At 39.0% G+C, this 144,179-nt stretch overlaps 1 pseudogene; it reads right to left on the reverse strand.

The window, feature by feature from the left end:
* Positions 1 to 40,582: 40,582 nt before the first annotated feature.
* On the reverse strand, positions 40,583 to 101,908 carry LOC150081233 (tubulin alpha-3 chain-like; annotated as a pseudogene).
* Positions 101,909 to 144,179: the final 42,271 nt, after the last annotated feature.

The following is a 144,179-nucleotide window of genomic DNA, read 5'->3' on the forward strand; positions in this document are numbered from 1 at the left end:
GTCTTTTATTCTCAAAAGAAAAACACGAAAAGCAGTTAATTTATGGGTACACATTTTCTTATTTTAATTACTATCTTCACAACATTTAAGCAAAAATTATTTCTGAGTGAATCCTCTCATAAAGAAACAAACAGATTTTAGAAAAAGGTAAAGAAAGCACTTGAACTTTCTTTTCTGTTCACTTCGTTAAAAAAACAAAAAAGAGTAAAATGTTTTTTTTATGGGTGAGCAGCATAATTAAATGCAATGAGAAACCATGGATGCAATTCTTGTTTGAATTTCACAGCTGACCAATCTTCCTTCTTACGTGTCAAATTAAGTCAAAAATATTTTCTTAAACTGTGATGCCCTCTTATGATGCAGGGGGTATTTTAGTTTAGTAAACAGTCATATACATTACTCGACAAAATTAACAGAACACTTAGAAAACGTGGTGCAACTCGTGCAGCTTGCGGTTAAGCGGGACAAAATTTGGGATGGTGCTGTACCATGGAATAACGATGAAATTAAGAGACCAAGAAACTTCGGACAGGAATAAGGGACATTTATAGAGGTCGTTAAGATTTACCAAAACGGTCACATTACAGAAGTCGAAACAAGATGCTCGAAAATATAGACACATGTCATCAATACGGCGTATGATCCCTCCAATTGCTAATCAGGCCTGAAGCGGTAACCACGCTCGATATAAGGGCGTCTATAAGGTTCTGTGGCAACAAATCCCATTCTTCCACCACCACCTTAGGACACCAGGTGACTGTAAGGTTGGCTGACGGCGTGCATCGTGACGCCCAAGGGCGTCCCACACATGTTCGATCTAATTTAAGTCTGTGGTCGTGCTGGCCACTGCAGTCGTTGGATATATTTCGTTTCAAGATATTCATCCACCACTTGAGAGCTCTATGTGGCATTGTAGTGCATGAAAAGGAAATCTTTGCCAACCGCACACTTAGAAAGCCCACAAAGGGTTCCAATACCTGTTCTCATACCTCTGTGCAGTTACGATACCCCTATCAAAAGCATGAAGAAGGGTGCAGCCGTTGATCATTATTCCGATCCACACTAGAACACCGCCTCCACCGTAAGTGTTCATTTCTCTGATGTTGGAGGGATGGTACCGTATTCCTCGTTGTCTCCAGATAAAATGACATCTACAAACTGTTTTGTAGGCTAAAACGGACTCATCAGAGAACTAAACTGTATCCCATTTGTCAGCGTTCCAAGTCACATGTTCATGGCACCAGCTTCGACGAGCTCTGCGGTTGTTTGGGATTAATAGAATACCAACCACTGGCTTCCTTGCTTAGAGTCCACTTGAATTCAACCTACTTAACACAGTCCGGTTGGATATATTTTCACCTGTATCTGCAACAACCTCAAGAGGCAGTTGATGGCAGGACATCGTAGGCTTCCGTTTTTCCTATTAGATCAGATACGGTCCGATCTAATAGGAAAAACGGAAGATGCTAGATGGTGTAGGCCTGAGGGCTACACCATCTAGCAACCTTAACCTGCTTTTCTTGTAATGGTTCCCCTCTCCTGAAACAGCTTCCATAGTGCTGAGACGACACTGTGTGATATATTAAGCCAAAGCATCAACACGATTGCAGAGCAGTATACTCTTGCTGGCCAAAACTAGAAATCTTTATTTAATATCTAGTAAAGCCAAATTTTGTATGGATTAGCACCCTTACACGAGCGCTAATTATAGAAAAACAAATTCAGATAAATCAACCGAAAGTGCAGTTACTCATGACCTCCATCTCCTCCGCAACAAGATCTACAGAAAAAAAGATTTTCCTACCAAAGACATCACGCCACAGTTTGACTTCGTAGTCTTTCCCCCCCCCCCGCCACCCCCTCTTTATTATCTTTTATCCAAAATCCGTACTTTTCAAGTCCGAGTACAATCTTCCTACTGTGAAATATTGCATCAGGAAGAGGAAGTACCACAAAGTTCAATCCTAAGCGTCCCCCAGTATGCAATTGCAATAAATGCTTCTGCAGACCACTTACTACAGCCAGTAACAGGCGCCCTCTAGATTGACGACTTTAATAATCCAGCCAATCTCAGAACACGAGGATTATGGAAATACAAGGTGATGGCATCAACATCTCACTCACAACCAGAACTAAAATAGAAGAAGAAATCTTCTATACAGTATTTTCTCGTCTGACTACATCTGAATATAAATTCGGCTAAAATGACCATCTTGGATTCAACCAATATACCATTTCTAACCTCTCTGTGAAGTGTGCAGAAGAGGAGGAGTTTACGTATTATGCTAAAAGCGAAAGGAAAAGAAATCCAAGAGATAACTATAAATAATAATAAAATAATCAGCCGAGGTTCGCAGTTACAATCCAAATAAATTACGCAAACAGCCCCCTTTGTCCAGATTATTCCAGACTCGTTGGTTACCATAGCAACGGTTTGGCGCTCGACATCTGAAAACATCGCTTTAATCATGTGCCATTTATTCTTATCGTTGCGTTTCTTGAAGTTAAACGAAAAGACATAAGGAAAAAACAAAATAAAACTGTACACTGTTTGAAGATGGAGATGAAAGAGGACAGCGTAGCAAATTAACAACAGCGTGCTAATTATTAAAGGTGTAAGCAATTTCCCGGTTTGTCGGGCCATATTTAAATGAACACCATACTACGATAAATATCAAAGGAACCCTGTGCGTTTGCCGTGCGTGCGACCTGAGGAAATTACGAAAGGGAAGATCCTGGTGGCTGAGAGGCCCAGTTTCAGCACGTCCATTTCGCTCCTTCTTCAAGAAGACAGGAAATCCTAGGATTGTACTATGAGGATCAATCGGCTACTGACATCCGCGGTCTTGACTCCATTTTACCAAGGTAGAAATTAAGAAATCATAAAGTTTGTTATTATCGACAGTGTTTGTTAATATCGACAGTGTCCAACATTTCACTCTTTGAAATTTTTGAATTTCATTTTATTTGGAAGTCCCCAGAATGCGAAAGACCATGCATCATCTAACTAACGGCCTATTCTCAAATTACTTCATTAATTTTGGTGTGCAGAAGAAATCCAATTTTCTCTACCAGGAACATGCTCATTATTTATACGTGATGGGGATAATCGATAACAGTAATTGCAACATCACTTTCCACACGTAACATAAAACTGAAGTTGTTATTAATACGACAGTGGATCCATTTGAAAAGAATATTCTGGAGAATAACATGTTCAGACAAGACAATTCGATTCTTGAAATGTGCTAGAAATTATGGACACAGTCTCCATTTTGAGATTTATTATGTCATGCTGCAACATCTTAATGACAAAGCCTTGAACCTATTCCTGGTCTTTTTCAACTTTATTTCTGGAAAACATTTATCCTGATTCTTGTCATCACTCAACCGTCTTGGCATTCATGAAGCCTGGGAAAGATCTCGCAAATCCTTAGCTGGACAAACTAATCTATCTGATCAGCTGTCTCGGTGCCTGGATCATCGAGTCTCAGAATCCCATGAACAGTATTCACCATGACTTTCATCAGTTCCCCTAACCAATCTTACTGTTTTTTATTATAAACCTGTATTACGGGATTTCCCGGTTACCATAAAGAAGATTCTTAAAGTAGTCGTTATATGCAATGAAAGTATAAGAAATAAAGTCAGATTTTACAAAATTTGCTCTTTGGTTAACATAATAAATCTAGTGACTTCGAATATGCGGGATCTATAATGAGGCCCTGATTATTTTTTGCTGAGTCCATTAGATGTAAAAGTTTATTAAGGGTCACCCAACCAACCTGCGATTTTTTTAAGAATTCATAATGACATTGAAATCAAAATTGTTTGAAATCTAACGACCTGTTGAAAAGCTGTTCTTATCCAGACCAACCTTCATTTTGTTAGTAAAAAGTTTTTTCTTGTTTCAAAGAAGAATGTCTGAACTCCCAGTTGCTTATAATTACAGTATATTTCTCGAAGACGCAGTTATTGCTAAATTTTAAATATGAATTGGGATACGGATGTCTTGTTTGAAGACTATTTGTAAGCGTTTTGTTCCTGGAGTTTGTAAAATAACTTCATTCGGATGGGTTGACTGCTAGATAATTATTTTTATCGTATTCTGGGACGATATCTATTGCTTGCTGGAGTGTTTTTGAATCTAAGTTGGATTTTATATATGAATAGAATTTTATATAATCTGCAAACAGTAAAAAAATCAAACATCTTGTGAGAAGTCGTGCAGAACCGCACGGAGAGATAGATCCAAACAGATCCATAACAGATAACACTATGCTTCTTGAATCATTTTCCAAACTGACCAAATTTTGAATTGATAATGAACTCTGAGATTGATGTGATGCGTTGTTTTAGTGGAATTTTGCATGGTCCAGCGGACTAATTAATCTATGGTTAGAAGAAAGCAGAGTTGAGATCATTTGGTATTAATACAGGTGCTGTTGATACGATCGTTTTTGGTCATTGGAAAAGTATTTGAGGCCCATTCGCTTAAGATGAATCCTCTTGAAATTATTGAAAATATTCGCTGTATCGGTGAGAGTGGAGATTAATTGGAATGTTTCGAAGAGATCCAGGAAATTTTCATGACACCACTTGGTACCAAACTATACTGAACATTGTCTAGACTGTATAGGATGTCAATCCTTGCTGAGTCTTAACAGCTGAAGTTATGGACCGCATACTTGTAGGACTGTTTGCATTTGAAACTCCATAAGACAGTCTTTACCAGGAGGCAAAAACCGATCTAATGTACGTACAGACCATAAGATGTGTAGACGCAATATCGTTATAGCAGTTTCGCTTAACGAAATGAATGAATTTGCACTTTCTTCTTTTTACTAAGGAGAATATGAAGGAGTTTTATTGTTCTTTGTCTCCTCGCGTGATAACCAGACTTTTATCGATCGCTCCTAGACGTACGTCTTTTATTGCTAATAAATTGGAAGTTATACGTTGCTACATGCAGTTAAATGCAGAAGCGCCGTCTGGTGCCAAATAAAAGTGTAAAGTTGTCCGTGAAGAATTGATTAAAATGTCGAGAGCTGATGACAATACTGCTCAAATTCAGAGATCTTTTTTTCCCCTTTTTTTGATACGATGGGAACACGAGTGTAGAAATATTGGAAGGAGTGAGTCCAGATATCACATTGCCATTATAAGATGTCAACTACAGCTGGAAAAAGGATGAAGTGTGAGAAAATATGAAGCTGTCTCTTTTGTTGAGTCTGGTCGTTTCACTTTCTGTTCAGAAGTACCGATAATTCAGTTGGAAATTAAAGGAATTCTTTGTGTGAACTTAGCACATCAATTAGAATTAAATGGCTGCAAGTAATTAGTCGTTCAGTATTATCTGTCTTAATGTACAAACGTTAACGACGATTCTCATCCTTCTTAATGTGTAAACATTAAGAAAGATGAGAATCGTAATCATTCTTAATTAGGAAAGATCAGGATATTAAATAGGCGGCTGGATGACTAACTTTCTTATTCAGCATCCTTTGACAAAGAGGTCAGTTTCTTCTTTGACTTCCTTTGATAATCTCCTTTTTTATTTCTCCTTTGAGTAGCCCATTCTACAAATTTGGTTTTTCGCAATGAAACTGATATGTTTTTAAATAATTATCAATTCCCAGACCATAAAGTTTGTTCCAGAACTTTATGGTCTGACCATAAAGTTCAGGACCGTCAGAGGTAGTATCATCTTGTCCGTCAAGATGATACTACCTCTGACCGCCCTTCATCTTCAAGACCAATGATTCAGTCGCTCTTGATTAAATCGTGAACTAATCAAGAATGACCAACGTTTAACTATCAACGAGATGCTAGAGAAATTTGTATTCCTGCGGGACATGCTAAATATTTAACAATAAAAGAAATTTTGAACAAGATTTCAGAATGTGACGTGTATATTCCACTCATCCTCCCCGATGATCACCAAGAGCCTGTCAGGAACTTCGTCAAAACTTTGCTGTTGATCCACACCACAATTCTTCACTGGTAATGATGAAAGAAACGTCCACAAGAAAGAAATATCCATGATCCACAACGACTAAATCCGTGCTATGGAAGATTTCGTCTTATCGAAGGTCCGTCGAAAAAAGTAGGCTTCAGGGAATTGGCGCTTGCATCGTGTCAACCCACCTACAATTGACTTTTTTTTTTTCCATTTAAGAATTTCTTTTGAAACATTCCGTCATCCTGGTCTTCCGTCCCCATATACACCGGAATTAGCTCCCTGTGATATCTTTTTGGTTACAAGATTAAAGCCCCCTTGAAGGGTCACACTGAGTAAATTCCAAAAGAAGTGTATCAGGAACGCTTTCAGAAACGTTGGAATCTCAAGGTGACCACTTCGAAGAAGACCCAACCGAGTAGCAGGTAAGCTTCATCATCTCCCAGATATTAGTTAGTTCTCCAAACTTTTTGACCACAGTTCGTATATGTTTTTTATTCTTCTTCAACTAGTTGCCTCTATGAATTTGTCTTCCAAGCTGCTGACGGTTTCTTATGTCCAACATAAGAAGACACACAGTCGGATAGCGCAACATGCGCGTTTAAAATATGTATTATCAACGTGCCAATATAGTTCAAATTTTACACAAAATTCAATTGAAAAAAACTCTTAAGAAGAGATGTAACAAAGATGAAGATGCTGAGGGTTCAAATTATAGACATTGTCGTTGTTCCTTTTTCGATATTTTTGTAAATAAATGTTACAGGTGTTTGAAATACGTATTTTACTGAACAAGCACATTTACTTCCATCGACAAGCCACAGCAATTCTCCATGGATTCATGGGTACGTCGCTATACCAATACATGAGAGGTGATTATGAGAAGATATTACGCTAAGATCTGTATTTTCGTAAATGGCCGACCAATTTGAGTTTCAATACACTCTGTATTTTATATAAATAAAAAATCCACTCCGAAATTTTTGCGTTCTTCCTGTTTACTATCACTTCTTGCAAGGGCCGAGATGATTACAAACGCTTGGGTGACGCTACAGTAAAGAAGCAGTAAGCGAAACGCTCCCACCTGTCTAAGCTCAGAAGGCTTACACTTGGGGGACATTGGGCACACAGGAAATGAGCGCTACACGGTGTTAGTAAGGAAAAATGAAATGCGAGTGTTTTTTATTAAATCTGCAGTATCGAGGGGCCATAACTCGACTGGAAATGATGCACTCCATAAGGAGGCAATTCTTCTTGTTCGTTGAGGGACGTCACGCGATTATAAAGAAGTAGTTTGCATTGAGTAGTCGGCAGGTGTCACTGACACGGTCCTTTATTGAATAAACAAACAGGCCTCACAGGGATCGACCCATTTCGTTCACAGTCTCTTGTAACGTCACGTGACCTCCTGAAATAAAGTTTTGAACTATTGGAGAGAACTCACGAGGCGTGACTTCGTTTCTAAGAGCACCGGGTTACGCATGGTCGATGGCTGAGCCTCAGAGCGAAACATGCTTACTTACAATAACATCTAATGGATTGATGGAATTAAGGCCGAATTGCTCAGAATGGAATAACCACAAACGTCTAGGGCCATTCAGTTTATTGCCGTCTGCGAATAATACACGTTAGTTAATGTATGCAGTGCATTACATTTCAGGCGCGTTAGAATATACAAATAATTCATGATTTGTAGCAAAGAGGATGGAAAAGCAAAGAAACGACATTAATACAACCCGAGAAAATTTCACGACTGCACGTCCACAACATTGCCTAAGCATTCCTCCATCCAGTGAATGGCAACAAACAAAATAGCCACTGCTAAATACACCGAGTGATCACTGAATTATGACCATCTACATAATAATTCGTAGGTCCTCCTTTTGCCCTCAGTACAGCAGCTATCCGACGTGGCATGGATTCAACAAGATGTCGGAAACCTTCGGGAGGTATGGCCAACCAAGCTGTGTGTAATGCGGTCAGAAATGCAGGTATAGAGGTGATTTATTGGTGAATCCAGAAGCCTGATTTGCCTTTTGGATTCAAGGGACGAATACCAAATCCTGTCCAGATTTGCTTGGGACCTCTTCACAAGAAGAAGAATTCGAAATGCAATCAGAAACTGACGAGAAGATCCACTGAAGAGAATGTCGTAAGCAAAACTACATAAGGACAAGACATCCCAAGGGACATTGAGTATGTCTCTCAACTACAATGATAAATCCTCCTGAGCACTCAAAGACAAATTGAGATAACCTGATCCAGTCAAACAACGATGGTGGACGCAGCGCCTGGCTGACAGTGATTCGCCACCAGCTGAGACAAATAAGGAACCAATCTCCCTAAAGAAAACACCCAAAGCAGGAATAAGAAAACACAAGGACGGGGCTATCCCATAAATGATGCAACTATAAACGACAAAACAAAGTGCAGCTTAATTGCCAAATGCCATATGGCGACCTGAAGAGGGCACCCTAGCCCTCTTCATCTTTGAATTACATTTCCCTGGGGGGAAAGGGAGAGACGGGTTTTTTTTCTCGTCTCCTCTCCTCCTCGCCACTCCCACTTTCCCTCTCTAGTGGTGCATGTGCCTGCTCCACTGAAACCTGGAGCCACCTCCTCTATTGGCGCCATACTTCTGCCTTTTCCCCCCAAGTCTTCACTCTCCCTCCCTTCTCCAACTGTACGCTAGCGAAAACCTCACACACCTAAATTTAAGCATGTCAAATCACCTTTCGCCCATATTTTGGCCTTTTAAAATTCAAGCGACATCACCCTCACGCAATCGATTACTTAAAAAAAAATTTAAAGGCATTAAGTCCAGAGATGTATACAGGGCCATAGACTGCATAAATCTCTGTAAATAGTGGTTTACCAATTTAAAACATCTAACTCCTACCACAGCCTTTTAAATACGTTCCATTCTTATACATTTTATTATTAAAACGAACGCGATTTTAAGAGACCTTTTATTTTATTTTGATAATATATCAAATTCGGCTAAGTTATTTGAAATGTATTTTTCTCTTCTTTCTTATTGGTTCAAATGAATTCTTTAAAGGAAGATGTAAAGAAGCAAGAAAAATATTCTTCGCAGAGATCATCTTGATAAGATTGAAAATATTTACTCCCATGAAAACAATATCCGAACGATTCTAAGTTAATGTCATCCCTACATATCGATATGTATTAAAAGCACCATCTTAACAAAACGAAAAGGAGTTTCTGAAGAAATTTGCTCTTAGCAGCCATCCAAAATAAGACAATTATTACGAATAGTAAAATATAAGATTAACTTAAATAATGCAAACGTTACATTTTATAAAATCCTTCTGCAGAAATCTGTTTGGTTCTTAAACATACGACAGCGATACTTCTTATTAAAAATTAATTTCCCATTCCAGCAAATCTAATGAAAAATTTTAATAAGCAGACAGAAGGAAATAATATGAAAAGTTAGCGGTGGAGTCGCTTTCAGGCAAAGAATAATTGAAATAGGGCAGAAGGCTACAGCAGCAGTCTGGTGATAAGAATTTCTACATATATCTGCTTCTTTAATCCCAACCGGAACAACACCACCTTCAAAATTCGTCGCAGAAGCAGCGATGTTTGTATCTAATTTGCATACGAAGCATTACCGTGCTGAAGATGAAAGAAATGCCTTGGAAAGTTATTTATGCTTTCTTGGTGTTCCAGTGGAACATTCGATTTCTGAAAAACGCAAAAGTCGTAAAGCTATCTGACACATTCTTGGATCCAAATGGACAAGTGTGAATGGAATATTCAACCACGCAAAGCATGGTGACATTTTCGAACTGCATTCAGCAGAAATCGTAATGAGCGATTTGAATTTTTTACTTGAGACTGACAGTATTACTTCACTTCTAATTTGCATGCAAATTTCTTCAGAAAACTCTCAAGAAAATGTCACTATTGGAATGCATTTCTTAGAAGTCTGGCTTTTCCAACTTTAATTTGTCAAAACAGAAAGATTTCAAAGAGAAATCACGAACGTGTGAGTCTAATCTGCATTTTGCATTAACCCATTTGGATAAATTTTTCCTGATAAAATTCCTCAGGTCAGGAGATGGTGGCGGATATATAACTCCAATCTGTTTCTGATAATCGAAGATTTTTTGGGCAATTATAAACCGCAACGTCTTCGGAATCCATAAGTTTTATTACATAGCCATATCTCGCAGTTTACTCTTTGGCTACTATTGATCACAAAGAAAGAAATTCTTCCGCGAGTATCAATTGCTTTGTAATCCGCACACTGACAGCGAATGACACTTGAAATGTGTGAGAATAAATGTACGAGGATCAGGTAATGTCAGGGGATAAATGTGAAAAATCGTCCAAAGGTGAAAGTTAAAGAAAAAGACAATAAGAATCCATCGAATTCCTACAGATGGATGACTTTGGCGAAATAAATACAATGTCTAGGCGTACGAATTTTATGTGGTACATTTATCAACCAGGAAGGATTCCAGTTTTATCGTTAGTTCAACTTCTTCTAAGCTCGAAGACAGAAATTATTAGCTCAGAGATGAAAATTTAGAGTATTTTGAGCTTTCTGGTGCAACTCTATTTAAAATTTTCAACAAAGGATGCTTTTTTCATCTTCATTTGCATGCTCTTCCATATATTTCGCTTATACTGTTCGTATAGGATACCATAGATTGCGCAGACTCATTTGCTTGTTATTAATCGATTTGTGTCCCTTCTGGGGCATTCCATTTCCCGTCTTTTAATATTTATTTTCTGCTAAAGCTCTGAACAGTTTACAGGCGAAAGTAATCTACCACAAAGAGACAATACTCACCTCTCATTGTAACATAAGAGATGAATAGTTGTGGTCTTGGTTATCATTATCCCAGTGTTCGTTGTTATGGCAACGGCTTATAAGGCACGTGACTGTACTTGTATATCTTTAATGGGAAACGGAAAATGAAAAGGATGAATGATGACCGAAAAAAAGAAAACAGAAAAGATAATTTGATGTCCCAAGTGGTAATAAAAAAAACAAAAAAACTTTGCAATTTCTTTGTATATTCGTTGAAATAAATTATGCCGATTTTGCATATTTTATGCTGATGGCAGGCAATTTTGTTTGACTGCAAAATCCTTTATTTTATATCGTTTGTTGCTAGGATTTAATTTGGAATGGAAGAATGGAAATTTGTATTCACTGATGAGATGTTTCTCAGCGTTGCAGAAAATGTTAATACCTTCGTCGGTAATTTTACATTCAGTTTAAATTGTTGGAATTTAAGATTCGCCTTTGATTTAAATTCGAAGTTCAACATCGGAGACTTTGTTACCCTAGTGAGACAATTTAATTTCTGCGCTTTTAAGAGTAACTGTTTGGCTCTTCCATTTCAATGGATAAATCCAAGTACGAAACTTTAAATCTTTGTCAGTTGCGTGAGCGCCAGCTTTTGTTTCCATCAGATAAATTGGAGAATAGATTCATTTAGTTTACGCATTAAACGTAGCATCTATCCTCCTCCACTAGGCTTTAAATTTAAAATGTAATTTAAACGTTTTACTGTTTTTTTTAAATAATCAAAGTATTTAAAATAATGGAAGGTCACAGATTTGTAGCGACTGGTGAAGTTATTCGGAATACCACCCTGGAACTATTAGCAATTCAAACACAAGCTTGCTGGGAATGCTACCTGAAGTTGTAGACGTATTGGAATTGGTCTATACACTGCCATACTTCGAACGACATCCATTCCATCCTGATAGCCAGTAAGCTCCATCGTTTCCCAAATATTTCAGTCCACGAGCTTTTATTCTTCGCAAAAATAAAAACCACCCCTCACTACTTTGGAATTTAATTTTTGTTTTCTATTATATGTATAATAATGTCAAAAGGGCATTCTGGGATATGCATAGCCAACGATAGACATTGGGGAAAGAGAAATGAGGATGCAAATTTCTCCTCTAATACACCGCGATCTAATATTCAAATATAATTGAAAGATTAAGATTTCTATATGACTTTTATCGATGTCTGCTCAACATAGAGAGTACTTCGCGAGTGATTTGTAGTCAGAAGACTGAAAATAATGAATTCTGGCTTTCAACGTTTTATTTAAACACGATTTCCATTCTTTAGTCGGATGCTAGAAACTTGGCGAGCATCTCTCTCTTTCTTAAATGGATCCTGCTATGTGTGGCAAACATCCAGAGACTGGGATTATCTTCCACAGTTCAAGGTTCGTCCTTGCCGTGTTCGACTTTTAACATAATGAAATCTCTAACAAGAACAACTCTGTGTGGTCTACAGAAAAAAGCAAAAAAAGAAAGAAATTGTGAATGCAAAAATTTTCTTATTTTGAATGTAAACAGAACATAAAGTTTGAAGATGACAAAGAAAACTTTCAAAAGCACAGCTTCTAGATTTATAGTATTCAGTGGGGCATCTTTCTTTACTTCACTTAAAGAAAGACAGTTATTCAATCTTAAGGAATTTTACTTCCCTGGTGGAGATGTAGTTTGTTTTTCTTCCCTATTATTACTCCATTGCGAATTTGGAGATCCGCGGAAACAAAATTAGTTTTCCTTTCCTTAGAGAAACATAATGTTTGGAAACTCAACGCTGGGAGGGAGCAGAAAATAAATTTAAGTGCAGATGTACATAATAATGATGTGTTTATATAAATTACTGTCCAAATAACATTTTAACCGGACAAAGAAACATGGTTTCGTACTTAATCAAAATAAATGTAAACTCCATATACTAATTCAGTATAAATTCAACACTGTGTCCTCCCCCAATAAATAAATCGCTATTGTGTTTGCTTCTACTCATTTTTATTGAAGCTTGAATTCCTCTGAACTGAGTACTTCCAAATGCCTTAGAAATATTTATGTATTCATATCCGATTCTATTTTCTAAGCTAATATTTAAATTTTATGGTTTGAAACCCTCTAAATGCCATCCAATCCTAAAGTTGGAACTATCGATTTAGTTAACAGTCATCAGTGCCATCCACCGTCAAATTCCATTACATGGGAGAACTCAGCTTTCGATCCTTTAAATCTCTTTTGTTTTGTAAATAAATCCTGCAGATAAAATCGACTTTCACAGGGAAATTAATTTCAAGTCACTTTAGATTAGCCTATATCAAGGACTGATAACTACTTGGAAGCAATCCTTTCTTAACTTCAAGTATCCAATAGAATTTTGGAGATGAATTTCTTTAACAGCGAGAACGAAACTTTATTTTTCCAGTTCTAAAGCACTGATCACTGATCTGATTTTCTGGTTCACTGATTTCACTGATCCATTTACAGGAGCACAGTTTTAAGAATAATTTTTGCAAATCCAAAGATAATCAGTCAATGTTTTCTCATATTTGGGCTTATTCCAGTTGTGAAAAATGCGACTGGAAGTGAGAAGTACAATGGTTTTATTGTTAAATATGCGACTGGAGCTGAGAAGCACAGTTGTTATACCCTGGAGAAGTGAATTATTAATTTAACACTGCATCTTCTCTTCCGAGATCGCATCTGGTAAACATAAAATCTTTTCGTTAAAGAACATGAGAGCGTTGTTTATCTATTCAAACACACCCTTCTTACCAAGAGCTAGAACAAATCGAAAATCCTCTAACTCTTATATGGATTTATTGGTTTACGGTACTCTTTGTGTCCTCTGTACTTCCAACAATACAAGGAAGATAAAACTGGAGAAATCGAAGAAGGGAAGAGTTCAACTTCAGTTCTTCACTTGCACAAAGAAACATTCCGATAACTCTACTTGCATTTTCAAAATAGTCGCTCCGAAGTTTTATTCCAAGTCACTCTCAGCGAAATTCTCTTGGTCTGTTTATTTTAAATTGTAAAGTAACAATAAAAAGGGTGATCTACGTGCGTATGTATTTCGAGATTTGAAAGAAACCGAGGAATTTAAAATGAAATTCGTATACTCCCATATAAGTGCATTGTTCAATGGAAGCATTACTGATTTGTGATGTTCAACAACATTTGAATTCAATCGTTCTGCAGCTGAGAAATCCCTGTCTTCTTTGGCCTAAAATATTCCCGATCACACGATTGATCTACAGTCATCATAAATGACTCCGTAGTTTGAGTTCCCTATTTGTTTAGATAATTTTATACTATAGATCATTGCTGCTCCTTGGTGTCCTCTAGCAGAAAATTCCTTAAGTAGTAGTGAGCAAAATATTGAGACGAACGTCTTTCTCAGCTTCCCCTGTACCAACTCGCTTTTTTCTCATCTATAATCCGAAAGTTATCACGTGTTCAACAACTACTTTTATGCACCACGAAAGCCCCGAGATCACCACCCTATCTTAATATCTATGAGTAAATTTTACCAACAATGATAGCGAAATGTCATGGAGATAGATGATTGTAATTTCATAAAGACACCTGGTGCACGAGACTCCTGCAAGAAATATTTCTCACACGCCCGAAACTTTCAAAGCTGTCAGAACCTAATCTCGCTGATCCTTAGAGAGAGAGAAAGAATTATTACTGTTGATACTGGAAGATGCGAGGATAACGTTTGTAGAATTTCAGTCTTGTTTAACGAAATATGCAAGCTTTACTTCAAGTGACTTAATAATCTTCTGAGTTGTACATCATTACCTGAACAGGTAAATCTGCTACACATTTAAAAACCTTAGAGCCCTGTTTATGATTTTTAAATGTATACTCCCGTTATAGATTTCAAAGGGATGGGACCGAAAGCGAACTTTAAGCAGAATTCCACCACTCACTTCACAATCGTTGTCAATTTAAAAATGTTGCCATCTTCAGATCAAGAGAGTTTCAGAAGCGCCTTAATGTATATTCGTGTTCAGCTCACCATACAATTCTTAATACATCTTTCTCCAATTTGTGTACATCAACAAAACGGTATGAACACACGGCTTGCAGATTTCTCTTAAATATGATATTAGATATGAAATCATATTAAATGGCATCGTATTAACTGACAAAATTAAGACAGTGACACTGACTTTTCCCGGTCAACTAATGGTGTTACATCTCCACAAGGCAAAAACTTCTTAAATTCACCTTTTTCTTCTGAAAATGAGAATTTAAGAACTTAATTGACTAAGTGCAAAACAGATATACAAAATTCCCTTCGAGTCCTCTCTTCTTAAGAGCAGGGAAGGAATTTCTTTTACTGTTCGTCACTTCAAATTACCTCAGCTACTCTCGTGATTCTCCAGAGACCATCTTAACGTGCTTCCTGTCTAAAAATAAGCACTTACACCCCTTTTTCAAGCGCGCATTAACGACACCTTGGGATCCTTCTCTCGGCCTGGATGAGATCGCCGAATCTAACATGGAAAAACTTTAAAGACAAATTCGCTGTCATCCGAATAATTAAATGTCTTAATTAGGTACCTGAGTTACCAAAAAAGACAATATTTCTCTTATCTACAAGAACACAAGACAATAAACATGCGGAATTCCAGATAAGCTTATTTTAATTTATAACAAAATGCTTTTAAAGAAAGATGGTTATTTGTATTTCAAGCGACTGTTAAGATTTATGTTATGTCGATGCGAGGTGATAGTTTGCAGAGAAAAATCCATTTCCGGGTCAATAGAGAGCAGACCTGTTTCTATCATTTGACCTGTGATATACGCCTAACAAAAGAATGAATACTCAGTGAGAAAATATCTTTTTTCCCGGATGCAATTCGTCCCCTTTTAAATTCGAGCATTGATCGAATTCCTACTACCACGACATTTTAGTGGACTGGTTTCTTGTGCGCAAACCATCCCTTAGGGAAGCATTTTCTTGGAATGAAATGTAAGAATTGTTTTCTCCACTTTTATTTCTGCAGTACAGGTATATACTACAAATACAAAATCTGTCTCGGAACTAAAACAATCTTCTTTCCTGAGTGTTAACTTAAGTCTTCACAAATATTTGTAATTCCATTAAAATTTCGAAATTATTAGTGACATTTATTCGTTAAAAAAATCCTAATATTGATGAGTTGAATAATCTGCGTTCGTTCATCGAGTTTTGCAAAGTCCTTTCGAAGGACTAGTTGAAAATGGCATGCTGGCTTTATCAATTAAAGCTAAGTTGGAATTCATAGGATTGATGTCTTCAACAGGAGTTTCAATAAGCTTCGCACATCTGTGTACATGGAGCATATTTTCGTGTGTCTTGAATTGCACCATCGATTTCTAAAAGTATGCCAAGAAGAGGCTATGGTCAACACCAATATAAGGCCGATGGCCAAAGGTGTATTCAATGAACTGTTTCCTTAAACTGCTTACAGATTTTACTACGTATAGTGACAATCCTCATCGTCTCCTGTATTGGGTCCGGAGGTGATCCACAACATCTGAGTCCCTAAAATACAATATCTAAGACTCCTGTAGCCGCACTGAGATTATGGACAATGATTAAATATCTGCTACCACCACCAAATCAGAAAATCCCTTAATTACGTATGACCTGTTGTTCTTATTGGTCAGACTACGGGCAGATAATCCATGAAAAACGCACCCCCCCCCCCCCCCAATGGTAAATATTAAGGCATAGACAGGACTCCAATAAATTATAAAAGATTAAGCCTTCGAGATACGGAATTCCACTCTGTGTAATGGCTGAGGAGAGGGATTTGTTCTCATTTGATTATAGCATTCGTGCGAGAATATTTACGCTCTTGTAAATATCTTAGAAGAACATCGGAAGAAAACTAAATAAAAGAAAATTCAAATGATCAACTCGCACCACTTCAAACACTGCAACTCTGATTAACGATTACTATGGGAACAATTATAGCGATGATACGCGTTACTGAGGAAAAAATTTAACAATTCTTCCACTGAACTTCGCGTCTAAGAAAGAAAGCAAGAAGTTCTGTTCTTTAAAAAAAAGTTTTAAGTGGTTTTATTAGACATTTGCTTCTGATAATGGCTCTTATAAGAATTCTTTAACTAAACGTCGAAATACTTTGCTTAACACGACGTTCGCTTATGATCGGTCCATTAGTTTTCGCTTCAACTTAAACCGTGAAATTGGAAGTAAAAAATCTATCTCTCTTTCTCTGTCTATCTGTCTGTCTCGTTCAGTAAAAGCAAAAGCAGTTAAATGTGGAAACAAGTTCTTAATATTGTTCTAAGAAATATTGCTTTCTTTTCCTTTTGGGTCCTTTCTAAGAGATTTAAAATATGACAATTTCTTAAGTGATTTCGTCGACCGAATAGAAGATTTTTTAAAACAACGATTGGTAGGAGTCTTAACTATTCCAGTGATAAATCATTACGACTGTAGGAAGAGGGACATATATAGAGAGACAAACAGTGAATGACAGAGAGAATGAAAAATAGAAAAGGGAAGAATGCAAAATACAAATAAATAAATAATATAAAAAGAAAGAAAGAGAAAGAGAAAAGTGTGAGGAAGTCAGAAGAAGAGAAAGAAATAAACAGAAAGAAAAAACGTAAAAGAGAGACTGAGAAAAGAGAGATAAACATCGAAAATAGACATAGGGGTGGATATGAAAAGATAGAAGATAAAGAGAAAAATAATAAGAAAAATAAATGAAAGAAAGAGATGAAAAAAGAAAGAATAAACAGAGTTAGTTAACAGAAAGAAATAGAGTATCATAGAGAGATAGAAAAGCGAAAAGGAGAAGGGAAGAGAGCAAAAGGAAACTAAAGATGGGCGTGCAAAATGAAGAAGGACGAATATCGGGATGAGAGGAATGCGTAAATAAAAGATGCGTGCAGCGTTTCCATGAAAACTGAAAGAGAAGAAATGACTTTTTCAGATCATCTATAACTGGAAGGAAGAGGGCTGCATCTATCGCAAAAGATATACGATGGGATCCATAAATTTTTTAAATATGGCCCCTACGAAGATTTAGAAGGCATTTTCCGTTAATATTTTACTTTCTTTTGCAATATCTGCATCTAAGGCTAGCAAGCAACCAGAGAGTAGTCCAAACGGTACTAAATCAGTGAACCCGTTGACCTATCTTTATCCAATCTCTCCCTTGTTCGGTGCAGAATGACTTACCATTTACAAACGCCTTAATTAAGAAGAAGATTTTCTAATTCCGTTTCTTATTGATCATGTTTCGCCTTTCGTATGATTCTTATTTTTCAACGAATCCAATTAAAAATCACTTTAAACTTTAGAACATTCTGGAATGATTTTAAATTGGTTTTTATGTGACGATTTTTAAATTAAATGATGTTTAACGCATTTTAAATTATTATTATATGATTTTAATTTTTGAGTTTGTTACTTAATTATGCACATTAATGCATATATTGCCTTGCCAAAATACTACATAATATTGGAATTACACATAGTGCACTGTTTTCTAAAGCGGAAAGCAGTGTTAGGAGATCTGTACTCCTAAACAGTATGATCTCCCAATAACTTCCTTCTTAATAGACTTGTAGAATATAAACCAGTTGTCATATTCTAAAAGTGTTATTTATATGTTAGTCCTGATAATGATTAAGTCTCAAGGAGTCTAGTTAAAAGTGGTGTATAGAATTCCTCTTGAGATTGTGAAAGGTTTTCCGAGTGTCCTGTTTAGGATCGAGTATTCTTTGCTAAGGAAGCTCTTGAGTCGAGCATACAATACAGAGGACCAAACAACAGATTAGTGAAACCGGGAAGACACCTTAAGACATTGAGTTATGAGGCTCGGATGAAAAACAACATTAAGTCCTTGCTTTCCTCTCCAGAGGGCTGCAAGGAGGGTCATTTTCTTGGTGTTTCCGAAGTGCCGCGAGAAGGTGAGTTTTTTGTTCCAGGCGACTCCTAAATCTGTGGGATCCATGACTCTGCTGACAAGGAGTCCATCTAGGAAGACTGTGATGTTATTTCTATTCTTTTCGTTTGAAAAAATGATCTAGGAGGACTTGATGTGATTTAATTCTCAGCTAATAGCTTTGAGATAGGCTACAAGGTCCGAAATTTAGCGTGTTTCAGCCTCCGAGAAATGTAGTGTCATGTGAGGAGATGAACGTCTCGAGGTCGTCTGCAAACGAAATAAAGTTTTTGTGCAATGGCATGAAGGTGTTGAGGGCTGCCGCAAAAAGGGATGCAGACAGAACATCCTCTTGAGGTATACCTCTTTTTATAGTGTACTTGACGCTGTTGTTATTAATCATCACAAGCATTTCTCTTCCAGTGAGTAGCTGTCTAAAATCTCAAGTATGGAGCAGCCAATAATTCTAAAGTAGTTCTCGAGGATTGTAAACAGAGAATCGATGGAGAGCATATCATATGCTGCTTTGATATCGAATAAAATTATATCCATTTGTCTTCTGTTGTCGAGGGAATGTTGGATTCTACAGAAAGTTTTCGAGGAGATTTGTGGTTGTTGATCTGTTCTATACGGCGGAGTGTAGATAGGCGGATCTATGGCCAAAACAGCGCTCATTAATGTTTCTGGAGATGGCTTTCTCAAATATAAATATTTTTAGCATTTTGCATCCTATGGAGATTAGTTTATATTCCTTATTGGATTTTTACCCCTTTGTTCTTTGGTATGGGCTTTGCGAGATACTGTTTCCAGATTGAGAGTATAGTTGAAGACGCGAGAATCCTATTGAGGGTAAGTAGGAGGGGATCTATTATGAGTGAGCTGGAAATTTTTGCATTAATAAATGAAATCCATCGGGTTTGGCAGTGCATTTATTTGGCAGGTTGGTTATTGCCTGGGGGGGGAGGCTGCTGGGTGCAGGGTGGCTGTTAAGGTGTGAATCTATAGGCCAAAAGCTAAGATGCAAAAATATGAAATGTGTTCCCCACTTTGCAGTAGTCTTCTTACGGGAAACGTCGAGACGAATCCAATGATATTTAAAACTCATTGCAATGCAAAAGGGAACATAAAAAATTGAAAAATACACAGAGCACAATGCACATGCGTCAGCACGATTTATAAATTTTTTGTTCACATTATACAAAGGATCTGTAAAAAATGGTTATTTATTTGTAAAGAGACAACAAACACTGCATTACATGAGTTCGAAACCGTGTCCAAAAATAGCCATCAATCGTTAGAAGATATAACAAGGGAGGGCCATGCTCTCACATTGCACATTGGTGATACTGACCTATCGCGCTGTGCCTGCTCACAAAAGATAACCCTCCACACTGCAATAATTGCCAATCACTACTAATGGTAAAACAAAATCTCTCAGAATGTCCTTTTTCTCAAAGAGAGCACGAAATAGCATTCTCTTCTTATGATCAGTTGACATTACAATACGTTCTAGAAGATCGAGAGGATCTTTTAATGTTTCTAAAACAGATTCGCAGAGGCCATCTTATCTGTTTTTAAAATTGTTTGGTTATTTGGTTTTAAAATTATGAAGACACGAATTATATCGAACAATTGGTGTACGCATGTGCAAACAGATCGAAGAGCTGTCCCAACTTAATGAAAAGTCGACAGCAATTTAAAGAAGCTCATCAGTGAAGGCTCAAGATTTGATCACCCCGGGGATATTCGCTGTTTTATTTTGATGTCGCAGATAACTGTTTTCCATAAATGGAATACTGCTTCGAATCGACTGAGCCGGAAGATAATACGTGTCCTTCGACCTTTCTCCTACCTTGTATGATTGTCCCTTTCTCATGTACCACACTTTGCTTATTGGAAATTAGATTCTTAATTTAAAAAGAGAGAAAATGGAGTTCATTTTGTGATTTCATTTTCTGAAAGTAGAGCTGGAAGTTTTAAGAAAATACTTTCGAGCTCGCGTGATTTTCACATTGTTGTTCTTTGGTATCTAAAAACCCCCTCCTTGGATAACTCTGTTAAAAAGATGAGCTTAGCCGCTCTATGAAAGGAAAATCAATAGAGACCGAAGAAAGCATGCAGCAGTGAATAAACCCAAAAAGCAAGACGATGCAGGCGTATCTCCGATAGAAGTGATTAACGAATCAAAACACGGACTACAGACTTTTTCATTTTTTTTCTTCATTTTGGTCGCTCCATCTTGTACGATTATTTACTTCTGCAACAGCCATGGAATGTTTGTTAATCAAAATCTCGATCGCTTTTTCTTCTCGGATTGTCTGGCGTCATTTTACACATGCCGTTATTGTAAACGAGTTTCAGAAATTTTTCTAACTTTAGTTGTGCCATAAGAATTCAAAAAATTCGTGCAACAGTGATGCAGCTGAAGAATAGAATGGATATAAATTAGCCAACCCAAAGGTAACCGTGGACTTCACAAATTTGCAACGGCCGACCATCGTTAAACTTTTGAAAAAGAAAGGGATGGACCAAAAGTTATTTGTGAAAGCATGAAACTTTTATACGGTGCTTTTGCTCCTTCTAAATACTAGATAAAATAGTTTAAATGGAATCTAGAACCTATAGAAGATAACTACCGCTCCAAACGACCACCGGAAGTGGTAATTAAAGATATCTGCCAAAAAGTTGAAGGCTTGGCTATGTGGGATAGATTTATTAAAGTGACCATGATTGCCATAGAATGCAATTTTTCAAAGGGATCGGTAGTGGCTACCTTCATTGAACAAGACCATGTTCAACAAATTCTTGTTGGGCGCCAAGAATGCCCTTTTAACACCTCTTCGGTGAGGGCTAAGATTTATGATGGAAATTTACGCAAGCATTATGCAGATCCACAAATTTTCTTTTCACAGATTCTCACTGAGATTCGGAAACAAAAACAGAAGTCCATTCAATTTAAACACCATTGGACACCGCCGTCCAAAATGTGAGATGAACTGTGTGCCAGAAGTTTTGAGATATGGAAGGAATCCTTTTCATAGTCTACATATCGCGTAAGAGTCTAATAGCTGGAGCATCCTATTAATTATTTATGTGTTCAGGTATTTCACGTGGTGCTAATAAAGAGATTTCAATGCGTTCCTCAAAGCGCTGTCTCTAAAGAGCCTTTGCAGTGAACAGATTCTTTTTGTTTCAAATACCTTTTTCCTAACTTTATATTAAAGCAGCTCTCTTTTTTACTACAATAAGAAGAGAGGGGCCTTTTATGGGCTTCTCTCTACTTTCACACTCCTTTCTCTTTCTTTTTCACGCAGTACTGGATGGTAAAAGCAATTCTCCGTGCCAAAAGGAGTGAAACATGGACTGTGACAACATAAGATTAAGACTGAATAAGACTAGATTAACCACAGATTAAGACTACATTAACCTCAAATTAATCACAGATTAAGATGTTAAAACCTGATTAAGACTAGATTAACCGCAGATTAAGACTGAAAATTCAACTTTAAAGGATTTGCATTAACTTGATAAGACGGGTCTCTCTCACCTTTGACGGATTTAAATCAAACAAAAGAGGTTGAAAACATGCACTCCGAGTGGAACACCGAATTACCCCAAAATTATATTCTTTACGAAACCTTGGGTCACCCCGAAATGGCTCTGTGCCAGAAGGGTGTGAATATTTACAGACTAAGTGAGAGGAACAAGTGTATCATACACAAGAATACATGCGTTCTCGACCCGAGACATTTTCAGGATTAAATATACAAAATATACATTTGCATGAAGACAAAAAAAATGTGAAATACAAAAAGGCAAGTTAAAAAACAAAAAAGTAGTCAGCCATGTCCAGGAGCAGGTGAATATCATAAATTCATTATCTAGTAGCAGTTCTTGAGGATTTCCTTCCTGTACAGCTTGTCTTCACAGAATCTGTCAGGGTGGATCCTAATTTTATTGAAGATCCGAAGACACTTGGCTGGAAACATGTTCCTCGGGGAATCAATGCCAGACAGCGTAAGACGCAGGGGGAGACAGGAGACAGGGTACTCCCCTCTTGCCCTCCTCAAACCCGAGATTAATGTGGATTCCGATGGAGTATCAATTCGCCACATTAGAAGCTGTGCAAGCGTGAGGACATTTTTGGTCATGATGAGATATCTCCAAGGAGTGGTGTCCAGATTCGCCTGCAAGATCAATCTGGAGATAGTTAGGGGGTGGCCTACCACCCTGTTCATCCATCTAAGCAACCAGTACTCTAAACTGAGATACGTATGAAGGAATGAGGCAGGGGACGATGACTAAATTTCTGATGCATAGAGAGGGATCGGCGTAATACACCACAGGATGTGCGAACAAGCAGCGCTGGCTGATGCACACCAACGAGCTCCTGACGCGCTGCCCAAAGAGCTGCGTACGTCTTCTGTCTCATCCTGACAAAGGCTGAAAGGTGAGCCCAACATCCCAGTTGAGGCCAAGGTCAGTATGAGAGGTCACTGTTTGCACCGGCTCCACACTAACAAAGAATAGAAAACCATACAAGAAAAACATAATTACGCTGTAAAACATGACTAGCTAATTCCCACGTGTAGCGTCATACTGACATTTAACACATCAAACCTTCCTTCATCAGCCAAAGCAGGATATTTGAACTCTCACTTTCGTTCATAGATTCTGAACTGAATAAGATGATACAAGTGGCAGAAATTCATTTGATTCAACATGTATTGGATCTAGAGATCATGCTCATTGACTGTAATGCCGAGTTTAAGCTTAGTCTAATCTGCAATCGAATGCAATGAAGAATTTTGAATAAATTAAGAATACAAATTCACCTAAAAATTGTGGCACGTGCCTTATCTGGTACGTAATACGATCATACAACTCCTGTGAGGTATATTTTTTTCAAATCTGCGGGGGCTGCTTTCCAGGATAGATTACTCGAGAAATCAAATTTCATACTTTGTCACACCTGCAGGTGTAACTGACATCCTATTATTGCCACATGGCATCTTAAATCATCTCTTTCATCCTTCTTACTTTCTACCACAGTGTTCCCCTTGTGCCGAAATGAAACAAAATGTCTTCAGAGTTAAAATATTACCTCCAATATTAATCGCTTCAGTTACTCTTTTAATGACAAATTCTCTGTTCCTTTCACGCCAGACTGGGCTGGTGTAGTTAGCACCACGTAGTTTCAGGAATACATATTTTATAATTTCCACGCAATAAATGACTGCAATACGCTATAAATAATCGATAAAATCCTGTTCGCGTTTTTGATGATAGTAAAGCAGGACTATAAATAGAATGATGTTTTACTTAGTGAAAAGTAAGAGCTCGTAAAGAAGTTTACAGAAGATGCTTTAGATAAATGCATTTAATGGATATAAAACCAGCTTATAAAATCACTTCGAATAGATTGTTATTGCAAATACGTACAGTGCTCAGAGATTGATATAAAAGTTCCCAATTTCCAAAACAAGATATTTGACAACTGTTTCCTGCCTTAACATTTTGGGATGAACTGAAACATCTACTGAATCCAGACCAAGATGTTCCACATCGGTATCTCAATTGATCACACTTCTTCCAGAGGAATTGACAACTATGCCCGCTGCAGTCCACTCTATCAAAGGGGGACCGATAAGTTATTAAAGTTGGGCATACTTTTCCTGCACGTGTTGCTGTAAAAACATCTCTAACAAACGCTGTCCCCGACCACAGAAACATTACAACTGGTCGCACAGTTGCCCTGACCATCTTAAGAAAACCAAATCTCTCAGAAAGGTTCATCTAGTTTATAATACAGATCCATTTATCTCTTTTGAGTGCGTCCATTTCATTGACCAACGATATACTTTTATAATTCCATTTGATTATAAAAATGTTTCCCCGAAAGTTCTTTTCGGGGAAACATTTTACCACCAATATTTTAATTATAGTACTTCGAATAAGTCGGCTATTATTGTTGAATTCTACAAAGACACATAAATAAGCAAATATTAGAAAAGTTTAAGAACCCCTTAAAAGCATCCCGGATTATCTTCAAGGGGATGCAGCAGCATCGGTCTGAATACGTATTCGTCTCTGAGGCCTTTATGACCCAGAAAGTCATTTTCCGAGAAAAATCAATGGTAAAAGCGTGCACAGAAACTGCTGATGCAAATCAGGAATGCGTTGGCGGCACATGAACACTTTATATTGTCATAATCCGGGCTTAAGAACACTCATTAATGCTTGAAATTTTCTACAATAGCAGGCAAGTCTTAGGTATTAGCATGCCAAAATAACGGGGGTGGAACACTAAACTCTTTGCCTTTATGACGTGAAATCGTTGTATTCTCTAGTAACTAAACTGAGTAAAATACGAGGGTGGATTATTCTCGTTTTTATCAACGTCTAACAGGAGTGGGCTGCCCATAGAAAGTTTACAACTACCTTCTTTATCTCTGCATAGTACACTGGCGTGCAAAACTTAAGGACCAATACTATTTCTAAAGGTTACAAACACAAATATCTTTACTGATGAGAGTAGATTCATTCTCAGCAGCGATTCTGGACGCCAGCTAATCTGGCAAGACGTTGGCACACTGTATCACCCCGCAAACATCAGTGAAAGGGATCGATATGACGGTCGAGGTGTTCTCGTCTGAGGAGGCGTTATATTGGGTGGACGTACACAACTTCAGATACTGGAAGGCGGTACTGTAACCGGTGCAGGCCACTGTACTGAGGTAATTCATCCCTATGTGCGTCTGTTCCAAGGTGCCATTGGCCCCGAGTTCGTATTTATATATGATAACGCCACACCCTATCGCATTGCGGCTGTTGCTATGCTTTTGGAAAGTGAGGACATTGTTTGTATGGATTGGCCTACCCGTTCCGCCGATCTAAATCCAATCAAACACGAATGGGACGCTCTGGGGAGACATCTAACGGCACGTCCACACCTACCAAAAAATGTTCACCAGCCGAAGATGGCGCTGACAGAGGAATGGACGATGTTACCGCAAGAACTTATCAACAGCATTGTTCTAAGTATGGACAGGTGGTGCAAAGCCTGCATCGACATTAGGAGTGGCCATACCTCTACTGAAGGCCAACTCTTCCCTTTGTTCCATCTTTGGCAGTGATGCATCTGTATCATGGCAGCCAGTGCTATGTTGCCCTTTTTGAATAAAGTCCCCCTGTACCGTTTTGTTTACTTTGTTGTTTCATTCATCATTTCTGTCCCTCAAGAGGTTCCTTTGGTATGCTTTTCCCATATCCAGGCCACTCTTATGAGAAGCTACAGGTGAAAACTGACTGGTCCTTAAATTTTACACACCAGTATATTATGGTTCACTGTTCCCTGAAAAAGGGAGTTAAGCAATGTTCCTTCTAAGTACGTGGTCGTTTGAACAAGAAAACAAATAGTAGGTATAGATTTCTTTATTCTCTAACAGACTCTAAGGAATCATCGAGTTTAGGAATCTAAAGCTGTTGGCGAGATATTTAACTAAGTGACCTTAAAGATCATTTGCTTAACCTATGAAATCTCTTTTTGTTAAAATGTTTCTAAAGAAGAGAACTAAGAGAATTCTGAAGTCCGAGTTCGAACCTTGCTATCTAGAGTATTTCACCAAACAATTATTATTATCGATTCTAATTAGTGTTTTTTTTTTTTTTTTTCAAATACAGTACTACAGCAGCCAATACTGTATTGGATATACACTGAGTGATCACTGAGTTATGACCACATACTTAATACCATGTTGGGTCACCGCGCGCACGGATAACAGCCGCGAATAGCCTATGTATTGACTAGATATCTGGAGACGCATGTAGGGATCGGCAGCCATGCTGCCTTACAAAGCATTCTACAATTTCGGATTTGATGACGGTCCATACTCCTCACTTCCCATTCCAAAACATCCCAAAGATATTCAATTGGATTGAGGTCAGGCAAATTTGAATGCAAGTCCAGATGGGCCAAATCTCCAGTGTGTTCTTCAAACCACTTATGCGCAGTGCGGGCTAAATGACACGGCGCATTATCTTCTTGGTAGATCCTGTTTCTGTCTGGGAAAGAAGACAACATTGCATTGTGCACATGATGTCCAAAAGAGCTGCTGATAGACTTCACCAGTGAAACCTTGGTCCATACGCATACCAGGGGTCCGAGGTCTTGCCAGCAAAATATGCACCATATTAAGCAACCAACTTCACCTGCCTAGATAGCTGGCACCACGCACGATGGCTCCATGGATTCATGTTGCTTACGCCACAAACGAAGACGTCCGTCGGCGTGTTTCAACAACTATTTGGACTAGTCCTAACAGCAGACTCATTTCTAGTCCTCCAATGTCCAAACACAGCATGTTATTTATACCACGGCATTCGCCATCGATGAAAATCAACGGTGAGTCTTGGGTAGTCTGGTTGTACAGTGCATCGTTATTTGAGGTATTGTTTTTGAATTTTCCATATTGTATTGTGATGTTAACTGTTGCCCAGTGACCTGCCGTTGAACCCAGTACAATGCACTGCACCCTTCGCTCACAACGAACATCCACCTTGCGTAGTCCTTTACAATTCTGTCAGCGGGAGGTGGTTCGACCCGTTCGACACCACTTTTTTTTCCCTTTGTATTCCTGAATTACATTGGCCTTGAACAACCGACAAGGAAGCGCGAGACGTACCAGACCCCATAATCATGCCCTTTTTGAAACACCATGATATCTTTACTAAATCCTATAACTGCTACTTTACCACTTTGACTTGCACGAACAGATGCAAATTACCACTGCTGTAACGTACGAAGCTGTTCAACTTTTTCCTATGAACAGTAGTAGGCTTACAAACGTATTTAAATTTCGTGTACTCCAGCGCTCTCAACTATAACACAGGAAGCAAATAAATACAAACTCTTCAAGTCATATCATTCACTAGTCACATCCAAACTACTCGTACATTTTGGGGAACTAGAGTATAGATGAGATAGACCGAATTCTATTTGTTCATGGATTCACTTGTACACGGCCTGTACACTTAATCCAATGAACCAACAACAGGAATTGATCCTGTACTACGTTTACAAAATAAAATGTACACTGTCCAGTCAAAAGATTATGACCACCTATCTAATGGTTGGCATGTCCACCTTTTGCTGCTAGTACCGCCGCCACACGGCGAAGCGTAAATTCTATAAAGCCTCTGCTGAGACAAACTAATTGTAAGGAAATTTTAATGTATGATTCAGAGATGAAGCGTCAGAGAATTAATTGAACCTCAAAATGATCGTCAAGGTCCAAAAACAGTTTCATAACAGAAGCCCAGGATCAAGACGTTTCTGTTCATCTTTCCCGGCAACAGTTTGTGATTCCCAAGAAATTTGTTCCTCAAGAGGAGAGAGTCAATGCAATATGCGTTGTTGTTGCACAACAATGCTCCCCTCCCAATCTGTACGTGTGGTGAAGTTATTTCCGAAGAAACATAGCATTGTACTGATCAACCATCAACCCTACACTCCCGATCTAGCACCAATGAACTTTGTCTTTCCCAAGGTGAAATCCTTGGAAAAGACAGATTAATGATTCTTTTCATTCTAACACAATTAAACTGGATCGTTTTTTCTTAACCCAAAGATTGGTTGAAAAATATTGGTTGTCCATTTATAGTTATTACATTTGTAGGTGTTTAACTCGGACGTACAAATCGGATAGATTTCAGACAACACTTGTTTCAATGCTAGCGTTGCTAATTAGAAATCTTTTAATTAATTGTTCACAGATATCTCTCTCCTTTCTGTCAATCTTATTTACACAGTTTTAAGCAATGTGACTAAATCACAGTGGCACCTGATTAATTTTCTCCTAACAGCAATGCACAGCTCTCGTTGCTATGGTTACGAAACGGGGAAGAATGCGTGAGAAGAGCTGTGGTAATATTTATTTGGATCGAACTGCAAACTCCGTTCTTTTTTCCAATCCACCCACAAACAGGCCAAGTATACAATCAGGGATCGATTTCCGCATATTATCACGCATCTGGGAACTTGAAGCCACCCACAAAGGCTTCCCTGTTCTTTATACCGATCGATTAGTTATCCAGGAATTTCATCGGTTGCAATGTGACGTCACAGAGGATTTCCATCGGTAACTTTTTCTAGTTGAGTTTTGGCCACGTGAATCGTAGACAAGGTTTCAATCAGGATGTTTGGCATTTATGGAGAAAGTAACCCACTTGGGTTACACTCTCCATAATAACAGTAGAATGTGTACACTGAAATCACGCAGTAGTAGAATCACAACGGAATCTTAAACCTATAATCGATAATGGATATTCTTTGTGATATGGATCGCACCAACGATAAACCTTTGAAGATTTATATCTATTGGATTGTTTCGTGGCATGAAAAGTCGAATAATTTAAGTCGTGCAAGAATGGTTTTGAAAATAACGGTTTCCGTGCTCATCTGCAAGCATCTCGTGCTGTATTTATGATCCCACTCCTCAAAAGCGCCAACACTTCCCGCTGTGCATTCGCTTCGGAAGATGAAAGTGACCGTGTATCTCTTCTTAAGACGTTACACGACTTATGGAGGATGCTTGCAAATAAACGACACTTCACGCATATAAATAAATAAATAAATAATAAATAAATTCTTTATTGCTAATAAGTACAGGACATGTACTAGAGACAATAATACTCAACACGGCGACATGGCCAGGAGTTTTACATTTTAAATGAAATTATAAATGAAATTATAAATGAAATTAATTGGCAAAAAAAAAAAAACCGTTACATGGAAATTATGAGTTACAAACATGTAAATTAAAATAATGAAAAATGAGGAGGAAATTGTCCCAGTTCCGCAGATGTAATCCACTCGAGGAGCATGTGACGGTATTTGTAGTCGGTAGCTAATTTCTGAAGGTCGACTCCAAGACGGAGCAGTGCCTGAATTTTGGGGAGTACCTGGGCAGGTAGGAACCGACTACACAGTTTCAGCCGGTTGTATTTGAGGGTTAGTGTGGGCTCTGACCTCAAGGATGGCGGAGGATTGTGCCACTGACAGAAATCCCAGATGTTTGGGGCGTTTATCACTCCTGTGTATATTTTTACTGAAGTCATTAAACGCCTGCTGTCAATTAACCTCGGGAGCCTGGGTACATTTAGCTGCTCAGCCATGTCAGTTGTTCTCAATTGAGGGGGTCGGCGATGCTTATTTGTGGCCCATTTCAGGGTCCAGTATTCACACGAGAACACCGGTTTTTGAAGTGAGGGCGACGCAGATGCCCAAATTTCAGCAGCATATAAAATAGCCGGATAAACGGTGGCTTGAAGATATCTGGTAGTGGTTGCGGCATCGTTGGAATGAAGTAAGTGTTGTTTCGCTTTCCAGCGTAGGGTGTTAAAACGCTTCCGGAGGTATTCTGTGTGATCATTAAATTTCAGCTTCGGATCAAAACAGACCCCGAGATCTTTATGGCAGGTAACCACTGGAATTAGAGTACCTAAAACTGAAGGTTGAATTATTGTTGGTTGCTGTTTCAATGAGTAAGTCATTATTGCAGATTTTGACGGGTTAAGGTTTAATCCAAACATCTTCAAGTAAGTTGAAAGAGTGGTCAAGTTCTTTGTGATGGAAGACGTAATTTCCATTGGGTTTGCAGACGGTGGGATTAAGGTAAGAAACTTTATATCGTCGGCATATATTAGAGCATCATCACGATGACTCATGAAAGGAATCAGAATCGCTGAGAAGAGAAGGCCAGACAGGACACCACCTTGTGGGACTCCTGCATCAATTTTTCTTGTAAAGTGGGTTTTCTTCAAAGTGAGGTGGACACTTCTATTCTTCAATAAGGCGGTGAGGAAAGCTAGTAGGTCTCCATTAATCCTGAAGAAGAATTGCAGGAGTCTGAGAAGGGCTGTGACGTCTAGGCTGTCAAAAGCAGCTTCAATGTCAGCATACACTATAGCTAATTCAGATTTAGTTTCGAAGGCTTGAAGAATTGATGTCTGTGCGGCCATGAGGTTTGTTATGGTGGATCTATTTTCGACTGCGAAATGGTACTGTTTCGGCTTCTGTGGCATCAGCTGTTTGTTTAATGCTGGAAGGAGTACCTTTTCTAGAAGTTTGAGGGGGGGCGGAAGAAGTTGAAATTGGTCTGAAATCTTTTAGGCTTGTTGGTGCTTTGACCTTAGGCAGTGGCCTCACAGAGTATTCATTCCACTGAGCAGGGAAAACTCGTGTGGAAAGAATAGAGTTGTAGATTGAGAGTAATGCATCTAGGATATGGTGGCTAAGGCATTTAATTATGAAATGAGGTATCTTATCACGGCCTGCCGTACTAGATGGTCGCAGGGAGTTAATAGCATATATCAGTTGCTGTCTTGTGATGGAAATTATGGAAAGGTCATCAGTAGGAGCAAATTGGGAGTTTTGGAGAGGAATTTCAGCAGAGGCGGAATTGGTATTGAATCTTGAAATGTAGTCCATCCAGTTATCTAGATCAAGATTTGAATTAATGCGACTGTGTCTTGATGAGTATGGCGCTTTTCCTTTAGACAAGGTAGCATCAGTGTATCTCTTTAATGCTGATGCCTTGAGTCTGTTGAACATAGCTCTTGCTCTGGAGTATAGGATTCGATCTTGGGTTGTGCCAGAGATTTTCCACTGCCTGTGAAGGTACTGTTTGTTGTGGAAACTGCACGCTAGATCTTTGGTCCACCAAGCTCTAGTTCTTAGAGAAATGCGTACGGTTTTAGCTGACGCATAGAGGGTGACTGTATTTATCCATCTAGTGATTAGATCAACTGCGAGGATTGGGTCACATCCATCAAGCACATGCCATGGAATAGATTGCGCTGCCTCGACGCACTTTTTTGGATCCAGAAAATTCGGAGAGAATATGATTCTCTTTTCAACAGTGTTATGGTAATTGAAGTTGGGCATAGGCAGAACAAAAAGTAATGCAATTGGGTCGTGATCTGAATTGAAGGACGTTTCTGGTGGAATGTCGACTCTGCAAATTCCAGAACATAGAATCAAGTCAAGGCGATTGGTGCCTCTCGTTGGCTCCTCATTGATAATCGTCAACTTTAATGGAGAGAGATTGTTCATTAGTCGTTGAAAGAGAGGGCTCAGGTGGGGTGGAAGATTAAAATCGCCGCAGAGTATGTGCGTAGCAGAAGGGTGTGACTTACTCATTATCCAGCCGGTAGCATCGTCAACTCTTGCAGTATCTGGAGCTGGGGGTATGTAGATTGCCGTTAAATCGATTAAACAGGCATTAAGCTTCACAGTCACGAGTATTGCTTCATAAAATAAGGAGTTGCTAGATGTGACGTGCACAAATTTCATGTTGGAATCTTTGACGAAGATGGCAACACCCCAGCCTCTAGATTGAGATCTTGACGTGAAGAACGATGAAAATCCAGCGGCCGGAGCATAGGCTATTGACTCCTGGTCAGGTTGAAGCCATGTTTCTGATAGACAGATTACATCCATTGTGTTGGACAACAAGAGTTGTTCGAGGGTTTCAAGCTTATTTCGGAGACTCCGGACATTTTGGTAGAAAATTCTCAGGGTGAGTTGAAAGGGAATTTTTAAAAGTCTGATCTATTTGTAGATTGTTTTGAACACCTCAACAGATTAGGCTTTGTGGAATTTATCCTGTTAATTGAAAGTGATTGAAAAGCAGGGTTATGTGGTGTCATATCGGTATGTTTATAAGCAGTAGCTGGGGCAGGAAAGTGATTGGAGCTGGACATGTGGTGCAGTGGTTTTCGACGGTCGAGAGACACTAGTGTAGTTTCACAATTTGTTAGTCATGCAGGGGGAGCTGTGTCATCTTTCAGTTTTGCTCATAAGATGAAGTAGAAGTGGATGGTTTTGGGTCTTTCGGTTCATAAAAAGGCCTGATTAAAGTGCCAACTGGCCATACAGATGTGGATGCAACAGATCTGAACGCCCGACTTTCGCAAACTACTCTAAAGGACGAGTAATTTTGCGTTTTCTTGAGTAAATTTGCAGATACTTTGGTATGCAGTTCTTTACTCATTGCAGCCTCAATTTCCTCAGTAGTTGTCAGTGGCCCCAGTCGGGAAATAAAAAGACTTCTGTGCTGGGAGGTGGAAGGCATGCTCATCGATTTCAGAATAGAGGACGTGGAGGTACCAATCCAAATCTGACACTTTTCCTTGATATTGGCAGGGTGGCTCTTAATTTGAAAGGGTGTCCTGGGGAAATGAGGGTTCTGATTAGCTGTTAATTGAGATGAAATAGAACGGGTAGCAGCGATTTTTGCCCAAGATTGTTTGTTCGTGACAGGTGAGCAATGGCTGCTTTCAGACAGCAGTACACATGGTAAAACTGAGGTCAATTGTGGAGGTAGGATGCTAATTTGGTGGGCTTCCACTTGTGGATCGCACCTCTGTTCAGCTGCTTCACACGAATTCATGACCGGGACTTCGCTGCTTCCTACATTAGGGAATTGAGGTTCCTCTGAAAGGTGATTGTCTCCCTGAGTATTTGGACAACATTCCAATTCAGCGGGATTGTTTGAGGTCAAAATATCTTTCTCTGCGGATTGGGCGGTGATTTGAGTATTGATTCTGTTAGCTGGTTCATTTTGTTTGGAAAACTTATGAATTTTGAAACATCCGATTTTGATTTGCATATTGGTATACAGATCATTAAGAGCAGACATTAGTTTATCTATTAACACAGGTATGAAATTTCTTTGCAACTCATCTGCTATACACTTGCTTGTTGACTCGTTCTGGATTTCTGGCCTTGGGTTGTCCTATATGGCCGTTGACACTGTTCCTGGCAAAGAGATATCGGTTTGGATTATTGCATTATTATTGCTCCGGACCTGAGAAACAGTTAATTTGTCATTGGTGCACGACGGTTGCAACAAACTTTGCGACGAAAAACTTATCTCACCCCTGATACACCCCAGTGTTTTGCAACTGATTAACTTGGGTGCTTCGTTATGGCAGTTATTGAGGGTATCCGCAGGGAGGATACATTTAGCGGTATTACGATTCTTTGAAATTACATCAGATGGAACATCTCGCGATAAAAGTTGTATACTGACCATGTTATTCATATCAGAATTTTCATTCATGTTGTTATGTTCAGATGGTCTACTCTTGACTGCATCTACCCCTTTTGATTTAAGATCCATTCCATGCATATTGCAAAATGAAGCATGGTTGTTCCTTGACGTGCGCATCATATTATAGATCGTGGTAACTTGTTCGCTGAGTTTTTTGTTCCGTTGTTTTTCTTTTTCAGAACTCATTATGAGTTCTTGTTGAGTTGTTAATATCGTGCAGATTTGCTGTTTTAAAAGGACCTGGTTGGTAATGACCGTATCTAGTCTGATTTGTAACTCATCTATATGGGATTTCAAGTCATGATGAGTTGTGTTGCTTCGATTTATTGACGAGAGTTTTGCTCTGAACAAATTTGATTAATTAACTGTAGAGTGTCTGTACAATTGGTGTCTTGTAGAGTGAATTTGGATCCAAGGGTTTTTATCTCTGAATTCTCAAGAGAGACTTCATCATCTGATAATTCATCAATAATCTTAGAGAGCGCTTCTTTTCGTTTTTTATCAGATATTTTCCCGGTTCGGTTTATCTCTGTTGCAGTACAGCCAGCACAAATCCATTCATTGTTTTTTTGCTTCATTTTCTTAAATGTCCTATGCGCCACTGAGGCACATTTGAGACAATATTCCATTTTGCAGCTTATACAGAAAAGCGTATGTTTTACCTGATTCTTGCAAATCAGGCATGTCTCTGTTCTCCTCATCCTCGGTTAAGAAAAAAGCTTGCTTTTTCCCCGAGAAAACTCAAAACACGCCGAGTTCAGTTTTCGTTGCTCTTCTAAGCCGATTTCTGCGTGATAATCACACAAGGCCTGGTCTCCGAGTTTCTATAGCTTTAACGTTATTATATGTGGCAGTCAAATTTGTTGGGGCAGGGAAACAATTGTCTACTTACAATTATGATTATGGTTCAAGTCTCTGTGGGAGTTAACTTTTCCAAAACTACTTTGGAGTAGGTACCAAACGACTCCGTTCAAGGTCTTAGTTATTGCTTTGTATAAGCTTATAAGTATACATCACGTACGTTAAAACTTGGTGTAGCCAGCATTAAAATTATAAAATATAATTAAAAAGTTACCTTTTAACTTCATTGCAGAAACAACATCTTCATCCAAGAGCTCATGAAATTCTGAGAACGGCCGTACAAAAATTTATCATACTTTGACAACTAAACACACAAATTTTTGATTAAACATAGAGCACTAAAAATACACAGCAGCGTGGTTACGGGGCCACGGTGGCATATTCACCGCTTCGATTCTAATTAAATTAAACACACTAAAACTGTCCAACTTCCTGTTTTCTTAGCAGGGTTGTCATGAAGACTCAGCAGACACTAAAAACGGTTCATACTTAATGTTCAAACTAAGAAGCAAACTCCCAGTGGGAACGAGCCAATATCCTTCAAACCACGGATTCTTATTTCCAAAGAGAAATACAGTAGTGAAACAGCTAAGCCTAATTATGGACAATGCGCATGTAACAACAGCAAAACGTGTTAGAACGCGGCCAGCAGAATTCTAAGCCTAATGAGATTATGCAGATAACGAGAGAGTTCTTACAAGATAACTCTGCTAATAACAGAATTTTCTCACCGACGTAATCCGCTTGCTTAGTTCTTTCAGCTGGCACACTTTTCCAGTGGAAGAAATCACTTTAAACACATTAAATAATTCGAAATTCAGGAGCTCAAGAAATCGTGGCTGCGCTAAATGACGGCCATTAAAAGTTCACCTGCTTTTCGTATATCTGCAATCTCGCAAGGTACTCGTCTTAAATTTTTAAGAAATCTTAGTCCACTTCTTCAGCAAGGAAATGAGAGAAGAGGAGATATCATCTTTTAAGGGCACAAAAGGTGATATTGTTGTACACATTGGAACTAATGACATTAAGAGTAGGAGGTCTTCAGATTTACTCAACAAGTACAGGTCAATGTTGAAAAAAAGTCGCGAGATTTAAGTTTGAATGTGAAAGTGTCTACAATTCTGCCCATACACGATAGGAGGGAGTATATGATGACAACCTTCTCGATCAATTCGGCCCTGGAAAGATTGTGCAAGGCTCAAGGGGTAGAATTTTTTTTCAGTCTGGTCTGTACTTGTTAACAGAAGGGACTGCTTCTACAGGGATGGGATATACTTAAATAGAAAGGGTGCAAGAATGTTTGCTGATGCTATCGAGCCAGTGTTAGGGGGTCGGAAAACTGCTAGTTTGGGGGAAGATTCACAGACTAATAGATTAACGGTAGCCACAGGCAGAGGTAAAAGTGATTCTTGCACTGCTTCTATTGGAATGAGCAGCAGCCTGGAAAGCAAAGAAATGGAGATTTTGAGGACTGCTGGGAGTCATAGTGGAGCAAGTAAATACAACGTTAGGGTAACTAAGAGTAGAAACAGGTGCATGCATATTTGCATGTACACCAATGCTAGGAGTTAGTTAATAAATTCGATGAGCTTGAAGTGCAAGTCAAGGCCTCTAAGGCAGATATTGATGGGTTATCAGAGACGTGGTGTCACACAGACATAAGCAGTGCAGAAGTGGAATTTATGGAGTACAATGTGCACAGCAAGGATAGACAGGACAAGAAGGGAGGAGGGGTTATGCTGTTAGTTAAGAAACACAAAATCTAAGGAAGTGCATCCAATTAATGCTGGTGGAAAATGCAATGTTACGTCTGTTTGGTGTGACATAAGCACTGGGAAAGGAAACATGAGAGTACGTGTGTGTTATAGGCCTAATGAATCTGATGAGTTTAATGAGCATTTGTGTAGAGAAATAGAGTGGACCAGTAAATAAGAGTGTGTTATAATGGGGGATTTTAACTTTCTAAATATTTACTGGCACTTGTGGTTTGGTCACTCGTACACTAGCAAAACTTTTGTGGATTTATTGGCTGACTGTCTTCTACATCAACATGTTCGAGAGACAACCAGAGGGAGTAATACTCTTTTGATCTGATTACCAGCAGTGATTATTTATGCATTAAGAATTTGCAGATAAAGGAACCACTGGGTGACAGTGATCATAATGTACTGTGATGTGCGGATTACTTAAGGATGTAACTATCATTAAGGCTAAAGGGAAGAGCTTTTTCTTTCGTAAAGGTGGCTACAGAGGTCTCAGACAGTTTTTAAAGTCTGTACAGTGGGATCAACTGATGATGTTACCAACGTTGAATTCTAAATGAGAGGTCTTCAGGGACTTAATTTTATAGGCTACAAGGCTTTTCATTCCAAGTAAGAAATACTGTTCAAGGTTTAGGACTAAATGGATGTTAGGTGAAATAATGAGTATAACTAAAATGAGTTAGGTGAAATAATAATAACGGGACTGGAAGTTTGCAAATGTATCATCAATTCACAAATGGGGTTCAAAAGGTGACAGAAGTAACTATAGACCAATTAGTTTAAATTGTATTGTGGGGAAAATAATGGAATCACTGGTTAAAGAAGCATTGCAGGATGATCTAGGCAAGACTAGAGTAATAGTTAAGACACAGCATGGGTTTGTTATGGGAAAGTCTTGTCTGACAACTTTGATTGGGTATTATGATGTGGTCACAAAGGAACTGAATGCCAAAAATAATTTTGATATCATATACTTGGATTTTATTAAAGCTTTTGACACTGTTGCGCATGGAAAACTGCTGTAAAAATTGGAGAGATATGGCATTAAGGGTAAGTTGCTACAATGGATAAAGGGATGGTTGAGCGGGAGACGACAGAGAGTGGTAGTCAATGGGCATTGGTGGAACAGACTTCCATCTTTTGTTGTGGAAGAGAGAGAGAGAGAGAGAGAGAGAGAGAAATAAAGTAAAAGAAAAAGACAGGAAGAAAGTAAGATAGATATAGAGAAATACAGAGTTAGAAGGAGAAGGAAAAATAGAGCAAAAGAAAAACAGAAAGACAAAGAGAATTAAAATTGCTCAACATAGTGATGTTTTCAAATATTTCAAATCTATAATTTATTCGTTTGTTTTTATATTTCTCCCAGGAAGGAATGATCCAAAATCAATTATAGACACTTCGTATACGCAAAAACGCCATCAAATCGAAACTACACATAAACACAAAAACCCCCACCTCTTTCCTCCCCACAGTTGATCTGATATTGTCGTTTAAGGGATTCATTTATTTTTCGCCACAATTCCTTAGATAAAAAATTGAATGTCCTACCACGCGCACATCCCAAGCACGAAAGTAGAGAGGTCGCGGCGTAATACCCGACCCGATCCATAACTCGATTATATTATTACAGTCGATTAAAGTCACGTGGTGAAGTATTATACAATTTCACGCTCCATAGCTTTCTGGTAAAATGAAATTATGGCTCCGATTTTTGCAAACTGGAGGGACATTTTATCATCGCCAAGGGAGCTGCGCACTAATGCGCAAAATCAGTAAATACGATTTCTATCTGAAGTGCGTCACTTCCGTTTCCGCATTTCAAGACTGTTTACTCCAACTTCCTTTTAAATTAGAGCTAAAAATATTCACTTAAATGATAACCACCGTGTTTATACTTATACACGCAGGTATGTACTTCGATAGTCCAAAACATAATTAATCCAGAGGAGCCCAAATCTCGCCTAATTGTGCGTTCATTTAATTAGTGCTGGCCCAGTTACGTTTTTATTTCTGTTGGAAATTTAACTACGTCGCTCTTTTCTTTCGTTTTTCATTAGCGATGCAGCAACTTTAATTAGCAAACAGCTCGTCGAAAAGGCGGGCGTTCGAGGCAAAAAAAGAAATCCAGCTCACCAAGAAATAGCTAAGAAAGGGCGCTTCTTTAAACACGTGATTTAATCCTGTCTTAGATTGCATTCTACACTAATGTTCATTGTAGTCGGATATTACAGCGAATGTATCCAGCATAGCTTAGGTTGGAAGAAGTCTTTTATGAGATATTTAAAGTTTAAATTCTTTACTTAATATAAATAAGAAAACAGATGAACAAATATGGAAGGCGAATATTAAATCTGCAGTTGTTACCGAAACGCTAATTTTCAATTGCCTGAAATTAAAATCAGAGTTTTCATTGAATTTTCAGTATCAATGATGGCCTTATAAAGTGTGCTGCTTGTTTGATGCTTGCGGGCGAAACAGGACATTATACTGCTAAGCGGATGGAGGAGATGTAAATAGTGCGAGGATATTATATTAGGCACCATCTCAGCTTTATGAGCCTTTATGAGAAACTGAAGAAAAAATTGATGCCTTCGAAGGATTTAAATTGGGGCCAATCAAGCTTTCAGCTATCCACCTCAACACCAACACTTGAGCATCAGTCAACACAGCAGCAACTCCCAAGGCAACATCCGCTGGTTCTACAGGAATTAGTTGTTGTCGGTGACTCTATTGTCAGGGAAATGGGAAATACATCGTGCAAAGAGAAGTGGGGAAAAGGATCAGAAGAGGTCTGCTAAGGGAAAAGGTTGATGACGTTGTACAGCAGATGTCATATTTTAAGGGCGCAAAGGGTGATATTGTTGTACACGTGTACTAATGACATTAAGAGTATGAGATCAGGAAACTTACTTAACAAGTAGGCAACGTTGAAAAAAAAAGTCGAGAGTTATGAGTAGGATTAAATTTGAAAGTGTCGACAATTCTGCCCAGAGATGATAGGAGGAAATATATGTTGGGAGTCTTGTCAATCAATTCGGCCCTGGAGAGATTGTGCAAGGCTTATGGTGTAGAATTTTTCTCAGCCTGTTCTGTGCTTTTTAACAGGAGAGACTGCTTCTATAGGGACTGGATACAGTTAAATAGAAAGGGTACACGAATATTTGCTGATGCTATCGAGGATTAGGTGGGTCGCAAAACGGCTAGTTTGGGGGGAATTCACGGACTAAAGGATTAACAGAACCCGCAAGCAGAGGCGAAAGTGATTCTTGCACTGCTTCTATTGGAATGAGCAGCAGCCTGGAAAGATGCTGGGAGATTTCAAGGACTTCTGGGAGCAGTGTGGGACAAGTAAATAGTTGGGTTGTGTTAGAGTAACTATCAGTAAGAGCAGCTGCGTCTATACTTGCATGCACACCAATGCTAGGAGTAAATAAATTCGATGAATTTGAAGTGCTGGTCGTCAACACATCAAATGAAGGCAGTGTTAAGATATCGGAGACGTGGTGTCACTCAAATATAAGGGAAGCAGAATTTGCATATGGGGGAGTACAATATATACAGTGAGGTCGAAAGGATAGGAGTGGGAATTATGCTCTTAGTTAAGAAGTACATAAAATCTAAGGAAGTGAATCCAGTTGATATAAATGGATAGTGTAATGTTGAGTGAATTTGGTGTGACATAAGCACTGGGAAAGCAAAAATGAGGAGTGTGTTATAGACCCATTGACTTGGATGAGCACAAGGAACAACTGTACACAGAAATAAAGTGTGCCGGTGAATCAGAGTGTCTTATAATGGGGAAATTTAGATTCCCAGATATTGACAGGAACTTGTGGGTTGATTGCTCACATAATAACAAGACCTCCGTGGGTTTATTGGATGACTGTTTTCTGCGGGGAGAGGTTCCTCCAGAACAATGAATAGAGAAGAAGTACCAAGGAAGACATGAGGAAGCAATGAGGGACGACTATTAGCGGCCCTTCCTTCGCGATTATCACACTTAACCACTAAAGGCAAAGTGGTTTAAATGTATATTTTTCAGCAATATCTTTTTGATTAACTCGGGAGTGTTTCCACTTACTATTAGTATTAGTATTCGACTCCCTCCTGATGTAGGAGAAAAATATGTTCGATAAATCATGGATAGGTCACCAGAGTCTCTCCTTTTCGCTTGAGACACTGCTTGGAGAACTTCATTTCCAACTGTATTGTAACTTCCAAATCCCTTTCTTCCTCTACCGTTTTATATTCAACCTATTGAGGAAAATAATCTAAAAAAGAGTAAAATATTTTCGGATTGTTATATCCTATGTATAAGACTTTGTATTTTTCTATATTAAAACATATCTGACACCTTTCTAACCACTTCTGAAGTCTATCGAAATCGTCCTGAAGAAACTGCAAGGCGCTGATCATTAAATACTCTACCGATGATGATATCATCTGAAAATTTTGATATCTCGCCCTTCTATCCCTTCATCGATGTTATTTAAGAAAATCATAAACAAACGAGATCCCAGTACTTTTTAATTCGTGTTTTTAGCTTTTTGTTTACTTATAGCATATTTACTTTTCTTTCACTGGTAATCCATTGACTTCATGAAAAGAACCAAGACCGTATTCAGAATCGGCATAGTCAAATTCGAAAGGGAGCAAGGAGAAAAGCAAATAAACAGAATCTTTTGAAAATTTGTTACAAAATGAATAAAATTGGATATACAAAAAAGAATATGTTTGTTTGTACACTATTAAACTCTTATTTTGTTTTCTAAATCTTCGCTTGGCTCTTTGCATTCAACACGAATATTGACTGAAGAGAGTGAACACCGTGAATGGTACAGTACCACAGAATTCCATACGTGAATGGTCTTCGGAACAAAGGGGACTGTTTTATCTTTAAAGTAATGCCATTCAGCAAGTTTATCATCACTTTTTGAATAATTTCTGGAAAGCTATTCTCGTGCAGCACCAATTAAATAAACAATAGCTCTTCTCTTTATTTGAACTCCCTTCTCTTCTTTGAAATTCTCCTGCAAAGCACGGGCAATTGTTCCCACCCTAATTAACATTGCTCAACCGAACTTAACGTTCGGATACAACATTGGTTGTTTATTTTGTGGTAATCCCTGTTTGAATATTATGCCAATCTAGCTGCTGAAAATTGCGTAATAATGTTCACCTCTGGAGGGAAAGCATCCCTCTCCCTACTGTTTCTGGTTATTTGAGAAGAAATTAATTTTTGTGAAGGACAAACTTTTATGCGTGGATTCCTTATATCATTAAGTTACCAATCAATAATCCGCCAAAATAATTACGATACCTCACCTAATATAATTTATACTTTAATTTCTTGTAATAATGAAAGCTAAATTAACTTTGCTTCTTCTTGATAAAATCAATCTCTTTTCTTCGACGATCACCACGTTATGATACATTAATATTAACTGCAATTTGTATAAACATAAAATGTTAAATGTTTCTTATATATTCAGATAAACCGCGTGTGAGGAGCTTCCTTTTCGATGATTCTAGCTGGGAAGAGGAATTTCTGCTTAAGTATCGTCTCGAAGAAATGCAATTGAGAGAAAAATTCCTCTTGAAAGGAAAAATGCAATCGATAGACTTTTACTTTAGGAATAATGCAACTGATAGGAAACATCTGTTTGTAGGTTCTTTCAACTGACAGAAAACATCTGCCCAAATGTTTTTGCAAAAATATTTAGTGGAAGGAACAATGCAACCGATAGAGAAATTTCTCCTGGAGAAATAATGTAACTGTTCGACATTTTCTTATATGAAGGAATGCGTGGCTTCATTTGCATGTTTTTTCACCTTGGACAATAGTGCCATAAAGAGGCAAATTATTTTACTATTTAAACATTTTACTTTACTTTACCAGATTACAGGAGATGACCTCGCATTTTCTTAAAAGGGCTTCTAACGACTGATATGAAAATATCCTTTACATTGGCAGCTAAGTTTGGTGTACCTCAGGGTGGGGTTCTATCAGGTCACCTCTTTACTGCCGCAAGTCATCCAAACTTATGTCAACAAACAGATTTTATTAGCTATGCTAAGATGTGAAGCTCCTCTAACGGATCCATGACATCGAAATCCCAAATACTTGATTTGCGTCCATCATCAACAGACTACAGAATCCGAAAACACATCTCTCGCAGTTTTCCTAAAAATAAATCCAAAGAAATCGCATTAATGATATTCTCTCTAAAATCACATCCATTCCGGTTGAACTGGATTTCCACGGATTTCCCCTGTAAATCCGTGGAAATCCAGCCCCAGGCATAGAGATCTTAGAGTAATTCTTGGTTCAAAAGTCAGCTTTAAACATTAGAAATCTTCATTGCAATAATAATAATAATAATAACACAATGGATGCATTGCAATGTCGCCCTTCACAGCCACAAGGCCGGGTTTTGTGAACGAATAAAAGTAAATACAGCTCAACACTCAAAGTATAATACAATTATAAACATCACAATATACAAAGAATATATAGGTGTAAAACTGCAAGGTTGGTTGGTAAGCCATCTTCATGTCATATTGCTGGATTGCAGCATTAAGGCGAGCTTCAAGGAGAAGGATCAGGGACAGGGAAGTACAATTTAAGGATGCGGCGTCTGTACTCCCTATCACGCAGACATCCCTAACAAGGTTAGATCCCGGTGACTTGCCAAAGAACACCTTCTACATGTCACCGAGTGTTAGCTCACACTACAGTGCAATTACCGGTTACCGGTGTGTTCAGCCTGTTATTAAGTATGGAACTTAAATCTGGGCACCAACTGTTGCACAGTAAGCATGTAAAACGCGCTGCACCCTTTACAGTTCTGTCGGCAGCGGGTGGTGTGACTCGTACGGCAATATTATTTGTACACCTTAACCACAGTGGGCTGTGAGAAACCGACGAGACTTGCGGTTTCCGTTATGGAAGCACCGATAGGTGGCTTAATGATGGTTGTGTTAAGTCCTTATGGAACTGTTCTCTCTTTTTTGATGTATAAGTGTAGTTTAAAGAGTAGTTACGTTCATTAAATATACGACATGGATAGAGATAACATTGATGAGTCTTAGGATAAAATTTTATTTCAGGTGCTGAAGGGAAATAGAAGATATTGGTGTTTGAAAATTTTGCTTCGAATAGCGAAACATATATAGACCATCGCCTCATAGGCGTCCATTGCGGATTTTCCGTAGTGAAAATTCCCATAGACTTTACACTGTCCCTTTGAAATAACATTACACAAAATCACTAGTGTAGCTACCCATTTTCGGTCCCGGAGGCAAATAACATGTTGGGGACCCCTACTTAATTAATGAAAATTGCAAAAACAGGACACAACCAAAGACACCAGGCCCCTACAGGGCCCGGGCCCGGAGGAAATTGCCTTGCATGCCTACATGGTAGGTACGCCATTGCACAAAATGTAGCCTTGGGATAGCCACCTTTAGGGAGAAGCCATTAAATATTTATATGTGATCGTATACAGTGGACATATTACCGTTTTATTACTTATAATTCACATTTACATTTTGGTAAAGTCCCATAGGCTACAATGGGGCTAGTTTTGGGCTACTTTTAAAGAAATTTAAAATGGCTATAGTTTATAGTGTGTTCAAGTCTAACGGCAACAGGGGTTTCCCCATCTCTAACTCTCTTAATTTTGGGGTTCAGGATCTTTTATTTGAAGAAAAGAATCTCCTTGAAATTACTTATTTGGTGCAAAATTTTGTGGCGCCTCCTGTCCATTATGGGCTCAGACCTGAAAATCCGCCCTGCGAAAATCTTCAGCTCTTATGCAAATTTCATTCCGGGTGAGGAAAAGTGTCTATATAGACATACACTGTGCTACCACTTGATTAGGTACATCCCTGCTGTGCACACGAATGGTTTGTCCCACAATGTTGCAAGTCACATGACCACAGTTGTGGATATAAATGAAGCAGAACAACCTTTCTAATATCAGATAAGCGTACAAACCTTAGCAAAAATGGGGAAAAGGAGCGATCTAACGGGATTCAAACATGGCATGGTAGTAGGTGCAAGACGTGCTGGACAAAGCATCTCTGAAACGGCAGTTGTTCTGAACTTTTCACACACTGCAGTTTCAAGGGTGTATCGAGAATGGTGCAACTAACAGGAAACATCCTCGTAACGACACTCCTGTGGAAGAAAATCTCTTGTTGATGAGAGAGGTCAGAGCGGGACGGCTAGAATTTTTCAAACAAACAGACGGGTCACAATATCGCACATCACTTCAGAATACAACCTTGGTGCGCAGAATAAAATATCGCAATGCACCACTAGTCGCACTTTGTTGCGAATGAGCTATAACAGCCGACCACCACCTTGCATACCTTTGTTATCAATGAAGAACAAGAGAGCACGCCTTCTGTGGGCACATCCACACCAGCACTGGACTATCGAGGATTGGAAAACAGTTGTTTGGTCTGAGGAGTCGAAGTTCCTGGTGCATCATGTCGATGGAAGGCTCAGAATTTGGCGAAAACAAAATGAATCCATGGACCCGTCATATCTGGCGACTACTGTGCAAGGTGGAGAGGGCAGTATTATGGTGTTGGGAATGTTTTCTTGGCACACGTTGGGTCCATTGATATCCATAGATTCACGTCTGAATGCCACTTCCTACCTAAACATCGTTGCTGACTAAGTGCATCCGTTCATGTTGACAGTTTATCCTCAGTCAGATGGCTACATCCAGCAGGATAATGCGCCGGTGCACAAAGACCGAATCACTATGGAATGGTTCCAGGAACATGACATATGACTTTTCTTTGCTGCAGTGGCCCGCTCAATCCACGAATCTCAATCCTATTGAACACATTTGGGATGAGCTGGAAAGGGCTGTTTGCTGCAAGACTGCACCTCCGTCGAATCTCAAGGAACTGCGTGACACACTCATATCTGCATGGTACGCCATTCCTGCACAACGTTTTTTGCATCTTGTTCAATCCATGCCTAGACGAATTCAGGCTGTTTTGAAGGCTAAAGGAGGCTCAACACGCTACTAGGTAGGTGTACCTAATAAAGTGACAACACAGTGTATATTGATAGACTGTGGGAATTAATTGTTTTTTCGTTTTTTGTTGTTGTCTAGATTACTTTTCTAAATAAATAATGTCAGAAGAAGACAGAGATATTACTTGGTTCCAGGAATTTGTAGCATATTCATCTTCTTCTGAAGCATGTTCTTTCTCTGCGGATTTTGCAAAAGACAGGTGTCTCTCGAGAAAGAATCTTCTTGGAAACCAGTAAGGAATAAAGGTAAAAGGAAATCAAAGATCCGTAAAACTATTATAATAAGGGAAAAAGACAAATCGGAACTTGATAAAACAAATACGGAAAAAAATATGACCTTCAATGATGAAGAAGATATGAACCACCCGTCGATCGTTAAAGTAGTTCAAAGAAATACAGCCGAGAACGGTAAGTGTTATGCAGTTTTTGATTCCCCAAGTGGTGTAGGGGATAATATAATTACTGTTTGTAGTAGAGAGGACCATAGGATTTCTTTTATAAATGGTTCTAACCTGGGAGAATCATTAATTGCCTCTGAGATGTATGTGGCATTGGCTAAGATAAGAAGGGTTTTAGGAGAAATAATGTCGAAAGAGTCAAGTGAAATAACAAAATCAGCGTCCAATAGAAGTTTTGGTCTCTTCATCATATAAAATTAAAACTTCAATAATCAGCATTTGAAGATACTGCAGAATGAATAATTTGGTCGGTTCTGGTTCTTGTTTTTAAACTTGCTGTCAACTTGAGTTATTCGTGGAGTAGATCACTTCTCCAGGTTAAAAGAAGGCTGAAAATTTCCATAGCTATCGCTTAAATCGTACTAATCAAAGCATATAAACCAAGACCTAGGTACACATCCCACTTGCTTCGGAAAACATCAGAAATATTGGTAATAGGCTACCCACGCTGCAAACATGCTGGAGGACTTCTTTTCATTCTTTACGGAGACATGAACAGCTAAAGCTAAATATCTCCATCACTTAAGTGGTTCTAACGTATACACGTATTCTCCAAAGAAAGGTCGGTCCGATAAGAGTGGTGGAAGCTTTCTTATTTTGGCCCACTAATCCATGAACAGCATCAAGCTAACAAGAAGCCAGACAGCCAGTTTTAAAGGCATTTGATTCTGTTAGCATTACTCCAGAGAGAAAAGCTAAAATCTAGATGCCTCATCTATTTGCCACCAGTACGGAATAATGACCCTACATTCCACAGTGCAACAGTGGTCTACATTCACAAACCTGTACACTTTTGCATACAAGCAGGTCTTTATAACAAGGATCAGTTGGAGATAAGTTTCCTGTAAATAAGTTATGCTTGTGATATAGCCACTGATCACCATCTTCAAAATTTCTGGAAATGTTTTTTCCATCTCATGTACGCTGTTTGGTTGAACAATTCTGGCGTCCCTAAGACGTTACAGCCTTCGCTCCAGCAATCCCAAGAAGGACTCGTACAAGCGCGTTGCCTTTATCTGCAGTTATCCTAGCTGACTCCATATATCCAGTATCTTCAGCTAAACTTTAATGTTGACAAGACAACACAGTTAAGTATCTCTAAAAGGAAACAAGTAGCTTGATGAAATCTTAAATGGCATAGTTATTGCAAAGGTAAAGTTTCCTTCCATTATAATTTTTACGTCTTTACCTAAGAATTATAATGGATGATAACTTTGAACATGGAAGAAAGGAAACGTTGGTGCAGTTTGGATTGCGAAACAAGAACTAATTGAACTTAAGAATGTAGAGCTGATGAAAGACTGTATCTCAAGATGTATATGCTCAATTATCCTCCTTAAGATATCTCAATCTGAATATTGGATTCTGAAATGGTTCGATAATATTCTGAGAATCTCACCGCCATCCTCGAGGATGATCTTCAGTGATCTAGAAAGTAGTGAATAATTGTTGGGCCCCAACCAACGTTTTAGGCAAATAATGGAATGCAAAAAAACTCACTCATGCCCTCTATTTATCGCATTAAGCAGGCTCCTCGTTACCTGTACCTGTGTGTAAACATAGCCCTAGATGAACGCTCTTCTGATTAGACAGTTTAACCATTTCAAGAGGTTATGAGATCAGTTTCATGATCTGGAAGAATTTATTTGTTTACAGAGACATCCGTTGGAAGAAGGCCAGATAAACGCTTGACATTCGCAGCGTCTCTTTGATCTCAGCTACGAAATATTGGTTGGGGTTGATCTTCTGAGAGGTCGACCACGAGTAATTCCCCAATGCTGCATGCAATAAAAAGAATTATTTCCTCCGGATCGCTTTTTACGGCCTTTTCGATCATAAATCAGCCATTCTAAGTAGACTCCTGACTTTAAATGATTTTCTTTCTGTACCTTTGCATACAATTGTGAAATAAAACCTCTTTTTTTTTTTTTTATGACTGCTGTTGTTTTTTTATGTAGAAATTCTGTTAAGTGACATATACTAGTAAAACAAAACGGAAAATTCAAATTTAAATCCCTGATGGAAGCATCAGATCAAACACGATGACATTCGTTAAATTTAATTTAATATATGACACTTGATACTTAATAAATAATAAGATGAAGAGAACCAATCGGTGAGTGTAGATTCACGGGAAATTTCAAATCAGTGGATAGAAAGATCAAATCACTCTCTGAAATGTTAAAATAAATAGATAAAATATCAAATCGCTCGATGAACGAATCAAACCAATCAGCAATGAATCAAAAACCTTTGGTAGAAAGATGAAAGCAGCCAATGAAAAGTGAAATGAAATTAAAGTCACAAACCCCTGAGGATAAAATTTAAACTTGCGTACAAAAGTGACAAAAGCACTTTATGTTACCTGTGATCATTTGGCCTCAAGGTAGAAGAAGTCCAAAATATTCTGATGGTGAAGGGTAATTCGGGATTATACCCAATGATTACTATTTCGTGCTGTTGACATAAGCCATTTTTCAGGCACATCAACGATTGAACAGCAGGTTAAAATTAGCTCGTTACTGTTACGCGAAAGCAGCGACTGGAAAACTGATAGTCTGAGGACTTTGTTGTTGGCTTTGGGTTTTTATGGGTTTACTGATTTTTACCGCATTTGTGCACTTTCCCACTAGATGCAAAGCAAAACAAACGGTTTAGTCCATCACATTAACTCTTTCTGGAAGTTTCTGACGTGCTTAGCTTGAATTCTACTCGATTGTTGTCTTCAGTTCGTTGTCATCGATGGTAGTCCGTCTTCATGGGACTCATCACCAGATTAGATTTTCTGAAACATTTTAGTCTATGCATTTTCTCATTTTATTTCTCCGATTGACGCATGTCATACGGGCAGCTTGTATAGGGTTAATGCCCAATTTATACTCATAAAGGCCCTCATGTGGGTAGCACGAGGTAGAATCGTCGTCCTCTGAAACCGGGTGGAAAAGACCTGAGTTCGAGTCCCATTGATGACGAGAGAAATTTTAATAGGCCTTTTTCACAACGTGGCTTATTTAGTCGGTCTCAGGCGAGGGCAGCAGGGTTTTTCACTCGGAAGCTCGGATTTTTCTACCAGCAAGCAGAAAGTCGGCCACAGAACACAAGCAATTTGCAGGCAATATACACGGAGAAATATGGCCTTAGTCGCTGATGCTCCTAAAACCCCGCTACAAAATACTCATAAAGTAAACATTTTCGAATAACTGTAACTGAAGCAGCCATCTTTACTTTTCACTGTCTTCTAGAAATGCCCTTCGCTCTTGGTGCGAATCAGCTTACTCAGTGTCACTTATTTTATAGAGTTTCAACGGATAATGGCCATCTACAATGGCTTCCACATAGTTCCAAGCACAACAGAAATCAATACTCTTGATCTGATTATCTGAAAAAGGCGCGCTATCTCTTTTGGTCACCTGATATTAGATCGAAATTGAAACTGACGAAGAAAGATGGATATCACTTCTCATTAAACCCCAAGTAAAATTGTCATTTTATACAGACGAGGTCAAACTTTTTCTGCAATTAAAAAGAAAGTGTACACCTCTCGCGTGCGTCGACACCATATTGGTATAAATGGGGACACAATCAATGAAGGGTAAATACAACTTCCGCTCCATTGTGTATTATCCGGGATTTTAATGAGCTTCAACCATTATAGGGGTATCTTAATAGCGGAACAAACTGGGAAAATGACAAGGATGTCCCAAATCTTGGTCAGGATCACTAATGCTGGAACAATAGGGCTAACAAATTCGTGATGCCACCCAAATATTTGGTGGTACCACGAATCTGTTGACGAGTTCTACTGTGATGAATGCAGTAGTAAAGGCACGAGTTTTAATTTCAGAAAATGGGACTATGACAGTTTAAGATGCTACATGACATCTGTTAATTGGGAGAACTGGAGAGAGAGAGAGAGAGAGAGGCCGAATACACTAGAATCATGGAACGCCATTAAAGCAATAATCAGAGAAGTGATGAACGCATATACTATTAAGAAAATATAGTATGAGGAGGATGCCAAGATGGATGAATACGGATGCAGCCAGACAAATTGAGCAGAAAAAGATAGAATGGAAAAGTTACAGTGCGGCTAAAAGTACTGAAATCTGCAAAACAGCTACAAATTGCTCGTAGTATTACCATATACGCGTTTAAGGTTGGGGGGTTTGTTTGTTGTTGGTTTATTTGGTTTTTAGGAGCATTAGCAACTAAGGCCATATTGCTCCGGGATATGCGGTGGTCATTCCCTGACTTTTCCGCATCCTCCGTATTTGGTGGCTGACGGGCTTGAACCCCGGTCTAATCAAGAAGTGTGTGCTACGCACTGCTGCTCCTTCCCACCTGGCTACGGAGGCGCCAAGGTTGGGGGGAAAAGCTGAGTTTCAGAAAGCACTAATTAAGGTAAAAAAGAATGAGGACAAGCAGTTTTTCATGTATGTGAATACAAAGAAGAAAGAAATGAATCAGACTGCACTCTTCTGTACTGGGTGTGGAAAAGTCTTAGATAAACTATCTGATGTCACTTATTGTTGAATAGGTATTTCGCATCATTCTTTACTGGCGAAAGACTCTTCATGATAGTGCTAGGGGAGAGGCTGTGCGATGTGAAATTAGTGATTTCTAAATTACAGATGACAAAAACTTCGAACCAAAAGGCTCGTAAAGCTAAGATAGTTGATGGCATATACCCAGAAATTATGAGGGATGCGGTCAGAAAGTACATGTGTAGAATCATTGCGGTTAAGGTTGATACTGTTGCACTTGGAAGACTGCTGCAGAAATTGGAGCAGTGTGGCATTGGAGGCAAATTGCTGCTATGGATAACGGGATGGTTGAGTGGAAGAAGATAGAGAGTGGTGATCAATGGACATTGCTCTTTGTGGACTAATATTATTAATGAAGTCCCCCAGAGTTCAGTGTTGGGTCCATTGTTGTTTTTCTGTATTTATTAATGATGATGTATCAGGCTTAATGTCTAAGTTTGCAGACGATACGAAGGTCGGCAGGGTTGTTAATGACACTAAAGAGAGTGCGCTACTCAACAAGATCTATAAATGTTGAGCAAGTGGACTGTTGAAGTACAACAAGTTGTTATATTTCAACTTCTTGTTGAAATACAACAAGACCACACTCACGCAAACTGAAGAAACAAAGACAAAAAAATTGGGCGAAGGTGACACTCCATGGCAGACCTCCATCAAGACTTCACAGATAGGACGGCTTGCTATTTTCGGTTCACGAAGGAAAGGATTCATGAAGACCGAAGGATTCATGCTCACCATCCAAAACTAGGTAATCAACAGATGACAAAGATAACAAGGGTGCCAGAGAGCCCCCCCATAAGAACCTAGCAGCAATAGGTCTCTCAGTGAACACTGACACGGAACTCCAGAAAGCCGCGATCCTGAACATATGTAGGATAATAATAGAATTCCTTAACAAACAGTAATAATAATAACAATCATAAGAGTAAACGGACACAACCATCCACCCTGTGCACTTGGTACTAGTACCTGTCACGTGGAGTAAAAAAATTCCATAAAAAGGAGAATTTTTTTTTAGAATTAATTAATAAATATTCTTCGAAATAATGCTTCTTCAACTGCAGACATCAGACAACGAATGTCGAAGTCTGAAAGCCTTGTGTGAAAAATCGAGAGATTTTTGTGCATTTCCAAAAGAATACTGGAGATGTCTGCGCAATAAATTGGCAGCTAGCAGCCAACTTCATCAGAAATAACAGATTACTTTAAGGACATTACTAAGTAACAATAACTTCAGAAGAGCATGCGACTGAATTGAATTAATGGAACAATCGCATGCAAACCAAGTCATCGAGATTGAGTAGTTTTAGCGAAACTAGTTAAATAAAAACCTCTTCATTATTAAGAAACTTCTGGAAGAAGTCGATTTTCCAGCTAAATGATCTACAAAGAATCCTCTAATGCATTCCGCTGCGAAAATTGAAGTGATTAAAGGCAGCCAGATGAAGGTTCCTGGAGCCTCCCTTGCTATATTCTAATTTTCCATGACTTAACTCCAAATACGATCTAATTTACAATAATTGAGTCCCTACATGGTCATGGTTGAACTGCTCTCTCTCTCTGTCATAATGTTCTTTAATCACCTAAGGAAAAAAATAGCTAGCCAAAGACACCCAAATGAAAACGAACGTGCCATTAATTCATGCGCAAAGCGTTTATAAAACCAAATCAAGTTTAAAAATTTAACAGTTTTCCGGGTTCATTCTGAAATATTCCTCTTCGTAAATATTCCAGGAAGTCTGCTCAAGAACTGGTACCAATAACATGCTTTTCTTACATAAAGATTTATTACAAGGAAACACTCACGTTTGAAGTGAATAGACCAAATTTATCCAATAACGCTTACGAAATATAATCAGGTCTGTCTCAGGATTTAGCCAGTCGTTCGCTCTTTCAAAATTTGTAGAAATTATCACACATAAATAAAACCTGGGTAAAATAGTAATTCATTAAAAACTGGATTATACTCGTAATTCAGTTAAATAAAATTATTTTAATTAAACGCAAAGATCTATAACCATAGAATGGATTATCTAAAACTATTTTGTACTGATATTTGCATTAGTCTATTTTTATTGTGAAATAAAGTCTTTTTTTTTGTAAAAAGAGGAGTCTTGTGACTGCATAGACACTAGATGATGTCATGTCACTATAGAGAAAGACAACAGGCTAAACAAAAAAATCAGAAAAAAATGTCAGTTGTTTAAACCCCAATTATCTGGAGATTTGATGCAATTTGCTTCAAATCTCCAAATAATTGCCAAGGAAATCCAAAACTCTACAAATGCATAGGTTAGCCTAGCTGCCTACTCGTGCTACGCTCTCCTGTCACACAGATTCCCCAAATCTCAGCCCTTCAATTTATACTTACAGAAATGCAGGATTGTAGTTAGTAGGTCGGCCTAAGATCCTATGCGCCTAAAATAACCTTACAACAGAAATCTTCTAAGCATTCAAACGCTGAGATTTATCAAAGGAACATCTAACTACTTGACAAAATTAACAAAACAAAAGGTTTTTCATGAATACTTTATTGTGAACAGTGTCACAGAAGGCGAATATTTGATATAGTAGGCATCCGGGCATGCAAAATCCGAGTATCCAATAGAAATTTATTTACCTTCCTACAGAGCCACACATTATGCAAATTATTCATGCTTATAAAAACACTGGTTCAAAACACATTAATTCATTCCCGTGTTTTGACTTGCTCAGTGGGACAGCCACATCTCCAGTACTTAGGTTAGCAAGTCATCGTCCTCTAGATGATTCGTTGAGATTGCGGGCCGTTGGACGACTTGAAGCCGAGCAGTTGCAGGCATAGATGAATCTATATTTAAATGTATTCCTCCAATTTTATTTATGGACTTTGAAGGTGCGTTCGATACACTATGTTGGGGGAATTTCCTTCGTTGTCTTAGAGTTGCACATTGTCCTCAGTTATACATTCTCATAAAGAGCTATTTTAATAATCGCACTCTCTCGATACAAACTAAACACCAATCTATATCCAGACATATTACTACAGGCTGCCTCCAGGGGTCTATTCTTGGACCCCTAGTATGGAACTTAGTCCGAAATGATTGGCTTCTCCTCAATGATGACCTAATAAATATAAATTCAATAGGCAACGCCGATGACATCCATTCTTGTCCACAGAAATTCCAGAAGGGATCTAGAAACTTCTGCGAACAATAATCTCTCCAGACTATCTGACTGGGCAACTCAAAACACGCTCACAATTTCAGTGGCAAAAACAACAATAATGATCTTAAAGGAAGGCGAAATTATGATAAGACTCCAGTGATAAAATGAAAAGGAAGTTCACTTTCTTTAGTGTCACAGAAACACCTTGATGTTCTCCTAGATGACCGTCTAGCCTTCTCCTCACACTTACAGCATCTCTCTAAAAATATTAAGAACTTTACATCGATGCTCTTCAGAATTTCTAAAAAATAATGGGGACTAAAAAACATTGCTCTCCGTATCTTGTATCATACTGTCTTTTTCCCAATTCTATCATATGCCTCCTGTATTTGGTTTCAAAGGGCCAGCCTTCTAACAATAAAATCCCAACTGGACACTATACAAAATTGTCTTTGCTCTTGGACTTGCTACTAACATGCCGTACAGTCTCCACACCGGCACTACAAGCTATTGTAGGCGCTTTTCCTGCTGATCTTCATATTATTTATAAAGGTCTCTGCTATTATATTAGGAAAGGAATACCTATTACCTGCCTAAATATTATTTCGATCCAACTACTGACCCAAAGAAAGAAAAAGAGAAATGCTGGAATCTTCTTACTGATTGTTGTCAATCCAGGTGGTCCTTATCTACTGAAGCTATTGTTACTAGGTCGTTTATACCTGACATTTCATTTACCTGTTCAAACATGGTACAGAAATGGTTCTGCCCTAGTCTCTACCCATCATACTTAATAACAGGACATGGAACCTTGAATGCGAAACTCCTACAGTTTAATCTCAACTCTACAGATTCTTGCTTATGCGGTGGCTTCAGGACTAGCAACACGTGATTTATTCTTGTCCAAAGTACGACGACCTTCGGCAACAAATCTCATCTCCATTTCTTCATTTTTCTCCTGGAAATGAACATGATTTAATGGCAAATAAGGGAACGCTTGAAATCTTCCAAGAATTTTCAAAATAAGTCTTTAACAGATGGCGTCAGCTGTCTTGATATTCCCTAATATCAGGATATCCGCTTTATAACCCAATTATGATATTCTTATATAGTTACTCGCTTCGTATTGAGGCGCCTCCGTAGCCAGGTGGACAGAAGCAGTAGTGCCTAGCACACGCTTCTTGATTAGACCGGAGTTCGAGCCCGTGACCACCAAATACGGAGGATGCGGAAAGGACAGGGAATGACCACCGCATATCCCCGGAGCAATATGGCCTTAGTTGCTAATGCTCCTAAAAACCAAATAACAACAACAGCTTCGTATTATAAAGTGCGCGTGTGTGCGTGCGTGCGTGTTGTACATGAGCAGTTGTGGCTTACCTCCCCACGGTGTAGACAGACAATGGGAAGCTTTCCAGGTGATGGCCTTCCTAGAGATAAAATAGCCAGAAGAACTGAACACTTCAACAACACCCGCGCACTGCACAAACATAACTGTACACATTTCTGGCAATTACAGAGTCCTGTATTCATCACAGTGCACCAATGCGGAGTTGAACTGACGTTCAGGTGTCCTCCTACATAAGATACTATACACGTCTGCCTGTCTACATGTGTATGGAAGCAGTTTCAGGTGACAGGAACCATTACAATAAGAGCTGGCCAAGGTCGCCCAAAGGCTACGTCAAGCAGAACAGACCACACTGTCTGGCTCTAACGGAAAGACGGACCCCTACAATGTCATGTCATCAACTGTTGCTTGAGGCTGCTGAGGCCATAAGTGAAAACATTTCCAACCGGACGGTGTTAAGAAGGATCAATTCAAGTGGACTCTACGCAAGGAAGCCAGTAGTTTGTATCCCATTAACATAATGATATCGAAAACAAAATGTACTTCCATGCTTCTTCTAGACAAGTCAAGAATCTCACGGTTTTTTCTCTGACTCTGCAAACAAGGATATTGTGAGTTTCAGTCCTCTCAGAATTACCAGCTCGGCAAATCACGCTCTTATTGACTCTTTTTTGACAATTCTCAATCTCTGATGAACTCCATCAAGAAGTATCCCTCATCTCTTGGACTGCAAAATAATTAGAACTCACCAGGTTCATTTATTGATTTATTTTTGTTATTTGTTCTTCTTATTATTTTATTTTTATTTCCCCCTTTATATGTAATCTTTTTTCTTCTACCGGAAAGGAAATGTATTGAACACCTCTTAAGATTGTAATGTTTAAAACCGTTTAAGATTAGTGAAATTTAAATTTATTTTTATTTTGCGCCCCAAATGTACAACGAAGACACATAGGAGGAATATGTGTGTCGATTTTTCAGAATGAATTCCCTTCTCCACTGATGCTAGGAGATCTAAAGGAGTTGCAGGTCACAGAATCCTTCATCTCCAATGGAAAAATTTAATTTGTCTGCTCTCAGCTATCCTCCCCAAAGTTTCCTGTTAGATACGGCTGTACCAATTAATAGCCATTGCGATTAACAATTACCTCTTAGCAACCCTTCTATTCCCTGCATCATTAGACCGATGCATCTACTCGTGTTTAAATTAACATTGCCTACAATCCAACAAACCATTTCACGCACCCCAGTGTACTGAACTTCAATACAGGTATATGAACCGACTGCAATCCACAGCGGTGCAGATTAATTAGATTAATTAATTTGTTCACTAAGAGAGTGCTCACATTGCCAGTTAATCATTAGTCCTTTATGCATTCTATTAATTTAATTAACTCGAATTTTACGGATTTAATCTGGTAACACACGTGATATCAGTTGCGCGAAACAGCAATGATAGCTGTCTCAGATGGACGTGTTAGACAAAGAAATCCGGTCACTGCGAAAGCAGATTTATCAAAACAATTATCAGATTCATGGAGCTTAGAGATAGTCTTCTATCTACACAGCTTCTTTTTTTTCTTCTGGTTTTTATTTTTTAAAATTTCTTCTGAAATGAGTCCAAGTTTCGAGCATCCTCTTACACTGAGAAGGCGGTCTACTTTTAAACCTGGTCACAACTTCAATTCAGCATGCGCCAGTTGATGGTGGATAAAGATACGTAAAAGTGGTGTGTGTTTTATTTTTATATTTTCCAGCAGTCATGTGGGAGATGCTTATCGCTTTAAACTTAATTTCCAAGTCAGTCTTCTTTCCTCTAATATTTTTATTGCCATTCAAGGCCAGTTTTAATCACCAATCAGTTCAGATCTGAGAAAGGTTTTAATAAAAATTAACCAGTGACTTCGAGAAGTGGTATGAAATATCCATAAATTGGACATTAAGAAAACAAATCACGCCTTCGAAGAGTATTTCAACTTGTTCTTTTTATCAGAAACGATCATGATCCATAACAGTGGATTTAACTGGAACTGGAATTGGAGAAAAAAGTTTCTGGAACTTGTCTGAGCTCAATCATAGCGTAAGCCCTATCTGGGGAAATTAACTTGACATGTTTGTATTTCTTAGAGACTCCTGAGGGGGCAGTTAGGTAAATACGCCTAATCTCGAAGCACGCAGGATGGACGTACAAATAGTGCAGGGTGATAAAGTAGTCGGTTGTGGATAAGAAGGGAAACATTGGAAAAGTTTCGCGGATCTGGAGGATTGTCTTCCTTCCTCGACCAAAATTAATCACGTTCCTGCTTTAATGCATCAGTAGCAATTTCCTGGAGCTACTAATCGATAATTTTCGTTTGCAATCCATTGTCTAATGGAAAAAATCCGTTCTCCTTTACCCATAATAACCTAAAGTACTCATCTAGAAAGGGATTATTAGACGTACGTGGTTAGTGTTCTAAATGACATTAATAACGTCGCGAATAACGGTTACTGGAACTTTGTTTTATTGCTGCTCTCGTCATCATGGCATGCTGTGTTAAGTGAAGTTCAAGCGGAACTCTAAGCAGTAGATGGCAATAAAGAAGTCTACATCAGCTAAAGCATAATCATATTCTGAAGTGTCAATATACTGTCGACATATAATGTCTGCAAAACAAACGTTATTTTCTCTCTATCTACGTTGCAGCATTCCTTTGCAATAGCTAAAGGCGAATGAGTTTAATGAGATTTAATTTTTAAAAACACAATTCATCTGATCGAAAGAATTACTGAGGAATGTACAGCGTCAACTTTGAAAATAATGCATTACCCAACAGGTCCTTATGCCACTGAAATTTTACTGGTGAAATATTTCTGTCTTTAGGAGATTTCCTTGCTTCAGTTATGACGCTATATCAGATCTTCTTTGGTCCGTTTTGACATGCCGGTAGCTGCCTTAAATCCACCATGACAGAGCAAAAGATGCCAAGAAAGGATCGAACACAAAATGAAATGACCTTTTGGTTTTTATGTGAATAAAAACTTCTTGCTCATTGCCCAGAAAGATGTTTTTGAAAACCAGACCTGCATGTCTCGATCGAATATTTAAAATTAGCAACTGGCATTCTCTGTCCACAGCTCCACTCACGACAACACGCTGATGGTGGGCTCATGTTTCGGTACACTGCCATGCACAGAGTAAAAAGAAAATAGATTGCAGGGCAAAGTTCAACGAAAAAGACGATATGGATCAGTGGTGATTGTTGTTCCCATCGTAATACCCTTCAAATGTCAAAATATTGATCAGCTGAGGTGTATTGCATTCCGTAGAATGCCAAGAATAGTTCCCTGAAACAGAAATGATTTCTCTTAGGAATTCGTACAAGATATCTTTGCTGTTCAATCTGCCTAGGACATTCAAAAATTAACCGGAAAGACAAAATCCTTCTTGTAACTTTTGTTAGCGGATGAATGCTAGTATTTTCCTTCTGATGATCAGTGAATGCTTCTTTTTAAAGCATGTGTTTCAAAGAAATATCCTTTAAGCAGCAACCCATTTTTCCAGTGATCGAAACGTAGTGGAAACAGACTTTTAACGTCCAACAGTTCAATTTATTCCATCTTAGTAATAACAAATTATTTGAGATGTTGATTAATTCCAGAGGAAAAATACAGATACAGTATATTTCATAACTTGAGCTAACATTGACTAAGTACGTACGGATTATTTTCCAAGATATAACCACACCCAGCAGTTTCAACTTACTTTGTGATTGTTATCAGAAAACAGAATAGGTACTATTGCACGAAAATGCCAATTTCTTTCTATTGCCAGACAATTGTCAGCAGAAAGTCATCAACCACAAAACGTGAAACAAAATTACAACTCAGAAGTGGTTGGTTTCGGCTAACATAGGAGCAAAAATAACTTTTCCCTGCTCCTATATCACATATAACAGCCACAGGACTCGATTATTACACAGACCCAACGTGATGTCCGCATCTCATATTACTCATTTCAGCAACAGAAAACACATCAACGATTTCTTTTTACTTTTCTTAATCTCTCCGAAAGCATTTTATGCGAGGACTGGGATGATCGAACCATAAGGGAAACAATTTAAGGAGGAGGCATTAAAACAAATAGAAGTTCTACAACGCATAAAAACGCAAGGTTAAGGGTCAATAAATTTCGCTGTCTTTGCTAAAAGAAAGACGGATTTATAGCGAGTTAGATAATTGGTCAGCAAATTGTACTTGGAGACAAAGAATGTCAACGCTTTTAATGAAAAGAAAGAACGCATTAAATTCTTTCTTTTAATGAAAACAAAGAATTCCGATCACTGAAAACTTCTGATGAAAATCTTTGGATAACGTCATCTAAACTAATCACCAGAAGTATTTTAAGATTAAGCTAAAGAGGGACTATACAAAACGATCTTTTAAGTGTCCCTCGGTGGACTGTGTAAGGGTAAAAGGCGATTAATATTCAGTCATTACGAAGCCAAAATTAAAAATGTACATAACTGTATTAACGTGTTTAATTATTCTCGTGAAAGGCATCCCTGGTGGGAGAGTCACTGTTTTCAAAGGATGTTCTGTGTCCCACTTTAATCACATCTGGGAGAACATTAGAAAGTAATGCTCGTTATCGCTCGTGCGACAAAAAAATGAAAACGGTAGTTTAGAAAGAAGCAAGCTGTGTAAAGAACTGATTTGAAAGAAACCCGAATTAATGAAAATGAGATGTCGTGTTGAGTGCGAATAACTTTCGTGAGATTACTCTTTGCATTTGTTTTTCAGTCATTCTCTTCAAATTTTTAAAGCCTCCGCACTAGAAAAGTATAAAAGACAGTCTTTCACACTTACAAGATATTTTAGTGGAACTTCGATTGTTCGCTAGTGGATCTTGCATGTAAAGCAAACAAAAGAAATTACAAATGAAACTTCAGATAAGTAATCTTTGATTTCTTATCTATGGTGGATCACTGCATTTTCTGTAAGCCCAAGAAGGTAATGATACAACAGAAACTTAATGCATGCAGTGCTTATAGAAAATTCTCAAATGTCAGCGATTGATAAGTTCTGAACCTGGAATTTCTTTCTCTTCAATCGTCGAGTTCTGATGGACTAACTAAAATCAATACTGACCACTTTGGCATCTGCATGTTGTGGGGGCTGAAAAACTGAACTCTCAGGGAAACCCTACTTCATCTGTCTGAGATGATTATTGAAGAATTCCTACGATTTAGGGCGGGATTTAAATCTGACCACTGCAAACGGTTCACTATCTCAAGGGAAAACTTCAAAAATTCTCAAGACCAGTAATATTTGTAGTCCATATGAATTATTATATATCATTTTTAATATTTGTTGCGTACCTAGAAAGATACTGTTGTTGTCATTATAGGGTTTTAGGCACATTAGCGATGTAGACCATATATAAATATACATTCCTGCCTAAAATTTTGGCATTTAAACATTTACCCTAAAAACATTAACAACTATAATGATCGTTCATCAAAATATCCTCCATGAGATTTCATCATTACCTTACACAAATGTGGCATTCTGGCAATTAATTTTATAAAAGTGTCTTGACTAACATTATTCTGAGCGATATGCGAGATTTCCCATACTTTTTTATGGGAAATCTCGAAGTCTGCCCAACTTCATTTTTATGAAGTTGGGCAGACTTCACAGACTCGACTGTCCTATAAAAGCTCTATTGGGTTTAATCGCGAGATTGGGGTGGCCACACCATAATTTGCAGTACTCCCTCCTGTTGGTTATTTTCTACAATATCTCTGCACAGCTTATAGCTGTGTTTCGGTTCATAGACTTGCAATACAAAATTTCTTCCACAAAGTCGAAAGTCCAGTCGATATTGCATTGTGTTCAAGAATGCTTTTATAGACTTCTTTTCTTAAAATTCCTCCAATTCAGACGCTATTACCCATTCCAGAAAACAGAATCAATCCCCGGTCATCATCTAAGTGCTTGACTGTCAGCACTAAACAATGTGGCATCATTTTCTTCTTCAGTTCGTCTCACATAAACCTTACTCTTGGATCCAAAAATTTCAAATTTGGTTTTATCCATCCACAGTACGTACGTTTTACCACTCTTCAGTTGTCCAAAATCCATGGTTCTTAGCAAAAACGAACCATTTCTTTCTATTTTCCAGTATTAACAAGGGTTCCCGGACCGCTACACGACCACAATGTCTTGCTTGTTTAAGACGGAGTTTAACAGTTGGTGTAGACTAGGGCTTGCAAACCGGTTTTATAAACCGGTTAAATCCGGTTTTCATATTGAGTTGTTAAAACCGAAACCGAGCTTCTAAAACCGGATTCGAATATTTTTTTAGTTAGCCCTCGAATATAGTTTTTTGTTAAGCACATTTTCTTTTGTTTGTTCGTTTGTCTGGATCGTTCAACTGCTTTATGTTTTAAACATATTTTTATTTTATTTTATTTTATTTTATGTTTAGGTACGAATCTCATGGGCAAGTGGCCCAAATCTAGGAGGGGTACCTTTTATCTTCCCACCTTTATCTTTTGAAACTTGCCTCGTTTACTTTTCATTCAGTGCTTGCGGGAGTGACGCATAGTATTGTGCCTTTGTTATCTTCAATATTTTTATTTAAAATTGTCGGTGTTATAAATTCCTACTAATTAATATTTATTACTCTTAATATGTCTAAGATGAAATCAAATGTATGGAATTATTTTGCTCGAAAAAGCAAAGATGAAGCACAATGTTCGAAATGTCAGAAGATAATGAAGTCGTCTGGAGGATGTACATCATCTTTGATGTTGCATTTAAAGAAAATGCATCAGATTTACATTAAACAAGATAACAGTGAACCTCCCATAAAAATGGTAAGAACATTAGAAAACTTTATCGTTAAAAAATCTATGGAAGAAGGGATTTCAAAATTAGCCGCTTTAGATGGATATTCTTTTAATTCAATTGCCAAGAGTGAGTTTATACAATCAAGCCTTCACCTTCAGAGAAATAAATACGATAAATTACCACCAGCCTCAGTGAATTGAATTAAAAATATGGTTCTGAATTATTATAAAACTAAGAAAGAAGAACTCATTCAGCATTTCAAAAATTCATTGGTTTTGGGTGCACGGTATTCATTGACTCTAGATGAATATACGTCTATACAAAATAAAAGGTATATGAATATAAATGTGCATTCAAAAGACAATCATTGGTCGTTAGGTCTTATTGACATTAATGGTTCACTTGACAGCAGAAGAACTGAGCAAATTTTGAACGGACACTTGAAGGAATTTGGTTTGAACTTGGATGAGGATATTGTTGCCTGCACCACGGATGGAGCAGCAATGATGATTAAGTTTTGCAAGCAAATTACGCCTAACCATCAACAATGTATAGTCCATTGTATACATCTGTCAGTTATAGATGTACTTTATGAAAAAGCAATCAATTGTGGTGCCACAGTCTCTGAGTCTCCCAAAGACAATGAAGAAAATGAAAATAATGAAGAAAGTAGTGATGATGAAGAAGTTGAAGAAAGACAGCAAGGCATGCTTTATCAAACCGACTTTACCGATGAGCTCATTTATTTCTTCAATCCAATGGCCAATATTGCACAAACTATTAACAAAGTCAGAAAAATTTGCAAGCTTTTTCGAAAATCGCCTACCAAAAATGACATGTTACAAAATTTTGTTAAAGCAAAATTTAATGGGAAAGAATATAAACTTATATTAGATTGCAAGACTAGATGGGATAGCACATTCTATATGATTGAGAGATTTTTGAAATTGAAAAATTGCATTCCAAATGCTCTATGTGCAGTACTGTCAACTGAAGCTGTGCCTGACGATGACTGGAAAACACTTGAATTGCTACGTGAAACTTTGCGACCAGTTGAAATGATTCTGAAGGCTATAACCTCAGAAGATACAGACTTACTTAAAGCAGAGTCTTCAATAGAATTTCTGCTTGCTAAGCTTGATACAGCAGAAAACCCATTTTCTTTAAAGTTTCACCAAAGCCTTTTGCGGCGTTACAATGCAAGACGAAATTGCCAAACTGTGGCTTTGCTGAGCTATCTACACAACCCCAAAATGTTTAGGAAAGAAGATTCAGGTTCAAGAACTTTTGATTTTCCAAGTAAGCAAGTTTTGATTTATCAGAGATTATTTGCAAAACATTCCGAAGGAGTCTTAGCGTTGAATGAAGAAACTGAAAATAAACGAACTGTGCTTTTAGAAGAAAACAAAGACTCGTCTAGTTCCGATGTTGGAGATACACTCATGCGAGAGTATGATAGTGTAATAAAGAGATTAACTGAAGAGCCTTCAAAATATCCGAGTGAATTGGAAATCAGCAAAGAATTTAAAATTTTGGAGGCAACTAGCAGTAGAAGTGAAAAGCTGGAGAAAGTTTATAGAGCACTGCTGACCATTAAACCAACAAGTGTCCAATCTGAGAGAGTGTTTCCGATCACTAGTCTCTTTGACACAAAAATAAGGTCAAGTCTATCAGGAAAAATGCTTAATATACTGTGTTTTTTAAAGGATCATTTTCAGAAAAAAGCTGAGCAAAAAATAGTAAAGTAATTTCCCCAAGCTGTTTTTTTTCACATTATTTTTATTTATTTATTATTATTATAGGGCTTATTATTTTTTTTTTTGTTTATTATACGAGAAGATAGTTTTTATTCAAAGGATTTGAATACAATTTGTAATTTTGTATAATCTCAAGCTGGTTACTTTTTGGACCATTTTAATTTTTTTTACTATAAGAGGTGATAGATTTTGTTTAAAAGATTTGATTACGATTTGTACAATCTACCCAAGATAAAATAAATACCTGTGTTATAAGCTTTTAATTATTTACCCTAAGTCTGAGAAAATCTGTTTTAAAACCGGTTTTAAGAGTAAACTTCGGTTAAACTCGGTTTTGAAATTTCTCGGTTTTATGCAAGCCCTAGTGTAGATAGGAGTCTCTCTGACTATGGATCGAAGTCAGGTCGGATTTCAGGTTCAGTAAGCCATCGATAGAGTTTAGAAATATGTTTTATGGTCTTATCTTCTGCTTCCATTGTAACCCGCGGTCATCCAAATCGTGGTTCTGTATGAACTGCCAATCTCCTTGAATGGTCGCATGGTAGTTTGTACTCCTTTAAATGAAACACCCAGTATTTTCCCAGTACTTCTCATGGAATGACTTTCTTTATACAAGTTATAATAGCACTTCTTTTTTTCAACACCGTGTTCCTTATATGTTGCCATGTTTATCGCAAAACACACAAAACTTTCACCAAACACTCTTTATGAATGATGGGTGTTCGATTTTATAAGTTACAGCGCTTACTCCTTAATATTACAGTCTATATAATTCTGCAATATTGAAACAATGCTCTCAGTTTCTAGACTAATCTATAATGGCCGACAACGTTCTACCATATTCAGAAAATATTTTAATGAAAACTTTGAAAATTAAGAAAAATTAAACGTGATTCCAGACTTTTAGGCAGGAGTGACTTTTGCGTCTGTAAATTGCATGTGTTCTGTGGTCGATTTCTATGTTTGCTGGATGAAAACCCCGAACTTTATCCATCAAACATTTTTTTTTTTATTAATAAAAAAAAGATACACAACAGGTAACCATTAACAGTGTATCTGAGATCAGATCAATAAACATAATAACAATAATGTGAAATCCTACAGGACGATAAACATTGATACAAATTCAAACAATAAAGCATATGTACAAAAGAGGATTGTATTAAGTTAAGTTACCGGTAAAACAAGTAATAATTAATCCGTTAGAGAATAGAAAAATAATATAACAAATAATAAGCTACAATAATTAGATGTGAGCTAGTCACTTTGCAGTTTAAGTGAAGAGGCAAACTTGTGGATGGAGTTCATCAGTGATTGGGAGTTGTCAAAGAAGTCAATGCGAGAGTCATTTGCTGATTTGCTGATTCTGTTCAGTGGACTGAACTTCATTAAGTCCGTGTTGGCAGAGTCAAGGCGAAACGGTGTAAGGTTCCTGACTTGTCTACAGGGAGCATTGAAGTTTATTTTACTCAGGATATCAGATGCTTCATAAATTCCAGTGATTACTTTGGCTAGGAGGGCGATGTCAGCAGTAACTCTTCTAGTGCACAGAGGCCTTAGATGAAAGTAATCACACAGCGATTCATAATACACTGAGTGATAGAATAGAGGATTGCGGTACGTAAGGTAACGGATAAAGTTTTTTTGGACTGCTTCAATTTTGTTAGTTAAAGTCTTTGTGTGAGGATTCCAGATGGGGGAACTGAATTCAAGGATTGGCAGTACAATAGTTTTATAAAGGATAACCGCATATCTGTAGTTTTTGAACTTGTATGTGTTCCGTTTGATGAATCCCAGTGTTTTGAATGCTTTGCTGGTGATTTTAAGGACATGGGCATCGAATTTAGCACTGCTGGAAAAGAGAATCCCTAAGTCGTTAACTTGGTCACACCTTTCGATGATCACAGAGTTAATACTATACTCCGTATTCATTAGTTGTGGAGATCTGCAAGATGAGAAAGAGATAACTTTGCACTTCGCGGGGTTAGCAGACAAGCCATTCAGAGATAGCCACAGAGAGAATTTATTGAGAGCACGTTGAAGTTGTTGAGAATCGGTAGTCTCCTTCACTGCTGAGTAGATCTTAAGATCATCTGCATAGAGAGCAACTTGAACATTGGAGGTGTAGATGAAAGAAGGAAGATCATTTACGAAAACAATGAAGAGAAGAGGACCTAAGGGAGAGCCTTGTGGTACTCCGCTTAGTGGTATAAAACAGTCTGAGTTCACTTGATCGATGATAACGCTCAAGGAACGATGCGTAATATAGCTGCGTAGCCATGAGAGCAAAGGGTCACGGATGCCATACAGCTTAAGTTTTTCCAGAAGTTGTTCGTGCGGGACTTTATCAAATGCCTTAGATATGTCTGTGTAGACTGCATCAACTTGTAGGTGGTTATCAAGAGCTTCAGAGGTGTATTGCCAGAAAGGAAGTAAATTTGTGACTACTGACTTGCCACTGCAGAAACCATGTTGATTCTGATCGATAAAAGGCTTGAAGAATTCGAAGAGATGTTTGTGCACTGCTGTGTCGAAGAGTTTAGCCAGGCTGTTTTGCAAGGTTATGGGTCTGTAATCGCATACGTCATTTTTATCACCTTTTTTGAAAATGGGAACTATATTGACCTGCTTAAAGTGATTAGGATACTTCCCCAGCCTGAGAGACAGGTTGAAGATCCGCAGTATGAGGGGTTTCAATGTAGTGACAGTCCTTTTCCAAAATAGGCCTGGAATGTCATCTGGGCCTCTAGTATAGTCATTTTTCATGCTTTTTAATGCCGAGTTTAAATCTTCATCAGTGATAAAGAGATTAATGAGGATATCATCTTTAACAGGTGTGAAGTCAGGAAATGAGGCAGGTCTCAATGTATCATTTGTTTGAATTCTAGAAAAGTGTTTGGCAAACTCTTGAGCAATACTGAATTCGTCAGATAAGAGAATTCCATCTGCGTTTCGGAGTTGTAACTTTCTACTGGTTATGTTCTTATGCTTCATGAAATTCCAGAATGGTTTGATATCTCTGTGAGTAAGCAGACTATCCTGAACTGACTCTGTATACATGTTGTAGGAGTTTAATATGAGAGTTTTCACTTCTTTGCGGAGTTGGCTGAATATTTCATAGTATTGACTGTCACCTGTTTGCTTATATTTGTTTCTGTAGAATTCTTTGGATTTAATTTTACGTATTAGTTCACTATTATACCAGTGCGGGTAGGTAGAGCGTGCGGTAAGATGGGATCGAGGAACAATGTCAGATATAACTGAATGGACACAGTTAATCAGGTTGTTGGTGAGCACATCGATGTCATCCATAGCGTCAGCGAGCTGCTTGTCTACGTTTCTTAGAGCTAGGTTGAGCAGAGGCCAGTCAGCCTTTCTGAAATTGAATCGAGGAGTACGGGAGCTGCATTTGAAGTTATGAGAAGTCACTGTGATGTCAAAAGTAATTGGTGAATGATCCGAGTGAAATATGGGGTTGTCGGTGTGAACATCTATATGAGTAGAGGAAAATATTAGGTCGAGGTAGGCATTTTCTCTGGTTGGAAAGTTGCAAATTTGTTCCAGACCATAGCTGTGAAGCATATTAAAGAGAGCCCTAGTCTGCAGTGATGGAGAAGAAGATTCTAAATTGGCCATTTGACAGTTAAAGTCACCCAAAACCATTGCTATGTCGGCAGATTGAATTAGTGGGAAGATTGATTCCAGCGAGCTTTCCAAGTACTGGAGGTCTATATTAGTTAAGGGAGGTGGAAAATAAAGCAATACTATTAAAACCTTTAACTTGCCAAGATGAAGAAGGCAGTATACTGATTCAATATTTGTGAAATTTGATGCAGTTTCACAGAGTATATGGTTAGAATGTATAATAGCTACTCCGCCTCCACGAGATCCTCTGTCCTTTCTATGGATTGTATATTGTCCATCTATAATCTCCTGATCATCAATATTTATGGAGAGCCAGGTTTCAGTGAGCAGGTAAATGTCGTAAATATGTGAGCCTTGGATTGCTCTGAAGTGGTTTAGGTTGCTAATTATACTCCTGCAATTCTGAAGGTAAACACTGAACAGTTGGGATCTGGGGATTCTATGACGAGAGGAGAACGTAGTATGTGTAGATAGCAGGGTATCTGATTGCTATGCCGGTGGAGAGGAGATTTTGGACTCCCTTGATGGTCTGTCCGTGAAGCGTTTTACTAGAGCCCCTGATAAAAGGGATCTTAGATTCAACACTTTTTCTGTTTGTGATGGAAGGCATGTTATTATAAAAGATGAGTAGGCGGGACATCGTGTCTTCAGAGAACGGACATCTACTCCGAAACCATATTCTTCTTTAATTAGGTTGATAAGATCTTCAGATTTAGTGGAGGGTCCAAGTCTAGAAAGAAAAATTCGGTCTTTTGTGGGAATAATTGTGATATTATACTTGTGTTTGAGTAACTTAGATTTTTCTGCAGTAGTTACATTCTGTGTTTGATGAGTTATGGCTGGAAGCTTGGAGAAAGTACCTTGAGATATAGATGCTTTAATATTTTCTGACGGTTTGTTCTGTTTTGATCTTTGGTGCGATATTTGAGACTGGCAATTAGAAACAGGTTTACTCACTGTGGCGGCAGATCTACAGACAGGTTTGCAGACCTCATTAGATGTGGCAGCAGTTATTTCTGCATATGTTGCCTTAACTGATGTTGAAGAGGATTCCGCTTGGTGACTCTGAGCTTGTGAAATAGAAGTACAGACAGAACTGTTCCGCAGAGGAGAGTAGGTGGGAGGAGTGGTTCTCTTTACATCAGAAGAATCATCTAACAGAGTCTGTTTGGCAATAAATTGCTCAGTTGAATGACTTGAATCATGAATGTTAGCAGGCTTGGGCAAGTTAATATTTGCAGCAGTAGAACTATTGAGGCCGGTGGAAGGTGAAGATCTGGTCTCAGTACTGAGGGCATCGTCAGTTAATGAAGAATTCGTATTCACTTTGAGCCCATTGGTGTCGAGAGTAGGTTCAGAATTCTTCCTAGCTTCCCTTAAGTGGCAAGACATAACTGATGTGAGATTTTTAATTTGGGCGTTAATGTCAGAAATTTCAGCCTGTTGATTAGCTAATATTGTTTTTATACCACAAATCTCCGTGTATAGCTCGCTGTTTCCTTCATTGAGTGTATTAGAATCCAGGAGAATTTCAGAGTTTGCAGTATGAGGTGCACTGATTAGATGAGTTTGAATGAGGATTTTCTGCATAGTGTTAAAGAGTAGTTCCTGGAATTCAGTTGATTGCAGAATACCAAAGGTTGGATTCAGAGTTTCCGTAGGGAAGGAGTTAGCGCTGAGATCTTCTGACAGCACAGATGTTTGAGTTGATGCATCTGAGATTTGATGCGACAACAAAGAAGGATTAGAGGCTTCATCCATGTACGATTCAGAGTCGGTATTTCTAGTTATTGGCATGATATTTGTCTCAAATGTACTAGAGTACGGCATTTCAACTTTGTTAGCCGAAGAGGAGGAAAGTGACTCAGGTTCCGTGCTGTTTGGCGTTGCAACAGTTATAGGGCTTTTCTGAGAATTTCTGAGTCGACATCTATCACAACAGAATGATTTCCGCCGACTTTTATTTAATTTTTTCAGGTCAGAATGTGTACAGTCATTGCATATTAATTGTTTGCACTCAATACATTGGACAATGGGGTCAGAGCTGGTCCCACAGATGGTGCAGACGTTAGAATTTTGACAGGAGGTAGTATTTGTCATATTGAATTCAGTTACTGTAGTTTTACTAGATAATTTAATATCACCACAGTTGTGGTTTAGCAAGCAATAGGCACTGTGACCAGCCGGTCGCCTTAGTTGCCCTGCAGTGAAATCCACAGGGAGCAGGGGACTAAGTAGGGAGGGAAGAACAGAGCGGCTAGGCAAAACTCTAATGCCTGGTCAAGGTCAAGTGTCTGTTGGACACATGTATAAGTTGAACTACAAGATAATGGCTGAAAGCGCTTGTATGGAGTAGCGGAATGAACATGCAGAAATTCATTTAATACTTATCTGTTGTCCGTTCAAATAATACAGTACTTGCACATGGCAGTCCAAGGGCCTATCCTTATGTGGTGGCACTAATAGGAACTTAATACTTTAAATAAAAAACACACAAACAAGAAAAGTTTACGGAGCATATCATACAGACAGCCGGACACAATCATCCCCCTAGCGGAGATCCATTGATCCATTGAGAAATAAACAGCCAACTGTCAACTTAGCTCCATTAACCCATCCACGACTTGCAAAAAAGCCCATAAAACTTCCTCATGTCATTGACACGATTCTAACCTGGGTGTTTTCCACCCGGTTCAGAAAGGACGGTGTCGCGGTGGTGTAAAAAGATGTATTTCTTATTCCATTTGCAATTTATTAATTCTCTGGAATAAATAATCAAGAATTTCAGTCTTCCATTAATCATAATGACTTCATGCTGGAAAATAGCAGTGAATTTAATTAGAATGATTCTGAGCCCTCCATCTAACGAATTTGAATATTTAATAGTAACATTAACTTCCCTCTTCCCAGTGATCAAAACATTTGTTCTTAACTATAAAAACCACCTGGATGGATTATGCGAAAAAGTTAGTCTTTTTTCTGGTTTATGGTTTCTTTCTAAATTGACTCATGGATTTCATTAGTTTAATTCGAAACCAAAACAAAGTTAAATTCCTTTTTTTTTTACTCCTAGATTTTCTGCTCTTAATGGACATAATTTGAAGTCGACGTGCAGCAAAAACCTGCAGTGATTACTTCTAGACACACATTAGTCGAATAAACAAAAATATAATGAAACGTTAACATCATCCCTTGAGTTTATTAACAAAATATAATGTATGAATATTAATAAATTCCCGTCGAGTGATTGGCTTAATCTTTCGAATAAGTGTCATAATTGATGTTATCATAAATTCCTTTTGAATTAGAATTTCTTCCACTTTTTCTACACTAAACTTTGAACTATCGAACAAAGTCTTTAAATCAAATTTAAATTTCATAATAAATAGCTCGAACTGTTCAGCTTTATAAAACTCCTTGGAAGTTGATTGTGGATTTTTGACGTCAACCATTTACTTGTTCGTGCACACAAATCGAATTACTGCGATAGCGTTCACACGTTTTTCAAATATAAATAATAATTTTTCGTCGCTACCACTCTTTTTATGACATGCAACGGGATCCATTACTGACATCTTTGAAGGTTTATGGCGTAGTAAAATATTTTTAAGCATCGTGTAGTAGAATGTCTTCATTAAACAGCACCCATCAATCTCCATGACGTTTGACAGTCATCTTTGGCGAAGTTGCTCCCACAAGAATTAAGCTTCGAGAGGAAATCAGCAGGGATGAGAGGCGTCGCTTTGTGGAATTCGTGGTAATTTGGTGATGGTGCGTGATGGGGTAAAGTGAGTTGTTATGATAGAGAGTGCGTGGTATTAGGATCATCTACATAGTCAGGCTCTCATTATGACGTTGTAATCTTGACTCGTACAAAGGAGTGGTCTGTTATGAGCTTTTTAATTAAAACATTCTATCGAGGACAAATTGCTTTTGAAGATTATGAGAGATTTTTTGTTTGCTGACTCCCGGTTGCAAAGACAGTGCTGCCGCCTTGCTGAAATCCTAGGAACAAGAAGTTCTTTGTAGTCTGCTTTTAATTAAGAATATTAAGTTTGTACCGTGCCAATAGTTCTTGAAAAATTCCTTATTTTACAATATATTCTCAGCGTGGGCACCAAGAGGGTATTGTTGACTTGATAATAAATTACGACTCAATTTTGAGTAATATTTTATGAGAATTACGACAGATACTTTCTTTGGCCAAGGAACAACTGGAGATTGGAGCCACATTCACCAAATCGATTACTTTTTTCCGAAAGGAAAGTCAAAGGTCAGAGAAGAAAACATCTACACACACTGCTGTCTGGGGATCTAGAAGTATTCAGAATGGCTGTTAACTTAATAGAGAAAGAATTCCATCGAGAGACAGGGGGTATAACATTTTTCAAACCAGTGATACGTGAGGCCTTCAGAGAATAAATGTTTTGTTTCTTTTTTCTGTTTTTGTTTTTGCTCACTGCGAAAAAAGGTTACAATGATTTCCTGTCTGCAAGAAATACCTCGCGAACGTAAATATTTCTCTATCTCTCTTTCTTTTCTTACATTCCGAAACTTATTGCAAAAGAAAGATTTTATAAGTATTTCGATTAAAAAGTATTAAGACGTGAAAGAATAGTATTCTTTCCCTGTTTAATATTAAATAATGATAGAATTCTTCTCATAAATGCGCAAAATTATTTCATCCCAAATGAGAGGAATTAATTAGCCTGCCTTTAAAAGCATATTAAGAGGAATGCAGGCGTATGGGTAAAAAATTAAAGGATGAACGAACTAGGAAGGGACATCGATTTGAATATTTCACAACGTTCTTAATACATATTATGATTCTACACTTCGAGCGAAGTTGGTCTTGTTTCCTGGGACAGAATGCAGTTCCAACTGACCATGTTTTTTCAGGAATAAAGGTCAACACAACTCATGTGCACTGACCGTGTCCTTTCGACTTGAAATTTTGTCAACACAGCACCAAGTTTTTTTTTTTTAAAGTCACGGATGTCGTCGCCTGAATAATACATCAGAAGAACTTTGGACGTAAGCCGTCAAGCTAGGGACTACCAACCACTAGAAGTTCGCGCGAAGTAACGATGTTAGAGCAAGACGTTGCTTTAAAGAGAGAGATGCCAGAGGATTTTCAGATTAAATAATGCACGGTCAGAATAGAAAACATTTAGTACGATTAATCCTTCTCCAGGTCATGTTCAACTTTAAAGTATTGAGAATGTCTTCTAACATAAAATGAGATTATAACGTACATGTAATTTTTTCTATCAGAATAATGTAGCTTAGATATTTAAACAGGCAATCTTATATATTGTGTCTGTAAATTGTGCACGTTTTATGGTTGAGTTTCCTATTTTCTGGATGAAAAAACTCAAGATTCAGGGAGAGGAAAACCATGATCTACTGAGACCGATTAACTCGGCCACGTTGTGAAAAAGGTCTATAGAAAAGTCGAACTTGGGTCTTTCCCATCCTATGTGGGGGAGCAAGGCGATTATACCAACTATGCTACCGCGAGGGCTAGGTGTGTAAAGTGTAAAGTATATTGAGGTCAAACGGCACCAAGGGTTGCCGTTTGACATCAATGTTTTTAGATTATACAGCAGTTAATTAAAGTTCTGGCCTGCGTCGCTGCTAATCTGATTCTAATAACCACCTTCAATCCCTAATATTCAAAAAAGAAAGATTTTTCATAACGTGGTTGTTACATGTCACTTTATTCCACACATTTCCATCAACGCGAAGGAAATTTCATCCCGCTATCTAACCAGAGATCAGTCTATTCACTTTCGTTCATTTGCTCGGGTTTTTATTTCTCTCTACTTTCGTAGAATGTGCACCAGCCTTTTAGGCGAATCATGATTAGTGTCTTGCTTGATGGATGGATGACTTATCGCTTTTCAGCGACAAGAAAAACATACACATGACGCTTGCTTAATTGACATCCGCCAGGCATTTCCAGACTAGAAATTGAAAGAAAAATACAGACAGTCTATTACTCTTCCTGTAGTGTACGTCAAAATATACTGTAGTAAGCCCTATAAATGGCAGGTTGTTGCCAATCCAAAGCAGCCTCATTATCTGCTCGGTTTTTCTTCGTATACTACATGTGGAGAATTGGATAAAAATCAATGTACAGAGAAGATGTGCTGGTCTTCTTCTTTTTATTCTTGCCATGGTATTTCATGAAGTTGTAATCTGTCTGGCATACTCAGACTGGCCAACGAATTTTTAAGATTGATTTTTTCGTCCCGAAACATGGTACATTTCTTGAGCTGATTCCAAATTTTAAGTCACTTATCTGTAGATTTAGAAAGGAAAGCAGGTTTCACTTATTGACAATTTTAATGAATTTTTTAAAAATATATTGTAATAAACGTCACAAAATAGGAACTATTGATGGCCAAAATAAAACCTGCAAATTCTAAAATAACTTTGAAATATGCAAATTAAAGCATGCCATTTAAGGATTGGGATGCCATAATTTAAAATTGGAAAACAGATATTAAAATGTTTTTCTCTGTGTTCTAAAGAAATGCAATTTCAAGTGTTGCTGTTTGTCCTTTGATTTCCAATGCTGCCTTTGGTTCTTTGAATTGAAAAGGTTACCGTAGGCTAAAATATTTGATTTAGAAAACTTAAATACGTTTAGATCCAAAAGTTAGAATTATGAAATCTGAGATATCAAGAGAAATATTGTCTTTATGAAACTGTACAAAATCTTTTCCGGAAGACTCAAGTATGAAAAATCAGAAAACTTGAGTTTCTTTTAGAAAAACTGTGCTGCCCTCGCCTAAGACCGACTACTTCAGCCATTGTGAAAAAGATTCATAAAAATTCCTAGCGTCATCGGTGGTATTCGAACAAAGGTCTTTTCCACCTGATCGGGAGAAGATGGTGATGATCCGAACCGTGCTAGCCTCAAATGTTTGTATCAAGTTGTATTAGAAATGAGAGATAGTGTTGTGGAGGGCAATTTTACAGCTTGACTTATTTTTCCTTTAAAATCGTATTTTGATATCCTGCTCGGAGTTATCGGGATAAATTAAACTAGAATGCAGCCAAATTTCTTGTTAAAATTAAGAAATACAACCGCTTTTCTTGCACTCACGTGTCCCTCTGTTGTTTGAAAGTTTGTAGTATTTCCAAACTTTGAAAAAAAATAGTGAATTTCTTAACGAGGCACTTAGGGGTGTTCTTTCTCGAGGATGTGCGCTTTGATCGTAATTACTTCTTGAGCTACTTTACTTAAGCACGTACTCTTCAAAACATCCAGATGAAAGAAAAGAAAAAAAGATAAAACTGTGCCTCTAATGTAATTGAAGACCAGCGCACATGAAGAATAAATAATGAGGACAAATCAGGTTTATTATCTTTGTTGTCTACAGTTGCGCTTTGTGAAAATAATCCACATACATGTGTGTATTTTTCAGTCCAAGGCAAGACGGTTTCCTAAAGTTGGAATTTTCGTAGATAATGGTGAAATGTCTTTTGAAACATAGCGTTCGCAGACACCTTCCTCTAAGGGACATTTAAGAGCACGTAATTACCGTAACAATTATTGTATAACAAACACGAGTACACATCTCCCATTCAGGAAGGCCGGGTGTTGAAGAGCTCAATCGATCAGAAGCCAAAATAGCCGAATAACAACGAGCTCGTGTTGCGTCAATTATTCACTGGTAATGCGAAGAGAGTGGTTAGCTGATAGCAGCTATCGAACCAGTATGATGGAAACATTAAGAATTGATCATTACCGGTCCGTGCATGGCTCGTCACGTGCTTCTCTCGTTAGAGTGATCAAACGTATCTTGAGCGAGTTTCTAGGAAAATTAACAATTTGCTTTTCACAAGTGCTTTTCCGTTACTGATAGTTCGCTTCCATCTTTACTGTACTTCTGATAATGCACTGCTACCGCACTTGAACACACTCTTACTTGTATCTGCTTGATCACTAGAAGCACCACTCCCACCTCCACGAGGCTGGACTGAAACCCTGTATTGTGAAGTTAGTCCTCCTGAGCTAAAGTAGATACTATGGTCACTAATCCAACAGAGCCTGTAGGGACATAAATATTTAAAAAAAAGGTTCATTTTCCTCCCACTCCCGGTAGAAAGGCCAGGTTAGAATACCATGGTAGTAATTTTGACGAAAAACTCGTGTTTTTCGTCAAGCGTACAGTCAAATTGTCCATCCATTGAATACACATAATTTGCAGACTTAAAAATATAGAATTAAAAAGTAAGCTAGAAAATTTTAAGGCGTATACTTTTATTACTACCATCTGCTGATCGTAACCGACATTGGTTTATATTTATAATTCTTTCTTGCTTACTCTGTTAGCATAGAAACACATAACCATAGCAGAACTGCCTGCAAAATGTCACTTCTTATAAATAAGAGGCTTATAAATGTAGCCTTCCCTCTCATGAATGCATTGTATTTCTCCGTCATGTCATCCTTGTTATAAACATGTATGAAGGAATATTTTTCAGTCTTACAACAAGCAGATGTTTCTTGGAGTCTGTACAGATTTCCTATGGAAGATTTTCCCAATTGAACTTTAATAACTGAATTTCCCGGATATAATTCAGAGGCAAGAAATGTGATTACCTTTGTCTTCTGTATGGATTTTGAAAGGAATGTTTCTCATAACTCTCCGTGTGTTATCTTTCTAAATTGTATTCTTTTTCAAGAGATTGAAAACAATCGGAATAAACCTTTTCGGACATTAAAATCAAAAGAATGAAACAAGGATTTTTCGAAGACTGCATTAAGTAATATGTATGGGATTAAATTAAAAATAAGGAAGACGTGAACCTTCTGCCTGCATGCCTTGCTCTGGACAGTAAATATTTATTTATTGTATATTTTTCATACTAACTTTGATAACTACAACTATTGGTTCTGTTAAACAGCAGCTACGCAGCAGATCAACCAAAATTTCAGAGAATTGAACAACCGTCGATATGTGAGCTGCTCCAGTGGTACATAAATAACTGTTGCTTGAAATGAAAAGAAAGTTATCATTAAATAGATGTAGTGGCATAGTGGCATAGTATTTAGGTTCAGGCGCCACCGGCGGTTTCCCACATCTGCGCCATATGTACTCTGTGATGAAATGCAGAACTACTGCACAGCCAGAAAAAAAAGCGTAATGTCTGGTTAATGTAGTATTGTGCTTTGTTCTCTTGTTGGGTCTGGATGCTTGGCCGCGGGGCCCCTACTGGGACTCCACGTTGCCCGCCACAACCACTGGGAGGTGAGTCAGGCAGCCCATTATACTCTGGCTGCCTCTGCCAGGGTTGCCTGAGCTTCCTGACAGAAGCCATAAAAAATAATAATAAAAAATAAAATTAATAATGAAAATAATAAAAAAAATAAAACTAAAAAAAATGAAGAGTGAAAAAAAAAGTTGAGGCTGTAAAAAAAATAAAATAAAATAAAAAGATAAGAGAGCATATGGGGAGAGTAAGAGAAGAAGAAGAGGTCAAATGTGGGGAACAGTAATTGGAGTGGACCAAAGAGGGAAGGCAGTCCACTCTAAGGAAGAGGATGGAGAAGAAAGTTGAAAATTACAGGAGCAGGTGCTCCTGTGAGTATCCTGCACTCAGGGTAAATTGCATTATCCTATCCCAGTAGGGGATCGTAGGGGTGGCACGTTATTCTGTTCTGCCCTGAGTTCCACAAGGCTTGCTCTTCTACAATTGAAAACAGCCTGGGCGTGGCGTGTTAAGGCTAGGTATGTGGCCTCTTCTTGAAGTAAAGTTGACTCCTGATTGCGGGGGTTTCCTTGAATCTCTGTGAGAAATTGAAGTCTGGCGTTGTCGTAAGTGAGACACTCGTACATAAGGTGTTCCCAGGACTCCTCTTCACCACAGTGGCAATATGGGTTATTTTCTAATCCCATGGCTGTTAGTTTTTGCTGGAACGGTCCATGGCCTGTAAGCAGGAAGGTGACTTGCAATCCAGGCGAGTACCAGGGAGGAGGCTTTGGGGAAGTCCGACTAATTGAGGGAATATACCTTTTGGTGATTGCTCCTTTAGGCGTTGTGTCCCATGTTTCTTGCCAGAGGTTTTGTAGGTGGTCTGCAATTTTTCTTCTTTCCTTCTTAGGGTAATTTGCAAGGTTCAATTGCAGGTTTAACAATTACGTTGGGATTCCATTCTTCAGGCGCTGGAAGAGACCCCTCTTGACAACTTCCAGATAGAGAGGTAAGTATCCTGCAATTACTTGTAATGCAGGGGTGCTGACAGTACAGCACGCCCTGGTAACCGATAATAACATAAATCTTTGAATGGAATCACGCTTGCGCTTGTTCCTTTCCAGGATTGCCTTTTCACACCAGATGGAGGCTCCATAGCACACAATCGGGACATATACTGCCTTATATATTAATGATAGAGCTTTATTCTTTAGGCCCCAATCCGCTCTGCTAATCCGCCTTATCATTGCAGTGTATTTTCGGATTTTAGCTGACAGGTATTTTAAGTGGGGATGGAAGGATAAGTTGGCGTCTAGATACAGGCCCAGATACTCGATTTCTGTGTAGAGACGGATTGGGGTGTTGTTAATTTTCATCACTGGTGGCCGTCGGATTTGGAGCTTTCCTTTTAGAAGGATTGACTTTGTTTTTTCACTAGAGATTGTTAATTTGTGCATGGCAGCCCAGTCTTGAAGTTTTCCCAGTGCAAATTTGGCTTGTACTTCCAATGTGGCTCTTGTACCAGAATGAATAACCAGTACGAGATCATCAGCAAAGGCCAGGGACTTGACCTCGCCGAGATCCATCCCCAAGAACTCGTCCAAGACAATGGACCAAAGAAATGGCCCAAGAACAGAGCCCTGAGGACAGCCTCGCAGTATATTCCTGGCGACTGTTTGGTATTTGTTGGTTACCTGCACTGTTCTATTGCTGAGGTAGGATTTTATACAGTTATATAGAATGCTGGACGTCTTGGCCTGCCGAAGTCTTTGAAGTATGCTGGGCCACCATAGTCGATCGAAGGCCCCCGCAAAGTCCACCATTATGGCTAGAGAGTATTTAGATTCTGTCTGGGTAAGTAGATGTAGTCATCAATTCTTTGCTGCAAAAAAGTACAGATATCATAGACTTCTCAATGTATGATTTTCAATGCCAGTGTGGTGAAAGCATGCGACAAGGTGGTGCGAACAAAAGGTGTTATCCATTACATTCGTTGATTCGCACGCACTCAAAAACAGTCCAACCAACCTCCAATTATTTGCGACATACCAGATTCGAATCCAGCTGAGAACCTAAAGAACTTATGTGTGCACTCTTTTTAAAATCGAAGCCAATTATGTTTGCCGCGTAGACCATCGTAAACAGGGGAAAATTCACTACTCACTGCATTCTCTAATACTCTGTGCGTGTGTGTGTGTGTGTGGGGGGGGTAATATAACGTTATATTCCCCAATTCACAGAAGATTACTACCTTTCCTTCCATATCTCATATTTAGATTTTTTTTAGGTGCCCTCACATCTACCAAGGCTCCTCGTTTTGCCACCTGACTGCTCTCACAGAAGATTCTCAAGATCTTGAGGGTAATTTCTGCTGTTTTCCCTTAATCAGTGACCAGGATTCTCTCTCCCGATTTTTGGGAGAGCAAACTCTTAACTAGGCAAGAAAGGCGTGTGTTACTTAGAACAACAGGAGTCAAATTGAAAATAAAACATGACATTTATTACATACATATAAACACAACATAATATACAATTGAAAGCATACAGTCCTAATATGCAAAGTCGACTCAGCGATACCTTGCATATATTATTCTAATTACAGTTTCCCTTCACTAGTTATTCTGATTTGACAATTATATAAAAACAGATGATTCATTCTTCTTGTCTTATTTCCTAATTAACTCCTAACACTTATACATTTCCTATACCTAATTCCTTTACTCCTGGATACAAAACTGTTTCATATAGTAATAATCAAAATGCTACATTCATCATTCAACTCTTGGTTCTCACTAAGCTGTTACAATATACGTGTAGACAATTCTTCAATATCCTAATTTCCTTCCTTGTTACTAATCATTCAGATAAACAAATTGTACACAAATTTTCATCAATTAAAGCACTATATACAGAGTTGTTTATATAACTTAATTGATAGATAATCTATGATTTAAGGCATATTCGGAATCTTTCTTTATCTCTTTACTTCACTTTCTAACACTTTATAGCTATTTGTACATCAATTTCATCTATTAAAACCATGTTCAGCCTTGCTCATATTACTTAATTATCTATAATTTAAAATATCTTTCTTTATTCTAGCGCTACCCCCTTTGATTAATTACCCTACTACTTTACTAATAGTCCTTCTTGTTAACTTAGAATATACCTGATATATGCTCACCTATTTCTTTCACTTCTTCTCCAGGGAAGTTTCAGGCTTTCATCTTAGGCTCTCCAGGCTATCATCTTGGGCTTTCCCTTATGGTTTCCTTCATTTGCTTCCTCCTGACTATGCTTCAAATAATTTTCTGGAACTCTTGGCTGCTTAGGTCTGGAATCCTTCATCTCCTGGACTTCCTGCTCTGAATACACAACTCCTCCTTTACTACGGATCACTCAGATGGATCTCTCTCCAAGAGGTCGTTACCTTTCCTGGTTCACCTAACCGTCTTTCATAACTTTTTTGTGCTTATCACACTTGAACTTCCCTTTACTTGAGACTTTTAACTATTTTCTCCTTACCGTCTAGGGCCTTTTTTGCACTCCCTACATTTCTGCACTTCCCGACTTACTTTTTTCACTCTTGCTCCACGATCACTCTTTTAGCCACTTCTGTTTTCTTTTCTTTTAGCCACTTCTGTTTCCTTTTCTGACAACCCCCAACTTTTTCTCCGTCGTTTGAACCTTCTCTTATAGGACTCTCCGCCAATTCCAAGAATTCTCCTAACTTTCCCTCTTTTCTATTTGTTAAAATTTTACCATAACCCTTTTGACCCCTGTGCAAACCAAGCCTTGTTCCCGTAATTTTCTTGTCTAGTTCTCAGTACAGAACAGACCTTTGATATCTGGATAGCCATTTTCCTGTTTTCACATTTGCAAAATGTTTTCAACTTACCAAAAATTCGCCACAGTGACCAGGTCTTTTCCGACCCTAACGCTAGCGCATCGAGACTTATGTCCTGATGTCGCATACAACAAACGTTTCTTAATCACCCACAATTGACTGACTCATTTTTCTGCTTCTAGTAACTCTTTTTCCACCCGTTCGCTAATGACTACTGCTTCCCTAGTATGGAGCGGCTGTTTTCGTTTACTCACAGGTCACCCCCTTTCCCACTCATTTACATTTATATGTTACTTTCTCTTCCATTTGACTGCTATTCAATTTGCACATCTATAATCGTTTATCTCTAAATCTAGTATTCTTCCCATATATGCTTCTCTTAAATTTCAATTCTTTTTGCATATCAAAGAATAATTTATTCCGAAATCACAAAAATTTCCCATAAGCTCTAACTCTCTATATTTGTAAGATTCACATCTTACAAGGCGTTGCACCCGGTTTTTGAATTTTTAATTATACGAGTATATTTTGATGCGATTTGATAGCTCATTCATTCCTAGAAATAAAACTAAATAAAGTAATGCATATTTATATATATATATATATATTTCTCTCTTCTTGGAGATGAAACTATTTACCGCTTTTATTCCTCCTTCATTTATCAAAGGCACTCGCTCTGCCCTCCGTCGTAATTCTCTGAAAGCAAAGCTTACCGGAGATTGTGTGCGTGTATATACATTTTCCTTTATTATGCTCTCCTCCTAAGATCAACACAGAGGAAAGTTATTACCGAGCGTATTGTGCACATTACGTATTTATTTTGTGAGATGAATTGCGTTCGAAAAGGATTCTAGTTTATAGCAACGTAATTCATCAACACTAGTGCATTCATCCTCTCGCAGCGAAGGTTGCTGAACAAATAGAGTAAATCCCTGCATTCGCATTGCAAAAGACATGATGCACAAACAGCACGCAAACGTAAGACCCCAAATTAATTACGTTGGTCTCATAACATAATAAAGACTACTGAGCGTGGAATCGCTTATACAGAGCACTGCAGGAGAGAATTTCAGTTTCGAATTCACTTTATTTCAATTGAAGTATTTAACAGGGGCTTCGAAATGTTTGTTTTCCATGATAAAGACTGAAACCCATCATAAAGACTTTTGATTTGCATAGTTACTGTCAGAGAGAAGTATCTATTGGAAAATGACGTTGTTTTGACCTTCTGTTTAGAAATTTTGAATACAGAACCCCCCCCCCCCTTGCTGCCTCATTTATAGGTGCTCTTATCTGAGCTTTCTTAGTTACATTTCCCGCATATATTTTAAATGGATCCCACTAAGTTCCACTTCCATTATATCATTATTCTAACGCTTAAGCATTGACTATTCGGGTCACTGACCACGATGCTGGAAAAACGCCAGCAATACAAACGATATCCTTGGGGTTAATGTCCCTCTGTCGAATTTTACTATTAAATAAAGGCAAGATGAATATTAATGCTAAATGATTGCTTTGGTTGCAGCGCACAGCTGCAACCAAATTTTCTCCATTCATGTGCAATTTAATAATTGGTTCTTTTCTTTAAGAATTTTCTTTTTCTCTAATTCTACACTTAACTTTTCTCCTCCACAGTTTATTATTTAATTGCGTTTTAAAATTAGGTGGCAGAATGCCTATCTCTGCATTTGAAGATCAAGGGATCGCAAAGACTGCTTATGTGCACCTGTAAATGTTTCTTCCCTGTATGGCTCTTGTGTAAGTCAAGGCAGTTACAACCTGTAAAAGAATTTTCCTAAGAACAATGCTTTTCATTTTGTTGAAAAAAGTCAGAAGCAGCGGGGGGATCCAATTACAGTGTATGTACAATACCAACAAAACACTAACATATAATAACACCTTAAGAATAAAAGCATTTGTATTTAAGCGTGTATGCATTAATTTATCTCTCACTTATGACAAATATAATATGATGTTCTCTATTATTAGAATTTCAACAAAATTGCGTTGAATGAGAAAATGGGGTATAAAAATGGACGTTTATAACATCCACAGGCGACATTATTACAATAATCCTTGCGCAAAATTAGAAAAGCGAGACTTAATTAATTTTCCGCTTCAGCTGGTGTTATTTAATAAGTGTCTGTGATTTATCACAGGCATATCAAACCATAATCACTTCACAGGTTTGCGCACATCAGACAAATTATTAAAGAGATCACCGTCTCCACCAGCAATCTCTTTTACAAATAATGGTGTAATAATCACAAATTCGTTTCAGTTGTGGAAAGAAACGTGCGCTTTAGTGAAGAAACAATAAATCCGGATGGCTGCTGATAAATCTCAAATAACGAAAGATGTCGAAACATTCAGGCATTCCATTCATTCACCGGTTTTCGAAAGAGGTGGTTTCTATATCGGTAAATATCACCGTTTAATTATTAATAGAAATTCTCCTCTTATTAATCAAAAATCCACATTTTAATCAGTTAAAAGAAGAGGAAGGTAGTGACAAAAGAGATACGGCTGAGAGAAGACAGATGGGAACACAGAGAGAAAAAAAAGATTGAAAGGAAGAAAAAAGTATGGCTATCAGAGAGATAGAAAGAAAGAAAGATGGAAAGCGTAATTATTCCTTCTTTCGATCCCAGATATAGTGATTGTTCTGAAGTGTCGACAACGTGAGTGGAAAATTACTAAATTAATCCAAAGAAGGAAGAAGCTGCTTTATTCTCGAGAAGATAAAATGAACCAGGCCCCCGCCTTCAGAAGTTCATGATTCACAGTGCATGTCTTCTTCCTGGTGCAAGTCGACAGGAAAACAAAATCCTGTTGTTTAAACAGCACCGACAGTCTCTTGGGACGATATTGTCTACAGTTTAAACGGTGTCGGAGTTCTCTCAGATTTCTTGTTCATTGGACAGATGCACTGTTGTAAAAAATCCTCTGTTTTCATGATTTCCTGCAAAAAAGAGCATTGAGTGGCAGGAAATGCTTCTCCAATTTTATAAAATCTTCCTCTCATTACCACAAGCGTAACCAACACGTTTAACAGTTTATGTTCAACTCCATTGCAGGATTCGGAGATATCATGTTTGCCCTCGAGTCAGGAGCAATCTACCTTACCGACTAGAAGCAAACAGAATTATTTTTTTTATTTTTATAATCAAAACACTTCTTCGATTATAAAATGAAGATTGACCTCAGGAATCGCGTCTTTAAAGCCGACAAATCAGCGGTGGATATTGCTGTAAGTAGCGGTGCCTCACTTTAAGTCTCAACTATCGGCCATGCGTGACCCGGTGCTCTCAAAATTAAGTCACGCTTCGCAAGTTCTCTCTAACTGCTCCGAACTTTAATTGCCGGAGGTCACGTGACGTTACTTAACGCTTTAATTATGGGAAAGCTTTCTTGTTCATTTAATAAAGAGCGATGTCAGAGACACCTGCTTCTCGACATGTCTCTTTTTAAGCGGACGGCATCCTTCAGTTAACATGAAAGATCGCCCCTTTATGGTGTGAAACGTTCACACGTGAGTTATGGTCTCTCTGTGCCGAGGATGGAATAAAACATCGGATGTGCTGACACTGCTGACACAATACAATCGGCGAGGTCAATTACAACTAAATATATTTGTTCTTCTTGTGAGAAAAATCTTCTGTGGAGTAAGTTAAAAACTTCTCCAATTATTTTTTATGGTACGTATTTTTAACGAGAATTTAATTGAAAATTCCGTTTGATTTCATTTATTAAAAGTAATAAAAAGACATCGGGAATGCGGGGAGAAAGCAAAAATAACAATTTAGACAAGGAGGGAGAGTAAAACAGAGATGGATCACGAATTAATAGGAAATAATGGAGAGATATAGGAGACGCAGAAAGAAAGAAAATGCAAGATAGATAACCAACAGAAAACTATAAGGAATGATAGAAAAAAAATTAATAAATTCAAGTTTAAAATTGAAAGAAAAGTTGGAAACAGAAGTAAAGGAGGAGATGTGATGAGATGATGAAAAAGAAGAGAGAGGGAGATTGAGTGGGAAAGATCTGAGAAGAGAGAGAGAGACAGAGTAAAGGAGAGAAAAGAAGGAAAATAAAGGGGAGGAGAGGAGAAAGAGAAGAAGAAAATAGAGGAGGAGGAAGAAGAGAAGAAGACAGTGGAAAAGAGAAGAAGAAAGAAGTAAAATTTGTGAGAAGATATGAGACAGATGGAAAAAGGAAGAGATGTATAAAAGATAAATTATGAAAAAGTAAAAAGCAGTGAGAAAGAGAGAAGAAATGTGACAGAGAAAGAGAAGTAGGGAGCAATGGGAGATTGATAGAAATAAATGAAGATCAAATGAGCTGAAGAAGGGGAAAGAAAAGGAAATAGACAACGGTGTAAAGATCAGGATGACAGAGGGGTGGATGGAATTTGGAAAGAAAGAGAAAGTGAGAGAGCGGAAGATATTTGAAAATAAAGAAAGAAACATTCAAAGAGAGGGCTAAAGATCTAAAAAGAAAGAAGAATATAAATGATGGAAAATGAGGGGGAAAGAAAACGGGGAATGCGAGGCAGAGATAATTAGAGAGAGCGAGAGAGAGAGAGAGAGAGAAAATGAGAGCGTGTATGAAATAGAAGAAAAATGGAGGGAAATATAGAAAGATAAGGAGAGAAGTGGTAAAAGAAAATACGCAGTAATTGAGAGATGCTTGTAAAGTAATGGAAGGGAGAACAAAGGGAAGAGGAATCGGAAGTGAGGACACAGAGAAAAAGAAAGAAGGGAGGCAGGGGAATTAAGAAGTGGCAAGAAAGATGGAAAGAGAGAAAGAGGGGAAACGAAAAAACTGAGAGAATATGAGCGAAAAGAAAAAAAAGATAAGAATTTAAGCATTGAGAGAGAGAGAGAGAGATCAGCCGATAAAATTTAGACTCTTCCTCCAACAATCCGAAATGCACACTTCCCGTTGTGGCGTTAAAAAAAAAAAAAAACAGATGCCGGTAACTTCTTGCGGTTGTAAAAGAAGTGCGGATGGCGGAAGTGGGGATGTGTTGTTTGCACATGAACGGTCTTTATTGACGTCATCCAAGCTGTGGCGTCCTCTCCAACGCCCGGAATTTTCCATAAAAGCGTGGAAGTGCGAGACATTAATGCGCGTCCAGCAAAAAATAACGCGCTGTACTTACGGAGAAGCAGCCGCAAATCACTACTTGGAGCCGCCTTCCCGCTCTCTCTACTGACCTAAAGAAGGGAAGGCTCGAGTGCTCGCGTCTGGGAAGGAAATGGCCGTATCAATGGGACGTTGGGTAAGAGGGTGATGGATGGATTCGCCGTTTAGTTTGCTCCGAAAAGTGAAGAAGTGTCGTTACACACTTCGGAAGGGACCACGCAGGTAATCAAAGGCTCGCTGTTATTTCTCAACTCAAACAGGCTTTACTGGAGACCCACAGAGTGTAGGTGTCAAATGTCTTCCTGAATCTTGTTTAAACAGACTTCAGGAGACAGTATTTGTCAAGTACGCTTTTATAATCATTCGGTGATCGAGTAAATACTCTCTACTGCAGAAAACGGTGACCTTTTCTATCTTCTTCGTCTTTATACAAGGTCCCATTAACTTGTAAATCCCTCAACGATGGTGTCAGGTAGGCATAACTCAGACGTAACCGTATATAAATGTTTTTATGATGAGAAGGGTATAAGGTATAAAGGTATAAGGTATGTTAGTGTCTAACGGCTCCTGGGATTTCTCCCATCTCCGCGGGTGTACATTGTATCGGGGCCAGAGATTTGAAGTGTGTGCGGGTCATGTGCTGTGTATTGTGTTGTGCCCTTTGTTCCTCCGGTCTATTAGCCGCCGAGCCCCTAGTGGGACCCGACGTTACCACACCATGCCACGGGGAGGCTGACCGGGTGTACCACTGTAGCTAGAGTACTCTGGCGGGTCCTGCCACCTACTTTCCTGGGATTTCAGTGGCTAGGACCAGATTTAAGAATGAGATGATCGCTGTTTCTTGAGCAACGGTTGTAATTTTAACAGAGCGTAGGGTTGTTCGCTGATAACTTGTTCTAGGGCCAAATAGGTCGGGCAGTAATTTTGATGTTTTTAGATTTAGACCTGTGGGGGCATGAGTGTGTGTGTATATAAAAATATATATACACACACACCCACACACAAATATATATATATATATAAACTAAAAAAAAAAAAAAAAAAAAAACGTTGTGCAAGAGAAAAGTAAGGGAGGAAGGCAAAGACTGGAGGGTAGGAAACAGAAGAAAGGGGCCAATAGAGAAGATGGCCCCTGATGACAGTGTGGCATGCCCAACGCCTCACCAGAGAGAAGAGTGGGGTGGCGGGTGGAAATGATGAGAAGGGTGTGAAACTTTATTTCGGATATCAGTTGTGAACTTGGATCCTTTAAAAGCAGTTTTCTACATAGATCTCCTCAAAAATATGAGGACGCCCTTGAGAAGTTAGTGACCAGTATGCGGAAGCATAAAAGAAGCAGGATAAGAAAACCCCAACGTATGAGGAGCACGCAGAATGAATCGAGGTAAGGCGCCTAAACTTCGAAAAGTATGATGATTGGTTTGCACATCTATAATTTATATGTGGTACGACAGTAGGCCATTCGAGATTTGCAGAATCTCATTGCCCACGGTTTGGGCTCTTAAGAACAATTAAAAGAAATCTGTTGAGCTACATTTTTCATATTTGACTTTGCTACTTACTCTCTGACTCCTCAGATCTTTCATGTGCGAGGACCATAATGCTCCACCTCATAAAGCCAAACTATTCGGCATCCAGTTTCATCAAAAAGAGGAACCAGGCTAATTTAGAAAGAAAGATTCAGGATATTTTAGAAGTAGACTATCTGAGAAAAGGGAAATCATGGTATTTTTAAAACAAGGAACCACGTTAATTTATAAACCAGATACCAAGCTAATTGGTCAATGAGATTGCACAATTAGTCCTGCAATTGCAGTCCTGATCCTATAAATGAATCCTATCTGAATCCTACAAACTTTTGGACCTACTAGTAGACTACGTTAATGAACTGCCATAATACACCCCCTGCTACTGCGATGATGACTTCATTGAGGGTCTTTGAAAGGTGGCCACTCACGTTCATTTCTTTAATGAAAATCTTCTCTTCATAATTACTGAAGAGAGCAGAATTTTTTTAAATTCAAAGGTGACTTAGAATGGACTTTGAAACTCATGGAGTTGCGGAATATTCTTAATTTGGTATCTTCTGAAGGCTTTTTCCCTTATCGGATTTTGACTGTTTGAATTATTCGCATTTTGTGTAAATCTAAATCGGCTAAAGTGTCCATGAAGTTTACTATCGCGAAAAATGACCTGTCTGGGCATATAAGCACCTTCTAATCCCAATATTGAACATCGAATTACCATTTTCCTCACTAAATAAAAGCCTTTGAAAACTACTTCATTAAGCAGAGAATGCAAGACTTTGTACAAGAAATGAATCGATAAATACCATAGGAAAGACGAAAGTAGAATGATGTGAATCGAACTGGAAGCTGGAGTATGACTGATGGAAGCGATTAAAATAAAAGTACGAAAAGAAGAACTTAATCTTTCCATTTTCATCATGTTGCGTGTCATAATTCAAACATAGCGTTCGACTTGCATAATAGTACTGAATAGATACTCAATAATTGGATAAGAGATTACAGAGATAATATATTTGGTTTGACATTCATCTTCATGCCACTTCGATCTCTATACATGGCCGCATATAATGGCCATAATTGATGACCATGTATAGAGATCGGAGTGCTCAGGGGATTACCCCGACTTCTAGTAACTCTTGGTATGAGCACATCACAATTATTACTCCCTCTGCATCAAGAAAACTGATTTTTTTCTTTTTCGCTCTTAACATTACTTTTCTTCTAAACAACTACTCACTGTGTACAAATCTCGGATCCATCCATCGTACCACGGAATATGGTTTCCACACAGGGGTGTCCTCAAAATTTGTCTCAGGTTTGAAGGCTCTGTTCTAAAGAGGGCGATAAGGTTAATTAATAACCTATCTGAAGAAATGTTGTAAGCAACATTTCTTCACTCTCTCTCATAAACGTTCAGTTCCTTCCGGGTGCGTTTTCTATAGATACGTCTATGGCTATTGTTCTTGAGAACTGCCATTTATAGTTCCTTCTCTCCCTCTCTCTCTCCTAACCTTTTTTAACTCTTGGCTGAGTTAGTCAGGGGTTCCTTCCAGCTCAGAAAAAGGAACCCAATTTGCTTGTTATGCCAAAAATCCAAACATCCCCGCCTTTCTTGCCTTGATCACTCTAAGCATTTTATAAAGAGAATTGTCCAATCTTTATACATTTTAAATTTCTGTTATTCTCATGACAGTCAAGGCCAGATAAGTGGATGACACTTCTGTTTACATTTTGCCATAATTTGCAATGACAATTAGTTTGTAATTAATTTAAATACCAAAGTTTGAGCCACGAGATAGCTGAGGCTTTCTTGAGAAAGTGTCTGTGAGATGTCATATTTGTCAATCCCTATGTCATCCATTACGAAGATATAAGACAGTTTCTTTAGTAATCGCTTCGCTGAGATGAATTTTGTATGAAGATTAGGCTTTAGGTGTCGACATTTCTGAACATGAAAAAGGGTTTCGCCTTGGCAATGACTAATAAGAAGGTCTAAAGCTGAAAATTAAAGCTGTCAGCGTCAGTCTGCAGTTGTTTAAACTCAAAGTTGGTTAGTTTCAAAATGATTACTGCATACTTTACAATTTGCAAGTATTACCATCGTGCAGAGATATTTTTAAACTGTCAGAAATATGTATTGGGAAATTTATTATTTTTAAATTTCAAGTCGTGTTGCTTGACGAGAAAAATTCTTCTTCGTGTCTTTGGACAAATAGGTAGTCCTAGGAAGAGTAGGAATCTTCGTGAAACGCGTGTGGAGGTTGATGGCTTTAATAGAAAATAGTTGGAAACGCATATTACAATTTTCCAAAAAGCGACACCCCTTGGAATTGAATGCAAATTTTTCAGTACAAAGAAGCCCCTGAAAATTCATCACGCCATCGAGTCCCTTCGATGGCGTGAGGAATTTTCATGGGTCATTTTTACAACGTAGCCGAGTTATTCGGTCTCGGGCGAGGGAGGTGGTTTTATCTCCAGGAAACTTGGGTTTCTTGTCCAGCAAACAGAAAATCGACCACAGAACTCATGCAATTTACAGACAATATACACGGAGCAATATGGCCTTAGTCGCCGATGCTTCTAAAAACCGTACTACAAAAACAACCAATAAGATCCCTCTTGCATCAACAGAGGAAATTGTAATTGAGCGAGGTATCCTTCTTATCTTATGTTAATATCGACATGAATTTTTGGAGTACCTCCCTAGACGCGTGATTTCTGCATCACGTTAGAAATAAGCTTCTGTTCTTTTGAATTTGACTTTTAATATTCGCTTCCTAAGGATAGGAAAACTATATTTTATCTCGACTCAAGTATGTTATTAAAATTTCACAGTAAGGTTGAATGTTTACCTTCATTTCATGAATATAAAATGACCTATCTATAACTACTATTGAAATTCAAATTAAATATTTTCAAAGCAGAGTAACGTGCTGGAACGAAAGGTTTATTCATATATTCCTGAGAACTTATGTTCTCAGAATAGATGAATAAATTAGAAATTTATTTCTCCTAAGGATTAGTTTATTATAGATTCGATGGAAATGACATATGTCCTATATTCTATACCTGTAGTAGAAGTTTCGAAAGAGTTAAAATTGTGGGATAAGCTTGCTATTACAGACATTAAACACGTATCCAGAAAGTTGAATAATTATTCATCGAAGAATTACCCTCCATTCCATTATCTTCGTAACGTATTATGCACCATAAAAATAAGTAAAATGCTAATGAGAATAAAACGCTAATGAGCTTAATTATAGCTTTCATCCATGTTTAATTAACCCGAACTCAGAAGATGAAAAAAAAAAACGATGCATTTTTTTTTTTTTTAAATATGCTAAATATTTCGTTCAGTGTACTTAATTAAGATTTTTTTTCCTAATTACACTTTTGACATGTGACAGAATGATGTACAAGCGATATATAAAAAGTCTTCCTGCTGTAAAAAATATAAATCTTTTTATTTTTATAGCATAAAAATACTTTAAAATATTTTACAAAATATCCATTGAAACACATCAGAGTTGTTTAGGGCAGATGAATGGGTACAAAGAGATTTTTCTTATATCACTACACACAGTGAATGAAAGAATCTTAAAATAGTTTTTTTTTCCCATTTCATCCCTTCTCTTTAAATGATTTATCTCAGACCAACAAACTTTAATCCTTTCATACTTGGAAACAAAGAAACTGCAGCAAAGATTAATATCTGATCTTCCACAAATAATTAAAATGAAAATCTCATCAAGTTAAATGCTTTCATTTAGATAAGAATTGGAAACCAATAATTGAAAGAAGAGAGTGGGATGTCCAATGTGGCATCTTTCTTCTTTATTATTCTACAGTAATTAGAATGAGAAAAGTCTAACTTTATCTTTAAATATGCAAGCGATAGATTATGGGAAATTTTCTTACCATCCGAGTTAAAAAGTCTTTCTGATAAGGTGTCTGTTCTTTAAGGCATTTTGTAGTGGTAGAATTAATAAATTCATTCTCTATAATGTCTTTTCTTTGTAAATAATCTTCTAATCATACAAAGATTCGCATCTTACAACTCAACTCAGAGCAAGCAGGTTTCCATAAAATTTTATTTCTGGTTCCTTTAGAAAGAACTGTTTTTACCAACAAAGAAACACCAACTGTCCACGCGCCTATTATTTCCAGTGCAACGGAAGCAGATATAATATGCCTAATCCTGGACTAGCTTGGATTTTAGATGGATTGAGATCATTTTTCACATCCTGGCTGAGTTAATCGAATTGCCTGTTTTTGTCCAAAATATAGGAAATTCGACCACAAATATACCCAATTTAGAGTCACAATATGCTGACACCGCATAGCCTTACTTTTGTTTCGCACTATCTTTGCCTTATACAATAGAATAATCACCTCCTTATCCCTGCTAAACGGAATTGTGCTTGCAGGAATAAGGAGATAATTATTCCATTGTACAGGGCAATGTTTTGGCCGCATCTTGAGTACTGTATACAGATCTGGAGGCTCTATTTTAGGAAGGATGTAGAGCTGCTGAAGCGGGTACAGAAAAGGGCAATAAGATTGGTGAGTAGAACAATGGGGAAAATCTGGGATTTTTGTCGGAAATGGTCTTTTTCTGTCAGCATTGAATTTTCCAGTCATTTTCTGTACACTGGACCTTTTATTCTGACGCACAAATCACTTCAAATCGCTGTGGTCTCCTTCTTGGAGACACACGAAGAAATGCTGCAGAAACCACTCATTCTGTGCTTCTAAGATGGTTGCTTTCAACACACCAGTTTTCTGTTCCTTTGTTTTATTAATTTCATATTTGTTTTCTGAAGTGTGTCTCATGAAAAAGAGTCAAACTTGAGAAAACCTATGATAACTTGCGATAATACCATGTGACAATGTACATTTGCATATCGAACGTTTAATTATCTGTTGACGCCATTTTCAACAGGTGTCCAATGTAATATTTTAGCCAGTGAGATCATTTCTTTATGAAAATTTTCATATCGACTGCGTATATTAATTAACTACATTCTAAATATTAGGGGTCCTAATGTAGATCCTTCGGGTTCTCACCGTTAAAGAACTTAAAAGAATAATTATCAATAATATACCCTCTGTTGTCAAAAAACTACCGAGATAAAACAATTCTAGTTATGGCAGGAAATATCCAAGCGATAATTCAAAAAAAAAATTTAAAAACAATAAATAAAGGATTACATCTTGTCTAATGGAAAAATATGTTTTTATCAGCATGAAACAATCAAATTAGAACAGAATAGCAGTCTCTAGAGGAGCCTTTCATTTAATAGCTCGCAGTTTCCTTGTTATTTCTAAAGCAGAGCAACTAATTAGCATTTGGCATTTCGAGATTACAAACTCTGTTTCATAACGAAGGGTTGTTATCCGAAAATATTTGTTGTGACCCGGGGATACTGTGATAAATAAACATCTCTTGTTACGGAAATGGCAAATGATTTTTTATTAGTCCGGAGAGAAATTCATCATTTCTTATTGAAAGATGATTCGGTACGAATAAATAAATAAATTGTTTTATGCAAATTATTCACGAAATCCAGTGGAGAATGTGTTGTAGAGAGGAGGTTTATTATTATTATTTTAAATTTTTATGAACATAATTGGCAACGGACTGAATTTCGAAACATTCATTAAAGCATTCAACCTGTGGGACCATTATCTTTGAAAAAGAGAATAATCAATTGAAGGATGCTTTCAAAAATAAATAAGTTACTATCATTATTGTCATCGAAGGACATCCATGCAACATCTCATCCCCTTTAGATGCCCCTAGTGATATTGATCGATTTATTGTTTAAATTGGACTTACTGGGTATTCGGTATATTATCTAATATTTTGGTAGGGTAGTATATCTACTAGCAGGCATTTGCGCAATATTCGCTCACAGTTATTTGTATGCCAGTATCCTTCAAGATTAAATTTTTGTTCAAAAATGAAAAATGAGAAGCTCAAACTAAGCCTCACTTCTTTTGAATTCTTTCTCCAAATGCCATCTTTCCACCACAACCACACTCTCTCATTAAGTGCTTCCGTCGTAGTTCCCTTTTGCAACACGTCCTGGACTGCATTAACTTCATTAGTTGCTCGTTATTCTGTCATTATAGTGTCAGTTGTGTTGCCTAATTAACTAACTGCAAAGAAAAATCAACTTTTAACGACACCTTGCATTTCAATCCGCTTAGCCATTAAGACACAGCCGTGGATTCATAAATAGTCTCCCAACTGCCACCAAGTATTATACTCAGGTTTTAATTATATCAACTGTTTATTTAGGAGGATAAAGAACAGTAAAGTCAAAGTTACTCTGCTAACATCCAATGAAATAACAAAAAATTGTTATTTTTAAATAACAAAATAACGAATGGGTTTTTTGCTTGACAATAAATTTGAATTTTTGTTTCTAAAAAAAAAAAGGAAGAAGGAAAAAATATTCTCTATTACTCGTACCTTTCCCGTTTCCCAAAAGTGGAAAAAAGGGGTTTCCAATTTCGCTTAGAAGGTTACCAAACCTTCAATCTCGACTCTCATGGCAGACAATTTATTCCAATGATCTGAAATATACTGCACCAAAGTAAACTGCAAGAAATCCAGCCTTCATATTTCCAAAACTTTTTATTTGGTGTCCCCTTGTTCTTTTCTCTTCTATCAGTTAGTTAGTTAGTTAGTTGAGTTTTATTGGCGCATCAGCAACTTAGGCTATAATGCGCCACTTCTATCAGTAAAAATAAAACTCCATTAATCAGAATCCTCCTGAGATGGTAAACAAACAGTTGGTAAACTTTGCAATCTGCGCCTTCTTGGCCGTTCTTTATATTGACATCGATGAGTGCCCCTCACTTAGCTTTCTGAGTTTTTTTTCCAGTTCGGTCAAGTAAAGGGCTTGGGCCCATCTGATTCAGTCTCTTCTTTATTGTATTCATGTACCAAGAGAACTCCTTTTCTACATTTTAGGTCTCTGCTAGTGGTTTCTGGTACTCAATGTTCGCCAATTTTGGCCATTCGTTGTTTTTTGCTATGTTTTACCAATGCTTTTCATTAGTAGTGTTCATTTTTAGCGTCCTCTGGTGGAAAATGACCTTACTATTCTTTAATGAAAAGAATAGTATGGACACTTTGCTATTCTTTTTGAAATTGAGGAGGGTAATTTAAGCCCAAGGTGTATTTTTTGTTTTCGTGATGGATTGCGATGAAAGAGTGGCGAAAATAAGACAGATGTGATTTAAGGCCACGTTACAATAATCAATTATCAGCTACAGCTGGAAAGTAAGAGAAGTGTTAGAAAATGGCAAACCATCCGAATTAATGAGGGGTTTTAACTGGAAAGGTCTTTTTCAAAGTTAATTTAAGTGAAGCAAAAATTTTATTCGAAATTAGAAAGAGTGGTACTCGATAAGATTAAAAGTATATAAAAGGAAGACCAGAAACAGAACAGTCGCGAATAAGAGAAAAGATAGACAGTCAGAAAAACAAAAGAAAGAGACCTACTGACAGAGAATAAGAGAGAACAATGACAAGAGAGAGACGGAATGCCAGATAGAGACAAAGTGAGACACATTACAAGGAAGAAACTAAAAGGAAAGAGAATAAGTGATATCAGAGAAAAAGAGGACACAGAACCAGGGTTGTTTTAGTATTTGTGAAGAGGCAGTTAAGTCTATGAGGTGTCAGTGTATAAAATGTATCTCTCTGACCCAATACAATTATTCACATACTTATGGGATTCGAATCTGGGCGTTTTGCACTCATTGAAGATGAACATCGATTGTTGCCTGTACAAGTCACGAGATGGAAATGAATGAAAAGAAGTACATGTATATAATGATCTAGAAAGACAGAGAGAGAGAGAATAGAGAATGTGCTAAATGTGAAATGTCAATAGAAACGTGAATTACAAATCGTCTAAGCGTTGGAATGACCAATATTGAACAACGTTCCTAAAATAAACAATTCGCATTCATCGCCGTTGTATTTAGCAGAGCGGGAATGTTTCGATCGAATCGTAATGACCCGAAGAGACAACGACATAACGTTCCACTCACTTTGAGACAGAAATCCAGTTACGAGGCAGAATGAGACACGTGGATGGCTTGTTAAAGCGATACGAAGCACGGAGAAGACGTCAGCTCTAATAAGGAGCTGTCCTCGTTAGAACTCGGATAACCCATTCTTAGCCTCTTCCTTCAACCTCCAACGCACTCCTGCTTCCTGCAGCAGTTCCAATTTATTGCCACGCATCCCCATCTGTAGCAGCACGGTTCGCTGCAGGTTCGCCACTTCAAAATAAACAACTTAAATTGCCGCATTTCACGAAATTTAAATAAAGTAGATTTTCAGAAGCCATCCCAAGAGAATCTTCTTGTTAAGCACGTGTATTGGATCCTGATACCATACCTTACCTAAGCTCCAGAGAGAAGAGTGGGAAGTAATAAGTTTAGGATTATTACTTTAGGATAACTGTTGAACAGGTGAATGACCACTCGTGATTATCAGGAGTCTGCGCGCAAACATCTGTTCGTTGTCCAAGCTAAGAGCTAGTCTGGGGTGTGTTCAGCTGCCATTTTTCTCTATTGTGATTTTATATTTCTGCTGATCGATTGTCTGTGAATCGTTTTGGTAAACAGAATGTAGGCGTGAGAGATCGCATCTTCTAGTTGGCGAACCAGCTGCTGTCCGTCTATTTCTGATGCCCATGAGAGCACCGACTCTCCAGATTCGAATCCAGGCCATCTCCACTGTTAAAGAGGGCAACGAAGAGACAAAGAGAAAACAGACAGAAATAGAAAGGCAGAAGGTGAGGAGAAAGAAGAAAGATAGAACAAAAATAAAAGAAACGCATGTTTATGACTGGGTATTTGTGTTTATATATTTATACTGATTGCGTTCGAGTCCCTTACAAAATACACTGACCAAAATTGAATCCATTATTTTGTTTTTCCTTTTGAACTTTATAGAAGGTTAAAAAGTCGATCAACAACACGATTATTCCCTTTTTAGAATGCTTTCTCTTATTGACTGCAAGCATTCCTTCGTGTTCTCACTCCATCAGTGAACTCTCTCTCTCTCTCTCTCTCTCTCTCTCTCTCTCTCTCTGTCTCGACATGTTTTTTTTTGTTCTTTTCCAATTTCTGTTTCAGAAACATTGAGTTCACAGTAGGAGAAAAGAGCTGGTATGTGTTAAAAATATATTGTAAAGAAAATAAAAAAAGAATTTTTTTCTTTTAACAATTCCCCGGATGTGTTTGGGTAATCGGGTAGTCTTGGATTTCAGCGAGAGAAAGTTTAAGTTTTTATTTTTCTTTTCACGTGCATAGAATGGTCACACTCGAATGAGAAGTAAATTACTAAAGCAATTAAAAGAACCCTGTGTCAGGTGTCTTAGTTCGGAGTCTCGTTAAAGAAATTCTTTCACTGCGTGCGTGGAAAGTTCTAATAAGCTACTTAAAATACTCTCTCAGACAATCAATTGACCATTCTTTAGGAGAAACCCATTTTCTGAAGTATACACTATATGACCAAAAGTATTCGGGCACATGATTGTTGAAAAAAAGGCTCCAAATTCAGAAACCTAATGAATACTAGGGCCACATTTGGCCTGCATGACAGCCTAAAGCTCCTGGGCACTTTATACCAACTTTCGGTAAGTTTCCGACAGAACTTGACTCTACTGCTCCTACAAAGCATTTAACACTGTCAGTATAGAAGAAGCCCATTTTGGTTATAGCCTAATCTGTTCCAATTCGTCTCACATGTTTTTCAATGAGTTCAGGTCCTTCCCCAGAGCTAATTGGACTTGATCCATCATGTTCTCCACCGAAGACGTGTATGAAGAGTGAACGACTCACTTTATGGGTCTTCAAACACGTTTTGTGAGTTTATGAGGTTCCCCATCCCTTTATCATCTACAATATCCATCATTGAATAACACCACTACAGATGAGCTTTTCTGAGGCTTAGACAAAAAGGTTACTGATACAATATGCAACCACCATCCCTCTTTGAAGGTTTGTAAGTTCGGTGGAAGAAACCTGAGTTCGGGTCCTGTCGATGATGGGAGGAATTTTTAACGGTCTTTTTCACAATGTGGTTAAGTTAGTCGGTCTCAGGCGAAGGTAGCATGTTTTTTCCTCGCGGAAACTGGTTTTGGTCCAGTAAACAGAAAACTGACCTTAGAACACACGCAATTTACAGGCGATGTACACGGAGCAACAGGGCCTTAGTCTCCAATGCTCCTAAAATCCAACAACAACAACAACTGTACAGGAGGATCCTTGATATTTGTACTGGTACCCCTGAACCGATACGCAAGAGCCCAGATGCTTCTGGCACTGTAAAATAATATTAGCACATATATTAGTAAACTATACAACCAAAGCTTTCGCGATCCCAATATATTCGGCTCCATGGTGCATTTATTAGATTTTCGAGATTTCCAAATAGAGCTCCTTAAGGAGATGAATGAATACGCAGCTTACTAAAAACATATTATTGGTCTTCGTATAATGGCAGCCATGCCTCTTATTAAAAACAATATTTATGCAGTGTACGCACCAGAGTAGCATATAAAAAAGAGTAACAACATTCAAATCACGAAGCCATATCGACAAGTAAAGCAAACACGGGGCATGCGCAGTGACTCGACATCCCACTTGACATTCCGCCAACATCCCCGCAAAGACACGTCTTAAATTCACGTACACTGGTTCTGAATAACGCAGCCGGGAGAACTCCCACATCAGCAGGAGACCCGATCCCATCAGGGTGATTTCTTATGTTGATGTCATCCCGGGATGCGCGGTTTTATGAAGAGTGCAGCGGCCAACAAATTCCCGGCGGATAATGCTTCGTCAGTCTGGCATTTGGACCTCAGCTCGTTCGGATGTGTCGCCACAAATAGGCGTAAGAAGTACAGAGGTTCTTTCCGGATGGAAGGAGACATGAATGTTGGTTGTTATCTTAGTTTGTATTGTGATGCAAATCCAACATCTGCCATTGAAACTCAAACACATCTCGTCAAATTCAGCTCAAACAGTTTAGTCAGACGAAAAGTAGCCTGCTTATTACCAATGGAATAAACAGATCCATTAAATTCGTTTATTCGTTATAAAAGAGGTGTCTTTTGTTGAGCAGATATTCCATCAACAGTTTTATAATAGTTTTTGCATTATTGTAAGTCTTCGGGCCTCGAGTTAGTTAAAAATATTTTTTTTTCGTTTTTAAGAGGAAATTTCATTCATATATACACTGAGTGAACGCTTTATTACGTATCCCTGCGAATAAGTCCCCCTTTTGCCCTCAGAGCCGCTCTGTCTCTTTATTGAATAGACTCAACCAGGTATCGAAAGCGTGCCACATGGATACATCACTCAGTTTCTTGAAAAATGGACATCCTACTCATCCCACAGATCACAGATGAGAAACCACCGAAGTCGCCTGGATTCTCAGATATTTTATCTGTAAGCAGTTATGTACAATCCTCTCCTTGTGGAAGGGAGCATTATCCGTTTGGATGAACCCATTGATAGATAGATACACCGCAGCTATGAAGAGATGCTCCTGGTAGGAAACAATATCCAGATAACGTGGCATCCAGTTGCTACACTAGATGCCACAGGTTACCAATATGCACAACGAAAACCCTCTCCGCACCAATACACCTCCACCATTAGCTGCACTGTTAAACCTTGATAGGATTCCTCCAGCAATGCATTCTCTTTTCATGATATTCTGTTCTTTCCTTCAGGGTGAAACAGCAAAAACAGCAACTCGTCATACCAGGCAACGTTCTTCCAATCCTCCACTGCCCAGTGTTGCTGTTGTTGAGTCCAATATAATCATACAGTCTTATTTTTGGCTGACAAGTGGGAACCTGTTTCGATCGCTGGCTGCGACACTCCATCGCTGTTCAGATGCAACCAATTCTGCGTTCTGGTTTTCACTGTTGTATTCGGTTGTTATTTGACTGAATGTAGCCTTTACGCTACCCAAAAAGGTGATATTGCTAGGCATCGAAATGAATTTTTAAGGGATTGGTTTGTATTACGGTTTAATGGCGCATGGACTACTCGGGTCATAATGCGCCAGTAAGGGATTGGCAACAAGACTAGAGTGAATCAGAGTTAAGCAGAATTACAAATAAATCCATTCCTCATGTCTCGGAATATAATAAACAGATGAACTGGTTTAATCCTGGTCTTAATGTTACGTTTCTGTTAACAGGACAAGGTCAATTCTCCTCTCTGTCATTGCGGTGCTCCTCAGACTGTGGAGCATCTGTTATTTTACTGTAACATATATTTGGCTATTAGATGTGAGCTACAAATCCTAACGGATTTATGATTCTTTCAATTGGACTCAGTTCTTAAAGAAAAAGGATAATTTTATGGCTTTATCTGAATATGCAGATAAACTCTTTAACAGAAGAAAATCTATAATGAATAGAGATATACCTTGAAGTGACCAACACGATTGTGGTGCATTCCTTTATTAGTATCTATTTGGATTCTAAGATTAATAGTAGACAATGATTGGATATGAGCTGGTTTTTTCATGAATGGATCTTTGTACATAGTTGTAAATAATCTTTGAACCGAAATTAAAGGTTCTGCCCAGATTAATGATTCTGGAATAAAACTTGGAAAGATTATTAAATGTATTTATTAAAAAGTATTAAATGTATTTTTGTTGTGTTGCAAAACGTTAAATAAATAAATAAGATCTTTATTGTACAGTTCACCGGTACACGCAGGTACCACGACCATACAATACCCTTCACGGCACCATGCCAGGGGTTATAATCTTTTTCTAAAGCAGCTAAATCTTCTCGTGCCTCTGAAAATTCACCTTCTTCCATCCCTTCTCCAACGTACCAATGCACAAAAGCTCTTTTTGCATACATGAGATCAAATTTGTGGTCAAGACGGGCCCAGGCCTCAGCAATTGCAGTTGTATTTGACAGCATACACACAGCACGCTGAACTTTAGCTAGATCACCTCCAGGAACAACAGTTGGAGGCTGATAATTGATTCCAACCTTGAAACCAGTAGGACACCAATCAACAATCTGAATGGTTCTTTTGGTTTTAATTGCTGCAATTGCTGCATTAACATCTTATGGTACTACATCCCCTCGATATAACAGGCAGCAAGCCATATATTTACCATGATGAGGATCACATTTTACCATCTGATTTGCTGGTTCAAAACAAGAATTAGTTATTTCAGCTACAGTCATTTGTTCATGGTAAGCCTTTTCTGCTGAAATCACAGGTGCATAGGTGACCAATGGAAAGTGGATTCTTGGATATGGTACCAAATTGGTTTGAAATTCTGTAAGATCTACATTCAAGGCACCATCAAAGCGCAAAGAAGCAGTGATAGATGACACTATTTGTCCAAATAAGCGATTCAAATTGGTGTAAGTTGGTCGTTCAATATCCAGGTTTCTTCTACAGACATCATATATGGCTTCATTGTCAACCATAAATGCACAATCTGAGTGTTCCAAAGTTGTATGTGTTGTCAAAATGGAATTGTAGGGTTCCACAACTGCAGTTGAAACCTGTGGTGCAGGGTATATAGCAAATTCCAATTTTGATTTCTTTCCATAGTCTACAGATAGTCTTTCCATAAGCAAGGAAGCAAATCCAGATCCTGTACCCCCACCAAAACTGTGAAAAATCAAAAATCCCTGTAGACCAATGCACATGTCTGCTAATTTTCTTGTACGATCAAGCACCAGATCTACTATTTCTTTGCCAATAGTGTAGTGGCCACGGGCATAATTGTTGGCAGCATCTTCTTTGCCTGTAATTAGCTGCTCTGGATGGAAGAGTTAGAGAGAGAGAGAGAGAGATAATCTTTAATGCCCTTCACGGCCAAAAAGCCAGGGGTTTACATTTTTACAACCTCCCGAAACTTCCGGGAAAATAGAACAATTAATTTACGAAAACAGGTAATTTTACAAAAGAAAACATATTTTATACAAAGGAGAGAACTCCTTACGAGAGTTAGGTCTGATTGAGCTGACTTAACATCGAGATAAGAGCACCAGCTCAATCAGACAGGAACAGATGCAAGGTACACATGTCAATGCAGATTAGTCCTACTAGACATAATTTTTTTCCTGTAAGTCCGGTCAATAGCGAATTTGTTCAGGTCGGCGTCAAGTGCCTGGGTTTGCTTGAACATCTGCTGAGGGAGGAACCTGTCCGAGAGATGGAGTCGCGCTGAATGCGAGTAGAGCTCGGTATTGGCCCTAAGGGCAGCAGGGGGGATCCTCCAGCCACAGGTATCCCAGAATGAAGGTGTTGCGATTATGCCTGTTATCATCTTGACTGTTGCTAGGAGGCGTTGGTCTTCGACTAAGGTGGGAAGCCGTGGAATCCCGAGAGAGTTGGCAAGCTGCGTGGTGTGAATCAGAGCTGGAAGGTTGTGCTTCCTGTTGGCCCACTTTAGGAGCCAGAATTCTGTGGCAAAGAGTGGTTTCTTTATTGATGGTGCCGCTGACGCCCAAATTTCAGCAGCATAGAGTAAAGGTGGAAAGATGATTGCTCTTATGTACCTCACGGTTGTCTTTTTATCTCTGATATGAAGGAGATGCTCTTTTGCTATCCACCGGAGTCTTGAAGCACGTGTGAGGAGCTGTCGATATGTTCCTGTACGCACCTCATCTACAACAGTTGGCTCTAAATCAATATATACAGCCCAAGGAACATGTTTTCCAGCACCAGTTTCGCTGAAGAATGTGTTGAAGGAGTCATCTCCTCCACCAATTGTTTTATCACTAGGCATCTGGCCATCAGGTTGGATACCATGTTCCAAACAATATAACTCCCAACAAGCATTGCCAATCTGGACTCCAGCTTGACCAACATGGATACTTATACATTCACGCATCTTAAAATGTGTTTTACAGAATATTCACTAACCCAGAAAGCTCCAATACGAAATCCAATATACTTACAATGAACAAGATTCACTATTCAGCAACGCTTAAAAATACCGAATACACGAAAATCCGAACTACAAATGATCAGATCAACAAATTCGAAGTTACCAAGAATCGAACGCAGATTCCGCGTTAACCTATAGTCCCAGTAATATTAGGACTGAATCAGACAGATGATTGTTTTATCCTTTTTGAAAGTGATATGTTATTGAGAATTATGCTTATTGAAATTGGATTGCACTGCTGATACTTAGTTACTCTATATGAGACTTGGTTTGTACATGGTTGGATTTCTCTTCCATGTATGCCACTTTGTTCAAGCTGTAGATATGTCATTTGTGGATGAGACAAGATTCTTAGGTTTCTGTATGCAGCTTAGTGGGAGTAATAGATGTCTTTTTCTGTTTTGGTCTTGTAAGGATTGTAATGATCAAACTTAGGATAAGGTTTGATTTGTTTGTGTTTATTGTTGTTTTGTTGGGCAGTATGTGAAACTTGAGGATTTGAGCATGGAAAGGATACATGCTGTATGTTCTCTTTTAGGTATATGTGCATCTTTTCATCTTTAATCTCTTTCTGACTTCCTCTTCTGGGGATGCCTATTTCTTTCATCCCCTTGCTTTCCTTTTCTTTCCGCCTCCATGTGGCATGGGATGGAAGTCAGGGGACAGCGGACAAGGTGTTCACTGCCCTCTGGCTGCGAAGTTTCCAGGCGCCGGCAGTCAACATTCAACAAAACACACACACACATAAATTTATCAACACTTATTACCAGGGTTTCCCCTATGTACCAACACGGTACATAGGGGGAACTCTGGAGACCGCCTCAAAAAAGAAGAATACCTTAAATACCTTTAAGCTACCCAGCACAACGCTTCCTATATTAGTCTCCGTTGACCTCTCCCATCAACGAACTCTTTTTGATCAGAGGATCGCCTTTGGTTGGTTGTTATTTGGTTTCTGACTCAATCTCGATACACTAAAGACATTAGTGGGTGAAAATCTCAGCAACGTTGCATTTTCCGATATACTCATACTGGCGCTTCTGATGCAGGTTCTTAGTGGACAAAATACTTTTATGGTCTGCGAAAAATATCTTATGCATAAAATATTTTACCACCATAAAAAACATAAAAAGTGCTGTTGGTAACAAAATCCTTGAACGCGAAGCGGTTTCTCTAAAATTAAAGGCACGGAGCGAGTAACGAGAGCAACAACTCCCTTTTTCATCCTCGAAAAGAATACCGAAGAGCAAACAAAACCTGCTGTTACTACCATTAATTTAAGCGAAAATAAACCTGATAGCTGCAAGCAAACATAAAAAAAAAAAATGGGCGAAACGCTGAAGGAATGTTTGAATGTTGCTCACGCCGATCAGAGAAAGTTGTTCGAATTGTTTAAAAAAAAAAAGAAAACACTGTTGGAATCGAGCTGTGAGTTGTCAGTACAAGAGGACTCTAGTCCCACCCGGTGTGGAAGGACCGTGATTACAACAATGTGCTCCCAAAGGATATAAAAATATGCTTTAGCAAAATTAGTCGGACACCTCTCTGATTTGGGAAAAATGAACGATATCCACTTATATTATTCACGCTGGAATTACGCACATCCACAGAATACAGTACGTGGATCGATTTGAATGGTTCCAGGCAAGGGAGCTTACGCAATCGCATATGGGAAATACGTGTCAGCCACCGTGTTGCCACATCCTGGAAATTGTTGCCACCTCATAGAATAATCCCAGAAATTGAGAAAAAAGAGACCGGAAGGTGTTCAGAAGGGTGGTCGTGTTGGTCCTCATCGAATTGTTATCGGATTTTAAGAAGAGGTCAATTTGTACACTGTCCAGTCAAAACATTATGACCTCCTACCTAATAGTGGGTTTGTTCTCTTCTTGGCGCTATTACCGCCACCACATTGGGAGGAATGTCTTTATAAGGCCCCGGAAAGTTGGAGGAGTTATATTGTTCCATGTCGCGAGGATTGCGTCTCGTATATTTGAAAATATCCGTGTTGGAAGATCCAAACGCCAAATCTGCCGTTCCACATAATTTCAGCCATGTTCTATGGGATTCGCATCCGAAGAATAAGGAGGCCAAGGAAGCAACTGGAGGTCATTTTTGTGTTCGGCGAAACACCTTCGAACAATACTGGCAACGTGGCAAGATGCATTATCCTGTTGGAATACGCCCGTCTGCGTGGATAGTACAGTGGTATCGTCACCGTCCTCCACACACCGGGTGGTGATAATTGGCTGGGTTCGAATCCCGTCGATGACGCGAGGAACTTTAATGGGCTTTTTTCACTCCGTGGCTTAGTTAGTCGGTCTCAGGCGTCAATAGCAAAGGTTATCCCCAGAAACTGGGGTTTTTCGTCCAGCAAACAGACAAATCGACCATAGAACCCACACAATTAACAGGCATAAGACACACAGCACGGTAGATGAATTTAATTATTTGGGTGGCCTAAATATAATATTTTTTTTTTTTTTTTTGGTAGAATACACCCGTGTCATCGGGGAAGACAGTCACCATGCAGTGTGTTCCTGATAGCCACAATGAATAGGCAGATTTCAGCATTAAAGTGCGTTCTAGAGATATGAGGACTCCAAGAGATTCCCAGGAAAACATTCCTCATAACAAAACACTGTCGGCACCTGCCACTTTGTTGAACCAGGACCTTGGGATGATATGATTCCTTTCTGCAGTTTGCCAACACTTTCCATCTACTGTCCGCAAGGTAAGGTGGAAACATTTTTAATTGGAAAAAATGAACTTTCTTCCAGTCGTCAGTGGTCCAATGTCACAGTTCAGATTCAAATACTAGGCATCGTTGGCGATGGATGGCATTAAGCATGGGTACCTTCACTGGGTGCCAACTTCGGAGACCCATACAGAGGAGAATCTCAGGAGTAGACGCACAAGATTTTTGTAGGCTATTCCGGAGTAGACCACAAGATTCTGAGTTTCCATAATACCGCCACTCTTCAAACGGTACCAGACAATCATCCCGTTTTGAAGTTCTTCAGATCACGTCCCTTGCCCATGTCGATCAAGTATTTCATGTGGACAACGTGACATAAAACTGCTCTATCACATTTATGGGTTCTCACCATAAATGACAACGGTCTTTTCATGGCAACTGTCTTCCTCTCTGGCGGTGCCATCTTTCAGCAGGATAATGCGCCATGCCACACCGCCCGGATTGTTCGAGACTGGTTCGCGGAACATGAGAAAGACTTCCAGGTATTTCCCCCCTGTCCTCCAAATTCTTCAGACATCAATCCCATCGAGCATCTGCGTTTGTTTTGGAACAGCAACTCCGATTTGCGGCGTCTCAACCACGGACTTTACCGGAGTTAAAGGATCTGCTGGTTACTTGTTGGTACCAGGTACCACAAGACACATTTAGAAATCTTGTAGCGTCCATACCTCCCTGGGTACGAGCTGTTTTGGCTGCACGTGGAGGACCAACATCATATTAAATAGGTGGTCATAATGTTTTAACTCATCGGTGTATAAGGTTTCGAACGGACAGCGCATGTGCTGCTTTTAATATTTAGTGCTGTACTGGCGTGCATGGCTTTAGAATTCAGAATACAGGAGAACCCCTTATTATTTAATTTGAATTTCTGAGTATCGAGTGGTGGCAGGTAATACGTATGGAGGGTTCCAAGTTACCAGAAATTAATTAATTTCTGGGAACTTGCAATCATGTTTAGAAATCCCCCTATCAAAACATTTGTATTGTAGGAAGGGACAATATGATATATACACTATTCTACCAAAAGTTATGTGACTCTTATCCAACACTTTTGGTAGGACAGTGTATCTGCCACTACCATTAGAATCCATAAGGATGCTGCTGCTGCACGGGCATCGACAATCATTTTTGAATTCAGACATCATCGGTGAGGAATCTATTTATATCGAAGTCAGTGTACAATTAAAATCAAACTAGTTTATGTTCGCTCGCATTGCCTTCATTTTAGTTTATAAACCAATATTGGTCGTGTTATTCGTTAATTAAAATGAGGCGCACGCTTTCTACAAGAGCCGATGGCGCCTTGCATTTTCAAGTTTCCTCACGTTTGGCGAGAAACATTTTCGCCATACTGAAGACGATTAAAATAACAAAGTCATGTCCACAGATGTCGCACTCTGGCAAAACCAGACATACGAAGAGTGGAAATTACAATCCTGTTATCAACGGACAAATTTAAGCCTAATGAAACCTAGAAAAAAAAAAAAAAAAAAGAATGTGCTTTCGTAGTAATTCTGCACTAAATTCGGCACTAATTGCACGCGAGCTGAATATTCCCTGAAAGTGGAAAATGAAATGTGGACCCGCTAATCTCAGCAAATCTTAAAAAGAGTAATTTCGGCAAAGCAGTATCCTTGTTTCTGTGTCGTACAGAAGAGATAAAAGAGAGCTTTCGAAGGAAAAGGAAAAGGCTTTAATTTTATTCGCATTAAAATAGAACTTTGAATGCGCATTAAAATGGCCTTTTGAACAAGTTAACCGATTTTCATCCAGCTATTGTTACGAGCTAACGCGATCTCTTTGGCAGGAATTCATTAGTTTTATGTTCTGATTGTCCACTTTCGCACGAGCTTCTCAGAGATCCATTAATAATGATCATTGCACTAAGTACTCTGCAAGTAACTTCGGCGGTTCAGGGATGATCGATACCGAGGCACCCGAATCACGTGGTGCCCATCAGCAAACTTACAGGAGTGTGCATTCTTAGAATCATTTACTCGATATGAAAGTCGTTGGAAACAGATGTGCATTCGAAGCAGCACGCGCTGCTTAGAAACACTGATGATCGCCCGGTCATTAATATAGCCTTAGAAAGAAAATAAAACAAGCCAGCGAGAAAATAAGTGATGATGGTGATGATTGTTATGGGATACAAATAGAAACCTCATCTGAAAATGATTATCATAGTGCAGCCATTATTATTACGATATCCAATGTTTATCCGTTGCTTTTGAAGCCCCAGCATCCCTTCCACCTTTGACAGATGTCGATGATTTTGTTCGATTCTTGCGAATCTTTGCGATATCTGCTCAACAACGAAAAAATATTTCTCCTTCCAATTTATTTCCTGTCATGGCTGATGCTCCTCTGAAGCAAAATCCTTAGTTTATTCTCCAATATGATGATATATATATATATATTTTTTTATTCATTAAACTGGCATCCCTACCATATCATACTATTCTGTAGTTAAGGAGAAAGATACATGAATCCACTTATAAAATATACATAAATACATATATTTAAAACACAGATCCAGTTACTCCAGTCCAGAAAAAGACTCGAGAACTACAACCACATTAGACAAGCTCACTAAAACGCCATTAGGCAGGAAGCTCACTAAAACGCCATTAGTCCATCAATTATAAAAAGTGCGCGTGTAGTTCAGACTTAACGAAGATGCCACCTAAAGAAAAATCCATGTTAGCTGACTTATTTCAGTGAAGTCCAAGAGAAGTCATGGGTTCGCCAAAGAAGAGATCTGCACATGAGGTATATCTTGGTAGACTGTGAACACTGTCAGCCACAAGTCCAAATAAACCAAATTAAGTCCATCAAGTATATATAATCACTAAATCAGAATATAATCTAAGCTGAAACTCTTGGCAGCACATAACACAACAGAGGAGATGCAATTAGGTGAATACCAGACACTGGGATTTGAGGAAGACAGAGCGAGAAAACTCCCACCAGTAATCATAACGGTACCCACATCTTTTTTCTACTGGTCTACTGTGCTAATAAATATTAATCTGTTCTGATGCACAGCGTGCATGATCCTCAGAGATTACAAGCCAATGTGCTGTTCCAATTGGAGTTTAATTTTTAATCATGTGCTCCCTGCCAAATGTGGGTCAACTCACCGTATGTATACAATTCTGTGCACAAAATATTACACATACAATTCATAGTATCGTACACGAAATGAAGTACATCCATTTAAAGTAGTCATGGAATCAATGTCCAAAGTCCATCCGCACAAGACCTTTCCAAAATGTCTTTTTTCTCTGAAACGATTCGGGCGTCACTGCCAACGGAGGGTAAGCCCCACCTACAATTAAATCGGTACCGCACAGCCTGCGCCTACCCTTTTGAAATAATGAAATCCATTCTAATGATCAGATGGTTGTTTTCCAGTCAGCCACAAAACTTTATTACACGATGCAACAATTAATTTCCTTATTTCACTTTTTGTAGCAAGATTAACCGTCTTCGAAATACCTGGAGAGCAAACCGTTGAAAGGATTTGAAATCCACTTCTGTTCCTACCAGAAGTTGTTCACATCCAGGATTCAACCTATGTAGATTCGGCAACCCGGCTATTAGTTTAATTCCTTCCTAAAATCGGTGTAATCGTAACAGTCACAAAACATATGTCCCCAATACCTAACTCATGTAACTTTGCAATGCCAGGAAGAAGGTGGCTTGTAAATTTGGACTAAACCACCTGGACACTGCATATACACAATACACTGTACTGCCACTTTATTAGGTACACCTACGTAGTAGCGTGTTAAGCCTCCTTTAGCCTTCAAAACAGCCTGAATTCGTCTAGGCATGGATTGAACAAGATGCTGAAAACGTTGTACAGGAATGGAGTACATGCATACATGAGTGTGTCACGCAGTTCTTTGAGATTAGACGGAGGTGTAGGCCTGCAGCGAACAACCCTTTTCAGCTCATCCCAAAGATGTTCAATAGGATTGAGATCCGTGGACTGAGCGGGCCATTGCAGCAAAGAAAGTCATTGTAATGTTCCTGGAACCATTCCATAGTGATTCGGGCTTTGTGCACCGGTGCATTATCCTGCTGGAAGTAACCATGACGTGAATCTATGGGTATCAATGGACCCAACGTGTGCCAAGAAAACATTCCCAAACCTAACACTGTCCCCACCACCTGGCACAGTAGTCATCAGACATGACGAGTCCGTGGATTCATTTTGTTTTCGCCAATTTCCGAGCCTTCCGTCAACATGATGCACCAGGAACTTCGACTCGTCAGACCAAGGAACTGTTTACCAGTCCTCAATAGTCCAGTGCTGGTGTTGCTGTGCCCAAAGGAGGCGTGCTCTCTTGTTCTTCGTTGATAGCAAAGGCACGCGATGTGGACGTCGGCTGTTGTAGCCCATTCGCGACAAAGTGCGACTAGTGGTCCGTTGCGATATTTTGTTCTGCGCACCAAGGTGGTATTCTGACGTTATGTGAGACATTGTAGGTCATCTGTTTGCTTGCACAATTCCAGCCATCCTTCTCTGACCTCTCTCATTAACAAGCGATTTTCTTCCACAGGAGTGCCATTGGGAGGATATTTTCTGTTCGTTGCACCACTCGCGATACACCCTTACCCTTGACACTGTGGTGCGTGAAAAGTTCAGGACAACTGCCGTTTCAGAGATGCTTTGCCCAGAACGTCTTGCACCTACTACCATGCCACGTTCGAAGTCCGTTAGATCAGTCCTTTCCCCCTTTCTTGCTAGGGTTTGTACGCTTAACTGACACTAGAAAGGTTGTTCTGCTTCATTTATATCCACAACTATGGTCATGTGACTTGCAACGTTGTGGGACAAACCATTTGTGTGCACAGCAGCGGCGTACCTATTAAAATGGCAGCACAGTGTAACTAACGATTGAAAAGAAGGTTCAGTTATAGAATAAATTCATTGTTCTTCCTTTTATTCCCCTGTCCTTCCTCGTTATTCGTGCAATCATTCCAATTAATTTCCTGATCTTATCTGCTATGTAAGTAATATGGGAAATCAGCATATCTGCATAACAATTAGGATCCCTAAGTATTTTATCGTTTTCACAGAGTGGAGATGAACTCCGTCATAAAAGCAGGGTTCCTAGCCACTTTCAGGTGCCCTTTCAATAACACAGTTTTAGTTATTTTGCTGTGGACAATGTCAGTCTACGCAGTTTGAACCATTGATTTGGTTCCGACAGAATCAAGTTTGAACTTTCTTCCAATTGCGCTCGTGAATCGTCTTCCACTGAGAGAACCACGTTATCGACATAAGCTATCATTCAGACCTGATTATAGTTTTGTTTTAGCCATTCATTGAACAACAGGTTTCACATAAGTGGCCCAAATACAGATCCCTGAGGGAAACTTCTTTCTACATGCCTTGTAATCATCTCACAGGAAGCTTTGACAGTTACAGTTCTGTTTCTGAAATAGTCCTTTATAACAGAATATAATTGCTTTGCAATTTTGCTTGTTGCATAACAAACAACACACTTTTCCAAATCGATTGTGTCAAACGCCAAGGCGAAATCGATGAAAATGTCCAAATTATATTTAGTTTTGCACTTCTGCACACAATTGACCAGCCACTGTAACGCATCATCAGTTCCTCTTCCTGCAGCGAAGCCCTATTGGTCGTCATATAAAACGTAGTTACCTCGCACACGATTCATTATTCGTCCTGCCAGGAGTCGTTCATATACTTTTCCCAATTCACTCAACAGAGTGATGGGGCGATAAAATTCCACTAAGTCTTTCGGTTTCACTGGAGATCTTAAAAGAAGCTTCAGCGAGGACACCTTCCATTGGACTGGAAAGGCCCCATCTTGTAGCCATGCATTGAAGATGCTGAACAGATTACTTGTAATCAACCTGAAACTTCACTTGATAACCTCACCTTCAACAAGGTCCATTCCTGGACATTTTTTGTTTTAGATTTGAGTTGAAACTCACTCTCTGACCTTTATAACAATCATATAACTCCTTTATTTGCAGGTAATCCTCAGGCCCAGTGTCAGGGTTCACCTTTAAGTTAGAATTGCCAAACAGATGATCGATAATAAAGTGCACACATTCTTCCAAGATCTTGAAGTTCGACCATTAACAGGAATTAATATAGAAATAATCTTACATTTGGAAAAAAAAAATCTCCCAATCTCGGGTTTTCTTGCAGAAAACAGGAAATCGACCACAGATCGCACCCAGTATACAGATATATTGTATACTCGCCATATGGCCAAAGTTGCTAATGCCCCTAAAATCCTACAACAACCAACCACCAGCAAACCGTCATGGGTACAAACATTTTTACACACACAGGCATAAAATTTACAGGATTTTTATTTATTTTTTTTGGGGGAGGGGGGGGGAGATAAAAATAATGCCAATGTTCTCCACCAGAGGAGAGGGTCGTTAACATAAGTGGGGCTGTATTCTCTGGCCTGTATTCTCTGGCCTGTTTTCTCTTTTTGGGATGAAAAACCAGAGTTTCTAAGATCAGAAAATTCAACTTTTGTCTGAGTAGAACTAATTGAGTTGCGGTTTGAAAAGAGGCCAATAAAAGTTGATCTTATTCCGTTCCTTTCTGCTTCTGTGGGTTACACGGATGGCCAATATATCCGTATATACTTTTGTTCCCCCGCCTTGTACAAGGATAGTACTGTATATGCTTGTTAATCTGCTCTTACTCAACTACCGTTGTCTGATACGAGTCCACCTTGCAAAAATGTTAGTAATAGCGCTGAGCAAATCAACACGCTGCAGAAATCCCTGAAGACGTATTACAATTGCAGAATCGCAATATTTGTGCTCTCGTAGTTTCTCATTAACAGTGAGAAGCCACTGGAAGCTGTTGGAAATACTCGGGTCTCTGGGTTAATCCTAGATGGAGCAAACTCCATCAGCGGTAATTGGTCCGATGCCCTGGTTTGTTAGACCTGGGCAGTGCATCGAAACCGTGTGTAGCTCTCTGTGGCTGCCTCCAATGACTCTCGCCCTTTAATCTTTAAAATCCCCTCTCGAACATTTCGAACGAGCTGCTGCCACGTGTCACGGCTCTGGCAGGTTGAGTTTAACCGGCGTGCCATTTTCTCATTATAGAGTAGTCTCCGATGATAAATGGTTGTCATCCGGCAGTTGTTAACTGGCAGCGATATTAATCGATATCCAGCGCCATCTAGAGGATTGCCCTGTTAAAGCACTGAGATGGAATGAATATAACAGGAAAGGAAATTCGAAGGAACGAAGTTGGTGTCATTCCTTTGGGAAAACTGATATCTGGGAAATTTGATTTTGTATCTGTAGCCATCAGTAGAGACTTCCATTTCTTTGCATAATATGCGTATATTTGCGATTTACTACCGATAGGTTTGTTTGAATTCTTAATGTCAATGACAACGAACTTTTAATATTTTTTTCTGTTTTTCGCTTCTCTGAATCCAATTCATTTAAAAAAAGAGCTTCGTTCGTGGTTTCCTCTCTGAGTATTTCTCCGTTCCCGGTGGCGAGAAAAAGAAATAAAGACTTACGGAATTCTGATGTTTTATTCATCCTTCTTCGCCAAGAGACCGGCTGGCGTCCCAAACGAAACGCAGTTGACTGAAAGAAAGTCTGTTGGGTGTTTCTACGCACATAACTGATGAACAGTTTCCCACGCTGCACGCACAAGTTAAACATGGAATTTACAAAGGAATTAGTTGATGAATATTTCAGATGGATGCCCTGGAAGAAGTCCTTACAACAAATCCTTGATTCGCTGGGAGAGAAATACATGATTCATTTGGAGAGCAATTTTATAGCATAACACCGAAAAGAACAAGTGGCAGAAAGCAGAGATTAAAAAGAAAAACAGAAAACATAATTGCATAAAAGATTTAAGATTACGATGTCAAATCCAAAGGAATACGCATCAGATAAAACAAGAAAATTATTTTACTTCCACAAAACTACCCCCTAATAACACTTAAATTACACAACGAATCAGTGTTGAAGAGGAGTGGACCAAAATGCCTTTCTGTTTTCAAAAATTGGTTTGGAGTCTGAAAACGAGGATGCAATGTATATTTATAGTTAGTTTGTTTTTGGTTTTGGTTTTTATGGCCCAGAACCGTTTAATTAAGACCAAAGGTGGGCTGGCATGTTATTAAATATTGCATAAATAAATCTGCCTTAACGATCCCTTTCAGTGATGTTTGCGGGATGATACCAAGTGCCAACCTCTTGCCAGATAAGTTGACGTCCAGAATCACTGCTGAGACTGAATCCGCCACATCCTGTCATTTTTCGGAATCTGAGTGCTTTAAGGCGATTGCCACAATCCTTTCTGGGCCAAGCTTCGCTAATCATATGTGTATTATGCCAACGATTTTTGGATTAGATTTCAGAATGTCTTTCCCCACTTAAGTCAAAGACAGAGAAGACTTGGAGAATATTCTAAGATGTTTTGGTCTAAGATGTACGAATGCACTGAAGCAACGCGTGGATCATAGTTAAACTTGCTCTTTCATAATCTTGGCCCTCTTAGTATAAGTAGACACTCAGACGCCAATTCTGCAGCGATGCACCTGAATCACAGTATATATTCAATATATTCTTGTTTATATCAAAACAGCTCAGAATATTCTGAGTTATGTCAGTAATTTACATAGTTCCGTGTGATTCATATGCTGAGAGAACTAAATGAATTAATGTAAGTGCATTCCTCAGTAGTGGAATTGGTATAATCACTATCCTTCTCACACCGCGTGGAAATGAACTGAGTTCGAAACCATTCAATGAAACGAAGACTTTTCATGACCCTGTTTCACAAAGTAGCTGAGTTAGTGGGTCCCAGACAAGGGCATCGTGGTTTTCTCTGCAGGTAATTCGGGTGTTTCGTCCAGCAAACAGCCAATCGATCACATAATTTCGTGTAGCAAAACACAAATACACCACGCGCAATTTACAGACAATATATACGACTCAATATGACCTAAGTTAAGAAGGAGAATACCACTGGAAGAGGAAGAATATCACTAGAAGTGTACCACTTGGAAGTGTACTCTCAGCTTTCCTCTTTGCGCCAGCTTTGGAACACTTCCATGCCTCCTTTGATGACCTCTCATTTGATGACATACACAGACGCCATAAAGTTCTTCTGGTAGCAGTTCGCGTTCCTTAAACGAATGCGAACTATTACTACTAGAGGGGATTTTCCAAAGAAATAGCCAGATCTGCAATCCATTGTCCGAAATTTAATTATTCAATGTCATTTCAACTACCAATTGAAAAAAAAAAGAAAAGAAAAGCGTAAATATCATTGATATATGCAGTATATTAGAAAATACACGCGTTTAAACCTGTGGCAACCATAAAGAATTTCATTCACTTACAACACCACTTTTAACTCATCCACAAGCTTCCATCTAAAGTCTAACTAATAGTTCTCCCACTGTTATCTTGGAAAGAAGCCAAGATTTAATCAGGCGTGAACCTCTGGAGTCATTGCACTTTGAAATTCGACTGAACACTGTCCCACGCAACCCGAACAGCCATTTAAAAACTAATAAGTTAATTCAAATGAATTAAGAAATAATAAGATAGCTTAAGAAATTAGTTAACACGTATTAAGAAAGCTTACCTTTTTCATTTCTGCAGAATGCTTCATTTAAATACACACCTTATGTGAATTTATGAACATAAGGTGTGTATTTATGGACTCCAGCTTTATGGACTCTTAAGAGTCCATAAAGCTGGAGCCCTTTTTAAGAAAATCAAAATTCTAAAATTCCTCCTTTTATTTAAAAAATAAAGACCAAAAATCGGTCACATTACCATCCCTACGTTTCTGAATGACTTACAAGAATTTTGAACAGTTTGTGTTCTTCTAGGTAGGGGGGGACGGGGTATTCTTCAGGATGTTAATCCGATAATCCAAGAGAGGGAAAAACTTTATAGTAATTGTTCGCAGCTCTTGTAATAAAATCGTTTGCCAAAATGGAAGCAAAAGAGGTGGATCGCGTCCTTTGAATTAGCTGGAGGTAAATCAGTGCTGCCCTTTTAATGAAAATTCTGCACCCTCTTGTGAGATTACAGCGAGATTATCCGAAATAAGAGACGCTTTTTGTTATGCTCTTCTCGACGGTATTAACGGTGTCCACCCCAACCTTTCATTATAGTTGGAGTTGGGGCGAAATTAGTTTTAAATTACTTCAGAGCATGTATAGCACCCTGTCACCGAAGATTAAATACCAAGCAGGCTCGCGATGAGTGGAAGAGTGGGGTGGAATCGATGTAAGATTAATGAGTTTGGCGTAAGGTGCTCTCCATCCTTGAATTAAACACCCAACTGGAGCGTCTTCGTTTTAAGAAAGGACTTAATGGAAAAAAGTGCGGTGTGATAGAATGTTAAGCGCCCTCTGCAGCTGGATACAGAAATTAATATAAATATCATATTGTAATAAAGAGCATCTTCAGTTCGAAGTTAGCTGCGCTTTAATAATAATGAGATAATTATTATCTATAGAGGAGGTTTCAAAATAAAAAGGAAAATCCATCTTAACCCGATTCTGAATGGTCGCTGCGTTACATTACTTTTTGTTTCTTATTTTGACGTATAATACTTTCCACAATTTTTCCATCTACTTTTGAAATTGAAATTCCATCTGTGCCTAGCTATCCATGCTATGTTTATGTTTCCCAAAGTTTAATAGAGAAAAAGAGAATCCACAAAAATTGAATCCTAGCTCAGCTGCTTTGAAATTGGTCTGAACTGCTTCATTTTTTTTCAAAATTTCCAAAGAAAATCGATTCGAATCCAGGAAGAAAGTAAAATTGGTGTTACGTATATAAACTTTGCACATTCCAGTATATTCATCTGTCCCTATTTGGATAAATATTTTTTTCACCCAATTATTGAGCCCAAGCGCCACTTTTCCTGTTTAGTGCTTGGAAGAGTATTCTTCTAATGGAAGTTATTGCATTTTTGTTAGTTTCATTCAGTTTCCAACATTGATTTTATTTATCCAACCAGGTCCACGCCACAAAACATTTACTTTTATATTATGGACTGTCTTGTCATGATAAAATAACACCTCTGCACTGTACAGAATAGCTTGATGCAGTTCCTTCGGGAAGACAGGGATTGGGATGAAGTTTATCGTCCATGTTGCTCTTATCTTAGACTGAAAACGTATATTTTGTCATGTTGTGGGTTACTGATATTAACAGTTGAGGATTTTCTACCATGTGCATATAGTTCGCCATAGATAGTAGTTTAACTGAATCTAAAGCATACTAAGTGTATAGAAACATGTTAACGCTCTTTTTTATAGTCATGGACTACTACTGATATTCTTCTTGCGAGAGCAAGTGCCGATGGAGAGCGAAACAATGGACCGGTGGTGCTGCAACATCTACCCTACAGTCCTCACCTTACCAAACACATTTTCTCTCTACAGAGAAAGGCTTAATTCGCCACTTATAAATACTGAAGTGAAGGAAGGCCCCACGCAATTATTTAACCAGAATTTTTTAAACGAAGCGAGCTCCATCTAAGCAGACTGATTAATCAGGGTGGTCGCTGACCATCTACAAATTCTTTTAACCCACCCAGCATTTCTTATAATCTACCTTCAGGGACACTCATCTTCGATAGTTAATCCTGCAGCGCTTCTCTTTAAACGATTATTTAAGAGAAGCAGTCTCCAGGCGAAACAGCCCCATTAGGCATCATGACCTTGCGATCTCTTCGCCTCTCTGCAAACCTCTAATTAGCGAGGCAGTCCATCAGACATGCACACCACTGTAATTGACCCACTTTCTACCGCAGTGCCATCACCGAGAATCATTATTCATTCCACTGTTTACTTCCAGACGTAGTCTTCGCTAATTGATTCTCATCTCACGCACAAAGAAACTAAAGACCACCTTAAAGTAAGATTTCCACGAGGGTTTCTTAGTTCGTTCAATCGCAGATTCATTGCTCAACTCTTTATGAATGATTACCATTCGTCATAAGACTGACTTCTCTAGTTTTACGTAAAGTGACAATCGCTTTTCAAATGTAAGTGGAGTCCTTTTGTTCTCTTCTTTGAATTAAGTTCTTCTTAAGTTAATAGTACCATACCTTACTTTTCAGATTTCGAGAAAACAAAATTAACGCTGAGTGTTTCTTTTAGGGTATGCTCTGCTTTGCAGATGACACACGTATATGCAGTGGTTCATAAAAAGCAATGGGACTAAATTAAAATGAGGAAAAACATAGATGAAGAAAATATTTTCTTAAAAGTCTCCCTCAAGTAGTCCCTAAGAGGCCGAAGAGACTTCTTACAGCGTTCATGCAAGCTTTGTAAATACTTCGAAAACTCGTCTGCTGTGATGGTATTAAGTTCTGCTGTCACATTTTTATGAATGTCATAAAATCTATGAAACTTTCAATCTCAGTTTCAACTTGGGAAACAGAAAAAAGCCAGCTGGAGCAAAGTCAGGAGTGTAAGGAGAGTGGCTGAGCGCTGCAAGCTACTTGTTAGCCAGCAATGTCTGCACACTAATCGCTGTGTGAGAAGAGGTGTTGTCAAGCAACCACTACCAAATAAACTGTTGCAAATCTAGCTGCCTTAATTCTCACCGACAAACAGTTTAGTACCTCAAAGTAATAAATACTGGCAATAGACCTTCCTTCTGGAACAAGTTCCCTGTGGATTCCTTTATGACCGAAGAATGCGATCAGCATGGGTATATTTTTTGAAACGAACCTTTTCTTTGGTCTTGGTAAGTTTTTTTCTTGCCATTCTGCATTTTGTCTTGTGGTTTCAGGATCGTGCTCGAAGTTTCGACTCTAGTCCCCAGTAATGATGCTGTTTAGGAAACCAGGTTCACTATCAGTTGTTTGATCCAAATCTTTGTAAGCATCCAGTGGTCTGAGTTTTATCTAATCATCCTAAAAGAACAAAGTTCGCGCAAATTTTTCTTTTTCCAAGTCTGTGGTAATTATAGACCTTATAGATTATTTTGCTCAAAATATACACTCAGTGATCACTGAACTGTGACCATTTTCCTAAAACAGTATTTGACCACCGCACGCAAGGATACCAGCCGCTATTCGCCTAGACACGATATGTTTGATGATGTTTGCCATGCTGCCTGCAAGGCTTTCCACAATACCAGAACGGATGACCGCTGCGTGTCCAAACGCTCATTTTCCGTTCCAAAATATTCCAAAGGTCAACTGGACTGAGGTCAGGTACATTTGGAAGACAACCAAGATGAGTAATATCTTCAATGTTTTCCTCGAACTACTCCGCACTGTGCAGGCCTGATAACGTTGCGTATTATGATCTCGGAAGATCCCGTTTCTGTCCGAGAAAAAAAAAAGGACATGGTAGAGTGCACATGGTCTCCTAAGAACTTCCGGTAGACCTCACCAGTGAAACAATGATCCGTACGCACCATGGATACGAGTTATTGCGAGCAAAGCATGTCCCATATTAATCAACTGCCGCCACCGCCTGGATACACTTAAATAGAAAGGGTGCAAGAATATTTGCTGTGCTATCCAGGCAGTGTTAGGTGGGTCGGAAAACTGCTAGCTTGGGGGGAGACAAAGACCAATAGATTGACAGTAGCCACTGGCAGAGGTGAAAGAGATTCTTGCACTGCTTCTATTAGAATGAGCAGAAGCCTGAAAAACAAGATGCATGATATTTCAGAGACTGCTGGGAGCCATTGCGGTACAAGTAAACACATGGGTTGTGTTAGGGTAGCTAAAAATAGAAACAGGTGCATGTATACTTGTGTGTACACCAATGCTAGGAGTTTAGTAAACAAATTTGATGAATTTGAGGTATTGCTCAAAACATCAAAGGCAGATATTGTTGGGATATCAAAGACGTGGTGTCACACAGATATAAGGGATGCAGAACTGCAATTTGGGGAGTACAACGTCTACAGAAAGGATAGACAGGATAGGAAGGGGGGAGGGGTTATGCTATTAGTTAAGAAATACATAAAATCCAAGGAAGTGAAGCCAGTGGACATCGCTGGACAGCGCAGTGTCGAGTCAGTTTGGTATGACATAAGCATTGGGAGATCAAAATTGAGAGTAGGAGTGTGCTATAGGCCTAATGACTCTGATGAGTATAATAAGGAACTGTACAGGGAAATAGAGTGGGCCAGTAAATCAGAGAGTCTTATAATGGGAGATTTTAATTTCCCAGATATTGACTGGAATTTGGGGGCTGGTCACTCACACAGTAGCAAGGCTTTTGTGGATTTATTGGATGATTGTTTTCTACATCAGCATGTTCGGGAGGCAACTAGAGGGAGTAATACTCTTGATCTGATTATCAGTAGTGATTCTTCATGCATTAAGAATCTGCAGATAAATGAACCACTAGGTGGCAGTGATCACAGTGTGCTGAAGCGGGATTTACTCAAAGAGGTAACTACCATTAGGGGTAAAGGGAAGGGTTATTGCTTCCGTAAAGGCGACTACGATGGACTGAGACAGTATTTAAATTCTATACAGTGGGACCAACTGATGATGTTACCAACAGCAAATTCAAAATGGGAAGCATTCAAAGAACTTATCTTGGAAGCTACTAGGCTTTACATACCAACTAAGAAATATTGTTCAAGGTTTAGGCCTAAATGGTTGTCAGATGAACTAATGAGGCATATGGCAGAGAAGAAAAATGCATGGGACACTTACAAATTAACACATGACACAGAAGCCTATGATAGATACAAGTTGATATGCAACCAAGTTACAAAGGAGGTTAGGCAGGCGAAGGCAGATTACGAGAAATCCTTGGCAAGGGATGCAAAGAAAAACAGCAAAGAGTTCTTTACTTATGTAAACTCTAGAAGGAAGGGGATGAATCAGATTTGTCCACTTGATATTGATGGGTCAACTGTTGATGATCCTGCTCAGGTAGCTAACAAACTAAATGAATATTTTGCATCGACATTCACACATGAGGAGTTATTCAGCAAGGGGAATGCCAGAGGTGTATTCAACTCTAGCAGTAAGCTACAAAATCTTGAAATAACTGGGAGTAAAGTGGAGGAGAAACTGTTGAAGATAAACACAAGAAAGGCACCCGGGGTGGATGGGATCTATCCAGTTATATTAAAGGAGGCAGCAAAGGAAGTAAGCAAACCCTTAGCCATAATTATGAGAGCTTCCTTGGACTCAGGGGAGGTACCCATAGACTGGAAATGTGCAAATGTGACCCCAATTCACAAAGGAGGATCAAAGGCTGACACAAGTAATTATAGACCTGTGAGCTTAACTTCTGTTCCAGGAAAATTAATGGAGGCACTGGTTAAAGAAGCACTGCAGGATCATTTAGACAAGACTTCAGTTATAGCTCAGACACAGCATGGTTTTGTTAAGGGGAAGTCTTGCCTGACCAACTTGATTGGATACTATGATGCAGTCACAAAAGAACTGGATGCAGGGAATAACTTTGATATTATATACTTGGATCTTAGAAAGGCTTTTGATACTGTTGCACATGGAAGACTGCTACACAAATTGGAGCAGTGTGGAATTGGAGGCAAATTGCTGCTATGGATAAAGGGGTGGTTGAGGGGGAGAAGACAGAGAGTGGTAATCAATGGACACTGCTCATCGTGGACTAATGTTATTAGTGGAGTCCCTCAGGGCTCAGTGTTGGGTCCATTATTGTTTTCTGCATTTATAAATGATATTGATGATGGTATATCAAGCTTAATGTCCAAGATTGCAGATGATACAAAGGTTGGCAGGGTTGTCAAGGACACTACTGACACTATGCTGCTGCAACAGGATCTGGAAAGGTTGAGCAGATGGGCTGAGAGGTGGCAAATGAAGTTTAACATTGACAAATGTAAAGTACTACACATGGGAAAAAGCAACCCCAGAGCAACGTATCAACTCTGTGGTACTACACTGACAGTGGTAGAGAATGAAAGGGACTTGGGGGTGATTGTGCAGGCAGATATGAAGTTCTCTGAGCAGTGCAGACGGGCTGCAAGAGTAGCTCATGGAGTATTGTCAATGATATACAGGAATTTTTCTAGCAGGGATAAGGAGGCGATTATTCCATTGTATAAGGCAATGGTCAGGCCACACCTAGAGTACTGTATACAGGTCTGGAGGCCTCATTTCAAGAAGGATGTAGAGCTGCTGGAACGAGTACAGAGAAGGGCAACAAGATTAGTGAATGGAACAAAGGGGTGCTCTTACGAAGAAAGGCTTAAGTTTTGCAAATTACAGTGTCTGGAGACTAGGCACCAGCGAGGTGATCTGATAGAGGTGTATAAAGCCTTGAATGGTTTAAGCATGCTCAATGCTGATGGGATTCTTCCTCTAGCTCAGAAAAATCACCTGAGAGGGCATAAATTCAAATTGAGGAAAGACAGATGTAGGATAGACGTGCGGAAATTTGCCTTTAGCCAGCGGGTGGTTGGTTGGTGGAACAGACTGCCATCCCTTGTGGTGGAGGTTGATAGCCTAAATAAGTTTAAGGCTCAGCTGGACAGGTATTTTGAACGAACAGAGGGGTGAAGTGGAAGTGGGTTTTTTTTTTTTTTTTTTTTTTGGCTGATGCTGCATAAGCTTGCTTTCTTGCATCAAATGCCTCTACTAATGCTTATGCTAATGCTAATGCTATTATGATCTCGGAAGATCCGTTTCTGTCCGAGAAAAAAAAAAAGGACATGGTAGAGTGCACATGGTCTCCTAAGAACTTCCGGTAGACCTCACCAGTGAAACAATGATCCGTACGCACCATGGATACGAGTTATTGCGAGCAAAGCATGTCCCATATTAATCAACTGCCGCCACCGCCTGGATAGTGGGCACCATGCAAGATGAGTCCATGGACTCATGTCGCTTGCGCCACACACGAAGCCGTCCATCAGCATTCTGCACCAGGTATTTGAAATCATCCGACCATCACACTCGTTTCCATTCCTCCAGTGTCCAGCAGTAAGGAGTGGGTGTCTCACTGTGTTACCACTGCTCTAGCGTAGGAAGCTATTTGACTTATTATACTGAGAGCAATGTGGCATAGTTCATTACGGATAGGATGGGATGGTCATAATTCGGTGATCACTGAGTGTATGTCGAAATGGGCTAACCTGTCAAATATATGTCAATAGAGTGGCCTATTTCTCCTTTATGCCCATCACCCGAGGTAAAACATTACAATCCAAATCTTACCCCAGGTTTGCCATCACGTGGTGAAATTCTTGTAAATAATTCCAGAGTAAAGTATAGATTTTTTCCCCTCTGAGGCGCGATAATCGAAATTTCTTAACTTGTTTTTGATAATTTGCTCATTCAGTCTTATTCCACTTGAAAGAAGAAAACACAAAGACAGATATATTCATTTCTTTTTTAAAGTTTTTTTTTTTTTTTTTTCAAACTATTCTGTAATAATTCATTTGTGATTTGTTCTTTCTTTTCACATGAGATATGGAAAGAAATCAAAACTTTCTTCAAAAAGTCTTTTTATATATAAACAGTAAACTGTTTGGAACTGATACTGATATCACTCGATTATGGAATATCAGTTCGGTTATGGCAATTAATTCGATTCTCCACGACCGAAAATTTCAAGTGAAATGTAAAGTTCACCCCCCCCCCCCTGCATTTAGGATGAATTTCTACAGTGTTTTGGAGAATTATTTCAAAAGTTGATCCTCCCACCCATCTTCTGACTGAGCCACAAAGCCACTGCAAAAGATTACTGATTACGTTGTATAAATGTCAAGCAAGTCGTTTGTTATGATCGAACACACCCCTTGTCAAGCGAATCAGGCTGCAGACCACATCCCCACGACTGGATTTCAGGCATGAAAAGAATATGGCTCCAGCTGAGTAATTTGGCTGCCGAGAGGGGACGCTGTTCAGTAAATGCGTGTCGTCTGGCATGTGGCCAGCTTATAGCTGCTTCTCCTTTGTCCCTCTCAAGATAAAGCGAAGTCGCCTAAATTTGCCCCCTTTCTCCAAGATTTCCAATCTACGGTTTTAATTCTTTTAACCTCTTGTTTTATTTGATCTTCCATCCTCTGTTCAAAAGCATCGCTGGATTGTGACAATTAAAAAATCCTGTAACATTCCTGGACCTTTCCAGGACCTTCTTACGTCGGCGATGTACGAATTAACTACGTCTTATATTTATTGCCTTGGTTGTTTATGCAGACAGCAGGCGGCAGGGTGGTTTACTTTTATAGCTTCGTAATTCAAGAAACTTTAAGTAGGTCCTGATGGGCAACTCATGAAATCGTTACTGAACAAAAAGTCCGATTGCTTGAAGTAGTTTTATGTTCTGATTTATTCCACTCTTTGGAGCAGGAAAATTACAACTAATTTGGGATAATTTTTCAATTTATATCGTTCTTTGCCAGGGGCAAACCATTAATGTTTAATATTCAGTCGTATAATTAATATTTCAACCAATTTTCTTGCCGGCTGTAATTAAAAGCTGCTTTGCTCTCAATAGAAGTATATTTGCAACAGTAATCTCGTATTAATGCTTCCAGAGGGTATTAAAGAAGTGCAAAGCCACCTCTCAACTTTCATTAAACCAGCTCTTTTAAATGCCATTCTCTCCTTCCTTTTCTCTTCCTCCATACTTAATTAAAATGGCTCTTTTAGACGTTGACTTTGCCAGCAAACAGTTAAGGAAACACTCCGAAATTCAACATTTTTGTTTTTCTCATTAAGTGCAAAGTTCCGATTTCTTTCCTAAGTTTGTAAACCCGAGACTTTCATCTTTATAATTAAGGTGTCTGAAATCTTTCCGCTGCTGTTTACCATCATTTTGTCTCTTCGATAACACGCGAGAGAAGTCTTACTTTTCCCCAATCAAATTTTTGCAGATTATGAAAAAGACCGGACAGGTGCGTGTCTTACGAGAGTTGAATTTTGTGGTCGGAAACTTCGCAACCACTCTTTAGCTGACATGCAATTATGTGGGTTATGTTCAATGACAAGGATAGGCCTTAATAACTCAACGAGGAGAATATTTCATTAAGTATATGCTTGGAGTGACAGGCTCTGCACGCTTTCTCCTGGGAGTAAAAGAAGTGGTGACAGTTGACACTTTACAAGAATTCCAGTATTGGATGAAGTGAAGAGAGTTTAATGCATGTACGAATACTTCCCAGTAATACAAATGCAAAAAAAAAAACAATTAATAAATTATTTTTAATTGGGTTAAATTCAATCTACAGAGAGTCGAGGAATTTTGAAACATTTCAAAATGCAGCCATTTTATATCAAACTAATTAATCTAACAAAATAATAATTTATCTAGTCCTTTGCCTGTGGTGAGAGCTAAAAGATAGATGAGGATTTATACCAAGTGCTTGATGGAAATCAAGCTGTTGTGCAAAGGATAAAAGGCTTATGGAGATTGGTAGAATTATCCAATATTGAACACAATATCTGACCGCAAGATCTGTAAATAATAATAATAATTAAAAGAGCCTTAAAAATAGATAAATAAATAATATGAACAATAATAATAATGGTGCCAAAAACCCTACATGCTAACGATAATTGATCTCCAGCGAAGATACTGCAGAAAGTCGCAATCTTGAACACCTGTAGGACTGTCAGAGAGTTCTTCGACCAACAATATCACCAGACATATCAACAACTACTCGGCATAATTGGTAGCAATACGCGTCATAGTGGCATAGTGTTTTGTGAAAGGTGTCACCTGTGGTTTCCCACATTTGCACCATTGTACTTTTTGAAGAAGTACAGAATCTCTGTAAAAGCCAGAAAAAGTGTAATGTCTGGTTTCTCTCAGAGTAGTGTTATGTTTTGTTGTTGTGTCTCTGGCTGCTTGGCAGCAGAGACCCTAGTGGGACTCCACGTTGCCCGCCACCACCACTGGGAGGTGAGCCAGGCTGCCCATTATACTCTGGCTGGCCTTTGCCAGGGTTGCCTGAGCTTCCTGACAAAGGCCAAGTGAAAATAAAAAGGGAGGAAGGAAACATAGAACAGGGGTACGAGTTAGAATGAACAGAAAGAGGGAAAAGGAGGACGGACTGAAGTTGAGGAGCAGTCCGCTCTTTGTGAGGTGAAAATAGGGTTCTGAGAGTGGGAGTTAAGGTAGCAGGGGACAGGTGCCCCTTCATGATCACCAGAGGCCAGTGGACTCTGTATCCTGCACTCAGGAGTTCTCCAGAATGCCAGCAATCCCGCACCAGAACCGTGCGGGGTTGCTGCTTATCCTATAAGGGGTTTGCAGCAGTGTCTCGCACTCGATAAGTGGCAGCAGTCCCGCACCAGAGTGGTACCAGCGGTGTTCCTACCCCTAAAGGATTAGCAAGTTGAGAGGGCCGTGTCCTGTAGCAGAGAAGGAGCTAACTCACGCCAGTCTGATTCAGGCCTTCGGCAGCATGATCCAATGTTGTTCTCATTTCAGAAATCTTGGCTCGCATCAGTGCGAAGATTTCCTGAGCATACACAGTTAGTGCCCTGTACGTGTTTTCATCGAGCAGCAGCGAGGACTCTTGGTTACGTGGATTGCTTTGAATTGCGGTAACAAACTTGATTCTACTGTTGCCACAGGCAGGGCACTCATACATGAGATGCTCCTAGGACTCTTCTTCTCCACAATGGCACCGCGGATCTCTTTCAGTCCCCATAGCTGTGAGTGTTTCTGACGGAAAGGGCCGTGTCCAATGATAATAAACGTCATGTGCAGACCAGGGGAGAACCAGGGAGGGGGCTCTGGGTGAGTATGGTTTATCGTTGGGAGGAATCGCCTCGTGATGTCTCCTTTCTGCGTGGTTTCCCAGCTCTGTTGTCATATCGCTTGTAGGTGTTGGGTGATTCTATCTTGGGCTCATTTGCAAGATCCAGCTGGAAATTTACTATTTCAGCTGGTGTTCCTTTCCTAAGGTGGTAATATAGGCCTCGCCTGACTACTTCTAGGTAGAGTGGCTGACAACCTGTTAGAACTTGCAAGGCAGGGGTGCTAACAGTGCGGCACGCCCTACTAATTGATAGCAGCATGAACCTTTGAATTGTATCTAGCTTCAGTTTGTTTTTTGTTAGTGTAGCTTGTTTGTACCAGGTGGAGGCACAGTAGCAAACTATCGAGACATATACTGCTTTGTATATGAGGGTCAGAGCTTTGTGCTTCAGGGCATTTGTTATCCCAGTCGGCTCTGCTCACCCTCCTGATCATGGCGGCATACTTCAGGATTTTGGTGGCTAGATATTTCAGGTGGTTATGGAAAGTAAGACCCGAGTCAATGTAAATACCTAAGTATTTAACTTCTGTGTACAGTCGGATGGGGGTGAAGTTTAATTTCATCGTAGGTGGTCTTCTAATTTGTAGTCTGCCCTTTAGGAGAATGGATTTTGTTTTTTCTGCCGAGATGGTAAGGTTGTGCCAGGCTGCCCAGTTCTGGAGCTTCACAAGCGCCGCATTTGCAATAATTTCCAAGGTCGACCTAGTGTCCGAACGTACCAACAGGACAAGGTCGTCCGCAAAGGCCAAGGGCTCAGCCCCCCCCCCCCCCAAGGTCCAAGCCCAGGAACTCGTCCAAGACAATAGACCAGAGAAACGGGCCAAGCACAGAGCCCTGCGGACATCCCCTGTGGATGAATCTGGTAACTGTCTGATATTTGTTAGTAACTCGTACTTTTCTGTTGGTTAGATAAGACTTCAAACTGTTATATAGATTTTTAGAAACATTTGATTGCCGAAGTCTCCGAAGAACGCTGGGCCACCACAGGTGGTCGAAAGCTCCAGCAAAGTCCACCAATATAGCAAGAGAGTACTTGAAAGCTGAGTGCGTTGCTTGGGTGATTAGATTATTGATCGCGTCTTCAGTGCTGCAACCTGTTTTAAAGCCATATTGTTTTTCTGAGGAGAGTTGGTGTTCCTCTTAGCAGGCAGAAAGTCGAAACGAGAGTAGACGCTCCAGTAGTTTGGCCATAACGGAGAGTTCGGCAATCGGGCGATATGAGGCTGGGTTCTGTGGTGACTTGTTCGAGTTTTTCAGGATTAGTTTTAAGGTTTCCGTCTTTCATGAAGCTGGGAAGGTGCCCTCTGCTATTTTCAGTGTTGTATAAGCACCTCACCACGTGGTAATTTATTAGTTACAATTTTGAAAACGATGCCCCAGGGGTTCTCATTTCCAGGGGTAGACACCAGAGTTTGCCACGATTGCTTTTTGTTTTTGCGAATTTCTTTAGTATATTCATTCCTGACTGTGCGGTAAGCTTCCCTGGCTGCCGTAATCTCTTGGGAGGACATCGTCGCCCTTGCCCGCTGGAAAATTTTCCTAGCAGGGTGGACCCTTCTTCTTAGGTCGTCAAGCTGGTGGTTCCACCAAGGGATAGCATACCTGTAGGGCCTTCTGCGTGGGATGAAAGGTCGCAGACGCTTCTGATAGTAGCGTTAATGCTTTTCACACAGTCATCCGGAGTTAGTGTGTCAGAGAGTGGAATATCTTCATGGAGTCATGTTGACAGTTCAGTTCGAAAGCGCTCCCAGTCAGCCTTCTTGACATTATAACGTATCACATCTCTGGGGACTGGAGGAGTACGTTCCAGAGAGCGAACCAGTCACGATGTGGAACCCCAATCAGGGAGAAATAATAATAATAATAAAGAAGGGACGTGTTCGATGGACCTCATTGATGAACAACACAACGCCAATCTACCAAACGATAAGGAACATAAATAAATAGCAACCACATCTCAACCTGAACAAGGAGATCGCATTCACACAGACAAAAACAAAGACAGAAAAATGGTCGAAGACGGCACTCCATGGCATACACTACGATGACCACCATAAAAACCACATGGATAAGATAGTGTCGAATGCATAGCTCATAAGCGGTAGGTTCTTCCCCGAGACCGAAGGATTCACCAGATAGTCCACGTGGGTAGCACAGCTGGAAGAATCGCAGTCCTCCCAAGTTCTGTCGATGGCGGGAGGAATTTTTATGGACCATTTTCACACACGTTGCTGAATTAGTCCGTCTCAGGCGAGGGATGGTTGTTTCTCCCAGAAACTCGAGTTTTTCGTTCAGAAAATTGAAAATTGATCACAGAACACAAGCAATTTACAGACAATATACACGGATAAATATGGCTTTAGTCGTTTATGCTCCTGAAAACCTACAAAAAGAACATCAGAAGCTAGCACAACGCTATCATAATGACATAGTGATGACAATGATTTTGTCTGGCAGCACCGAGTTTCGACAAATTCTGCGTTGTTACTCTATGCAGCATACAATATTCACTATGAAGCCAGGGGTGTGAAAGTGAAAGTGTGTTTAGGGTCAAACAGCACCAGGGGTTTCCCCCATCTCCGCTAAGTTTACATTGTGGGTGAACCAGTTGACTGGAAAAGCCAGAGATTTAAAAGTGTGTGGGAATTGTATTTGTGTGGTGTCGTGTACCGTTGTTCATCTGGTCATTTAGCCGCTGAATCCCTGCTGAGGCCTAACGTTGCCCCACTTTCCCCCCGTGGAGGCAGACTAGGAACTCACTTAACTTAAGTTACTCTGGCAGGTCCTGCTGCTTAATTTCCTGAGATTTCGGCGTCTTTAATCTTAAACTTTCGGCGATCCTAATCTTAATTTCCAGAGATTAGGACCTAAAAAAAAAATTGAAGATATATATATATGTTAGTGAGTGAATGTTATGTTGTTCTTCTGGATACTTAGCATGGGGGCCTGTCGAGAACCACCAACCTCCAATTTCCGTCACCGCCTCGGGGAAAAGGGCCAGGACCGTGGAAGAAAATAACTCTGGCAGGACGAAACCTTGGGTAGTAGTAGTAGTAGTAGCAGGGGCATGTGATGCAAGAAAGCAAGTGAATGAGCATATGCAGCATCAGCCAAAAAAAAAAAAAAATATATCACACCATTCCCTCCAAATGCCTGTCCAGTTCCTCCTTAAATTTATTCAACCTATCAACTTCCACAACGACAGATGGAAGTTTGTTCCAGAAATTAATCACCCGCTGGCTAAAGGAAAATTTCCGCACATCTATTCTACCTCTGCCTTTTCTTAATTTGAATTTATGCCCCCTTAAGTTCGTAATCTGAACAAGTGGAAGGATCCCATCAGAATTCAGCGTGCTGAACCCATTCAAGGCCTTATACACCTCAATCAAATCACCGCGCAGGTGCCTAGTCTCCAGCCACTGCAATTTGCAGAACTTAAGCCTCTCTTGATAAGAGGATCCCTTCATTCCCCTCACCAATCTTGTTGCCCTTCTCTGTACACGCTCAAGTAAATCTACATCCTTCCTAAAATGAGGCCTCCAGACCTGTACGCAGTACTCAAGGCGTGGTCTGACCATTGCCTTATACAGAGGGATAATCACCTTCTTTTTCCTGCTAGCAAAATTCCTATATATCATTGACAAAACCCCATGACCTGCCCTGGCAGCCTGTCTGCATTGCTCAGAAAACTTCATATCTGCCTGCACAATTACTCCCAGGTCTTTTTCATTTTCTACCACCTTTAGTGTAGTAACACACAGTTGGTACGTTTCTCTGGGGTTACTTCTACCCATATGCAGTACTTTGCATTTGTCAAGATTAAACTTCAGTTGCCACTTCTTAGCCCATCTGCCCAAATTATCTAGATCCTGTTGCAGTAACACACTGCCATTACTGTCATTAACAACCCTGCCAACCTTTGTATCATCTCTAGAGAGTAGCCTAGGCTTCTAGGGTGAGCCGTGATATACCGTAATCCAATGTGGTGCGGGCAGTTTACCAACTACAGATCGAGTCACGCCTCTAACCATCTCAACAGCACTGCCCACACCCTAGTCTCCCGTAGTTGGGGCCATTCCAGCTGAGATGAAGCTAGGCATGCTGAGATTTTTAGAGTGAGAATTGCTGTATTACTGGTCAATTGTGGCTATCCAACGCACATATTGGACAAGTGCTTATTGCAAGATCAGGGGCTCTCGATCCACCCGAGACCGTCATCAACCGCCTACATTTCCTACTATCCGGGCATGTCGGGCCAGATTTCAAAAATCCTCCGGAAATATAGCATAAAATGCGTGCAGCTACCTGGTGGAAACGTGCGTTCTCTGGTTTCTAACGTGAAGACTTCGATCGCCCCTCTTTTGCGCAGTGGTGTGGTATACCGCATAACTTGCAAAAATTGTGGCAGCTGCTACATAGGGGAGAGCTCGAGACGCCTTCAAGACCGCCTTGCAGAGCACGACAGGTAAATTGGCCTTGGTGAGACTGACCAATTCGCAATCGCGGAACACTTCTGGTCGACCCACCATGACCTTAATCCAAAGCGCGACTACGAAGTGATTTACCAATCCCTACACTTTCGCCACCGCCTCTGGCTAGAGTCGCTTAACATCTCGTGCAGTTCAAGAACTACGAATCGCTGCAAGGGCAAGAGGCTACACCCTATCTTGGAGGCAACTATCTTGAAACCGGATAGACGCTGGCAGCAAATCCACACACGTGCGTGCATCAAAAGTGAGCAGTATCCTATTAGTTGAACGTTTAATCTCATGCACACATCACTGCACCAACAACTCTGTATCTGTTAAATTTGTCGCTAACGTCTTTATCGCATTAGAATTTGCTGAAGAAGGGGTCCATTTAACCCTGGATACTTTCAATAATAAAAGTATAAAATTTCTATCATTTTAAGCAGATCTCTCTCTCTCTCTCTCTCTCTCTCTACTAGGAGAGTGCGAGTAATTCTGTGAAGTCGTCAAGGGATGTAACCAAGCGAGCGAAAGCCATGAATGCAACAGGAGTCACCCTATCCACTTAAGAACGAGCCCTTTCATTGGTATTAGTAACAGTGAATATTAATGAGCCCTCAGTTCATAATATAATTGGGTACACTGGTATTACCAATCCATTACCAACATGATTAATAGCAACTAATATTAAGTGTTTACTTGGTTTTTTCTCTGGATGGTGCATTAAGAGATGAAGTTCAGAGTTGAATTTATGAATAATTCATGAGCGCAGCACACACGAAAGTACCTTCCCCTACAAAAACGGCTTCGAGAGGTTGTTTTTATCTTAAATTATTCGGTGAACAACGAAGGTTACATGCGGGTAAATTAGCGAAGATTTTAGAAAAAAGAATTTATTTTAATAAGAATATTAAAATTGATTATCACAAAAACATCGCGGGAGCATAACAAACCTTCACTACATGGTTCCATTAACGAGCATAATTGCTGTATTAATCAGTTGAAAATGGTTGACACGAAGTTGGGGACGAAAGCAATCAATTCCAAGACAATTAGCGTAGTAAGAAGGTCAAAGGTCGTTATCTTAAACAGAACAACTAACTGAGAAAATGAAAATTTTAGTTAATTTGTCGCAGGAAAAAAGAGTTGCATCTTTGACTCTATTTAACAACCAAACAATATCCTCGCAACCAGTTTACAGCATCGCAATCATATTAGGACTTTGGACAGGGAACTGTTTGGTAAGCAGGAACAAACAGAAGGATTAGGAAGAGTTAATGCACAGATGTAAACAGAATTAAATGCGTCGATGTCGAACTACACGGCTAAGAGGATTGTTTTCAGACTCAAAGGGGAATCAAACTTCAGGGTTTCGGATACGCATCAGATCTTCTGTGCTTGTTAGAATTAAATTGGAAGTCTGAGTATTCACAGAAACTCTGCAGGTGTCAGGCAATAGAAAACTGCAAGCAATAAATATAGATTTCATTGGATATATACACTGGTGTGCAAAACTTAAGGACCAGTCAGGTATTCACCTGTAGCTTTTCATAGGAGTGGACTGGATATGGGAAAAACATACCAAAGGAACCTCGTGAAGTACAGAAATCACGAAGGACACAACACCGACACAACAACCAAAACAAAACGGTACAGAGGGACTTTATTGGAAAATGGCAACATAGCACTTCCTGCCATGATACAGATGCTTCACTGCCAAAGATGGAACAAAGGGAAGAGATGGTCCTCAGTAGGAGAAATGGCCACCCCTAATGTCCATGCCTGTCAATACTTAGAACAATGTTGTTGATAAGTTCTTGCGGTAGCATCATCCATTCCTCTGCCAGCGCCATCTTCAGCTGGTGAACATTTTCTGGTGGGCGTGGACGTTCCGCTAAGCGTCTCCCCAGAGCGTCTCATATGTGTTCGATGGGATTTAGACGGTGAAACGGGCAGGCCAATCAATACGAACAATGTCCTCACTTTCCAAAAGCATATCAACAGCTTCAGTGCGATGAGGTGTGGCGTTATCATCCATAAACACGAACTCGAGGTCAATGGCACCTCGGAACAGGCGCACATGGGGAAGGATTACCTCAGTACAATAGCGTGCACCGTTTACGTTGTTGTTATTTGGTTTTTAGGAGCATTAGCAACTAAGACCATATTGCTCCAGGGATATGCGGTGGTCATTCCCTGACCTTTCCCCATCCTCCGCATTTGGTGGTCACGGGCTCGAACCCCGGTCTAATCAAGAAGCGTATGCTACGCACTGCTGCTCCCCCACCTGGCTACGGAGGCGCCGCACCGGTTACAGTACCGCCTTCGATTATCTGGAGTTGTGTACAATCCATCCCAGATAACGCCTCTCTAGACGAGAACACCTCTCTTTATTAACAAAGAACAGCAAGCGGCCCCTAGCCAGAAACTGGCAAATCCGCTATGTACATGCATAGATATATATATACAATGATATATATATGATACAATATATAATGATACATACAATGATATATACATATAATCGTGTTAATTACAATGTTATAGGTGTGATGAACATGTATCATGTTCACAGAGCAAATCACATCACGTAATTAATCAGAAGTATTACTTGTGTCCCAGGAACCACAAGACAGCAGTCTTTTCCTATCCTAGGAAGAACGAAAACCGCACCCACTGAAGGTAGTGCTATATACCAATGGGTGTTAGCTAATCCTCTCTCCACAGCTGCCCAAACTGGGGTACCAGCTAATAAAAAAAAAAAAAAAAAAAGAGAATAGATGGCAGGCGATATCAGTTTCAAGAGGCTATAGACATTGCAGGTGTTGGGTTGGTTCCTTGTTGTTGATATGTTGATAAACAAAGGTATGATGCGAGTAGGAGTAATCTACAGACCAGGTGATTGTGAAGATTATAACAAAAGCCTCTACATGCAAATGGAATGGGCAAGTAAGCCTCGATGCCTTATTATGGGTGATTTCAATCTGCCTCTAATTGATTGGAGTAAATGGGAAGGAAACTCGACATGGGGAACAAAATTTTTAAATCAACTAGATGACTGTTATTTGTATCAACATGTCAGGGAAAATACTAGAGAAAAGAATATCCTAGACCTCATCATCACACATGAATCAGATGACATAACAGGGCTGACAGTAGAGGAACCAGTAGCAGGAAGTGATCACGGAGTTCTACGGTGGATGATGACGAGAGAGGTAGCAGAAGTAAAAGGCAAAGGAATGGGTTTTAATTGCAGAAAAGGAAATTACGATGCCTTAAGGTACTACATGGCCTCTATTAACTGGGTAGATATCGCGCAGAGAATGAATACAATTGAACTGTGGTACGCTTTTAAAACATTAATCACGGATGCCTTGAATGCGTATATACCATTAAAAAAATACTCCACGAGGAGGGTTCCAAGTTGGATGAATAGTGAAGTTGCCACATTACTTGAGCAGAAAAAGGTGGCATGGAAAGGTTACAGAGCAATGAAAAGTACTGAAGCCTATAACAGCTACAAGGTGATGTGTAATAGAGCCACAGAAAAGGTTCGACAGGCAAAGGCAGTTTATGAGAAATCACTAGCAAACAGAGCAAATAGGGGGGATAAAGAATTCTTCACATATATAAATGCCAAGAAGAGCAGGACAAACCAGATCGGACCTTTATGTAAGGGAAAGGGGATAGTAATAAATACACCAGCTGCCGTTGCAGATGAACTCAACAGTTATTTTGCATCGATATTTACAAATGAAAAGCCTTTTGTGGCAATGGGAAAATGTGGGAGCGAAGTTAAAAAATATGTAATTAATGATATTGAAATTTCGCAAGATTATTTAATGAAAAAACTTTCGAGCCTACAGACCAGTAAGGCTCCTGGAGTTGATGAAATATACCCTATAATCTTAAGAGAGGCGGCAAGCGAGTGCATTGAACCATTGAGGCTAATTATGCGAGCATCATTAGACTCTGGGGAGATTCCCTTGGATTGGAAAAGTGCAAATGTATCTCCCATACATAAGGGTGGCTCTAAAAGTGAAGTTGGAAATTATCGACCTGTCAGTCTGACTTCAGTAGTAGGGAAAATCATGGAGGCAATGATCAAGGGTGGAATTCAGGATCATTTGGATCGAATTGAAATTCTCAAGGATACTCAGCATGGTTTCGTAAAGGGAAAATCATGTTTAACAAATCTGGTTCGCTATTTCGAAAGGGTCACTCACGAGCTGGATTTAGGGAATAATTTCGACATTGTTTATTTAGATTTCAGCAAAGCTTTTGACTCAGTCCCACATGAGCGGTTGCTTTATAAGCTGGAACAGGTTGGAATCACTGGGAAAATCCTTAGATGGATAGAAGGATGGCTTCAGGGCAGGAGGCAGAGGGTTGTGATAAATGGCTATTCCTCAGATTGGGTTGATGTAAGAAGTGGGGTTCCCCAAGGATCAGTATTAGGACCACTGTTGTTTTTAATTTTTATAAACGACATTGATGAAGGGATAGAGGGCGTGATGTCTAAATTTGCAGATGATGTTAAAATTGGGAGAGTAGTTAATGATCACTGTCAAGCTGAGCTTCTTCAGAGAGACCTAGATAGACTTTAGGAATGGTCAGAAAAATGGCAGCTGTGCTTTAATCCAACAAAGTGTAAGGTATTACACCTGGGAAACAGTAATCCCAAAAAAACTTATTCACTTGGTGGAGTTCAACTAAAGCCAGTACTGGAGGAAAGGGACTTGGGTGTTACGATACGGTCAGACATGAAATTCTCTGAGCATTGTAAACAGGTTGCAAGGAAGGCCCATGGTGTCCTATCAATGATCTATCGAACTTTTGCAAGTAGAGATAGGGACGTGATAATCCCATTATATAAGGCTTATGTTAGACCACACTTGGAATACTGTGTTCAAGTATGGAGACCGCACCTAAAGAAAGACATCGAGCTTCTTGAAAGGGTGCAAAGAAGGGTAACTCGCCTGGTGAGATCGGCAAAAGGGCGTCCTTATGAAGAAAGACTTCGAATATGTGGGTTGCAGAGTTTGGAAACTAGACACCTTAGAGGAGATTTGATTGAGGTGTTTAAGGCTCTGAGAGGCATCAGTAAAATGAATGAGGACAAAATTTTCAAGATTATAAATGATGCTAGAACTAGGGGACATAAATTCAAGTTACGGGGGGGGGGAAATGTTTAGATTGGATTGCAGGAAGTTCTATTTTAGCCAGCGAGTTATAAATTACTGGAATAAGTTGCCTTCATGGGTGGTAGAGGCCGAGAGTTTGGGGAAATTCAAAGGTCATCTGGATAGTACTTTCGGGTAAGGGAAGCACATAGGATGATAGGTTTAATTTCCTTTTTATTTATTTTTTATTTTATTAATTATTATTATTTAGTTATTTATTTTTATGTTTTTTGTTTTTATCATTGTTTTGTTCGGATTTATTTTTTTTTTATTTATTTATATATATTTTTTTTTTTGGCTGGTGCAGCATAAGCCATAGGCTTTCTTGCACCATGCGGCCGTTACTAATACTAATACTAAATACTAAACTTGAGAAGAGTTGCTTTCTTTTAGTGAAAACAGCAGAGCAGAACTGTTGTAGAGCTGAGAACGATTGAGAATTTTCAGTCAGCGCCACTTCATTTCCTTCAGAGAAGTTGATGACAGCAGCTTGTAATGTATTTCTGTCATCGTGGTACAGGCTGCAGCGATACAGAATGCGCGTCTAGGTTTCCTCAACACCACACAAGCAGAGATTGGTGTCAGACAAGCCAAATTGAAATAGTTTGGAGTTGATGGAGCCGTGCCCAATAAGCATATACGATGTTGTTAGATTGGGAGAAAACCATTGGCGGACGCTCTTGTTGAGAGGGAAGGTAACTGCAGGAACAAAAGAGTGGGTGACTTGACCAGTAGTACTGGAATCCCATCGTGATTGCCACACACTGATAAGTTCAGAACACCTCGACCGCCATATCGATCCCTTTCAGTGATGTTTGCGGGTTGATACCGTGTGCCAACGTTTCGCCAAATTAGCTGACGTCCAGAATCGCTGCTGAGACTGAATCTACTGTCATCAGTAAAGAGTACCTTACCCCATTGCGCTGCTGTACAGTCCTTGTGTCCGATGCACCACTGTAACCGGTGTCTCCGATGGACAGGTGTTAAAGGGAAACAGCGTAATGGCGGTCGGGCAAACAGTCCACCTTTGTGGAGTCGCCTGGCCACAGTAAACTGCGATATTCTTCGTTCTGTGCAGCTGGTTTGCAATGGATCCCGCTGTCTGATGTCGGTCCCTCTTGGCCTCTAGGAGTATATAGCGCTCATCATTGGGCGTTGTTTTTCTTGAACGATCACCACTAGTCCTTTGAACAGCTGTACCTGTCGTTCTGAAGGCCGACCAAGCACGTGAGACGATGCTATGGGCGATACCGAACTCTGCAGCCTCGCCTCACTCCTCGCACTTCCACCTTCCTCGAGCTTCCCAATTATTCGACCCCGGGTAAAGTCATACAGATGTTGTCTGCTGGTCATTTCGTTGTCTGTAGCACTGTATGAAACCAATCGAACGTCTGTAACAATTGTGCTCACCATTCGGTAATTTGCACATAACTGGTGAACTGCTGTTTTTATCTGTCTATGTGAACCCTGTCATCCAGATTCAAAAATTTGCATGTGCACCAGCTTTCTACTGAACGGCCACAGGCTGTTTCGTTTGATTTTGTGGTTGTAACATTTAGAAATAGTGTTGGTCCTTACGTTTTGCACACAAGTTTACATACACTAATCTCCAAAGTATATCGATACCCATGTTTTGTTATTCTACTGGAATTTCACGATTAAACAAGAACTTAGACGGGTATATAAGGAAGGCGTACTGGGCTGAACAAGTTGGCTGTCTTCTCATTGGACAGTCAAGAGAATAATCACATGAACACACTCAAGCTCACTTCATGACCAGAAGGTTAGTATTGCAATCTTGACAGACATTACTATAAAACATCTTTCAGGAGTTTAGTGCATTAACAGGAATATTTATGGGACAGCGGTGGCGCATAAGCCTTGCATCACCAACCGCAATTAGCAGTTTCACTTTTCATTCCGGAAATCGGTTCTGAGTAATGAATTTCGCTAAACTCTTTTCGATGAGATGGGCAGGTGTGGTTGTGGAAGATGACTGGAAAACATCTGCTACCAGAATGCATTTCCAAAAATGAAGTTCGGAGGAGGTGGGGTTTTGGTTTGAGCCTGTTCCTTATGGTATAGCCTAGTACCTATAATGTCGTGCAGGAAACATGATCACCCTACACCTAACTTGTCTCGTGGGTAGGTGTAGGTAGCCATAACACCTTGCCTTGAGGGTAGCAGAATGGTAGAATTGTCATCTTCCCCACAGCAGATTGAAAAGACTCGAATTTCAAATCCGTCCATGAAGTCAAGAATTCTTATGCGCTTTTTTCATATCTTGGCTGAGTTAGTCAGTCTCAGGCGAAGGTAGATGGTTTTCCCTCCCGGAAACTCGAAGTCCAGTCTATCGTTCTTTGATGTCAGAGCAATTAATGGGAGAACGACACGCTATTGAAGCGAGTGGCAGTGACGTCATTATAAAAACCAACGTGTATTTTCATGCTTTTCGTACATTACGTATAAGAAACAATCCTTGAATTAGATCGTTTTAGGGACACAATTTTCTAAATTCATTCTCGGTTGATTACTACACAAACATCAACATAATTTTCCCGTTTGGTCGAATCTTGAAAATAATCTGTATTAATTAGGTTTGCAATTATTGCTTTAGCTGCTACTCTTCAGGTGGTACACTACAAAGTTATTAGATTTCATTTCGGTCTCACAGAAAAATATCTTAAAAGTGTTGGTATGGTTTGATTTAAACGAGCCTTCTCTGCTAGTGATGGATTTATTGGATCTTTTATATCGCATCTCGAAAGGTGGGTGGGGTTTCATTGGAGGCAAGCTGTTATCATCTGTCATTCATTTAGCTTTCTCATCATGGCCACGACACCAGAGGCGTTGTGTAATTGACGCGCTTGATAGCGTACTGTCAAAACTCAGTGCGAAGGCTACAACCACATACTGGAAGAATGGCAGAATGTCACCAATTACCCGGTGTGCTCTCATCTGCACATGACAACTTCCGTACACTTTCTTGTGCTAAGACAAGACCCGGCACGACAAGAATTAGACAGAAGAGAGACTAATTAACTGGAGAGAAAGACAGTGAGAGCACTTGCTATCGTGGTTATTTCTGGAGCTGTGTGAGCGTCAGAACACACCCAGTTTCGATAAACATCATTAAAAATGAAACTTTTAAATTATTCCACTCTCGAACCGAAGCTTAGATATTAGAGAAAAATTCTCGTTCACAAAATCGGTGGGTTCTATCTGTGCCTTTCCCCAGGTGGTTTCTCGCAACGAATCCCAACATTTCGAAAGTAAATAAAATATTAAAGAAGCCTTTCTACGTCTTCTAGGATCGCGTGATTTAAAAATTCATGGAGAGTGCTATTCGTCTGCCGCAGATACCGTAGTGTTCCATCCTCCTCAAAGATGAATTCACAGAAGTCCTTCCTTCTTTTGTTTTTATCCTCCTTTTCCCAAAGAATAACTTATAAAGTTCAGATGCCACCATCGTCTGCCTCACATCCCTCTATTTGACTCTCTTTCTTCCATATTTTTCTTTCACTCTCTTCACAACACTTACGCCGAAGTATTTCATGCACTATGAACCACTCTTGCTTAATTAAGAACCACAAATTGTGCTCTCATTAATGAAAGGAACGTGCCAGTATAATTAAGATAGAGTAGTGTAAATAATAATAAGAACGATAGATCACAGTTATCTCAGCTAACGCTTTTTAAGATTTAATTGAAAAATACCGTACACTGGACAAAATAATTACTGGAGAATCTATCATATCAATATCCATCGTGATTGCAGTGATAGCCACATGTTGATGGACTGACGTGAAGAGACATATTCAGGCGCGTGACAGGCCCTCGTTGGTTGCACAGTTGGTAGGATCGACGTTCAAACACACCGGGTGGAAGAGACTCGTCAGATTACGTTGTCTTTTCCCACCTCCAGAGTCTAATCTTGGCGTTTCTGGTACTACTCCACTTGATTTTTTACAGAAATGAGCGGCTTTTGTACACACGACCACCAAATTCCAGATTTTTAACCCCGGGGCCCTCGTGGGTAGCACAGTTGGTACGATCGCAGTTCTCCTCACACACGAGTGTGAGGAGAATGGGCCTTCTCTGCTAGTGACATTTTTTGTCTGGAAAACAGAAAGTCGATCCCAGAACACACGCAATTCAAAGACAATATACATGGAGCAATATGGCCTTAGTTTCTGATGTTAGTTTTTCGTATTTCAAAGCCACCTCTAAGATTTCACCAATTGTCAATACTTTCTTCAGCATTTTCTTTCCTTTCTACGGCTTTTAGTTTTCTATATATACCTGTGCGCACACTTTCTTCACTACACTGCATGCGAACCAGCACATCGACGAATAGTTACCATGGTATTCTGCTTTTCTTACAACCAACCTTGCTAATAGATCTGAGGAAACAATCCTGTCTTACTGGACTTTCTAATCGAAACTTCAACAGACAATCTCCATCGATGTGTTATTGTATGTTCACAATCAGTTGAATCCCAATGGTATACAGAAGAGAAGAATCATCAAACGCAAAATCAAAGTCCATTACTTTCTTCATTTCAATCCGACAGCTTTTTACCTCCTACGGGACGTTGAAATTGTCTCGGCTTGCCAAAGAGATCGATGGATGTTTCCTTTTTATCTGTCTATTACAATGGATGGGGGGAAATCTGGAAACACGAATGCAAAGATGCCTGCACTTTTCGATTGATTTCATGTAGTTATTCTTAGTGGTCCTAAAGATTTTCCTTTCGTTGTGTACAGTCCCAAAATGTACCATATAATAACAAATTCACTAGTTCGGAAAAATCACCCTAGAAATTCTATTCACCTGATTATCAGCTCTTCGGCCTTCACTTCAAAATGCTTAACACACCTTCAGTTGTATTTGGCTGTAAGACTGTTTCGTTTTACATAATTTCATTGGAATGATTCCATTCGTCTTGACTAAATCTACATTTTTATTTTACGAGGAAATTATTGAATCGCTAATTAGATGTATAAAAAATTGTTGAATGCAGTTAATAATTAAACAAATTGGTTTCTGCATCACTTTCTGAGAAGGCTCCTGATTGGTGTTCTGTTACATTTACCAGAACACAATAATTTACGCAGTTTCTTCTTAAAGGAACTAATTAAGGAAATTTAATCGCCTGTGTAATTAGCAATCCAGTTTCGTTCAAAGTACAAATCAGTCTATTCCTTTCCGATATTTTCGAGAGACGTCTTTTTCGAAGCTTTTCAAGTAGTCCAATAATTGAATGAGGAAACTGTGCTTCTTTTTTTCAATTCCCTCAAGTAACTCCAAAACGCTGATATTTATTGCTACAAATTAAAATGAGCTCGTTAATACAGAGTTGGTTTTAAAGCTTAATTTCATGAAAGATTTTCTGTTTTTGTTGGAGAACGTTTAGCAGAAGCCACAGTTGAGAAAAACAAAGGAAAATACCGATGACTCGAAATATTTGGGCATTTTAAAAACATTTGTCGAGCTATCCTAGATTTAATTGATTGCATACATTAACCAACTTGTTATTAGTCTCACTAGTTTTTTTCATAAAGTTCACCCCGAATAGCAGCCCATACAACATAGCATGGATTCCATTAGGATAATGAGGAAGTCTAGCTGCAGATCTGACCATCCTTTTATCAGGATATTTGTCAACTGCAGTATTGTGATCAGTAGAGAACTACGAAGCCGGACTACGCTTTCCATCATACCCCAGACATTGTCAGTTAGATTCTAACCTAGGGAATGGGGCGATCACCACACATGTTGGAAATCACAGGAATGTTCTGCAAACTATTAAGACTGCAATTTTTTAACATTAGATAGTTCCGTTGTTGTCTTGAAAATGTCCATGTCTGTCCAGGTAAAAATGGAGCACAGCTAGGCGAAGTCGGGCTCATATGACAGAAAGATATTCACTGGAACTACCAAGACCTAACTTTCTAACGGAATGAAAAGACACGAGACAGTATGATCTAAATCGAGACTCGTCAGACTACGTGGTCTTTTACCACCTGCAGAGTCTAATCTTGGCGTTTTTGGCACGACTCCACTTAATTTTTTTACAGAAATAAGCGGCTTCTGTATAGATACACGACTACGAAATCCCAGATTATTTAACCCCGTGGCCCTCGCGGGTAGTACAATTGGTAGGATCGCTGTCCTCCCCACACCGGGTTGAAAAGACCCTAGTTTGAATCCTGTCGATGACGGTAGGATATTTATGGGTCTTTTACACAACGTGGCCAATTTAGTCGGTCTCAGGTGAGGGTAGCATGGTTTTTTTTCCTGGAAACTCGGGGTTTTCGTCCAGCAAACAGAAAATCGACCTCAGAACACACGAAACACGAAATTTGCATACAATATACACAGAGCAACATGGCTTTAGTTGCCGATGCTCCTAAAACCCAACAACAACAACAATCAACTCCGGCCAGTTCTGTGGAAGTGGATCTTTCTTTGCCAAAATTTAATTTTTCACTAATTTGCTTCACTTTGTACGTTCAACTGCAACGCACAATTCGCTTTAAATTCGTGAGCTCTCGTTCTTGGAGTAGTGAACTTCTACCACGTTTCTTCCTTGTAGAACTGCAATCTCCTTTCGTCTTCCACTCATTGCGTATTTTTGGGGCTTCTGATAAACGTACTTCAAAAATACACCTTTCTGAAAACCGGAAAGGCCACCTGTCTTCCCCCATCGCCAGACCAATTACCAACAATACCCAGGAAAGCGTTATCTGTTAAGCCCATTTGCAAAAGGTTTCTAAATTTTTGACCAGTGATTGTAGATATACTTTCCCCCTAAACAGGTCGAACATAGCAGTAAGTGTAACTCTCAGTTATCTACTGCTACGCATTTATCTTGATAACAGACAGATACAAGAGGACTATATGCCCACTTTTGTTTCGATTCTAATACATTTTGATTCAGCTTCTGATACACTTTCGATTCGGATTCTGCTGCAATGGTATTCGTTTAAAACCTTTTCTCTTGTTTCTAAACTTGCACTTAATAACGAAGAGTACGTGGGTGCAGAGAAACCTAAAATTTCCGATAAATCTGAACAATTCCAATCGAATGGGTTGCTGTGGAAACCGTGGTAAGCTATTAAGTAGCATTAGAGGAAAGTTATTTAACATTTCCTTTATTAAACTGTCACCACTGATAGCGAAGAACTGTTGTTGCGGAAGAGCTGTTTCAAGTGGCATTAATGGGAATTTGTTAAATGAAAGGCTCTTTACCGAACACAGGAAATCCCTTTGATCACAAGAAAATAAGAGCTTTAACCCGGCTTATTATTACGCCCATAATTCATTCCGCATTAAACCGAAGACAGCTCAACCCGCTTTAAATGCAATGCAAACAAAAAAAACTTCTACTCGCCGTCAGGAAACAAATCTCGACATTTGTTTGAGGACTTTTTAACGTTTTTTTCTTCTCTCACTTCTCTCCCATTCAATTAAACTTCGCAATTTCAGTACACAGAGCGAGATAAAAATAAAGAGATCGTTGGAGGATGGGAAAGAGTGTTTAGATAAGAGAAGTTAATATGAAGTCTTCAAGTGTAAGAACGAGAGATAAAGAAGTATAGAGACTTGCGTTGCTTCCTTTCCGGAGAAAGAGAGGAAAATCTAGAGTGGACCAGATACGGCAGTCCCATGAATTTTAATGCAACGAAGAAACTCCAGCAAGGGATTTCCTTTAATATTTTATGTTCTCATGGAACATAATCGTTCTGAACGACTGAACGTATTTCAGTGCCTAACTTAATGTATCGAAGCCCTGTTGGCTTGTAGAACATATTTTGTTTCTTAGTGGACATTGAGGAAAAGCCAGCAGAAAAATAACAGCACAGAAAAATCTGTGGTGTCAGTTAGAAACAAAGGAACAATGAGAGTAGAGTAATATACAGACTAGAAGACTGTGAAGAATATGACGAGAGCCTTTACATGCAAATGGCATGAGCAAGCGCGAATGTCTTATTATGGGTGACTTCAATCTGCCACAGATTGATTCGAATAAGTGGGAGGGAAACTCGCCTTGAAGAAATAAAATCTAAATGAACTAGGTGATTATTATTTGTACCATTTTATTAGAGATAATACAAGGGGTGAGAATATTCTTGCCTTCATCATTACTCACGAATTAGATGACATCATAAGTCTTAAAATATACGAACCATTGGCTGGTAGTGAGCACGCGATCGTAAGTTGGATGATGAAGAAGATGTTGCAGTAGTTAAAGGTAATAATTCATTTTATTAATTATTACCTCAGGTTTTAATTTCAGAAAAGGAGACTTGGACAGTTTAAGGAGCTATATGGCATCTATTAATTGGGCGGATTGCAGAGTGAGGGTGAATACACTTGAATTATGAAATACTTTTAAAGTAAATATCACAGAAGCCATGAACGCATACGTACCGTTAAGAAAATATTTCTTAATTACTTTACTTCCTCGGTTGATGTTGCTTTTAAACCTGTTGAATTATCTTCTGCTATCGCCAGGATTAAACCTAATCTGTGTCTTGGCGGAGATCTTATCGAAGAGGAGTTCTCGATAAACCTTTACTCCTGCTGTCCAAATGTTCTTCTAAATTTATATAATAAATGTCTTCCCAAATTCTTGGAAAAATGCCATCTTAAGAATTCTGTTGAAACCTGGCAGGTCTTCCTAATCTTCTCCGGTCTTACGGACCTATCTCTTTATTATCTAATTTTGTAAGATCCTAGAACGTTTGGTCTCAAATAGAATCCTGGCTTTGCTTCAGGACATTGACAGCTATTCTAGCAATCAATGTGGTTCTCATTCTGCAATTGGTGCTGAAGATGCCCTTGTTACTCTTCTGAACTTCATTAATGAATCGTCTTGTAAACGCGTCCTGGAAATTTTAATCGATTTTGAGGACGCCTTTGACTCTCTTTGGTGGGAGAGCGCCCTCGAACGTCTTAGAACTCTTAACTGTCCTGCTAACCTATACAATCTTATTATGAATTATTTTTTCAAATAGATCTGTTAAGG

Source organism: Mastigoproctus giganteus, chromosome 8, assembly GCF_048544385.1.
Source record: "Mastigoproctus giganteus isolate SK-2022 chromosome 8, ASM4854438v1, whole genome shotgun sequence".
Taxonomy (NCBI): Eukaryota; Metazoa; Arthropoda; class Arachnida; order Uropygi; family Thelyphonidae; genus Mastigoproctus; species Mastigoproctus giganteus.